Genomic DNA, 144,179 nt, shown 5'->3' with positions numbered 1-144,179 from the left:
TGATCGCCTCTAGTCCCATCCAGGTGAAAGTGGCTAGAAAGAAGTAATGCTGAAGAGCAGCCAGGGTGATACAGAGGCCATAGTCGTTAAATGACGCAAGCCAGGAGTTAATCAGGAAAAGCATGTTTAAACCCAGCAGGGCTGCTGATAGGTTGATGAGGATTTTAGATGGGTTATCCAGACGCAGTTTTCTGTAGAAGAACAGGACAGGGCTTAGACTGTAGAATTTACTTTGTATTATTTAATCTCAGTAGTGATTGGTGTAAACTTACCCGAAGGCCACATAAGTTAGCAAAGTAATGCCTAGAAAGATGGAGGACAGGCCACAGCCCAGGTATGTGATGACAGTCAGAATCATGTCATCTTTTTGGCTTATGGGAGTTTTGGAGATATCCTGAAAGATAAGACAATAGGGGGCTGAACAATTCATATTACATGATATTTAATGTATTACAAAACTTGGTAACTTTTCAACCTTATTCAAAGGCTACTTGTACTGAGCTTCACAACACATTTGTAAGAAGAACATAAATCATATGTTAAGCAATTATGACATTGTAAGTTTAGGGCATGGCCAGAAAACACTGTTAAATGTGTGCCTTTCATCAAACACTGGGCCTTTGGTGGATCCACATCAAACTTGCTAATTGTGGAGTGTTTTATAATAATGTAACTTGTATATTTTGTTAACGTAACGCTCTTATTTTGCACCGTCCCAACTTTTTGGAGTGTGTTGCAGGCATCAAATTCAAATTTTGTTCAAATTTTAAAAAATACAGTTGCTAGGTCAAACTTTTAAGTCTTTTTTTTTTACTTTTGTCAGCTAAATAGAGGTACAAATAAATACATTACAGAATGTATTTTACAAAAAGTCCCAACTTTTACAAAAATGTATTTGCATTTCTGATATAGTTAGTGATTTTTTTTACCCCACTTATCTCATTGCCATTTTAGTCTATTGGTTTTCTCTTGTGTTTTCCAGTTTATTAGAGTGATTGTATATTACCCGGGCATTTTTATAACTGTCATTATTACCTCTTGTTGTTGTCATTTTACATTTGGATTATTGAAGCTAGGTCTTCTTGTCCATCAGTATAACAAATAATTTTAGGCATACATTCTCACAGACATAATGGAAAGCCTTCTTCAAAGCCTGGAGAGGCAACTCCAGTATCACTGCCAATGGTATTGAAACCGGATGTTTAACAGCTCATGGTCTGCTGTCCATATACTGTTTATAATTGTGTTATAAGCTTAGTGTAAATAGTTCCTAAATAAAGTGATAATAAATTGGCCACTCACCAAAAGCACTCCAAAATGTGTGAGGTGAAAACAAAGGCAGGATGTATGAGTAGCGTTGGTATATTTAACTTGACATCCATCCTCATCCCAACCTCCGCTTCCATCTGTCACACAAACGAACATATGCAGTAAACTGTACCTCAAACATCAATGCTAAAATGGTTAAGACAGCAGTTTCGAAATGTCTAGTTGTTTCCTAAAATATATAATTGTTTACTATAATAATAAATAGATGAATTAATTTAAAGATTTACATTTCTAGCCGCTCAGGTGGCGCAGCGGTAAAAAGACACGCTGCAACCAGGGCTGGATTCTGAGTACCTCGTATCGAATCCAGCTCTGCTTCACCGGTTCGAAGCTGAGTGGCTGTATGGGCAACGATTGGCCGGTTGCTCAGTTGGGTGGTGGGACAAAGAACCGGATGTGGGTCTCTCTCTGTCAGAATGCGATTACGACCTCTGCCGGCTGATTAGAGGCGCCTGCACAAGAGATCAGGAAGAGTGCCCTTAGGGTGTGTCTCTCCGCATGCAACGCTAGGCGGTGCCAAACTCATCAATGTGTGGGTGGCAAAAATGCATCCGGCTGCTGCTCATGTTTCATAGACAGAGAGGAAGCACGATGCAAATTGAACAATTTGATGTGCTAAAGGGGAAGAAAAAGGGAGAAAAAAAAGATTTACATTTCTGGCATTTAGCAGACTCATTTAATTAAAGCAACTTACAGTAATATGACAATATACAGTCTGAGTAATTGAGGGTTAATGGTTTTGCTCAAGGGCCCAACAGCAGCAGCCTGGCATTGGTGGGGCTTAAACCAGCGACCTTCTGGCAATTAGTTCAGTACTTTAACTACTAGGCTACAGCTGCCTCAGAACAAGAACATGTTGCAAAAAAAAAGAAATCTATTTAATTTATACAATCTATTACAAATCTATTTAATATTACACCATCACTGCTGTTTGTAGTTATGGTTACTAAATAAAAAAATGTTCTGATAGATTTTGACGTTTTCACGTTTAAAACTTGACTATTAACAACTGTTGCTTCACAATTTAACTATAAAATCCAGCCTACTGTTTAAGTCTAAGCTCCAGTAGACACACTGAACTGTGTCTTGGTCCTGTAAAACAAAAGAAAACAAAAAGTAAAATACTGTTCATTTATGAATAAGACCAATTTAACTTCACATCAACACTGGGTCGACAGAGACAGAAATGAATCACAGCAGCAGCAGAAAACGTTTAACATGCACGTTTTAAAGCGTCATGGATGCCAAATATGGCTATTAAAAACAAAGAACACTGCCACCTGGTGACAACAGTTGTTATGACACTTTCTTTAAAATGTATTTTTTATTTTTCTGGGATTTTTAATGTCATGTTTCACACACTTTAGTTACATTCATGACAGAACAGGTAGTTACTGGTTATACAAGATTCATCAGTTCACAAACTTAATGTCAAACACAGTCATGAGCAATTTTGTATCTCCAATTCACCTCACTTGCACGTCTTTGGACTGTGGGAGGAAACTGGAGCTCTCGAAGGAAACCCCCACAGACACGGAGAGAACATGCAAACTTTGCACAGAAAGCACCCGGATCGCTGCACCTGGAAATCGAACCCAGGACCTTCTTGCTATGAGGCGACAATGCTACCCACCAAGCCACCGTGGCCACTTTGTTTAAAATAAAGGCTCAGTGTTGTTACAGACCTCCTTGGGCTGAAGATGGAGCAGAGTAACCACCACTGGCTCTTTCAGGTTGCTCACGCTTGCATTTGTTACACTGGCAGACACCACATAGGAATTTAGTGGGAGACTGTTATAACGGTCCTACAAATAGAACAGTTATTGCAAAGTCAGTGTAATTCTTTCAGAATACATACAGTATAACAAAATTGCTTTCTAAGAAAGAAGAGGAACTCAAGAAAAGGATGTTACCTGGAATAGATTATGTGTGCCATAGAAATGAAACTGAACACGACTTCGTCTCTGAGGGAAGAAAGTCTCCAGAGAAGTAGGTAAGGATATGGATGCCACGTTGCCACTGGAAGGCTGTTCAGCAAAGACTTGTTCAAGAAATATCTGCAATAGGAAGAAGATTCAGCATATTTGTTTAATTCCTGCAAACGCATGTCATTGTGATAATGCAGCAGTTGGACTGATGGTCTTATTTACTAAAGTAACATTTTCCCTGCATTTTAAACCTGTCTGACTGTAAGGAACACAGAAACATTTAAAGTGTTGGTTAATCTTTAACCATTGGCTAACGTTCTATGTTACTATTTCTTACCTGCTCCTGTTCTTACTGTTTATATATGGCCTTCCTATATTTACCCATGTATAAATATTTACTATACATCTCACTTATCTCATACACACTCTTTCTTTACTTGTATTACATGAACAATAAAATAGGGCAGGAATTTAGATTTGACTACTTTGAAGCTTACCACAAGCAGTTTAGAAATAAATTAAATAACTATTAACAGCACAGCTTGGCTTTTCATCAACAGTTCTGTAATTCTACAACCTATTTCCAATATGCACACAAGATGAGACCTCAGACCCATCAGGAAAAAAGATCATAGGTCAAATATACAGCCTGTAAAAGGAAACATGGGTTAATTAGCAGTTTGTCATTTCGTGTTAACACACACCCCATGTGATACCGGTTATTATCGCGTTAACTTCGACAGCCCTAGTTTAAATGCATGACAATCTCAAATTATCATGTCAAATTATTATTCAGGCGTTCCAATAATTTCACATCGGATGTTTCTGGCAGAAAAGGGTCTTATGAGTAACTTTTGTTAGTGAATCAATACAATTAAAATCAAGTTTCTATTCACTTAAAAACAACAAGTCTGCTATGCAAGTCTTGAGAATTTCATTCTTCCTGACTGAATAATTAAAACAATACACACACATTTAATGTATGTACTTTATGACCAGTCAAATATACACAACACAATTTATAATTTCTATGGCCATGGTGATGGTGGACGCTGGCGCATTTGGCTGCCGCTACCGTTACCGTATTTTATCGTATTTTATTGTATTTTTATCGTTTTTCGTTTTCATCTTTTTACACACCTTGTGGCTCTATTTCTTTTATGTTACTTTTGATACTTTTATTTGTTTTTTTGATACTTTTTGTTCTTTCTACTGTACATCGCGTCTGCGGCCGGTGGTGAACGGTGGATGAGTTTTCCTGGGATCGGCACAATGTTGAACTATTCTGTTGACCAGCTGAGGAAGTTCAACAATTGCACTACTCCATCGTGTATTTCAGTCATCAAACAGCTTGGACTCCTTCGCCGGCCTCCTTATATTCACAGGGGCTCCCGGAGAAAGCTTGTTTATTTTCGAAACGGTAACGCTATTTCATCCTTCTGGTCAGCCGTGCGCACTGCCGCTCCGCAAACACATCTTCAGAGCACTGCTGCCTTGCACACTAGTAGCGGTGTAGTCTCCATGACAACGCTGTCCACGGAGTGGACTTTGCAAATCTCCGTTCTCTTCCTCGTTCCTCACAGCCAACTACACAACAATACCACTTGAAAATGGCATTGCTTAATGTTCGTTCACTCAACACAAAAAGTACTGTACTTAGTGAATTTATATCTGACAGTGAACTAGACTTTTTCTGTCTCACTGAAACTTGGCATAAACCCTTGGATTATTTTACGTTAAATCAGACCACGCCAATGGGATACTCGTATATTGATGAACCTCGTATGGAAGGGCGAGGTGGTGGTGTTGCTGCAGTCTATAGGGATGATATTAAAATAACCACTTTGTCTTTTCCTGCTGCTCTTTCTTTTGAACACCTGGCTTTCAAGTTGTCAGGGCCTACTCCTCTGGTCACTGCTGTAGTTTATCGTCCGCCAAAGCCAAACGCTTCCTTTCTCTCTGATTTTTCAGATTTTTTAACCCAGCTTAGTGCCCTCTCATCCTCTGTACTGCTTATAAGTGATTTTAACATCCATATTGATGACAACAACTGTAAATTTGCCAGGGAATTTTTGGAATTGTTACAGTGTTTTAATTGTTACAGTGTTTTAATTTCACACAACATATAAATTTTCCAACTCATAAAAAAGGTCATACTCTTGACCTTGTCTGCTCTACTGGTGTCCTAGTTCATCAGCCGTCCAGCCATGACCTTACTGTCTCTGATCATTTGACAATCATCATGGACATTGAGGTCACTAAGCCCATCACTAGAGCTAAACATAAAATATCCTTCAGGAATCTTCAATATATCTCTCCCTCTGCTTTCTCAGATTCTCTTGTTAAAAAGATGTCTGTCTGTCCTGTACTGTCTAGTAATTCATCTGACCTTGTCGATTACTATAATGACACTCGCCTCATGTCTTGATGAGCTGGCTCCTTTGAGAACCAAATTTGTTTCATTTAGTCATTCTGCACCATGGTACACAATTGAGCTTCACCAAATGAAATCCCGTAAACGCCAGCTTGAAAGACTTTATAAGAAAACCGGTCTAACAGTACATTATCAGATTTATTCTGATTATCTTCAACATTACAAAGACGCTCTTACGGCAGCCCGATCCACTTACTATTCCGAACTCATACATGCTGGATCAACAAATCCTAAGACTCTCTTTTCCACAATAAATAAACTTCTCAAACCAGTTGACAATACTACCAATTCCTTTACAGTTGACAAGTGTAACTCTTACCTCTCATTTTTTCTAACAAAAGTTGAGAATATCCACAATTTTCTGACAGTTTCCCCTGTCATCTCTGTTTCTCCGCCTGTCTCACCTCAATTTATTTCCCAGCCTCTGTCTCAGTTCTCACCTGTGTCTCATTTGGACCTATCTGAGATCTTGACAGGGATGCGAAGCTCCACTTGTGTTTTGGATCCTGCTCCATCAAAACTTGTTAAGGGTTGTTTTCCAGTTATCTCATCACTTATCACAGAGATAATCAATTCCTCTCTTAGTTCTGGCTCAGTCCCTCAATCACTCAAATTGGCTGCTGTTACTCCCATACTTAAAAAACCTGGACTTGACTCTAACATTATGAGTAACTTTTGGCCCATTTCCAATCTTCCATTTCTGTCGAAAATACTGGAACGTGTTGTTGCCTCACAGCTCAAAGATCACCTAAATTCCAATAATCTATTTGAATCATTTCAGTCTGGTTTCCGCCCCCAGCACAGCACTGAGTCAGCCCTCCTCAAAGTCACAAATGACCTTCTTCTTTCCTCAGACTCTGGACAAATTAATATTCTCGTCCTCCTTGATCTTACTGCAGCTTTTGACACCATTAATCACTCCATTCTTCTGTCCCGCCTTGAATCCTCTGTCAACATCACTGGTACTGCCCTTTTGTGGTTAAGGTCATATCTCGTAAACAGACAACAGTTTGTTAATATCAACAATTGTAGTTCTGCCATTGCTCCACTGTCCCAAGGCGTTCCCCAAGGCTTAGTGTTAGGTCCCCTTTTGTTTATTCTTTATATGCTCCCCCTTGGTGACATCATACGTCGGCATGGTTTACATTTCCACTGCTATGCTGATGATATTCAGCTTTACATCTCCTCCAAATCCATTAATACTGAACTTCACTCCACTCTGACAAATTGCATCACTGAAATGAAATTGTGGATGAAAGCTAATTTCCTCAAATTAAACTGTGAAAAATCAGATATGATCATCGTAGGTCCTACATCCCTGGCAAAAACCACAAAAAATTTTCAAATTACCATTGATAATGACACTTTGTCTCCGTCTTCTAACATCCGAAATCTTGGTGTAATTTTTGATAGCAACCTCTCTTTTGACCTCCATGTAAATCACATCACCAAAACTGCTTTCTTTCATCTAAAAAACATAGCACGTCTACGTCCATCACTCTCCTTTTCTGCCGCCGAAACCTTGATTCATGCTTTTATTACATCCAGAATTGATTATTGCAATAGCATCCTTTATGGTACATCTAACAAAATCCTAAAAAAACTTCAGTATATCCAGAATTCAGCTGCTCGCCTCCTTACTCATACTCGCTCCCGTGATCATATTACACCTGTTCTACAAAAACTTCATTGGCTTCCCGTTGCTCAACGCATTCAATTCAAAATTCTTCTATTCACTCACAAAGCTCTCCATAATCAGGCCCCATCCTACCTCACCGACCTGCTCCATCAGCACATTCCCTCCCGTAGCCTTCGCTCTTCTGAGGCTAACCTACTGTCCATACCCTCTAGGACCAAGCACCGGACCTGGGGTGACAGGGCCTTTTCCATAGCTGCTCCATCTTTATGGAATGCTCTCCCCAAACACCTACGAGATTGTCCTGACCTGTCCAAATTCAAGTCACTTCTCAAAACTCATCTATTCAGAGTGGCATTTAACTTGTAACAACACAAAATAAATGCTTTTATTTTTGCTATTCTTTTTAATAGTTTTTTATACTTAGATCACGACAGAAATGTGAAGTCCTAGATCCTAAAACTTGTAAAGTTTTCAGTTTCCTGATTGCATGTAAATCTGTCCTGTTTCTGTCTAATTTTAAGAAATTGTTCTATATTTGTTGTTCTCTCTCATAATTTAGCTAATTTTTAATGAACTGTCTTATGCTGCTCTCTTTGTTTTTATCTTAATTATTCTTGATGTTGATGTACTATTTTGATTTTGTACTATGATTTGTATGGTGTATGTACGTATTTGTTTTGATTATTTGTCTTATGTAAAGCGTCTTTGAGTATCTTGAAAAGCGCTATATAAATAAAATGTATTATTATTATTATTATTAACTGATGAACATTTAATTAAGAATGATAAAGGTCATTGGTACTAGCCTTCAGATTCTCGTTAACCATTACCATTCACTGACTAATATATATGACTAGGATTAACCATAAAATAGCACACAATTTATATAATGTAACTTTCTTCTTGCTATTTTAGTATGCTCTCACCTCAGGACGAAAGCCTGTTTGAAAGGATGACACTCCAAACGTGAGTCCTTGGAAAAGCAATGAATCTTGATTGACAAGCTGCACAGCCAGAGAAGGAACTGTAGTGTTGTGAAGGTCTTCAGAGAAATCTGCCCTGTTTCCTACCTGATCGGTGATGGAGAGAATTCTAAACCATACATGGGAATACAGAAAGCAAAGAGAGGATCCCTTACTTGAAGAATCAAACCCAAAAGGATGTTTAGATTTAGATTTAGTTTATAAACAGACTTATGAAACTAATGTAATGTACAGTAATGAAATGTACAGTAATGAAACTAAACATGAATCCTTTATGTATGGGAAATACAGGAATAACCAGACTGAACAATGAGCAAATTCCAAAGGTCTAATTAAACCTAAGCTAGATTCTGTCCTAGCTGTTACTTGCATGAAATAGCTAAGAATCAAGATTGGAAACCCACTTATACTTCACACATATAAAAGGTTTTATAAAAATAAAGGTTATTACTACAATAACTGTTTTTACAAACAAAGAACTATGTAGAAATCTTAATTCTGTTCTTCTAGGCATCTAGAATTTAGAAAAACTTTTATTACTCACTCATTGGTGGATTCCACAATATAAGATGAGCAACCAAAGAGGTTGGAAACCACGTTAATGACATTGTGTGCCAGCATAGTGGTCATGGTACCAATACATGCCACATCAGACAGTTTCTGCAGCACAGTGCTGAGCTCAGATGAGGTCAGATTGGTTTGGTTTTGGACCAGCACGTGAATCATCTCCACTACGTCATCCGAATTGTCTGAGAGAGAGAACAGACAGAAGAATTTTAAATTTTTTTATGGCAGTCAGACAGATTCTGTCAACTCACTTAAGTACTGACTTATTTGGAGTAACTAGTACACACAGGCATGTTTGGGATGTAAGAAAGAAGAAGTACAGTGTGGTTATACAGATAATTTTTTGTATAATGTGAATCTCTGTAGTGTGTACTACTACTTACTATTACTTACTTTTGACTTTGATTTATGTAACTTGCTACTGAGGCCTTAATCTATCTATCTATCTACCTACCTATCCATCCATCCATCCATCCATCCATCCATCCATCCATCCATCCATCCATCCATCCATCCATCCATCCATCCATCCATCCATCTATCTATCTATCTATCTACCAGTTTCTACCAGTGGCACCCACACTACCTGATGCACCGAGGTAATTCGAAGAAGTAAACAGATTAACATAGAACAACATATAACATATTTGAAGCACTTACCTGGTGTAACAGTAATTTCTTTCAGATCATCAATGTCAGTCAGAATTTTCTCACACCTGGATAGGTCTGGGGAATCCCAAACAGCAGCATCATTATCACCCAATTTACTGTGGGACAAAGACATAAATATATATACAGTGTATCACAAAAGTGAGTACACCCCTCACATTTCTGCAGATATTTAAGTATATCTTTTCATGGGACAACACTGACAAAATGACACTTTGACACAATGAAAAGTAGTCTGTGTGCAGCTTATATAACAGTGTAAATTTATTCTTCCCTCAAAATAACTCAATATACAGCCATTAATGTCTAAACCACCGGCAACAAAAGTGAGTACACCCCTTAGTGAAAGTTCCTGAAGTGTCAATATTTTGTGTGGCCACCATTATTTCCCAGAACTGCCTTAACTCTCCTGGGCATGGAGTTTACCAGAGCTTCACAGGTTGCCACTGGAATGCTTTTCCACTCCTCCATGACGACATCACGGAGCTGGCGGATATTCGAGACTTTGCGCTCCTCCACCTTCCGCTTGAGGATGCCCCAAAGATGTTCTATTGGGTTTAGGTCTGGAGACATGCTTGGCCAGTCCATCACCTTTACCCTCAGCCTCTTCAATAAAGCAGTGGTCGTCTTAGAGGTGTGTTTGGGGTCATTATCATGCTGGAACACTGCCCTGTGACCCAGTTTCCGGAGGGAGGGGATCATGCTCTGCTTCAGTATTTCACAGTACATATTGGAGTTCATGTGTCCCTCAATGAAATGTAACTCCCCAACACCTGCTGCACTCATGCAGCCCCAGACCATGGCATTCCCACCACCATGCTTGACTGTAGGCATGACACACTTATCTTTGTACTCCTCACCTGATTGCCGCCACACATGCTTGAGACCATCTGAACCAAACAAATTAATCTTGGTCTCATCAGACCATAGGACATGGTTCCAGTAATCCATGTCCTTTGTTGACATGTCTTCAACAAACTGTTTGCGGGCTTTCTTGTGTAGAGACTTCAGAAGAGGCTTCCTTCTGGGGTGACAGCCATGCAGACCAATTTGATGTAGTGTGCGGCGTATGGTCTGAGCACTGACAGGCTGACCCCCCACCTTTTCAATCTCTGCAGCAATGCTGACAGCACTCCTGCACCTATCTTTCAAAGACAGCAGATGGATGTGACGCTGAGCACGTACACTCAGCTTCTTTGGACGACCAACGCGAGGTCTGTTCTGAGTGGACCCTGCTCTTTTAAAACGCTGGATGATCTTGGCCACTGTGCTGCAGCTCAGTTTCAGGGTGTTGGCAATCTTCTTGTAGCCTTGGCCATCTTCATGTAGCGCAACAATTCGTCTTTTAAGATCCTCAGAGAGTTCTTTGCCATGAGGTGCCATGTTGGAACTTTCAGTGACCAGTATGAGAGAGTGTGAGAGCTGTACTACTAAATTGAACACACCTGCTCCCTATGCACACCTGAGACCTAGTAACACTAACGAGTCACATGACATTTTGGAGGGAAAATGACAAGCAGTGCTCAATTTGGACATTTAGGGGTGTAGTCTCTTAGGGGTGTACTCACTTTTGTTGCCGGTGGTTTAGACATTAATGGCTGTATATTGAGTTATTTTGAGGGAAGAATAAATTTACACTGTTATATAAGCTGCACACAGACTACTTTTCATTGTGTCAAAGTGTCATTTTGTCAGTGTTGTCCCATGAAAAGATATACTTAAATATCTGCAGAAATGTGAGGGGTGTACTCACTTTTGTGATACACTGTATATATATATATAAATTCATTTATTTCTTTATTAATTTATCTTCAATAATTTTTGTCATCCTTTAAACCAGTGGTGTCAATTGTGGCCCGTTAACATTTTGAAGTGGCTCGCAAGATATTTTAGAAATGCTATTAATGCTATTAAGCAGCCTTTAAAAGACAGTTTGAACTGTTTGAACTCTGGGTGTCGCTATCACATAAAACAAATTTAAAACACTCCTCATCTTCTTTCCCCCAATTTAAAACATTAACGTTACACCTACATTAATGTTCCCGAGTTTTAGGATAAACATGTCGGCTCCAAAGAAAGACGCACTTAGCTCTTAGCACTTAACACATGCTAAGAAAATGAATATTTTGTTTCATTCAAAGGAAAGTTGGTACGTTTAATTTGAATCATATTCTTTACATTAGGATTATAAACTGGTGAGAGAAATTGGCAAAATCTTAGTTTACACAACACTGTCAAAGATAGATCATTATTCACTCAGTAAAAGGAGGTGTAATTGTTAGTAATGAAGATATTTTTCTTTGTTTTATTACAAAAGTGGCCCATGTTTGCATATTTTTAGTCCATCTGGCCCCCAGCAAGAAAAGTTTGGACACCCCTGCTTTAAACACTGGATGTAGAGCTGGAACACAAACTGAACAGGGTGCCACTTAATAATAGAAGATTAATTAGAATGTCTTTTAATTACTTTCAAAGCTTTGAAAACTTTTAAATCACATTAAGTAGCTTTTCACCTACTGGTATGTTTTGGGAGGAGATAGCAAACCTGAGAACATTGGGAGAACTGACCCAGACACATGGAGGACATGCCAAATTCCACACAGACACTTAATAGATCTAAGGGTCATACCTAACAACTGGAGCAGTGCAGCTTTAAAATGATCAGTTGGCAAACCTATATGGATCATTCAAATCTTAATTTTAGTCAATGTATGTGACAAGCAGGGCTGGACTGGGAACAAAATTCAGCCCTGGACTTTTTTCTTGACCAGCCCACTACAAGCACATCGCGCCACACATATCACCCCATACTCAAATGTTAGATGATTTATATTAATAGTTTTCATCTATCTTACCACTAAAGTTAATAACTCACTATAATAAAAATTAAAATAATTTCCAACACTTTCCTTTGGGATTAATAGTTCTATCCATCTATCACACACATAAAATTTACAATTTCTTAAATGGTTCTATAGGATTTCCCCATCCTGTCTCATTAAACCGCAAGAATTAAAATTAAACTTTTCTTTCATTAAACCTTTAACACTGGTAAATACGCTTTTTTCGCACTTTTATTCACACGTGATTCACGTTTGTTCCAAATTAGTGCATTGCTCCGATGAGCAGAGAAATAAATACTTTATATGTTGAGAAGGGAAATTAACCATGTGCGCTATGCACATAATCACTCTAAAAAAATGTCCTGAACAACTGCATTTTGCTTTCTGTATTATAGAGGACAAGATAGTGTTTACTTTTTCTGAACAGCAGAGACTAATGGTACCATCTCAAATTATATCCACCGCCCTATGTAGTGCACTATGTTGGACATGATATCATAGATCTTTTACAAAAATCGTCCTTAAAACGGCTGGTTTAAAGTCCCTGATATCTAACAGTAGCTTAGATAACTACTTATTAATCATTCAGTGACTGTTAAAAGAAATGGTTTGTACTGTTAGGAAGTACACTAAGTAGGGCATAGGCGACATTTGAGATGGGCCCACAGTCTCTTCTTAAACGGCGTTACTAACGAAGCAGAGTCACTGAACACTAACTTTTCCTTTTCTGCTCTTTGGCTGTGCTGCAGTTCCTCACTGCCAAACAGGTTGTCCAGTTTCCTGCACTTTTCTGCATCTGCTTGCAGCTTTTTCTGTGTTTTATCACGGGCTTTTTCTGCACCTCCTGTACGCTTTTTCGGCCCTTTCTCCATCTCGCACTCATTCATAGTTTTTGTACTGGTGGTTGTGATTACGGTTTATCCTGGGGGCGGGACATTTCTGTGATTGGCCAATGGACATGCAGCGAGGATACTGTGGTGGGCCAATGCACACTTCAGGATTATTGTTCAGAAATATTTAAAACAGAATTTATTTTTCACTCTCTCAGCGGCCCACATACAGAGCGGCCCACCGGGAAAACTCCCGACCCTCCTGATGGCCAGTCCATCCCTGGTGACAAGTATGGCAGGTTCTTACCATGACCACATGATTTATTACAGGCTGGCTCACAAAACCTGCAGAAAGTGGACTGGCTACTTTAAAAATTTTCAGGTATAAGAATGTGTGGAATTGAATGAATAAATAAACTAAACTTAACTAACTAAAATTAATTATTTTTTGCTTACATGTGGCTCTTTCAAAAGCAGTGCAGGGAATTAAAAGCGGTTTCATATGCAAGCTAACTTTATCGTTTTACCCAGAACATTAACTCCATAAAATAAATTACATGTATCTTGGTTATCAAATGTACATTGTTATCTTGAAGATTGTTATCTTTATTAAAGAATACATGTTTGAGTTTATATTCATTATCTTCAAAGCTAATTGTTCTCTTGAGTCATAAGCTTGTGAATAACATCAATCACTTTTATAGGCTGAAGACTGTGTGTACAACGTTTTCCATGTACTGTAGACACAGCATTAATTAAGAGGCTTTTTGTGCTCTAATTTATGGCTTCTGTGGAAAAAGTAATATTCCTGCTATCTATACCTGGCAATTTATGATACAAACTGCTGGACCCTTTATATTAACTAATTAATATTTTTTGGTCAAATCAACAATGATAATTTAATCCCCACTTGGTCCCTACATGTAGTTCTTATACATTGGAACATCACCTTGTGTTTATAGGTCCTGATAAAATGGTTGCTGTAGAAACTTGTCAGAGTTAAATTTCTCTAGTTTTATTAGCAAAACTACAGTATATTGATTTATTTAACAGTTTTATCAGAAGCTGAAGGGATAAGAATTAAAATTTTATGAAAGATCAAAAAGAAGTGCAGAACAATTATAAAAAGTAAATGCAAAAGGATGACAAACACAAGTCACTAAACAGTCAGTTAAACAATAAATAAATACTACAAGTTGAATACTATACAACACAAAGACAAACTTAGAGTAAAAAAGAGAGAAAGTGGATTTATAAATAAAAATAACATATAAATCTGCTTACCAATATCTTTCCGCACTCTCAAAGCCTCTCTCACACTTCATGTCATATTTGTCCTCAGGTGGTGTAGGTGGCCATGCATATGTACCATAAACCGTTATAGTTGTATCATCTGGACATAATCCAGGATCTGAACAAATTAACATGCATACTATTTTAAGTTCTCCTTGTCTAATGTTAGATTTAGTTTAAATAGTTACACATTTACTGTGACAAAACTCAGTAAAGGGCTAGTAAGGGCTGTAATGTTACATAATTTATACCTATGTGTATGATGTTGATTTGATCAGTGGGAACAATAATTGTGACTGATCCGTTGGTAAATCCTTTAGTTAAGAGGTCGAAAATGATTTTCCCCGTTTCACTAACATTAGTAGAAGGTGGACTCTGCACCTGGAAGGTACATCCATACCTACGACATGCAACAGACAGACATTTTAGTTTATGGACAACAGAACACACCAATATTTACTATTGTAAAAAAAACACTTTATATTGAAATTATACTACACTATACTATACTATACTACAGTATAATATACTTTTATATTAATACTATACTATACTATATTATACTTTTATATTAATACTGTACTATACTATATTTTTATATTAATACTATACTATACTATATTATATCATGCTTCTATATTATTACTTTTCTATATTATATTATACTTCTATATTAATACTATATTATACTACAGTATATATCTATATTAATACTAGGGGCGGCACGGTGGCTCAGTGGGTAGCACAGTGGGGCGGTCCGGGTCCTTTCTGTGTGGAGTTTGTATGTTCTCCCCATGTCTGTGTGGGTTTACTCCGGATGCTCCGGTTTCCTCCCACAGTCCAAAGACATGCAGTCAGGTTAATTGGAGTTACAAAATTGTCCATGACTGTGTTCAATATAACTTTGTGAAATGATAAATCTTTTGTAATGAGTAACTACCATTTCTGTCCTGGGTGTAAAACATGAATAAACATATTAATACTATATTATTACTACACAGTATTATAGTATACTTCTATATTAATATTATGTTATACTTCTATATTATTACTATACTTCTATATTACTTTAATACTAATACTATTCTATACTTCTATATTACTACTGTACTATACTATTTTTTTTACACTATACTATATTATACTACTATACTGTACTATACTGTACTCAACAAACAAAACAACAATTTGTCATTGATATATGCTGCGTAGAACCTTTCATTTCCATCTATATATTCCATTCATAAAGAAAGGTGCTACAATGATAAATGAGAAATCTGCTCAAGTGGAAAAATATGAAAACAGTCCATGATGACAATGGCAATATTTACGTATCACTTACGTGAAGAGTTGTGTTGTGGTTAGCTTGAAATTTAATACACTCATTTGGTGGCTTCCGTCTAACGTTTGCTGAAGCTAAGAAGGAAAAACAGAACTACACCTAAATAAGTTGTACACATTTAATAATGATTACTTTATGTGTGTACTGTCTGTATATTTACCCAGAGTTGAAGGGCCTGAGCTGCATTCTCCAGAATGCCATGAATTGTAGCATTCATATAAACTCTATAAAAAGTCTTCATGAAATCTGTTTAAGTAAAAAAAAACAAAAAAAACAAGCTCAGTGTCTAAATATTTGAGTTAATTGAGCTTCCAGTAATGGTCTACACAGATTTTTAACAGGAAGGTAGATACACACTGGAGAATGTATTTTTGTTTTTCACTGAAAAAGTGTTAACACATGTCTGTATATGTGTGAACATACCTACTGGATGGATGTTTACAGAGGTTGGATCTGGCTGAAGGATGATCTGTTCATTGTGTATGTAAGCTGGTGTCAACATTGTCCATAGCAGAGCCTGAATATTGTCTACTGCCACTGCAGGACTTACTATCACATACACCAAGCAACTGAACCTTAAAGACGAAAGTGTATAAGAGTCTTTTACACATTTTGCAGCAATTAAATGTAAAGAAATAGTCATTCAAACATAGTAAAAGTAATTTCTTTGTACTTTTGTCATTTGAATAAATTAACAAATCACAGATTCTTGTTTTTATTGCATTTTACAAAATGTCCCAATGTCAAATAACAGCAATCAAGATTACCTAAAATTACTTATTATTTGTTCAGGTTGAGGACTGTAGATGCTGAGATGCTTAGAATACTTCAGTAAAAAGTATTTTGGAGAAAAGGACCATAAAGAAGGTATTACATTAATTAAGGCAAGCAGTTACAAAAGCAAACTGCCCTTCATGCTGAGTACAACAGATTTTTTGGATGTTGCAAGGTTTTTTTATACAGTGAGGTTATGTAAATAGTTATACAAGAGGCATGCAAGTGGTTGAATCAAGAACATATAAATTCTTTTTACCTTTCTTTTTGGGGTAAAAAACTTATTCTTTTCTAAACACATGGGGGGGGGGGGAGCATAATTCTGCATTAACACTTTTCTTTATATGTTTACATGTTTTAATATTTGTTATGTTTGGTGTTATTTTAATAAATTAGTTGAACTTACCTTTACTTCACTGCTTTTATGTTCAATTAGTTCATTTTTTGGGGTAAATCTAAACAAAAGAGAAACAAAATACAATGAATAAATGTGCTTATTATTTTTTTGTATAGGTCATGGTCATGCTCAAATATCTAAAATGCAGCAGATTAAACATTGTTCATGTGTTAGATCATTTAATAACAATTATTATGAACAACATATATACAGTATATACGTATATGACTTTTCACTTTGCTGGGTCATGCCACCAGACATGATAAACTGTCATGACTAACTGTCATGCTTAATTTCTGACAAGAATATCACATGGGATCTAACTGATGATTCAACTTTCTGCCTTCTCTAAAATGGCTACATTTACATTAACAGCATTTAGAGTAACAATAATGTGTGTGGAATAAAGTAGAATCATAGATGTATTTTAATAATTTTAAACAATGTGCAGTTGCTCTCCAAAATTCATGTCAGGTCACTGATTTGTGTATTAAAATTATTGCAAAATTGTGACTAAATACTGCAAAATTATTCTTCAATACTTTTAACACAGAGATAAGATGTAGATCTAGAGGTATAAGGTCTGTTGTAGGTCAGTGGTTAAGGTACTGGACTAGTAATCAGAAGGAATTATATTTGTATTATAATTGTATTTAGTCATAAATGTAAGACTCTAGTTAAAGTGTCTGCTAAATGCCACAAATGTGAATGTCAGACAAAACTATAAACTCTAAATTACCTTGACAGAAACACAAAATGCACAGATATATTTGAAGGGAAAACACTCTTGAGCTGCATTAGTAGGAAAAGGAAGAAATGTGTTAATAACATTCTACATATTTATCATGTTGTTATGACAATGTTTAAAATGACTTATTTATCTTACCCATTTGAGTGCAATTTCCCTGGACTCTTTTTCATTAAGATTATCAGTCTTCTCATGTGTAATATTTAGCTTCATATTTATTCTGTACTTTGAACATTCTGAAATTATATGAACATAATGTATTCATAAATGTCACACATTTTTACACATATATGTTAAACAGTTCCTATGCGGTATTGCCTCTACTAAATGCAGGCTTTCTAAATAATTTCCTCAGACACAACAGCAATTTAACATGATTTTTATTTTACTATTACTTACACCCTTCATTGTTTAAACAGAATGTAAATTCTGTCAGGTACAGATTTCACAGTTGTCTTTAAAACAATTCCAGGTTATCTTACCATTTACTTTAGTTATTGAGAGTCTACTGGTGTACATTTCTTGTTTAAATTTGTTTTCATCCACTAAGCACTATGGTGCTGGGCAGTGTTTTTGCAGCCACAGTTACTACACTACAAAACTAGATATTGCTTTTTTATATTGTTTATTTAATTACAATAAACAGTAGGGTTATGCTACTGGTAAATATGACTATTGTTGTCTGGAGAGATTATTTAAAATAAGTGTCATCCATCACTGAGGAGTGTAATATATAACGATCTACAGTATTTTAGTTTCAATTCTGAACGATTTGCCTTGTTCTTCTCTGGCAAATTTAATCAAAGAGATTGGCTTAAAATTCTTCACAAAAGTGTGTAGTGCAATGCGATAATATAAATGTTTTTATTACCACACTTCAGCCTGTGATCAGATATTGGTGGACAGTTGTGGTACTCCCAGTCAGTCATACTCCAGGTTGCAATGTTACCACTCACACACTTTATATCAGCAAGCTGCTCAGGGCTCAGTTCCTGTCCCCACATACGAAATAATGTCATTTCCCCAATAAAGTTGGTTCCTGTTTCAAAAACCATAACTCCACCAAGAACACTGTGGGACACCCCCAGAGTAAGTGTACCATTTGGGGCCAGGCTACTGGAAGGTTTGGAATAAAGATTAGATGTTAAGTAAACTGTACCATTAAAGATTAACTGGACTTTTTGGGTATGATGTGACCAAGTTAGGCAAACCTTGTGCCAAGTTTGAAGGGACAAGTCATGTGCAATGACCCATTCCTTTCCAAAAAACCAGACCTTCAAATTGCCCCCTGACCCAGCTAAGCCAAGCTCAGTGTTGTGATCTCCGGGCTTCTTGTATACAAAAGCAGTCCATTCTGAGGTGGGAATCGATCGCCAAAGGTCAACGCACACAGTCAGTTCCTCTAAAGGTGGTACTGTGGAGGTTTTGCTCAGCTGCCAGTAACAATTACGGCCCTTGAAGTCCACCTTCTTCCCCCAGAGGCTGGAACAGGCCGAAACTGGAAGATACAGTAAAAACAGAAGTGGGAAGTATTAAAGTCTTCTAATGTTCTAATTTAGATTTTTTTATATTTGAACTTCTCTTAATTATTTGTACTTTTATTTAAGATTAATACTTTGTTTATTTTTACTGACTCAATAAAAGTTGTAACACAAATCCCATTTCTAGAAAAGTAGGTATATTTTGTAAAATACTATAAATTCAAAAATCTGTAAATTGTTAATTTTCTTGAAACTTAATTAAGTTTTCAGTATTTTTTTGTAAATAAGAAAAAAATATATTTTCACTGACACCTTGCCTTTCAGACCATCTGAGATGAGCTCGGCATTAAGAACCCAGTCGTCTTTCAGTAGATAATTGATAAATGCATTTCTCGTTGCAGCGGCGGTCAGTGTTAAGTGACAATGAATTTCTGGGTTAGGGTAAGTATTCCAGAGCCCATGTGGCTATATTTATTATGGTAGCATAATAGTATCTCTTGCAAAACCATCTGTGCAAAATGCCTATTATGATTACAATAGTATACAAACAATAGCAATAAAATTGAACTTGCTGGTGTGTTAGTAATTATATTCAATTACTGTTTTTAGGCTTTGTGAAATATTTTTGTAGAAATACTTAAAAGACACTGTCAAAAAATACAAAATATAATTTGATGACACAAGAATTTCTTTGAATTAATAAAGTTGTCAGTAATTATCTGTATATACAGGAGTGATTTTTTTTTTTTAATTTAAGACTATGGAATCTTAATTAATCATGATTAATAATTGTAATGATGCTATACAGTAAAAACTGTGACAGGCCTTTTGTGCAAATGACCTGTTCAGTTACTGTAGTTACTTTACCTGAACATAAGAGACAGCTCCCAAATATCCACAAGCAAACAATGGAAACAAGATATTTCCTGATTCTGTCCATGCTTGTTGTCTATTTTTCTATTTATAATTAAATCCACAGACCATAATTACAGCATTAATACCTACTAAATAAGCAAATAAATTAAATCATCTTTGAATAAAAGCTAAACTGACCGGTATTATTAATCACCACAAAATGGTCCAACATAAAACATCTGTATGGCCGTAAGTCAAGCCATGTGCTTTGTGTCAGGCGTTAAGTTAGTAAAGTTATTATCCTGTGTCTTAACAGCCACTCCTACTAGACAGAAATGTTAATCATTAAACACAGCAAAGCAATAAACCTAATAACACTGATCAGGGAAAAGATATGCAACACTTTATAAACGATGTTGCATAATCTGTATTTCCAACTACAACATTAGCTTTATAAAAACATTCCCAACAAAGATTTAGGCCTCAATTGTTGTAAAATATATGAATGAAACAGATGACTGAAGAGAAGAATAAGATGTTTACACAGAAAGTTTTTATAGGTATACTGTGTGGTCATTAATGGTATGCATGTAAAGCATGGCACACCTTGCCAAAGGTTAATGTGACAGATAAGCAACAAGAAACAGTGCATCTATTTAAGAGCCATGTAAGGTTCTTATAAACAAGCATTTGGTGATGCTCTATGTTCTCTTTTCATCTCATAACAGCAAGGGTACTGACTCAGATATCTGGTAAATTAGTGCTCCATCAGTGGTATTCTGGCCCAATGTGTAGTACACAGTATTTAAGATCTCAGATTTTTGGAACAGACAGTAAACCATTTGACCAGTAATTATCTGTAAAAAAAAAAAAAAAAAAAAAAAGTATATAAAGAATAAGTGATTTTACCCCAGAATCAGATCCCACAGATTGAAGACATGCAGTTCTACTGCTTAACTGCCAGATGGTGCCAGACATTTACACAGGATTTTAATCTGCAAATTAATGTGTTTTTCTATCACTAACGTTTGCTTAACTGTATATAATATCATAAATTAACATGACAAACATGCTACAAATTAACAGGCACTGTAAATAAGGAACTTTTCTGGCCAAAGACCAAGCATGACTTACTCTGTATAACATAGTTTTGACCAAAATATTAGGATTTTACCAAAAATATAATTATAAAATAATATTAAAAGTAAATTGTACTTTGTAATTGTAAGTGTGTGTTGAGATGGTCATCTACTTAAATGTGAGGTGGGTCAAATTAAGATTTTCTTAGTTCGCTTTTTTTAATAATGGAATGTGCAAGCTAATCTAGCCAATGCTAACAGTGCATAAAAACATGCTATTTCACTGCTTTACTAGCAGCTACCTGCTGATATAATGGTCTGGTGACATCTACTAATTTGAAATAAAGTCAATATATGAAAAAGTTGCTCTTGTTATCAGTAGGAGAAAAAAAAATATGTAAAAAAGAGTGTTATAAAAATTAAAAGTCATCACAAATATGTCGGATCTCAAAATTGTTTTTTCTATCTTTACCTTATTTTGACTTGTAATTTTTTTTTTTATTATCTCAATATTTTGACTATGTACAGATAATCTTTATAAGATTTTGACTTTATGTACAGTCAGTGAAAAAGTTAGGACACCCCTTGAGAACCTTTCTCTTTTTGAACATATTTAAACATATGGACATTTGAGCTTCATTTGAACAGTATTGAGAGATGGAGCTTATATAACTAAACAAATGAAAAAAATACTTTTAAACTCAAGTTGTAAAATGTAATGACCAAAAATGGAAACTGAATGTGTGGAAAAAGTTAGGACACACTATGCCCTAATAGCTGGTATTTCCCCCTTTGGCTAAAATAACCTCAATTAGACGTTTTCTATAACCATCTACCAGTCTCTGACATCGACTGGGAGAAAGTTTTTCCCACTCCTCCATGACCGAATTTCTTCAGCTGTGTGGGGTTTGAGGGGTTTCTTCACTCCAAACTTCAATGTCCTCTAATGATGGTCTAATCATTGCAGCTGATGTGGTGCACCTGATTTTAATTTTAGACATTTTAAGTAGTAATAAATGTGGGGGTGTCCTAACTTTTTCCTCACAATAAATTTCCATTTCCAACTTGTTTAAAAGTAATTTTTAACATTTTTTTTGTTTAGTTATGTAAGCTCCATCTCTCAGTACTGTTTAAATGAAGCTTAAATGTCCATATGTTTAAATATGTTCAAAAAGACAAAGGTTTTCATGGGATGTCCTAACTTTTTCACATGACTTTATCTTTGTTAAATATATAGCTGTAATTACAGCTGATGCTGCTTCACAGCCTCAATCAGAAGGTGTACGTCCCTCCTTATTGGATACTCCAGGCATTGTGTTGTCTTGATCTCTGTAACAGACATACATACTTGTGTTTTTATACAGGGCAGCCATAGGGGCTGTTAGCAGAAAGGTCGTGAGAGGTGATCCTATTACATACACATGTAAGGGACATGTATTTGATGTCAATCTTGGGAATTTGTGGGGGTTTTTGTAATTGTTTTATTTTTGTGACTAAATGAGTTTTTTTATGTTTCTGTGGGTGTTCTGGAATATGCAACCTGTCTAGCTGTATTTACCCTAGTCATACTTGGTAAACAAAAAAGCTGTTCTTGGCAGAGTTCTTTGTACAATACATTGTCTTAGACTGTTTGTCTTTCTTAGACAAATATTTGCATGCAATATTTATTTAAAAAGCTAAATGGTGTTGTACAGGTCTAACAGGATTTATATGTCTGAAAACATCAAATCAAATCAAATTAGGCACAGTTACATTATCCATATGCTTGCAGGTTCGGTAAGATGGACTAACTACAGATACTTCTATGCAAGATGTGAACTTACTCCAGAGTGGGTGTGTAATTGAATGAATCCATGACTACCAATTCCATTAACAATAGTGTTCAGCTACAGACACTGTTACATTATTCAGTGTGTGTAACTGAGACCAAGCTAAAAAATCCATAAAGTGCCTGGCATGCTAACGATCAGGAGGCAGTGAGACAGAGGAAGTAGTGTTAAATGACATGGAGGGCATGGAGTGTTTTCTTTATAGGAGTGGCTCACCGCAGAGGCTGTGTAGCTCCTCTAAATTCCAAACAACATCACTTAAGGCTCTGAAAGTGTTATCTAGTGTATCAGCCCTAATTATGGCTGGAAATTGAATGGAGAATATACCAAATAAAATTATGTAAACACCAGGACCTCTAAAGCACGGGCCTATTATTTCTATCCACTTCTACATTTTTTTTTGTCCACATGCCTGGCTTTTGGCCACTGTTGCAGTCCATTGCAGCCCAGCTAATGAACAGAGCTTGCAAAGACTCTATACGGACAAAACTATTTGTTCATATAGTAAAAAAAAAATTAAGTAAAAAAGTGGTGAGCTATGGAGCCCTTAAGGTGACACCAAAAGAAAATGCGTGGCCACGCCTTATTAACTCGTGGGAACGAGATAATTAAGTCTTGGCCATGACTTAATAAGGCGTGAGAACGAGTTAATTAAGTCATGGCCATGACTTAGTAAGGAGTGGGAATTAGATTGTGGCCATGACTTAAAAAGGTTTAAACAGTTGAATATGGTGTGATCATCTATGGCCATGGACATGAATTCCCCTACAGCATATATCCGATTCTGTATGATTTGTGTAAGCTGTGAAAATAAAAGGATCTTGTTACCACACCTTACTAAGTGGTGGCCACGACTTAACTATCTCGTTCCCACGAGTTAATAAGGCGTGGCCACGCTTTTTTTTTGGGGGGGGGTGTCACCTTAGGGGCTCCGTAGTTCACTCTATTAGACACTCGTACCTAGTTGGTCCACCTTGTAGATGTAAAGTCAGAGACGATCGCTCATCTATTGCTGTTGTTTGAGTTGGTCATCTTCTAGACCTTCATCAGTGGTCACAGGACTGGCTGGATATTTTTTGGTTGGTGGACTATTCTCAGTCCAGCAGTGACAGTGAGGTGTTTAAAAACTCAGGTGTTTAAAAGGTGTTTAAAAACTCATCAGTGCTGCTGTGTTTTATCCACTCATACCAGCACAACACACACTAACACACCACCACCATGTCAGTGCTGAGAATGATCCAACACCAAAATAATACCTGCTCTGTAGTGGTCCTGTGGGGGTCATGAAAGGGGGCTAACAAAGCATGTAGAGAAACTGATGGACTACAGTCAGTAATTGTAGAACTACAAAGTGCTTCTGTATGGTAAGTGGAGCTGATAAAATGGACAATGTGTGTAGAAACAAAGAGGTGGTTTTAATGTTATGGCTGATCGGTGTATAGACATAGTAACTGGTGCTCACCACTTTTTTACTTTAATGTTTTTTTTTGCTTAAAAAAATACACCATGTCCCTTCAGGGGCTCCGTAAAGTACAGTAGGGCTCAGCTGGCAATAAAAACAATCACTAAATGTGGCATTACTAATGTCAAAACGTATAGTACCATATGATACTCTACTGTGGAAATTCCAAGTGTTTACTGATGTTGACACCGGTTGAGGGCACTTGTAGCCTAGCGGTTAAGATACTGGACTATAAGCAGAAAGTCGCTGTTTCTAACCCCACCACTGCCAGGTTGCCACAGTTGGGCCCTTGAGCAAGGCCCTTAACCCTCAATTGCTTAGACTGTAAGTCGCTTTGGGTAAAAAGCGTCTGCTAAATGCCGAAAATGTAAATGTTGACGCCAGATGGCGGGCTCGTGCTCTGTTGTGTCCAGTGCGCGTGACCGGCAAAAGCGCGCCGCGAGCTAATGAATGTGACAGAAAAAAAACACAGAGGAGGAAAAGTTCGGTTAAAAATGGCGGAGGGCGCGACGTCTCTGAAAGGATTGCGAGCACAAATGGGTAAGAATGTGTTTATTAAACTTGTTTATGAGGGTTTTGTTACGTGGAATAGTTAGGCAAAATCTCTGTAAATATTGGACGTTGGGGAACGGTTCATGTAATGCGTTTTGAACTGAGTCTTTGATTCGGACTGGCTTCCGTTTAGCGGGTTTTGAGATGAGCACATATATTACGAGCTTTTACTGTAACAAACATTATAAGTAGTTGTTATTTAAAGTTCCTGCAACTCAAACGCTTAGGCTATAAGTTACGTTTTCCTACTTAGCTTCTATAGCAAGCCGGTTTGCGTTTAACCGCCGACGTGGCTAATTTGCTAAATAGCATTGTAGAGGCTTGTGTACCGTGTATAGGTGCTAATAAGTGAGTAACTGAAGCTTTGAAACGATTATAATAAATGTCAGACGTTGAACTTGTAACTTGCTTGGCAAGCACCTAAGGGACACGTAGCTAATGATGCTCCTGTCATCTGGGCTGTGTCTTAAAATGCTTATCTCCGCACTATCATTGGCATCAGATTAGTACACAACCGGTGGGAGGTTATCATTAAAAAAACTCATACTATTTAGTTCGTAAGGTGCGAATTGAGACACAGCCATTGTTTAGCTAGCTAGTTTCCCCCTGAGGTTGCTGCTTAGTTCATTAGGGCATCATAGGAGAGAGGTCGACGTGGTAAACACAGTATCGCGATACTTGACGTTGACAGACTACACTGTGTGTAACAAGGCGTTTAGTTTTTAAGTTTAGCTAGTATTTCTGCTTGTCACGTGGGATCTGTCATTATACCTAACGAGATTAATGCCTGGGGAACATTTTTAAGTAAAAGTTGACTAAAATTGCTGAAATTAAGTGCAGATTGCACCCGCAGACTTTCTCAATTCCACCCATTTTTACATCTAAGTTTAGATTTTTATATCTTATTAAAATTGTAAACATGGTGAAAATATCCAACCAACATAATGGACAAGTTTTTAAAACAATTTTATTAAATCAAAGGTCTTAAAAGCATCTAAAATAGCATCTGGAAACCAACAAGCAGTCGTGACTGGCTTATTTACATTCCTCCCTCCTGTCATTTTCTACACATCCACCCAAGACGCCTGTAAACCTTCAGACTGTATTTGCTGCTAACAAATAAAAACATTTCACACTCAATACATGAATACATAACACAAGTAAAACATTGTTTCTATTAGGATTGTTAATGATTAGTCTGTTAATTGATCACCCATGAATAGGTCATTATTTGATTAATGCTGTCAGTTCAAAAGGTCATTTTAATTCCTTTCCATTATCTGATGCTTGATTTGAATTTAAATCTCAGCTACAGACCTTTACAGACAAGTGATACGATGTTCAGACTGCTGATTTGCTAACTAAGAATATTCAACATGAAATAGAGACAGAAAATTTATTATTGATACTTACAAGCAGTTTTAACAACACATTACATGGTTGAACATCCAGGACTGATTTCTTATCCAAGCTTTAGTTGATTTGAAAGTGTGCTCGGGATCACCATCTTGCTGGAAAGTCCAATTATCACCAAGGTTCAATCTCACCACAGGTGACTATTTTTGTCCTCTTTTGTTCATCACAGCTTCTTCTCTGTATGAGTTGCCTTTAGGGAAGGGAAGTAAATTGGAGATCAAATGTGCTTCCTATTCACAGACTATCAAAAAAATCAACAGGCAGTTCCTTCCTCTGCATTTTTAGCAGTCATCTATATAATCCATTATACAGTTTGTTGATTAGAATGAAAACACTGGTAATCTGGGGCTAGGGCTACTGTAGGTGACTTCTTTTTTCTTCTTTTTGAACACAAACATGGCCTGCTCTTATTATAGGCATTATATCATAGCTTTGCTCATTACTGTACCTGCCTAAATATATGGTTAGTGTAGACACAATTTATATCGCTATTCACCACCCCTATAAATTAACCTACACCACCATGGCATATAAAAATTTCAGTTAAACAGTGACTTGTTTTGCTTACTGTAGGATTTTAAAAACAAAACAAATATGCATTCAACGAATATGTTGTTCTTTTATTTATTTATTTATTAATTATTGCAGTCCTATGTAAATCAAATCTGTCCCTTGCTTGCTTCGCTGCATTTTTTCCATCACTGTTGATTTGAGTTAACCAGGACACATTTGTGGCAACTCCAATATTTTTTGTCGCAGACTTTTGGCTACCACTGTATGCATACTGATGAATGAACAGCTTAGCAAAATCCTAATTGGTAGACAGACATATAAGTGTATGCAAAACAGATGGGTGGGGAAAATCACAGATGTGGCTACGTCATTGGTATCTCCATAAGGCGTTTCTTGTTGCCCCAGCTACTGCAGCAAGACACACAGAGATTGATCGGTGTAACAAGAGACCCACTGACCCTCTGAGAGCCAGCGTTCCTTGCTGGCTGTTCATCCTTGTGTATATGAATACAGAGGGTTGTAGTGTTGTGTATGCATGACTGTTTCTTGTGTTTTACCGACTGCTTAAATTACGTTTTTCAGCAGGATGAACAGCACTGCTGTTTTTTTTAATAGTGAAGTGTCTTTTTTAGGTTTCTTAAAAAAGTGTTTCTTTTTTTTAGATATAGAGATTAATATGGTTTATGATGTCATAATACTCATAAATATTAAATGTGTCTTGATGCTTCTGAAGTTCATAGTGGCATGATATGCAGTCAGAAATAAATTATTGTCAGCATGGTTGTTAAATTATTTTTGCTTTGGTTTAAGGGTTAACATATAGTTATCTCGGGTATCTGCTTTTGGTTTGTACAGGGTGATTTTTTTTTTTTCCAGTTTAAGTTCTCCATTGTGGGAGAAAAGTTAATACACTACAGAAAACCAACCTGCACATTTTATTTGTTTACTTTAGAGAAAGAGGATGGTTTTTAATGGCTGATCCTGTTAGGGGTTGCCTCAGCAGATCATTTGTCCTCATTTTTGATTCGGCAGTTTTTACGCCAGCTGCCCTTCCTGACCAATCCTCCTATTTATCTGGGCTAGGATCTACACTAAGAGTGAAGTGATGTGTGTTTTCCCAAAGGCTAGGGTCATGTGATGCCATGCACCTTCTGTATTAGTGAGCCCACCCAGGATTTTACCCCTATCCCATATAGGCCAAAATACAAGAAACCAGAAGGGTTGGATATACTGTTTATGGCACTGTATGTTTTGCTGTAAATGTAAATTGTATTGGCACAGAAAAATTGTGCTACGCTGTGATGTTTGGCATAGCTTTACATGTGTTAAATGGTTAATGTGGGGATGCTATTGGGTATCAGTTGTTGGGTATAACTTGTAGATTTTTAAGAGTTTTTAGTTAAATATATTGCATTCCTACGTAACACCAATTATCTGATAGAATTATGGTAACTAAAAGATTCATTGTGCTCAGTGGAAGTTTGTCTAATCTAGCATTTTAATTTAGCTGATTTTAAAGTGCCTTTAATTTTTTTTTTAGCTGTGTCTTGTGCTTTTACTGCATTTGAGCGCTCACTCTTCCAGTGGAATTGCTTCTGTAATTAGCAGCTTCCCCACATGATGACTTTGCTTTGTTTTATTGTTGAGTTTCCGGTGCAGCCTTTTTCCTCTGTAATTTTCTGCTGTGTTGGGGATTTACATACATTTAGCCTGCCTCTCATTACTAAAAGTGAAAAATGTTACACTAATTAGTCACCTCTTCATAACTCATTCTCTTTATTTGGTAATGCATTAAGAATATCATAAACTTTTGATTCATGATATTAATTGACCCTTTATATAAAAGAGATATATTAAGCAGATTGTGAGTAGATTTGGTGACTGATACTATTCTAAATGACTGATACTATTCCAGAATTTTGTTGTATTTGTTGGCATAATTTAGACACATTTTAAAATGAATTTAAACGAATTTATCATATGGGTTTTTCCTTTGTGGCTTTTGCAGCTGCAGCCGCACAGGCGCAAGCTGAGGAGCGACGCAGCCTAGCCGGAAACAGCCCAGCACCAAATACAGCCAGTACTGCAAAGAGCCATGCTAAACCAGGTATCTACATTTGTGTTATACTGTCTATTTAAACTGTCCATCAATATGCCATCTTTCACTGACGCCACTTATTACTCAGACTATCTGCAGTGACGTGAATAAGCATTTACCCACTTCTGGTCATCACAGTTATATTTTAAACTATTTTTAACTTCCCACTGGAAATCTGTCTCTAGGACTGGTCTGGGCAGCTGCGTGAGTGGTTGGAATCACATTGTATATAGCATTGCGACACATTGCCCCTTAAATGGAGATAGTGTAAGCATCAGCAGAGTTATAAACAGGAATTAGAAAATTACTAGATTGGATGAAAACCGGGTGGGAGAGGTGATGTCAACACAAACTAGTGTTTAAGTTATTTTATTATTAAAAGGAAAATTTATCCAAAACCATCCGGCCCACAGTGTATAATAAAAATAAACTTAAAAAAATGTAATTGCATGCTTGATACGGGTGTTCAGTTACAATGAACACGCTCTGGTCTGATTACTGATAGCTTGTTCTATTTGAATATATGTGATCTCTGCTATAAGGTCTCCCAAAGCAGGACACTGCCTCATTTAAACGCAATAAAGAACAAGAAATAAATTGGTCTGGAAAGTATTTAAAACATTTTTAAAGCCCTAATCAATTGGAGTTGATGAAACATTCCATAATAGGAACATTGTATTAAAAGTCAGTTGGTAATTTGATGGTCTCGTGATGCTTTGCTGCATAGAGGCCTGGGTGACCTGCCGTAGTTGATGGAACCATGAATTTTGCTCTCCACCAGGAAATCTATAATTAGTATGTGATATAATGTTCAAATGCAGTTGGGTTATGAAACAGGACAACGATCGAAAGAACAAGAGCAAATCCTCATCTGAATGGCTTGTGAGAAACAAAATCAAGGTTTTGAGGTGGCCTAGTTAAGTCCTGACTTTAACCCCATTAAGATACTGTAGGATACCGCCAAAATTAAATGTTTGTTTTAGACAAAGATACAAAGTGTAAACGAACATGATCATGGATTGTGGTGTGTATTTTGAACTCCTATCCTAGATATAGTCAATATAAGCATATTACTTCTATGTATTGTAAAACTGATCAAGTTGCCACTTAAAGAATTTAAACAATGAACAATAATTGATGACAGTTATGAGTACACAAGTATTCTTGTATCTACACCTATTCCTTGTACACATATGCAGCGAGTAAGAATATTGCACTTGACATTGTGTGTGATGGCTACAATGCAATTAATAAATCTGCAAAGCAAGTACAGGGTTTGTTTACACAAGACTAGACATCCACATGACTAGCACAGTAACAATGTGCAAAACAGTAGTTTCTGGTAAAACAAGTATGACATTACAATGGTGTAAATACAAAGAAAATAACACAATGACTTTATGGTTAAATAAGTACAATACAGACCCACAACTTAAAATACCAGGAGCACAGTGGTAAGAAAGTGGAAGCAAGATTTATTAAAATCAGTGCAGTTACACAGTTAGTGTATTTTAATTGAACACGTGGTATATTGCCGAAAGTATGTGGACAGTCCTCTTAATTATTAATAATTAAAGTGTGGTAGCAGTGCTCAGGTCAATATAAATATAAACAAAGCATTTTCCATAATCATTTTTTACATACCGTTTTATGCCTCACACACCTATAAAACCTTTCATTTTAGCACAGCAGCACAGCTCCTTCTGAAGGTTTCTGAAGGTCTGCTTACCTGAAAAATGTTTAAGCTGCATAAGCCCAGCGATATGTTGAGCATGTGACTGAATTATCTATGTAACAGGGATGAGTGCTGTCCATTGCTCTCAGTTAAGAAGCTCTAATAAGCTGAAGGCTAATGACAGTTTGAATGATGTAGAGTGAATAGGCATGGGTTACGTTTTCTTTAGTGATTGATGGAGCAGCACTTAGGATAGACGACAAACTCAGAGTCGCCAAAGAAAGAAGAGAAGAACAGGAAAAGCAACAAGGTGAACTATTGCAATAATTACTGTCACAATCATCTTCTGTAAGCAGACATGCGATCAACACATCAATACATGTGCTGTGTGGTATTCCTGCAGCGGTACGTGGCTCTCAGATTTTGGAGCGAGAGCGTAAGGCCAAGCTGCAGGTAGAGAAGCAGATGGAGGAGCGACAGAGGAAGCTGGAAGAGCAGCGCAGGAAAGAGGAGCAGAGGCGAGCTGCAGTAGAGGAGAAGAGGAAACAGAAGCAAGAGGAGGAGAAGGTAGTCTTATCTTTTCCTTTTTATTTAATTTTTTCAGTTTTAATTTAATTTCTAAGGACTGATCGAGTATACTTGGTGTTGATTGTTTTCTTTAGATCAATCCTGGGCAAAAAAGGAGGGTGTTTCTTATTTGTGAATGGAGCGTGTGTATAGGAAGCTAGAGACATTTCTCATTGTGTTACTAACCATTTTAAAAGCCTAATCCTACACACAAAGCAATCTTTGAACGTCTGTTTCAATCCCTATTCTAATTAGAATGCTGTAAAGCTGCTTTCTGTTCATGCTAATCTGTTTAAAGTAAACTGTTATTATTTATACAGTTTAATGGTTTTGGAATATCTCCTAGATGAAATTGTTTGTTTTTGTGTAAATACAATTTACTCTAAATGATTAGTAGTTGAAAGTGTTCTTTTCAAACCAAATCAAAACTTTTATTTATTTATTTTTTGTTAAATGTGGCCCAGACCTCCAAGGTTTATGTCAACAGTCCACAGCATGTTTTTAAATTGCCAGAATAGGATTAGGGTTGGGGGTAAGATTTATTTCTGATGACTATTCTATGCTATTATGTTTGTGCAAGTATACTGCAGCAATTACTCCTCTGTCCATTAAACCATCGTGCTATCAGCAATCTCATTACCATTGTGTTTGTCAGTACGAACAGTGATAAAATGGTATTGATATTGCTAGTCAAAATCGCCCCAAATTTTACCACAATTTTTTTTGTATTTTTGTTAAAAAAAATTTAACACAATACATCAATTTATTCATCAGTAACTATTATATTAATTTTGGTCTAGATATGTTAAAACAAACAACAAAACATAGAAATTAAGCAGAGGGCATTTGTTTTTGCTTTTCTCCACATTTCTTCTATTTTTGCACATTTCTTTTATTTTTTTCTATTTTAATCTAAGATAAAGGTAACATGACTAAGCCCAATATGCAGCTTTTAATGATCATTCCGTTTATTAAAGATAAGAGTTTATTCAAAATTACTCATGAAAAAGTAATTGCCCCCATACCTCAACTAATTGTTTTGCCCAGGGCAGTAACAACAGCAATCAAACATTTGTGATAACTCACAATGACACTTGTTCTTGGCTGTGGGGAAATTTGTTTAATTTGGCTACATTGGAGGGTTTCCAAGCATGAACTGCTTTTAAGTCTTGCCACAGCATCTACATGGGATTCAAGTCAGGAATCAGCCACTCCAAAACCCTTACTTTTAAATCTTTTGAATCAGTCAGAGGTGGATTTGCTTGTGTGCTTTAGATTATTGTCCTGTTGCATAACTCAACTGCACCTGTGCTAGGGCTGGGCGATATGGATCAAAAATAATATCTCGATATTTTTTGCTGAACGGCGATATACGATATATATCTCGATATTTTTTTATCCCATAAGGTAATAACAAAAAGACACTTCTGAGACAAAGCTACATGTTCCAATTTTTTTACAGGCACTTTTATTAATATTCATGCTGGGGAAGCTTCACACAAGAACTATTTTTCCTTAAAAAAAAAAGAGCTATTCTAAGAAAAAAAAAGTTGTTTTCTAAGGCATCTCCTGTTGTGTAATGTGAATTACAAATATATTGTCTGGCCCTTTAAGAATGTTAAGTGCACTATAGGGTGCAGGGAGCGAGTGTGTAGGGAAGATGTCGGAATGACACGGTTTCCGGCTGAGCTTGTGTGACATTAAAAGTAAAACCCCGTTAAAGTAAACCCCTCGTTAACCCCCCCCACCCCACCCCCACATGTTTGGACTTTATACATTATTTTATGTATATGTCGCCATAACATTTACATAAATTTTTTTTTTACGTATAGAACTCAGTTCTGTAATACAGGCAGAACTAATCGTTCATGTTACTGTGTAACTATTACAACATTTAATGCATTTTAATCAGCGTTCTTCTTCATGCACTTTATTATTATTTAACAGCTTTATTTGCTGTTTAATTGCTGTTTGCTCCTTGTTTACTGCAGAGTTAGTTCATGCAATTTAATAATGTTTGGTTGTTTATTGGCCCGACAACAAGAAATACTATAATAGAAGATAAATAAATGACGTGTCGGACGTCGGGCGATCGTCCAGTATAAACTAACACAACCACGTACAACATCCACTACAGAAATCCCCATAATGTTTGTATTTACAGATAGAGCAAATATATGCACATCACATATACAAACACAAGAGTCAGAACAACAGGAGACGCACCGTTACGTTATTATTACTTTCTCAACACTTAATGTGAAGTAAATACGTGCATGTCAGCGTGTGCATGCGCTTGTGTTGGTTTTTGAAACGAATAACGACTCGTTTTCTTGTTTTTTAACTTTGGGATTTGAAGTGAAAACGAATGACCAAAGGTACACGGAGCTGGAACCTTTTATCTGGACTTGTTTTCGACATTCTCTACAGAATACATTATTCTGCTGCTCATCTGACACTTTGAATTCGAACCATCTCCAAATAATTCCAAAAAGAGTCATTATTATTCTTTTTAGTAAGCAGCTCCTCTTCGATAGCTTCTGTCATGTCTTTATCCGTCTCCATGCTATCGCTGCCTGCAGGAATTACTGGTGAGGCGGTGGGGCGGGGCGAGTTGTGTTCAGTGAGGGAGAGGGGCGGGGCAGGTGAACATGTGCAGAGACAAACTGGGAGAAGAGAAAGACGAACTGTCGGATCTAACTGGAACGCAACATCTATATCGATATATGCGATATTGTCTTATCTTATATCGCGTATGAAAATATATCGATATTTTATAAAATCTCGATATATCGCCCAGCCCTAACCTGTGCTTTAAGTCACAAACTGATGGGTCTCTATTAGTTATGACAAGTCACCAGGTTCTGCAGAAGCTTTACGCTACCACCAATACTTTTTCACAGCACTGTATATACATAGTGCAGTAGAGAATAATGTTTTTGCTTTGTGTGCGCATGTGTAGGAACATTATGAGGCAGTGTTGCGGCGTACATTGGAGCGCAGTCAGAAAGTGGATCAGAGACAGAAGAGATGGTCCTGGGGTGGTCTGAGTGATGCAGAGAACAAAAATGGTATGAGTTCCACTGCAGTGTTTTGTCTTTCCCTAGCATTCACTACACATTTCCTCCTTCCTACAGGTGTAATGTAGCTTCATGAATAACTGAAGATATTTGGCAGCATATCTGATTTTTAATTGTAAAATTTGGCAGCTGTTTAAAGAACCTTGTTTTTTACTTTATAATCCAAGTCTCATATATACTCGTATAAGTTAATCTGTGTTTTTGTTTATTTCTTCTCATGTTGGTTAAAATTGGAGTAAAGCTGCTGGAGATAACTCCTTGATAGTGTCACATATGCTTTTAGTTCGTTTGTTTGTTTTTTACCTCTCTTCGTCCTTGAGATCATGTGTGCATTTCATTTAGCAACATGTCTGTCCGTGCCCTTCTCCCAGGTGAAAGTGTGAGTGACCCCGTTTCCTCCCCAGTCACTGTAGTAATCTCCCCAGCCTCTCCAGTCTCCAAGCCTCCCCGGAGCCGAACTTCACAAGGTGGTCAACACTTGCTCGCTTGCCTAGAGTGGCACAGCATGGCACGAACCGGCTCTGTCCTTTCTTTGCTTCTCACTCATGCTCTCACATCTGGCTGGTTCTGTGTGTCTTTTGTTCACAACAAGGAAGTTCACAAGTGGTGTCTCTCTCACTCTCACTCTAGCTTGTTTTTTCCTTCTATTGTACTTATCTAAATACACTTAGTATTGAAGTTCATTTATATGGCCCTTGATGGCAGCAGGTTTCTGAATGTTCTACACAGTTTGCATCTTTGCATGTAAATGTTAAAAGTCAGTCTTGTATATTTGAAGTCAAAAGTAAACATACATTTCAATGAAAGTGTTTGCTTCTCTATTGATTAAAAATTGATGGTTAGATGACTGGGTCAGATCATCTCCAAAACACCAGGTCTTGTAGGGTGTTCCCGGCATGCATTAGTTGGTACAACAGTAGTCCAAAGAGGGACAATCTCTGGAACTCTTTTACCCATAGCATTATGACTAAATTGACTGCACCCATTACAAAGTACATGAAACCATAGTGTTGTTGTCAAGGTATTTAAAAAAAAAAAAAAAAAACAAATTGTCACCTTACACTAACAAGACAATTGTCTGGATAGTTAACTGTGATTCTTAAACGAAAACAGGTCTGTTATAAATTAGGGGCTTCTGGAACCCAGATGTACATGGTCATGCAAGCTCTACTTTGCCATAAGCTAAGAGGCTGCATATTGTTTGACAAATCTTTTGCAATAATTCATTTACAGGAAAAAAACAGCCCTGAATTAGAAACAAATTATTTCAGCTGTAGTTTACATTTACTAGAGTTTATCATATTTTTAAAGGAATTCTCATTGTTCTTGTCAACTAACTGCCTGTTTGATTGCATTGGTATGGCATTTAACATTCTCGCTTTAAACATGAAGCACTTTTCTGCATATTTAAAGGAATGCCTTGATTTATCTGTTCCTCATATTACTCGTCGTGTTGCCAGTACATCTGTTCTATACAGAACATGTCACAGATTTTAATAAGCAACGTAGTTTATGTTTGACAAATAAAACTATTAGGGCTGCAACCTAAAATTATTTTGATAATTGATCTGCCTGTCAAGTGACCTGTCCAGGTTATTCCTGCCTTGTGACCATGTCATTCTAAATGACAAGCAATAACTGAAGAACATCTTAAACTAAAGCCACACTTCCTAGATCAGGTCTCCTCTACACTTGGTCGACAAACTTGATGTACACTTATTTAGAATTCCCCCAAAAAGTGGAAGGATATCTTGTGTTCCAATTGGACTAATATAGCACATACATTTGATCACTCGTTGTCTTAATTGAATGGTGTTGCCACTTTTGAGTAATCTGTACCCATTTTTATTCCTATTAAGAACCACTTCTAATTCTTATTAAGTCTTATTTCATTAATGGAAGTCAGTCAGTCAGCCCCGGTGTTATTTTGTTCCTATATAAAATTTAGAATCCATCCTATAGTATTTCTGTTTAGGCTCTGTTCCTCTAATCTTTCTCCCCTGGTTTGTCTGTGTGTAGATAAGCGCTCCTCCTCCACCACAAACCTAAAGCAGCCAGCCGACTTGGCCGTCAGCAAGCGCCTGTCTTCCTCTGCCGCACTGCTCAACTCCCCGGACAAAAGTAGGTGTTCCCATGTTTCTCTTTCTCACACAGCTCAATTATACCCTGCTAGTATGTTCACCTCCTCTCTTCCTTATCCAGGCTGTTTGGAGTTCTCACTATTTCTCAAAGACAACATGAAATGGCTGGTAATTCAGGTCTTTGTCAGTGCTAATCATGCATGTATCCAATCACTATAATGTGATCTGAATGGGAAGTAATCATTAGGCATGGGAAGTCATGCTTCTTTTGTGTTACTTTGTTTTATGTGATCTTGCTTTAAAGTGTGTTTTTGGAATTGTTTGAGCTTAGCCCTAGTTTTACTGCAGCATAATTGCTGTGTCAGTGAAAAATGCAGTAGTGCTGTTTTTCCTAGTTTTTTTTCCCCATGAGAGAATCATGCAGTACTGACTAAGCTGATTTCATGGCAGTATTTGTGTTGGATCTGTCTTTATTTCCTTCCTTTTAGAACACCAAATGCGTCCTACCACAAGTTGGGTAATATGGTTCATTAAAGATAGTAACTGATTTATATCAGTATCACTGAGCACCAAAATATGCTAAGGAAAAATTGCTACGTGTGGACTACTTTCAAATCATACGAAACAAATCCAATTTGTGCTGAACGTGCATTACCTATAACACCTATCGCACATATTCACTGCAGTATACCTCCAGTCTCACAGCGAACAAAGAGCAAATCATTTATTATGTAAACGCAGCATTATTGTCATCTTAAAATCTACTTTAAATTCTTAACAGAAGTCCCACCCACGGTTATTTTCACCCTTGGTAGCAATCATTGGCCATCATAAAGGGAAAGCTTTTTTGGAACCATTTCTTGTTGGACTTTTTCATCGCTCTCTCCTGTGTTGGATCTGTCTCAGGTTGTGAGCTCTCTTTTGTCTCTTAGGTGGAAAGCGGAGGAGTTCATCTTTGAACCGGTTGCCTAGCAATGCCCCTCAGGCTTCTAAGGAAGCGCATAAGCAGCCTCAGGTGGAACAGACAGGTGCTGATTTCCTCCTCCCTCTGGGCTTTATAACATGGTCCTTCAGCACCATTGTGGTTCACATTTAAAAGCTGCAGTTGTTTGATTATAAATGTTAAAAAAGCTTTGGTTTAGACTGAATGTGCCTGGAAGCACTTAGATACTGTATGTTTAAAAGCATTGTTAAAATCCTGGCAGTCACATGGAGCTTAGCGTAGCTCTCTGTACATAATACGGCTCTGTGTGGGAACCCTGCATGGGCAGGTAAGAAGAAGCAGTTGCAGATTGGACATGTGTTGGTTGTTGGCGCTAGGGTGGGGTGATCTGGCTCTTGTTGATCAGGACAGAGGTTGTGCAAGCGGCAGCAGATTCACAATTACGAATTGGAAATGACTAGATTGATAAAGGAGAGGTCAATCCAGAATAAATTCTGTCAGACCTTTTAAAACTATGATTTGGTGACCTTTTAAAAATGGGTGATTTGTGCTTTGGACCAAAGAATCAATGTTTGTACTATTTTAAATCTTAGTAAATTAAGAAGGCCATTAGAACAGACTGTTAAAAGTGTTGTAAGTTAAAGCTGATCAGTAAATCATGTTGTAAAGTGTTCAAAATTAAACCTTAGTGCTTTTCTATATTGTAACCATTAACAACAAAAATTTAACCTTGATAGCCCAAACATTGTAATTGCTATTCTGGGCCAGGTTCTTTAAAACTATTTTTGCCTTAAACTATTTTTGTTTAATTTCTGATTTATTATTAAGTTTAAATTGTATGAAATGAATGTTTTGTTTACATTCAGTGGTTAGTGAAAGTTTAGTGAAAAGGCTATGCTTTTAAGGCTTGAACAAAGGTTGGGCTTATGTTTTTTAGGGCATTACTATTGTCTGAAAAGAGCTGCATTGCACTGGGATCACAGTGCTTTTTATGTAATCCTTTTTCCCATAAAGACACAAAGTAAAGCATGGTTGAAATATTAGAAAAGCTTTCAGCATTAAACAAAGAAGGATCAACCTCATAAGAGTCTCAGAGCAAATCAAACTCTCTTTATAGGAAAAAAAAAATATTTACAATTAGTGGGTTTGTTTATTTGTTTTAAGTACATTTTGATTGGCTACAATAAGATCCAGTATAGTAAATAAAATTTATATGTTGGTGGATATAAGATCAGTTTCTCTAGTGTAACTTTACCGCTGTGTATTGTCTTCAGGCCCTGCCCCGAAGAAACGGAGCTCCTCCCTCTCCCGGGTGGGAAATGGAGCTTCATCCATTGGTGTACCAGAGAAACATGCACCCATTGAACCAGGTGCTTTGTCTTATCACGTGTGCTGCTTTGTTACGGCAGATACGCATCTGCTAAACTGACTTGCACGTCATGCTCATGTGATAAACTTTTACTGCAAGGTCATGTTTGACTAACAGCCAAACCCAACATTCGGGGTGGTTAATGCATTATGACGGGCATTATTTACATTGTAGCTCTTATTCTAACCCATCAAGAAATTTCTCTGTGTTTGCACTGTGTTAAAGCTAATAACCTTAACACTTACTAATTTTTTTTTCTTTTTGGTCATGTCTTTACCAGCAAATAACATTCGTATTCTTCTGTGTGCATGCCAATGTGATGTCCAGCACTGTGGATCTTTACCACTCATGTCATATGGTTTTCTCCAAAAACTGCTGAAAAGGCTGTTTTGTCTGCATATAGAATGTTTGTGTATGAACACTGCATTGTTTTCTCTCCCAGTTTATTTTTGTGGGACGTATGTGGGTGACAGAAAGACAGTGTCATCTACAGCCACAATCATCAGCACCCACTTATTATCTGCAGCCCTTTAATAAAGCCCAAACTACTGCCAAAGCACCTCGACCAGCCAAAAATCACACAAAAAAAACAATATCTGTAAGTCCTTCAGTGTCAGGGAGTTGGGCGAGAAAAAACAGACCATTAAAACCAGCTGTCTCTACCTTTTACTTTTTATTTCCTGTTTTTGCTCACCGGGTGGTTGCTGTGGTTACCAAGGTTCATTAGCTGTTGATTTTATTATTAGACACAGATATGCTGCCACTTATTGTCAAGTTTTGGTTTTCTTTAAAGCAATTGGGATGGCTGTACAAGACTTGGGTCAAATGCTTTATATCTCAGCGTGCCAATCTGAAGATTGTCTACCACATAAAAGAAGACAATTGCACAGTTAACTGACCTGATGGTTTTCTTAAGAATGCTGGCTTGAAGTTTGAAGCATGCTTAACAACTTTTAAAAACGTTTTAGGTGGTGTATTATTTTCCACTTGATATCTTCATAATATCTCCACATACTCTACATCAGTCTTGTTCTTAAAAGGATTTTTTGTGGTGGATTTTGTTTGATTGGTACCTAATTGCAAAAATCTGCTTTATTAGTGGGTGGAAGCCAGAGTACTCTGTGAAAACAAGAAAAAACACGCAAAGGTCCGTACAGACAGGGATCAAATGTAAAAAAGATAACATTTAAATGCTGCATGGAGATTGTCTTGGATGTTGTCCCTGTCCCCCTCCTCGTGCTCCATAAGATGCTGATCTAAAATCCCATAGTGTATACCAGCTATCATAAAGCATTTGACTCCTGGCTGCTGTTCTGAGATCTCAATTGTTTTTGTTTTCCTTTAGTCTCTACCATAAGGGGATCACCTTCACAATTACACTTTCCTTTACCTTTACACCACTAATGTTTCTTTTCATCCCTTCAGCCACCTGACATGGTTCAAGTCAGCATCACCTGATGAATTGACCACAATTACATTATTATTTTGTAATCATTTCATTGTTACACACCCCATCCCCACCACCTTTTGTGTTTGTCCTTCAACCATACTGTCTTTTTTTTCTTTTTGTCTGCTCTGTTTGGCCCTTGGCTTGCTGCGTGCGCATGTGTAGCCCAACGCTCCTTGGCCAGTCAGGTGGACAGCAGTGTCCTCAGTCGGCTCCTCACCCCCACCCAGGCATCTCTAGCTAGGAGCAAGAGCGTGGCGGCCCTGTCAGCTCAAGGAACAGATGAGCAAGGTAACTTGAGATAACCTACCGAAAGAAAGGAGTTCAACCAAGTGTTTACTCATCCAGTGGCTGTGGTGCCGGTGGTGGTTAATGCTGTGGTGTTTTGTGGGGCATGCAAATGTGTCGTTTTTAAGGGGACTGGAGTTGATGTATAATCATATCTATCTATTTTAATTGTATAGAGTTTGGTGTCACTGACTCACCAGTACCGTCAGTGGTGCAGCATTATATACATAACCTGTTTGTACTACATTTGTAATTATAATTATGGCAAACAAGAATTTCAGCATGTTTTCCTGCACTTAAATTTTTGCAGCTCCCACGCATGCTTTGCAGCTGGGTTTCACCCAGTGGTAGAAAGTCCTGGAGGACATTGCAGTAAGCTGATTAGCTAAGCAGTAGATGCGAGGGAGTGTGTAGATGGGGTGTAAACTGGATACTGCTGCTGCCATTTGGTAGTTTTTCAAGTCCTATTACAGCAGCTCCATCACTGCTCAGCATTCAGGATTTTAATCAAACTAAACTGCTAGTATGAAAAGTTGACAGGAATAGTGGAGTGGCTTTAAGGCTCAAGGGCAGTTTGTGGTGGTGGTGTAGTCTGTATAATTAAACAATTATACTGCATGTATTTGCAGCAGTGAGTAAAGGTAAGTAAAGGTAACTTTGGAGGCTTGGTAATTATAGCCATTAGAGTGCTATAATTAAAGATAAGTGTATAGATCAGTTACACGGTTGCATCTTTACATAATGGAGTTAATCATCTGCCCATAAGCTTTGACAACAGTACAGCTTTGTCATAGTAAGGTATGCCCCCCATCCCCGTGCTCTTGTGCGAATATCGAACTGACAAAATGGTGTTCCCTTGTGCTTGTGCATGCTAATTACTAACATCAGATGTGTGGGGTTTTAAAGATGATCAAAAGATTTTACACTTCTATTTACATTTACACCATTTAGCAGACACTTTTATCCAAAGCAGCTTACAGTTGGCACTGTACAATGCAAGCTGTTAAGCTTAATGGCCTTGTTTTGGGGCCAAACAGTGGCAACTTGGTGGTGATAGGGTTTAAACCAGCAACCTTTTGATAATTAGTTCATTACCTTGACAACTGATCTACCTCCTTACCACTTCCTGTCAACATCTGCCAGTCTAATAAAGTTGCTTTTAATAAGGTCTGTAGAGTAAATTTGGCTAATTCATTTGGATTTCATACACCCCATTTAACTATATATTACTTTTCTAAATGAGCAAATGAGTAACTCATAAATTAGTCTTAGACCGATTAGTGTTTTCAATTCTGCTCAGTTAGGGTGCCTAAACCACTGTTGCAACAAATTCTCATAAATACAGTACATGGTTTATGGCTAAGTCTTGCATGTCATACTTTCAGGAGACAACTTGCACAAAAAATCCATTAGATAATAAATTTTGGAAAATTGCTTTACAAGTACTAGTGCTACTAAAGCTACTAGTCTCCTGAAAGTTTTTTTTGTGGTTAATGTTTGAACTCTGCTCTGGTTAAGAATTTTCCTTTGAATATTACTGTGGTGTTTGTTGCTGTGGTGCATCAGGTGTCCAGTGTGTGTTCTGTTTAAGAGCTGCTTAATTCAGCTTGTGATTGTGGTGGGATGTGGGTACACCCTATTCTCTTTCTTCTCTTCCATCGTCTCGCTCTCTCTCTCTCTCTCTCTCTCTCTCTCTCTCTCTCTCTCTCTCTCTCTCTCTCTCTCTCTCTATCTATCTATCTATCTCTATCTCTCTATCTCTATCTCAAACCGCCCACCATCCCCAGTCTTCTGAGTCCATCATTGCTTGCTCCTGAATCAGCTGAAAATGTCTCCATCAGTCAGTACAAAATCTAACACCCAGCAAATTATTGTGCTCTTTCATCCCCATCCTCTCCTGCCTTCCTTACTTCCTTCCTTCCTGTCTGTCTGTCTCTCCCTCCCTCTTGCTTCTGTTTTTGCTTTACCTACCGGCCTGCTTGCGATATCACTTTTCCGTCTCTACCTGTCCTTTGCATGGCTGATTGTCCTTTATTAGAGTCTCACCTGTGTCCTCGCTCAGTGTCAGCCAGCCCACTGCAGCCATCCACTCGTGGCCCCCTGCGGAGTCGCAGCACTGACCGGCAGAAAAACACCGCTGCCTCTACCTCTGCCTCTACCTCTGCCTCATCTGATTCCCTCTCCACCATTGCACAGGTGAGCTCAACTCAGGATACTTAAAGAATTTCATTTAGTTTACTTTGTTGTACCATCATGTTTATTAAAATTTATTACTAAAGCATTTGCTCAACTGAATATTATATTATGTTAAGTGCAGTTTGCATTAAATCAAGCTGGCACACTACCACTGACACTCAGGGTTTGGATCTCGACTGTTCTATTAGCCGGTCCACCATCACAGACATGATTGGCTATTTGAGATGGGGGTGGTCGAACAGCCTAGCCATTTGAAAGGTGCACTTGTCAGTGCGTTCTCAGTGCAGGTTGCAAGTCTGAATAATAAACAGGGTTGAGGTCAGGAAGGGTATTCGACGTAAAACTGTGCCATTGTGCCAACTGTGTTATTGGGGCACTTATGTTGCACCACCTCATATTGAATATTTTCTTAAATGGACCCACATAATATTTTTAATTATTTGGGCACTTTAGTCCTATCAGTTTGCTGTGGTGACCCCTGAGCAGCCGAGATAAGTCATACCAGCTCCAAATTACACTTCAATTGTGGTTAATGTATTACAATTTACGGTGAAAAAGTGCAAAGTAAATCATTCATAATGTTTGAGTTGCAATCCATTCTAAGTGCTGTATTGATCATTCTGTATCATCTTGCTTGGGATGGGAGTCATCTCTTCATTTAACGTATCCATGCTGTACACCCTACCTAAAGTCAGTCACCTTACCATAGTAGGACCTTGGTGTCAGATCAACCGTTGCAGTCTCGCAGGGCTGTAGTGTTCAAGCTTCAAATAACATTAGGTAATACATCTACATTTGAATACCAAAAATTTGTATGCTTGCGTCCACTTTAATTTGCTTGTCAAAGCATCCCAGGCTTTTAGCCCAGTGCTAATCAGGAACTGTCCTTTGAGCCTGGCCCTCTCTGTTAATATCAGCCCTATCAGCATAAGTGCATTGCAGTCTATGTGGTTTTTATAGCATAATTTCAGCAAAGGTTATGTATATAGTTAGTAAACAGCGCATGGCCAGATTAAGCAAATTAACCATTGTTAATGTCATGTTATAAGGCCACAGTGGTCTAAATTGACAATGTGGGCCATTGTCAAGGCTGTAGCCAGTTTGCCATCAATGGACAAAGCAGGAATTGCTAGCTGGATGCAAAGCAGGGACACCACACCCAGGCCTTCTCAATGTTAGATCTGTATCTTATGGATCTACATTCTGACAGAACATATTAGACAAACATGCAAAATCCAGTTTAAAAATGAGCTGGCTACATTATTTTTAAGCGTTTATTTTTACAACATTAAACTCAACATTTAAACATCAAACTCAAACTTAGCACTGCTGTCCAATTGGTCATGACTGAAGGAGAAAAGCAGCTCTCGGCACTCAGTGGGAAGTAGCCCGTCAGGCAAAAAGTAGCACTTTGTAGAGGTGATGTCCGCCTGTCTGGGGCTCTTCTCAAACAGCACTGGGGTGGTACAAGCAGCAAAAATATTGCAATAGGGAAACAGACATGACTAGATTGGGAGATTAGAGGGAAAATCCTCCCCCTCTTCCCAAAAAAAAATATAGAATAAAAAAAAAAAAAATTCTGTGCATTGAAGATCATGTAAAAGTGTGCTATGCTCTCTTCATAGTAAATGATATATCATGTTAGGAGTAGAGATGGACCGATCGGGGTTTTTGGCACCGATTCCGATCTCCTTTCATGGACATCGGCCGATAGCCGATTCCGATCGGGGGGGGGGATTAGCAGTAAATAAACTTAAAAAGAGCCTCACAGTAAAGATAAACCGGAGCAGCGCGCACACGCGTGTGTGTTTGTGCCTTTAGAAGAGACGCAGTTACAGAGTTACAGAGACGCAGAGTTCACAGTATCGCTATAAGTGATTAATTGATTCATGAGTTGATTCGTTTTTATGTGAAGCGTAAGTTTCTCTTCTCAGTTATCTCTCCGTGTTTACTGTTATTAATTAAATGTCGTGGTTTTAAATAAACACCAGCTACTACAGAACATTTTGTGTGACTCTCTTACATTAAAAAGCTTCATTAAACTGCTATTACCACAGATCTGTAACCGACCGTCAGACTCGTTCCGTCTAAGGAGCTAAAAGTTTTCTAAAAGTTCAGCAGATGATCCTGAACTAACGAATTTGGTAATGAATAAACTTTTGCCTCTGATTGGCTCTGTAACGTCTTCTGTTCTCATCTACATCACAAGTAAGAACCGCTTACGATTGACCAAAGTGAACCAGGAGTTTATATAACGTGCTGATAGAATCGACTCAGATGTGACCGGGTTGAATTATCTTTTTAAAGTAAATATTACAATCAGCAAAATTACATCGTAAGAGCTTTCACGATGGTTTCTGTACGATTTTTGATGAATGGTGATGTGATGGTTGGTGCTTCGTAGCTCAAAGTCTGGATCAATCCACTGAGCTGTTAACTTAACGTGGTCTTTATATATCACACGATTGGATCGGCTACTTTTAGGAAATATCGCCGATAGCATATTTTGATTAAAAATCGGCCGATCCCGATTCGTAGCCGATCGATCGTCCCATCTCTAGTTAGGAGATTTACAAAACCCCTTAAAATAGCTGCTTTATTGCTTGGAAGGCAACGTGAATGTAACTCACAAGAGTAAACATGGTGTTAAAAGATGGATAAATAATTTATGCATTTTATTTTTTATTTATTTTGTTTTCATTTATTTACTTCTTTATTTGCTTTTATTCTGACAGCTTGGAAGACAATTATTAGTAATTTATGTTTTTTATTTTATTTCATTTGTATTTATTTATTTATTTATTTGCTTTTATTCTGACTGCTTGTGTATTTGGGGGTCGCCCTGGCAGATTGTTCTGGTCCACATGTTTGATTTGGTACAGTTTTTCCACAGGATGCCCTTCCGGATCTAACTCTCTCCTTATTTTTATCGGAGCTTTGCTTTGGCACTGAAAATAGTTTAAAAAATAATTACTTAAGTTGAATAATTCTTCTTATTATTGTTATTATTGTTATTATTTTGTTACTGATTATCTGCAAAGTTAAACACATTACTTAGTGTGTAGATGCTTATGTTCAAACTGCGAATGTGGCAATGATAAATGAATAGTGTCAGCCAACATTAGCCCAGTGAAATATTTAAATATGTTGGTTGTGACTGTGAAGTGTAAGAAAAACTAAAAAGGTGCCCTTTTAGTTTAGACATCAAGACAGCGATGACCTGAGCGTTCTGTGCTGTTTCTTGCAAAGTGCTAAAATAAGCACGTTCTTCATTTGGATCTGCTGTTCCTTCAGAGGTCAAAACAGGGTAGCAATTGTGCTATTGGTTGATGGTGTAGATTTACATCCTCTACAAATTTGCAAGTTTTTAACACATTTTTTATTTTCTTTGGAAAAACTGCTGTAGTGAACTAGTATATTTTTAAGCATTGTGTCACCCGAACATCCTTTTTACATGCTGTATTATTATTCCCAAATACCATTGCTAAAAGACAAATAGTTTTTGCTTTTATGTTATGTATATAAATACCACAAGCCAAGCTAGATGTATAATGGTCCATAACAGTGATTGTTCCTCGCTGCTTTTGTCCTACTTCCATTTGAGTGGTCTTGATTTTGCCAGCATGTGATCTGTGTAATATAAATAGATGGACCTTCACCTTGACACAGCTGCTACATTGACAGTCAGGGTTATTGTGTACATTACAATTACTTGAGCACACACTTCAATCATTAGCTCTCTGCAATATGACCAGAATAATAAACCTTTTATTGCATTAGAAGTTTGAAAGCGGGAATACAATATAAAAATACTAATAAACAATTGTGTGTGTACAAAATAAACACCATCACTGTTTCTAACTTACACTGTCTTTTCATTTGTGTCATATTTATGCAGAAATCCGAGAAGAGCAAACGCTTTACTTCACCATCAGAAAAGCGCAGTCCTTCCCCTTCCACCATATCCACCCGCAACCGTTCCCCCTCCCCCAGCCCCTCCAGTGGTATCAGGAGAGCACCATCACCTGGAACAGCCAAGTAAATGCTCTTCATCTTAACATCTTCTTTTGTGTTATGCCCACGTTTTTTTTAATTTTCTATCCTACCTTTTTATGTTTCTAACAGGCAGACCCCTCATAATCGGCCACTCTCTCCTGTCGGGTTAAAGCAGAGGCCTCCATCTCCTCAGCCCAGCAGTACCTCCAAACCTCCACCTATTCAAAAGCCTGCTCTTACCCCTACTGGTCCTCCTATTCTTCGGAAAAGAGAGTCCAAACCCAAAGATGCATCTCCAATGACTCCAACATCACAACCTCAAGAAACCAACACTGCTAGCCCGGCCGCCAGCTCCAAGCCCAAAGATGGTGGGTTCTGACTTTACTTACCATGTTTTTGTTAGAGCCTAATTAGTTGTAGAAAGAATTGCAACACACAGGACTTTTTCTGCTTTTAGTTAGATGACTATTAATTTATGGCATCATGAGAATTGAATATCATTTGCATAATTGATTGAGAACCTGATCTCAAACCTGATCTTGAAATACATCATTTTTGCATGCTGTCATCCTGTAATTCTTTGAATATAAATATAAACTCTTCTGAGCCAAAATAAGGTCAAATACGCTAGCTCACTACTGCTGTGATTCAGGGTTCCAGTCCCTATTGGTGCTATCGAACAGAATACAGGATTGGCTGTGTCTGGTTGTGTGTGTGTCATAATAATAAAACATATATATTTGTTTGCATTTCTTAGTTTTTTGGGACTATACCAACAACAAATATTTTTTACTAGTGCACACAGTATTTTTTTTATAAGCCTCCAACAAACCGATCACAAAAATTAAGCAACTTGTTATGCAAAAATAGTTAGTTGCTGTAAGTTGCATATAGGTTAGAAAGACTGTTTTCTCAAAACCATCTACCAATATTTTTGAGTTTAACACATGTCAACCAAGGATAGATACGGCCCAAACAAAATTAAATACAGCTTATTTTTACCCAAGTATTTAGACTTACATTAAAGGGTTAAGGGGGTCGCAGTCACTGCATTACAAACCAGACCCACTGCAACCCTGACCAAGATAAACCAGTGGTAAAGCATGAAAATTAAATGGGGAAAAGCTAAACCTTTTGAAAAGCTAAACCTGTCAAGTTGTGATGCTTTCAAAGGTGTGGCAGCATGCAGGTATAGTCATTTATGTAAATGTGTTGGGAGTATTTTTGCTCTCATGCGGGCTAGTTCAAAGGCCCTTTTGCACCCAAAACCTTGCTTTTACTCTGTTCTTACGTTACACACTACTATAGTGTAGAGTAGCTGCGCCCTCTGCTGGTCGCATAACTGCACATCCACCTTCAGCTCTTGCTAGTTTTCCTATTGGTAATTGGATTTGTTGGCTGTATGTTTCTTTTTTTTAGATTCCAGTTTAAAATCTACAGCCGGTACAAACTCTGCTGCTGAGGCTGCTAAGATCCTGGCAGAGAACAGACGATTGGCCCGTGAGCAGAAAGAGAGAGAGGAGCAGCTCCGAGTGCAGAAAGAGGAAGAGGAAAGGTGAGCAGAATAGCCATGTCCATCACTAACAGATGTATAAAATCAATGATAGAAGATAACTGCAATTCATCTAACTTTTGTGGCAACAGTTTGTTAAAGATAGTTTTTAATGACAAGTTTGGTGTAGTGGAACACCAGTGGTCTGTACAAAGCTCTAACCTTAATTCAATTGAACACATTTGGAATTATTCAGAACGTTGTTTGTAAGCCAGGCCTAACATCAGTGACTGACTAGATCTTTACTGACTGATACATGACCGAGTATTTGCTTATGGTTTTTCAGCTCATGATCAGATGCCCACATACTTTTGGAATATAGTGCACCTGTAATGTACCTTGCAGACAAGCATTCCATTGAGTTTTCAACATTGCAGGCTGAGAAAAGAGGAGGAGAAGCGGCTGGCCGAGGAGGAGAGAGTGAGGCGTCTGGAGGAGGAAAAGATTCAGGCAGAGGAAAGGAAGAAAGAAGAGGAGGAGCAAGCTCTGAAAGCAGAGGAGGAGAGGCAGAGGTTGGAGTTGGAGGAAGAACAGAGACGTGCTGAGCTACAGAAAGAAGTGAGACCTGTTCACGTATCACTTCAATAGCACAGCTTCGTTATTAGCGATTGATCAATGTGGTAATTTGCTGTCTGATCACAGCGTGAGGAGGCGGACGCAAAGGCCCTAGAGGAGGCAGAGAAACAGCGTCAGGAAAGAGAGAGAGTCATGCAGCAGAGTCAGCAGGAGCGCATGGAGAGGAAGAAGGTGACCATAACCGTGATCTCTTGTTCTCAAAATGCTCCCAATTCTGTGAATTAACCATCTCAAATGCAAGCGCCTTGACCATCAAATAATTCCAGCAGCAATGAGGAACACCTTCAGCCATTCAACTGTCTGTGTGGGTGCTCGGTCGGTCGATAGCACTGCTGAGATTTAGATCGAGATCTTAGCAGTGGTAGGATAGCGCATTGGACTGCTGCATCACCTTCTGTTTGGCATGTTAACTGCAGTTTTCTTTATCATAAATGCATAGCCATGTTTTTTGATGAGAGTACAACACAAACATTTTCATAACCACATAACACCTGGCAACCTTCAGATTCAAACAACCTGTGCAGATGGAATTGAAATAAAAAAATATATATTCTGTTAAACAACCAAACACAATTTTTAAGGTCTTTAAAATGAGCGAATCATGAATATCAAAGCTGAAAATGGATTTAAAGAAAATACTTTTCATAATTTGAATTTTTTTTTAATGCATTTCATTCCCTTTTTCTCCCAATTTATCCTAATCTGATTTGTGCACAGTCCACCAATCCCTTCTTATTCACCCGTACTTCAGTAAATTTGCGTGTGCGGTCAGCTTGGTGTACAAAGAGCCACGCCCCGATCTCTGCGCTCCTCCACTTTCTGTACAGGTGCTCTGGGCAAGCAAGGTCTTTACACAGCGTTGATAACCCCACCCCTTATTAGTCCAGTCTTTTCCCACACAGCACTGAAGTCCTTTTTTGTCTGCTACAGACACTAGCCAACTGTTCCTGCTAGAGGGCAACCAGCCAAATAATTTAGGAATTTTCCACCAGGAAACACTGGGCACAGGGCAGGAATAGTCTATCCCCACCTCATATATAGACAATCACGCCTGTGTAGATGCCCAGGTGGTCGATAGCATTGCTGAGATTTAAACCCGTTAATGTGTCTCTATACTTTATTAACGGTTTTAAAAAATAATTGTTGTTACAGCAAAACCACGCTTTCAATTCAAATCACTACAATTTTAGTTTGAAGTTGTAACATAAAGGCACTTCTTAATTCCATAAACCTCTGTTAAGTTTTTATGAAGCACATCATTTATTGTAGGTTGGTGTATGGGTGGCACAGCAACACATCATGCAAGCTCACTACAGCTGAGATCCAGGGTTTACACAGGTGTATTTGGCTATGTGAGAGGCAGGGTGGCCGAACAGCATCGCTATTGGGAGGTGCTCAGGTTCTCGGTGTCAGTTCAAGTCCGTTGAATTATGACCCAGTGTCTGTTAAAAACATTCTTTAAAGGAGATGTTTTGTGGTTCTTTTTTGGGGTTAGGCTATTTCATTTCTGTAGTTTTACACTTCAAAATGTAAAATTAAAGGTTTTACATCTTTCTATTTGCAATGTATGTACATTCTGATACTTTGAAGCATGACAAAAAAAAAGCATTAATCAAACCTAAAGGTTTTTCTGTTAATAATTTTTGCTTTACATTACATATGCTCTGGTTGATTATTATGGAGAGAACGTGTAATGAAATGTTTCATGTTTTCCTGTGACTTCAGAGAATTGAGGAAATTATGAAGAGAACCAGAAAAACAGACCAAAATGATTTTAAGGCAAGTCTGCTAATAGTTGCACTCATCTTACAGTGCTGCAGCTTTGTGCAGCAACAGCTTTTGCAACAACAGCTGCAGATTAAGAATGTGATTCTCTTTCTTACAGGGCAGTGATGACAAAAGCATTCCAGATGAGAACGGGGAAGAGCTTGACGATCCAATAGACTGTGAAACCATGGGTACGTGTTGTTCTGTTTTATATGGACTCACAGAATTAATTTCATGAAGTTTATTTATTCTGTTTATTCAAACCCAACTGATTTGGCTTTCATCCTATTTCAGAGGACCAATGTGTCCAATTAGAGCAAACTGCAGAGACAAACCAGGAGCAGTCCTCAACAGATGACCAGAAGGCAAATGAGGAGCCATTTGTTAATGTGAACGGACAGATCGTCGTGGACGATAAAGAAAATAACAACGGTCCCAGTGCAGCAGAGCCTTTACCAATCAGGTACAGTCCATATTATCTGATCATTAAAAAGCCAATCATATTCAAAGTTTATTACAAAAAAAGAGCAAAAGAGAACAGTCCTTAAGGCTTCTGTAACAGACCTACAATTAAATTCAGTTCTCTCAGACGTGTTTCATATACTGGTGTCTTCTTACATTCTTTCTGGCACATAATGCAATAATGTATTTGCTAATTTTACTTCCTGTAATGTGATCGTCTTGTGAACTGGGAATAGCAGAAACATTAAACACTTCAGCTTTTTTGGAGGGCGCTGGTGGACAGGGCTTATAATTACCACTGTAATTACAGCCTCTGCCTGCTTGGTCGAGGTACCTGCATGAATGGTGAATGATTGATTCACAGAGGGCACGCTGTGACTGCTCTGGCAGGTGAAAAGAAGCAGCAGCAGATGACTGCACACATGTCAAGGGGGCTACATGCTAGTCTGCAGCTCTATTCAGTCAGAGTAGGCGGTCGTGCAAGTAGCAACTGAATAACGGTCAGAAATTGGAAATGGCTAGTTTTGGAGAACGGGGGTGCCACCACCGCTTCAAAATGGTCACTTTTTTTCAAATCTGTAGAGGTTTTTGGCTGGTCCAGTGTAGCTGAAAAGTTTGTTCCTTGCAAAACATGTATCAATATTGAAATATTTAAACTCAAGAACACACGTGTATGATAGAAGACACCTTGTTTCAGTCTGACTGTGTAAACACACACTAGTCATTTCCTGGCTGCATATAATTACTATATAATAATAGCATTGGTAGTGCACTATTTAATTTATTAATTTATGCTCTTTATTCCTTTAATCCCAATTGAATGAATTAAAAGGCTGACTTAATATAGCCTTTGTATTGCCCTCTCAAGCGTTTTGAGTCATTAATCCTCCTATTCATTTTATGAATCATAAATCATTATTTATTTGGACATCAGATAAAGCTCGAATTTTTTTCTGTCCTTCAGTAATTCATGTTCAAAGACACGTGTGCTGGAGGACTCCGAGTTCGTGAACGAGGACTGTAAGGTGGAGCTGAACGGGAAAGCTGGTTCCTGGAGCTTCGAAGAATTCATAGATCTGGGAGTTCACACTAAAGGCCGGCCGCTCATGGAGCCTGGGGCCCTCCTCAACCAGGGACTTATAGAGTGTGAAATAGGACCTGAGGGGCCCAGAGTAGCCTTTGAAGATAAATCTGGATCAGTAAATTCCCTTCATTCAGCTCAGGCTATTGAAGCCATTTCTGGTAAGGAATAAGAAGGTTTTCATGTGTATTAGTGTAGTATTTGACTTTTGCATGTGTAAAGTAAAGAAATGAATAATCCTGTTGTTCAGTTGCTTGAAGTAAAATAGTACATGTTGTTATTGATCAGGTTTTTTATTTTGGGATAAATGTGTAGGGCAAAATGCAAATCCCGACTGCAGCCTTTCAATCCTGACCCATTTGTTCTTGCATCCAGTCACTCGCACTTCCTCTCGTTACCTGACTGATCTGAAACTTTTTGATGGCCTTGAAATGCAATTTTAAACCAGATGACTAAACAACAAAAAATGTGTTAGTAACAGGCATGCCTCTAAATAAAAGCCAGACTGTAAATGATGTGCCTGTAACACTTTCTACATCCTTTGTTTTCTCCCAGAAATCTGATCCAACGCCTTTGACCAAGGACTGACGCTAATTGCACTCTATGACGTCCTGTTGAGTTCCAAAGCTTCGTGTGCGCACCTTGACAGCCAGACTAACTAAACTCAAGAGTCTCAGAGGAAGTTTAAAGCTCTGCAGCTCAGAATAAAGTAAAATAAGTAAAAACAGAAAAGGATTAATGCTTCAGGGAAAATGTATTCTCATACTGTACTTTCTTCTCATGTTTGTCCTCGCTTTGGTTGTCATTTTGTCCTGAATGTTGCTTTGATCTTTTTTTTTTTTTTTTTTATGTGGGGCAACTCAAGTTGTGTAGCTTTGGATTTTATGACTGTTGCCCTCATATTTTGTTCTTGTTGCTGATGTGTTTTTGGACCCAAATCATTTTCAACTGAATCTCTGTGCACTCATGAATAGTTTTATTTTGAAACTAGATGTTCCCAGAAGGTTAGATGTCCTTTACAGAAATAAGATGTTAATGTGAAGTGAGGAGAGTAGAAACGTCCTGCAGCCATCATAGACGTGTCACTATAATACTGGACTAGAACCGTAATTGGTGCTCAGAAATGTGAACCAAATCAGAAATCTTCAAACAGGCTGCATTTGCTCCCACCTGCTTGAGGTGAGTCCGACCTTTCCTGTCTAAATTCCTTTAACTTCTAGCGCTTACAGTACAAATCTTCATTTTAGCTGCAGCGCTCTGCCCGCATTTCTTTTGTTCAGCTGTCTGTTGCTAGTTTTCACTAGTCAGTTGTAAAGCTCTGTATAAAGTTTGTAGATAGCTAATATTGGTCAGGTAATTTCAGGAGGAAAGTGAGGGCTGAACTGAAAACTGAACAGAAACCTTTTCCAGTTCATTTGGGTTTTGAAGGATTTTTCTGAATGATGTTAACGTTGTAAGTTTAAGGTATAGAGATTTGGTTCTGTGTACATAAATGTAAACATGTTACTTTTTCATCACGACTGGTTTAAGGTTTAAGGGTGTCTTGTAACTACAATGTAACTTGAAGGATCAGCATGAAACTGATATTTATCATAATTATCGGACACCTGAATTACTGTAAGATCAGATCTGCACGGCTTTGTTGTTCCTCTTAGATGTTCTGATTTCTGAAAACCTGAATGGTAAGAAGTGTTTTTTAGGCCTGACGTTCCATCAGGGTAATTTTTTGTACTTTATCCACCCAGTACTCAGTTACATGCTTACCAGCCCCTTTTTATGCCTTGCTTCTTAACTTGGCGGTTTTACTATTTAAAATGTTCTGTTTGTTTAAGTATTATGTACATGATCAGTATTTAACTGTTACTCACTGTTACTAGCTCGTGGTCAGAGGTTTAGATGAGGAGAAATTTAGATTTACCTGCTGCTACTTAACAGCATCTAATCTTTCTCTTGATGGCATGACTGAGCCCTCGTCTCTGCTTCGACTTTGTGTTGTGCAAAACGGACGATGAAGATGAACGGCATACAGACGTGTAGGAAAGTTTTATTTGTGGCGAGATGCTTTATCATTGTGGTCAGGTTGTATTGAACAGATTGGCTTGCATTAATTGCAAGAAATGAAACACATGGACCAAGTGTGAGTTTAGGAGTGTGATCAGATGTGAAGATGGCTTGTGCTCAGGACTTAAAGATAAACGCTACATGTTTTTCATAGTGCTGCTTTTGTAGTCAACATTTCAAGTAAAACTTGAATAGCACATGCTTGAATTGTCCACTTTAGAGAGTCATGGGTCAAGAAGTCCACCCTGGACATGTGTTGCCTTCGTCATACACTAGATTACTTAAATTACAGAGTGTATTGTAAACTAAATGAATACTTTAGTGCCTCACCTTTCCTATCTACACTCCTTCCAATTTAGGCAAGGATCATTACTTGAAAGCTGAATTTTTTGGCTTCCTGTTGAAATTAAGAAGCATTTGTCTAGTGAGACAATTTGTACTGCAAAGCTTCAGGTTGAGACCCCAAAACTGTCCACGATTTTAGTGGTGACACTAAGCTGACACTCAAACTATTGTATTACTATATACAGAAGATCTGCTTTTACCATCTAGCAGCATCACTTGGCTTAAATAAACCTTAAACCCTAAAGTGCTTAGAGTTCTGCAGTTGCTATTGGAGTCACGGTCAGTCAGCAGCTAGTTGTAAGCATGACCAGGTCACAGCAGTGTATTGCTGCACATTTATTTAGGACCTTGTAAACCTTTTTATGTTTGGACTTCGGAGCTGTTCTCTAGCTTACAATACTTACCATGGTGGTAGAATAGAAAGGTGCCTTAGATTTAAAAGATGTTATATTTATTTTACTATATTAACTACTAAATATTACGTCGGCATTCCTCAGGCATGACAATCATTTTACTTGGCCAGAACCCGAATGAATTGGTGTTTGTTTGTTTTTTCTTCATTTTAAAACAGACTTGACAATAAATATGTGTAAATAATCCACAAGTGTAATGAAATAAAAATATGAACCCTTAAAATAAAGTTTTGCAAGATTAATGTACAGGCTGTGTGATGGAAACGTGTTCCAGTATACTGTAATGTAGTTTTGCTATATTATACTTCAAATCAAGCCTTTGGTTGTGGTTTGAAAGTTTATTTTCACTCATTCTGTTTCTTTACTTGAAATACCATAAATAAAGTGTATACTTATATTGCTGCATGCTAAGCATTACATGTTACATGTATGTGCCACACCTCATAAAGGATAATGTGTGAGAGAGAGAGAGAGAGAAATATGTAAAGTAAGCAAAACAGCTAAAACGGCATTCCTTTAAAGATTTCAGGATGATACAGCCTGGCCTGGCCTAGTGTAATGTTCCTAAATCCAGAACTATTTATATTGTTTGGTGACACACTTTTTTTTAAAGGGATTACATATGAGGCATCAATTAATAGATAATAAATGTGCACACGTGCTAAATTTAGCCGCATCTTCTTGGTATTCACTGTGTTAGGAAATGAGAATAATAAAATGATTAACACTTCTATTAATTAGCCCAGCTGTAAATAAATGGAAGAGTGGTTAATGCTATGCACTTGATTGCTCTGTCGAAGATGCGTTTCCTCTTTGCACCCAATATTTTTTCAGAAATGCTGTGGTTTTATTAGTGCACCACAGAATCTGTTAAATGGATACTATGCAAATTATAATTGATGCTGTATCAGCTGCACACAGATAGTGGGGGGAAAACATGCTAAAGTCCAATCAAACAGTAATTGAAGGATCAAAACTGAACCCAGGACTTTGTTACCTGGAACTGCTAGGCCACCATGCAGCCCTCTTTATAATATACTAAATTAGATAAATGTATTAGATCACTGCAGAGCTCTGAAAATATTACTATCTGGATATTTATTACCTATAAAAAGACTTAACCTGTTACATGAGCATTGCAGATCACCACAGGCCTTCATACATATTGCTTATAACTGATTATATATGTCTGATTCTAAATGCACACCATTCTCTGACTTTTTAACCTACAAGATGCACCTTGTTAGTAAACGCAATTCTATTAGCCATTTAATATTTAATCTGTCTGATCCACTATTTAATTGTAAAATCACAACCATTCTGATGTGATCAATAATGAAGCATCCACTTTTAATTCCTAACCTCTCTTTTGCAGCCTGTCAAAGTTGTTTCCTTTAATTCTCTACTATTACTAACTGCTTGTTAAGTAGACTGCTTTTTGAAATAAAATAGATCATCTGTGAGCCTCACAGCTTTTTGGCACAGTCGGGGCAGTAGATGTTGCTTTCATGCATGACAAAGCGCTTGTGGGCCAGAGACAGAGAGCACTTCTTACAGTTAAAGCAGTACTCGTGCCATGTGCTGTTCTCATAGTTCACCACACTGGTACCTTTGCCAAAACCTGCAAAGATCAGACAAAAAACATTGTTGGTAGTTATGGGGTGACTAGCACTGCAATTCATCTTAACTCAGTTTGTTCTTTCATCTACTTGTAGCTCCTGATTTAACATCAAAACGATCCTCTTCTAGGGACCATTTACACCTCTCTTGGGGATGGGCAATGTAGGAAAAAACTCAAAATTAAAGATGATTTTTGATGATTTAAGATGTGTTACAACTAGACATAGCCAGTTATGTCCGTGTTGATACCAAGCCAGTCGATAATACCGCTAAGATTTGAACTCCAGATCTCAATGGTGATGAGTTAGTGTAATAGAATGCTGCACCACCCTAGCTTTTCATTTAGTAAATAGTTTGGCATGGTTTATGTTTTAAACTCAATGTAATGACAATGCAACAGTAAACTGTCATTAAAAGTGCACTTAATAAAGAACTTTTGTCCAGTCCTTCCACAAATATTTAGTTTTGGTAAGGCTGGTTGTGTTTCTCATTTTATATGGAATATTTATATGGAATATGACTTACATTGTCATTGTCACAACTATTAAAAATATTTAATCTATGTAGCAAATAATAATTTTAGTTTATTTTACAAGCTGCAACATCATGGTAGGTGCTGTCATCTGGGAACACTGGGGTCTTACAGTCTTACTACTCTAGTAAACATTATTAAATCTTTACCTGTGATAGGATTCTGGCATCCAGAGCACTTCTTGGCCACAGAGGTCTTGTAGCAATCCACACAGTAAAATGTATCCTCATGAGCAGTAAAGCGGGCTCCAGACAGTTGCTTCTTGCAGGTGTTGCACACAAAGCATTCAGAGTGCCAAGGCTTATCCTGATAGGTCAACCCACCGGTGGTAATGGGCTGGAAAATAAAAAAGTATCTGTGTATGGTTGCCATTTTAATGTTTAAATAAAAATATTAAAAATAACCTTTTGGTGGCAAAATATTATCACTCAGTTTTTTGTTTCGATCTTTTATGTGTGACGTGACAGTCACCTCCTTGCAGCCGGCACAGTTCTTGGCAAACTTCTTCTCATGGCAAGCACCGCAAAAGAAATCTTCTCCTTTGGTCAGGAAACTCTGAGAGCGGATTGGCTGCTTGCACTCGGCGCAAAGGAAGCACTCCTCATGCCACACTTTATGCTTATACTCCACATTTTGAGACCCTGAAAAAATATTGAGCTTTTGGTTTAATAAAAAAATAAAAATAAAAAGTTAACAATGATAGTCTAGTTTACGAAAAAAAGACTCGGGGTACCAGGCATAATAACTTTGTAGCAGCCCTGGCAGCGAGGAGAGTCCTCGTGAGCACCGCACTTCCCGCACATGACCTTGCCATCATCTCTAGCTGCAAAAGGTTCATTGGCCAGTGGTGCATAGCACTTGGCACAGCGGAAGCAGCCCTCATGCCAGTGGCGGTTCTTGTGGGTCAGCTCCTTAAAATAGAAGGGAGAGCATTATAGAGCTTATTAAAAGAACACTCGACATTTCTCTGACCTTTTTCTAATCACAGCTGTAGTATTTATTTTAGAGTGGTTAGGTGTACATGTAATCATAATAAATATGTAATGCTGCACAAGAGTAAAGCGTTATGGTCCTTTCATCAAGAGATTGCAAGTTTTAAACAATGCCAAAGACATTAGTTTTAAGGAATACAGAGCACCACTGGCTCTGCTTTTAGGGTGTGAGGCCTGTGTGTGTGGCAGGCTTCCCTTGCCTTAAAGAAAGTGCATTTGCCTCTCCCAACAGATAAAAGGCAGTTAGAATAAGAAAGCAACAGGGGCGCAGCAATAAATGTTAATCAAAGCAACTAATGCCTTTCTAAATGCATAAAATATCAATAAAGTCAGAGGAAAATCTTCACCTTAGCATCAACGCCGATAGGCTTACGGCATTCTGCACACGTGTTGGCACACAGCTTATCAAAGCAGCGCACGCACACGTGCTTCTCGTCCTTCTGGATATACTTCTTGCCATGCAGATCATCTCTGCAGTAGAAGCAGTTAAAACGCTCTGTCATGACGGAGCTGAGATAGCTGCGTGGCCCTGCAGAGCATCAGACAAAAGAAAATAAGTTAGAGAATCACATGCATCCATTATTCTGTATACTGTCACCATGCGAGCTACCACAAGAGGTCATAGTTCACAGATAAAAATGCCTTCTAAACTGTACCCTTTGCTGACTACATTTATTTATTTTTATTCATGTTTTAAACATTTCAAGTCACGATGGATCACGTAGCTGTATGGCTTTATAGACTTTTTTTTTAAATCTGCAGTGTGGCAGGGGATCATCATAATGCCGGACTCGCTTTGTAGTTGGATCATACTGTTTTATTTAATGAATAACAAAGAGAGAACACAGCAGTATATTCCTCTAGCCCACTACCGCTGGGATCCAGGGTTAGAATCCCCAGCAGTACTATCAGCTATCTGCGCGTCTACATGCAGAGATGATTGACTATGTCTGGAGGAAAAATATGGCAGAGGCCCCACAATAGACTGGCGTCATGTCGGAAGTGTGTTACTGCTTTGCACCCAGTGATTCAGAGTGAGCCAGACCCACTGTAACCCTGACCCTGAAAACACACTGATAAAATATAAAAAGAAAATAATGTTGTTGTTTATGCTATATTCCTAACACCTAACAACACTGTATTGTTTTGTTTCAGAAGGCAACCTTTATCAGCAACCCCTAATATCAGCAGCTTTATTTAGCCTGTGTAGGAAAATATAAATACAACGACACTGCTGTATATCTGTGTTGATGACTCATATCTTCCACTAAAGCTGTACCCTGAAAGATGAGATTTGGAAGATGAATGGTCTCTCACCCTAATCCACTGTCCCAAAAAGTTGGCTGTAACTATACACAACTTAGTAACAGCATGCCAAACAATTCAGGGATATTTTTAAAGAGCTGGCTACCCAACTAGCCACAATTGTCGGTCCCAACTCTACATGTAATCCATTGTCTAATCGCAATAGACCTATGTTTTTTTGGCTGATGACAAGTATTATTTTAAATAGACATACCCACTGCACTCTTTTCCTCTCACAACTGCTTATCATGAGCTTTTCTGTAAACATTATCTTTGCCATAGTCTCATTCGTTAAGATTCCATCAGTGGTATCAAAGCTTAACAACATGTAGTGCCTGGAGGGTCAGGTCAGAGTATGTTAAATCAAATATCAAAAACTAAAAATAATAAAATTTCTGAGCTCATACGTTATTAAAAAGGAATACCAACTCTTGGTATTTACAGATTAGTTTAAATCTTCCTGGAAATCAGAGGACATTTTTGAGGTATTTTAATCTATTCATTTGGTAGCACTTTCAGGTAATAATTAACTTTTTAATTCAGTAATTCAAGAATTAAACAAGCTAACAAAATACTGTAAGTAATAAGAGTAGACTGTAATTGTGCTTTAAAATTTGAATTTGACTAGCATCCTCGTGACCTGAACAGTATGAACTTTAAGCCTCCAGGATTCAGTGTCCATTGCACAGCTGCCCTCATGTAATCCTTTTGGTATGCTTTGACAGTAAGAGGGTTCTTGAATGCAACAGATTTGCCATAGGAAGGGAGGGGACATAACAGCTATGAAAATGTTTACATAGGATACTGTTGAAATAAGAAACAGCAGATGATGTTAATATTTTTTTTGGCTGCTACCTTATTTAAGGGGTTGCAAAAGCAGATCATTGTGGTCTGCATACCTGATTTGGCATTTTTATGATGGATGTGCTCAAAACAAAGACAAAAATTATTTTAACATTATCTTAACCAGACTTTAATTATACATTTATGATACCTAGGGCACTCCATCATTCATACAATAGGCTTATTTCTTTGGTTTACATTTATACAGAGCAAATCATAAAATGTTTAAACACATCTTGATTACCTTTTGATTTTAGAAAAAATAATATACTGATACTGTGTGACTGAAAATATAACATATAAAAACATCATGAATGTATCATTATTTTTGCAAAATACAGCACAACCACAATTTGAATAATTAAACAGATTACAGCCCACAAGGCATTTTATTTTAAAAAGTAAGCATAAAAAGTGCTAATACATGGCCTCAAAAATCAGCCACAAAAAGAATGCATAACCCAAAACCTATTACATTAAGTATTCTTTAATTTTTTACCTGAGTGCCTGTAGAACGTCATTTTCAGGTTCAAGCAATGACGAGAAGATCATTAATTAATAAAACAGTAGAAGTAGCAAATAAACTCCCAGTCATATATACTCCCTTAAAACCACACCCTCTCTCAGCTAGTCCCAATACCCCTCTCTCTGTTCACATAACCCCAACTACCACCCACTCACCAACAATACCCAAACCAACACATGGTCTAACCATGTTAGGTATTGCCTCCAAAACACTAGGGAGAGAGGCTTAGAGATTACATTACTTGGTTAAAATATCAGCATAGAGAGCAATTACAGTACTATGGATCTGAAGAGATCTGTAGCTTTGACATTTGTTTGGTAAATTAAAATGGGTCAGGGAGATTGTATGAATGATATAGAAGTTAAACCATGCTGCTTTTAGCTAAGGAACTTTTTTAAAACTCAGTATATACTGCTTTCGGCTTGGCAGCATAAATCATAGTCATATCACAGTTATTTGTTGGAGTGTCAATATGAAGTGGATACAGTTTAAGCATTGGCTATTTGTTATGCACATTTAATGTCGTGATTTTTAGAAATCAGCTGTGCTATCGACCGGCCAGGTGCACACACTCATAGGCACATTTGTTATGCCTGTATGGGAGGGAAAAGCTTGGTGGTCATTTGGTGAATACACAGAACCAGTCTCTGATGGTGGTAAACAATAGAACTGGAATGCACTCTAACATCACACCTGTCCTCTGCTGAGACCAGACCTTCTGGAGCCCTGAAATAGCCCTGCTTACTCACACTGGCACATCACACCCCTCATCTGTTAACTAGCCCCCACCACACAGAAGATCTGGCAGGACCATATGCAGCCTCACTAACCCTGAAGGCAAAAATGAGATAGATGTTTGTTTTTTTTCTTTTAGGACAATCTGTGTTTTGTGTTCAGATAAATATAAAGGTTTGGGAACGCCTGGTCTACTTTCTTATTTTGTTGATTTACTAAGTGAAAATAAGTTAATACACGCTTTACAGGAAACGAGGTTTATTACATTTTGATTTACAGCTAAACTTTCCAGAGAAAAGACATTAAAATGTGTTCTGTGTAGAGGATGTTTCAACTTATTATCATAATACTTATCATTGCCATCATACAGCATATATAAATGCACTAAGAAAAGAAATATTCTTCTTTTCAGTCTTGGTTTGCATCCTCTTTAAAATAATACAATAAATATGAATTAAATATCATAATAATAAACTTGTGCAGATTAAGACATTTTTGCAGTTTTAAAATGCCCTGCACGTCTTTATTCTTCTTATTATTATTAAAAGCACAGATAGTCTTTCCAGCAACTTATTATTTGTGAAGTGTATTAAAGATAAGACATTGACGAACAAGTCAATAAAACAGACTTCTGCCCCGTCTCATTATAACTCCTCCACATTCCATTGTGCCGAGTTAAATGTTCCGGATATAGTCACATAGCATTAGAGGAAATGGTTTAGTTTTATCAGTACTGAGCAGTTCCATGGCACACATCCATTTAACTGGAAATAACTAGGAATAATGGACAAGTGGCTGACCAGTAGAGATTGGGCTCTGCCTCTGGTGGAGAGAATTTTTAACCATGTCATGTTACCTAATTTGGACCGCCAGTGCTGTAGTTGTAGTTAGGATGAAAAGTTCCCTCTAGTGGAACACAGTCGTAACAAGAAGGAATAAAGAAATCCAGCTGTCGCAGGACCTTTTGGTGACTAATTACACAAAACCTGATCCAAAGACGTCTCTGTTATTTGGGACTAAAGCACAAGCTCTCTGCACAAGCCTTATATGGCTCCACCACATTGAAATATTTGGCAAGGATGTTTTACACAAGCACAAAGCTCTCCACAGAAAGGGAAGGAATAAAACAGTTGGCAGCCGTGCTTTATGGTATGATGTCATTGTATCAGCACAACATCCAGGTAGGTACATGTTGCTAGGGAAAAATGAGGTCATGATTTTGGCTAAGTAAAACCATTTTGTCTGACTCTGTGTGAGTTTTAAGTGCTGTAGCCAGTTTTCTGACTGTGACAAACGTCATGTCTGTATGAGGTAGTTTAGTTCTCAAAAATTGTACTGTGGTAATATAACAGACATCAGAAGCATCACAAATATTCAATTATTTGCAAACTATCTGGTCACATGGTTTACTTTACCTTGGTTAGACTGATTAACAAGAAAAATTATGTTATTATGGTAACATGGTAAAACAGGTACCCATTATGACAGTCAATCAAGAGACTAAACATAAGATTAAATAAAACACCATAGAAATTTAATAAAATCATATAAATGTTAAAAGGATTAAGGGCTTACACAGATTGTAGGGCTAAGGTGACAGGACTTTTAGTCATTTTAGGTATTTCAAATAAATAATTAAGTGGCTAAATATTTTTTATGATAGATATGGTTTACTGTTAATTAAGGATTCATAGTAAAGCTGCAAAATAGAGTTTGTCTTAGCATTGTGTGATTTCAATTTTAATACCGAAAGTAATTCATTTTTTTACTTTTCAGGCTTGTGATAGGCCCGAAGCTATTAAAAATACTGAGCGCAAGGCCTTGTTTTGGGATGTGGAAAAAAAAGCACAGTGCTCCAAGGAAACCCATACAGACACTGACAGAACATGCAAAATTCCCAGGAATCTAACTCATCAGTAAGATTGACACCCGTCTAAATGTTGCATTTTCCTACTAATGTGTCATTGGGAAAAAGGGTGCAGAAAAAGTTACAAATATAAAAGTCTGTAACCTTTAGTTTGTTAAAATGGCCTGCATCCTAGCCCCCAACCTTCACATGAATAAGATATTCATTTAGTGGGTGTGAGCTGGAAGTTACTGTTGTATGTAAAGGAGCACCCCAACATGGTTCCTGGATACAATACTCACTTCTGTTCACTGTTTGTGGAGTTTTGCATGTTTTCCCCATGGGTATATGGGTTCATCAGGTGCTCTGTTTTTGCCATTGTCCAAAACATGCAAAAGGTGATTGTTATCCCTAGGAGTAGGTTAGTTAATACATGAGTGAGTGAGTGAGTGAGTGAGTGATTAAGTACTGAGTGTAAGTGGTGCCTTGTGATGGTCTGGCACTCACTCCAGGATATATTCCCAGTGTTTCTGGGTGGCAATGAACCAACTGCAACCCTGACCAGGATTAAAGAGTGGTTAAAATTGATAAATGAATAAATAAAATAAACTGACAGTTTAGGCACTGACTGAGAATTTGCAAGATATAAAATAGCAGCTTATTATTATCAAGTTTAATTTCAGATATACTTATAAACTTATATTCGTACTAAATACACACCACTGAAAACTTTCTCTTTATATGTCATTTAGAAAGGAGAATACACAGCTTTACTGTAATTAAACTCCAGAGTAAGTACATAAGTAGACTTACATAAGTACATAAACTACATACTACTGTATAAAACAAGTGTTCACTGAATACAGCAGCAGGGTGAGTAATATTTTACTCCTTAATTAACATAAAATAAAAAAAATACCATAATATCTGGACGTGTTCATGACAGTAATTTTAATTTTAAAAAGTATTTTAGGAGAAAGTCGTTTGGATTACATGTGCATAACTAGCATTCCTGAGATAACTGGACTTCGGTGTCCAAAGAAACTGTCAAATTCTATCTTTTAAAACTGTATTAAGTGTAAATATTGATAAAAAAATAAAAGTATCGACCCATATTTAAAACTATTATTACTGTGAGGTGGAAAATATAATAATTTAAAACTTACCGAAAGTTGAAGCTTTGTTTATGAGGCGGCTGTTTTCCTCTCAGAGCTGCTGAAGTGCGCGCGCCAGTAACGGTTTCTGTCTCGCGCACACTTTTACAAGCCTGTGACGGAATAGAGAGGAAAAACAGGAGGCGTCTCAGCATTTACACTAACAATGACCTCCCATAGAGCAGATTTACACTGAATAAGTGCTGACTTGTGGTCTGACTTTGTTTTTTGTTTTTTTTTAACATTAAACGCCTGCATTGAATAATTGTTTAGATTAGGCCGATGTTGAATGTGCTTAGAAAACATTCTCACTAAAATGATATGCCTGAATCATTTACATGCATGGCTGGATTACTGACCGGGCCAGTGGGGCCAGCGCCCAGGGGCCCTTGAGGTCAGGGGGCCCCGAGGGGGCCCTGGCCCAAAACATTTTGCGATGCCTATCAACATTTATGATACAATATATTTTTATTTCCGAGGGCCCTCCATTTTAAGGATCCTCTGACTATTAGGGACTTTGACCCCAGGGCCTCTTGGGGGCCCTAGCCATGCTTTTGGGGCCCCTAGCCATGCTTTTGGGCACTAGCCGAAATACTTCTCTGTTACAGTTGACTCCACTCCAGACCTTGCTCATGTGGACCAACTTACTTTTATTTTCAGGTTTGTTAATAATGACGGACATGTAGTTGAGCGTTTTCTAGCTTTTGAGCCTATTGAAAACCATAGTGGGGACAGTTTGGCAGAGTGTGTCGTTGCTATGGTGGAGAATCTGGGCCTAGACTTATCCAACTGTAGGGGCCAGTCATATGATAATGCAAGTAACATGTCGGGAAAGTACAATGGAGTCCAAGCTCATCTTAAACAAAGAAACCCTTTGATTTGTTATGTCCCCTGTGCAGCACATTCACTAAATTTAGTTGGTGTCAATGCTGTTGACAGTAGCCCAGAAACTGGACGTTTTTTTGACTTTGTACAGGCAATGTACACATTTTGTGCATCATCTACACACAGGTGGGGAAAGGTTTTCCGTGATACTGATATCAAACTCACACTGAAATCACTGTCAGGTACTCGATGGAGCGCACGAGCTGAGTCAACTAAGGCTCTTTGGAAATATTATGCACAACTGAGAGAGGCATTGAATGATATGTCTAAAGATATGGAGGAGAAATGTGTAACTCGAAGTGAAGCCTCTGCACTCTGTGACAAATTGGACACGTTGGAGATGGCCTTCATGGCATACTTCTGGGACACAATACTACAGAGGTTCTAAGCCACAAGCCTGCAGCTGCAGAAGCATGATATTGACATATGTACAGCTACACAACTTCTCTTGTCTTTACGAGACTTTGTGGCAGCACAGAGAGATAACTTTGAGGTGTTTGAAGGGGCAGCTTTAAATGTCACCACTGCTGTCTCCCAAGAGTACAGGCATGACCTCCAGCGTACAAAGAAGCGCAAAATTATGTCTGATGATAGTGCAGAGCCAGGTGTAGCATTTAACGGAAAGGACAAGTTTCGGATCGAAACTTTCAATGTTGTCATTGACAAACTTGTGTCCTGTCTCAACCACCGTTTGAATGCATACACACACTTAACTGAGCTATTTGATGTTCTTTTCATGCCTGACAATATAATTTGCCCAGGGGCCCAGACTATCCTTAATCCGTCCTTGGTGCCATACGGTGCGTCTCGTAGAGGAGAGCCCCCTGTGCGGTCCGGGCGAGCTTCTGGCCTTTTGTTCGCGCTGTAACCCTAAAAAACCACTTATGTTCTCTGGGTCACTTTGAAAATCTTGACCCCTAACAGTAATCATTTTTTTTTACTTCGAGCTAGGAGGACGGGGACAGTGCCATACGGTGCGTCTCGTAGAGGAGAGCCTCGTGTACGGTCCTGGTGAGCTTCTGGCCCTGTGTTCTCCCTTGTAACCCTTAAAAACCACTTATGTTCTCCGGGTCACTTTGAAAATCTTGACCCCTAACAGTAATCATTTTTTTTACTTCGAGCTAGGAGGACGGGGACAGTGCCATACGGTGCGTCTCGTAGAGGAGAGGCTCCTGTGCGGTCCGGGCGAGCTTCTGGCCTTTTGTTCTCCCTGTAACCCTAAAAAACCACTTATGTTCTCCGGGTCATTTTGAAAATCTTGACCCCTAACAGATACTTCTCATCACTTCGAGATAGGAGGACGGGGACAGTGTCATACGGTGCGTCTCGTAGAGGAGAGTCCCCTGTGCGGTCCGGGCGAGCTTCTGGCCTTTTGTTCGCGCTGTAACCCTAAAAAACCACTTATGTTCTCCGGGTCACTTTGAAAATCTTGACCCCTAACAGTTACTTTTTAAAACTTCGAGCTAGGAGGACGGGGACAGTGCCATACGGTGCGTCTCATAGAGGAGAGCCTCGTGTACGGTCCTGGTGAGCTTCTGGCCCTCTGTTCTCCCTTGTAACCCTTAAAAACCACTTATGTTCTCCGGGTCATTTTGAAAATCTTGACCCCTAACAGATACTTCTCATCACTTCGAGCTAGGAGGACGGGGACAGTGCCATACGGTGCATCTCGTGGAGGAGAGCCCCCTGTGCGGTCCGGGCGAGCTTCTGGCCTTTTGTTCTCCCTGTAACCCTAAAAAAACACTTATGTTCACCGGGTCACTTTGAAAATCTTGACGCCTAACAGTAATCTTTTTTTTTACTTCGAGCTAGGAGGACGGGGACAGTGCCATACGGTGCGTCTCGTAGAGGAGAGCCCCCTGTGCGGTCCGGGCGAGCTTCTGGCCTTTTGTTCACACTGTAACCCTAAAAAAACACTTATGTTCTCCGGGTCACTTTGAAAATCTTGACCCCTAACAGTAATCTTTTTTTTTACTTCGAGCTAGGAGGACGGGGACAGTGCCATACGGTGTGTCTCGTCGAGGAGAGCCCCCTGTATGGTCCTGGTGAGCTTCTGGCCTTTTGTTCGCGCTGTAACCCTTAAAAAACCACTTATGTTCTCCGGGTCACTTTGAAAATCTTGACCCCTAACAATAATCTTTTTTTTTACTTCGAGCTAGGAGGACGGGGACAGTGCCATACGGTGCGTCTCGTAGAGGAGAGCCCCCTGTGTGGTCCGTGCGAGCTTCTGGCCTTTTGTTCACGCTGTAACCCTAAAAAACCACTTATGTTCTCCGGGTCACTTTGAAAATCTTGACCCCTAACAGTTACTTTTTAAAACTTTGAGCTAGGAGGACGGGGACAGTGCCATACGGTGCGTCTCGTAGAGGAGAGGCTCCTGTACGGTCCTGGCGAGCTTCTGGCCCTCTGTTCTCCCTGTAAGCCTAAAAAACCACTTATGTTCTCCGGGTCACTTTGAAAATCTTGACCCCTAACAGTAATCTTTTTCAACTCTTTGCCCAGGGGCCCAGACTATCCTTAATCCGTCCTTGTTTACATGAGGGCATTTGGTGTTGGATCACTTTTGTTTCTTTAATACATCACATATGTGTACTCAAGTTGTCTTTGTCCTGTATTTAAATGAGTTCATCTGCTTCTTTAGCACAAAGGTGTTAAAACCTTAATGTTCATTGTTGACTTGATGTCCTGCAATTTTCTATGCATAATCAAGTAGTAAATATAGAAAACTGCTTGCCAGTGAGACAGCAGTGTTATTAGTAACGTCATGTCCATCTTGGTATTTTGTGACAACATCTTTTGGATCAAGGTTCTGTCGTGGATCTTTTGTTAGAATCGATCCGAATTTATCAGGAGGCAAGGTGACGTTCTTTAAAAGTTTTATTCAGAAAAGGTTGGTTCGTCTTCCAGGTCACAAGCAGCTGCGTTCTGGAGCCTCTCCGTCTAAGTGAAGAATGCAACAGACCCCGAGTAGAGCGCGCAGCTGTTATTTATAGTTTACCACCCCCCCCCCCCCTAGTGGCCAGGTGTAGTACTACTCCATATAAGGTATGCTTTTTGTTCCAGGCTTTCGCTCAGCCAGTTCTAACCGGTTTTATGCCATGTGGCGGTTTGGCCCAACTCCAATCACATTCCTTGAATACCAAAATGTTTTAGACCAATATTGTAATGCCCAATAATAATTTATATTATAACAGTTCTTCACTATCAAGGTTTACAGTAAGTTGCAGTGGAAACCACTGTAAACAGTGCAACAAAGTCTGGGTTGTGGATGCAACACTGCCAGAAATGTGGTAACCTCCTGGGCATTTTCGGCACAAACATCTTAGATTGACACACTTTCTAGATAACATTTAATACTGAATGCAAAAAAAAAAGTGCTTCTAATTTTAAAGTCTGTATTTAAAAAGTTGCCAGTGGCCTCTTGATCAAAATCCTTGGGCTCAGTCATCCAGTTTAGAGAAATGACCCAATCTAGGCAAGGCTTTGGTAAGTGTCTTACACTTTTCACTTGTTAATAGGTCTAAGTATGAACTGTCCTTAGAGCGATGGTTAGTCCTTAAAAATCTTTGTATAGCCATTATCTAAACACTGAAGAAAACACACTGAATACCATGAAACAATGATTTCTGGCCAAGGGTAACCAAATTTAGCATACGTTCTTAGGTACAGCACAGGTCACTTGCTACTCAGTGCAGCATTATGAATTTAAAAACACACCCTACCTAAGGGTACCAAGCAATGGAAAAGGGGCATAATACAATTGTAATGGCCCTTTCTCTTTACCAACAAAACAACAAAATATCCAATAGGTCAATGCAAAATTATAGTCCTTGGGTTACGTTCTTGTGCAACCATGGACAACATACATTGTATTGTCTGTAATGCACATTCTCCTATCTTCCAACCTGGTGTAGATGTGTTAAAAACTGTGAGAAAGCAAAAATCTTCAATGACAAGCCTAAAAAACACTGCACTACATTCTACATGTCTTTGAGTAAATCTCAGGAACCTTTACCAGAAAAGTATATTTAATATGGTTACTGACTGTAGCTCATCTCTCTAACATGTTTATCAATAGATGGCCCAGTCACAATTCACTTGAAACATCAGCTAAACAACATTTGACCCTGTAATATAAATGTAATATAAAATTAGACTAGACACATCCTGGCTTGATTACTTGCAGTCCTGTTAAACCTAAACATCATAAAAGTGGAATTTTTTGGACGACTAATGCAGCATTCCACAATAATAACATTATCAATTTAGTTGTACATGTACATGTAACCTTTGTCTTCTTTGTCTGTAAAGTAACTTTCTCTTGGTTACCATTAAAAACAACGATTGAAACATTGAACATCATTGCATATGCACATATGCAGAAATAGTATATAACTTACTACATACATTTTGTAATTAATTTTCATTTCATTTTCACGTTGTACCACCATTTTATCTTGGTCAGGGTCGTGCATGGTGTGTCCAGTTTTCCTGGAATCACTGGGTGCAATGCAGTAATACACGTCGGACAGGATGCCAATCCATTGCGAGGCCTCTGCCACCCCTTTCACCCCCAAATGCCATCCACAACTTACACCTTTTAGACTGACACAGGTTTTATAAACTTGGACTGGGGCAGACCAAAGACAAAAAAAAAACTGAATCAATGTTATAAATACAGAAACCATTATCTTAATAAAGACACATTCTTGTTCAGTGTTTAGACCATAAAAGGACATGTTACCTGATATCTTACTGGAAACTGATTCTTTAAAAGGTTTAAGTCCCAGTTTCCCAGTGATGGGGAGCACTATATTACAGCTATGCAGCCTCCAGACACAAAGGGGTCTACATGCCAAAGAAAAATAGTGCCAGATACCTTTGGAAAACATGAGTCTCTCATTACAGCAAATGATCATACTCTTGGGACCCGTGATTTTAGTACTAACATTTTTAAAGAGGCAAGATTTACAAAGGGGTACTGAGGAGCTTCAACTGGTGATGTCATAGCTTAATCATGAGGCAGCTGTTTCTGTTAAAGATGTGACAAAGCACTTCATTTTAAAACAGTTATACTATCTATTAGTTAAATATCTTATATTGACAATAATTGTTTATGATAATTATGTAAAGTTAAAATATTATAATTAAAATACTTTTGTTGACCATAACTGAAGTAAGTCTAAATAAGCCTGGTAATAGTGCCCTGTGATAGAATAACATACAGGGTGCATTTCTACCTTGAATCAGGGTTGCCAGACTTTTTATAGAGACAAAATAATTTAAAGGCAAACACAACAAAAGAGCTGATTTAATTGAAAGCACAAAGTTCTGTTTATTGATCACTGCACACACACATGTAAACAGTCAGTACCTGCAACATGTAAAACAGAGTGCACATATCAGTGACATTTCAGTAAAAACATCATGTAGACAGCATCTGCTTCCTTCTGCTACATTAGACAAGTTAGACATGTAGGACAATCTACATCACCCATATCAAAGTGTTTATGCAGTCACAAAACACTGAAGCCTATTACCAGTTATCCAGTGCAAGCAGCAGAAGAACAGTAGAATGAAAAAGGTGTTAGTTAATGTCAATGTTGTTTACTGTACAGTAGGATTTGTTTATAATTTCAGTAACTGTCTAGTTTGTGAATCCAGTTTTAAGTTGCTGCACATATTAGAACAAAAATTAGCTTACAATTTCCTTACACCACGAGTATGAGTAACACCATTTAATTTGGGGAAATTCCTTGATAGCATTTGTGTAGTTGTAGACAATACTAGATTGCTGCTCTGTATTAAGATAAGTACTGAGAAATGCTTGTCTGATGACATCTTAATTTCTCTTTCTTCACATGTGAAACAGCCAAAGATTATACTTTGTCTTATCAGCAGGTCTATTTACTTCTTCATCTGCAAATCTACAGTCAAACAATTAAATCAACAGTAGCTATTTTAAGACACAAAAACAAATGAACAAGGAATTTAAAAAGTGCAAAACTGCAATAATGCTCAAGTCCTTCTTCTCATGACTGTCCAAATATAAACAGCCTGCTCCTGTGGGCCATGTTATCAATAGACAGACCAACAAGAATGCTACATTGACCTCTGGCTAAATGTCCTGCATGGCAGGAGATAAATGCCTTGGTCGCTGTTCTGTCCCTCATTCTTCTTCTGCTATTTTCTCATCATGTCTCATCATGGGCCTTAGTTTACAGAAACACTAAGTAATGCCTTAGTACCTTTTGCTACGCTACTTAGTTTTACTGAATTGTGTGCCAGGAACCTGCTTTCCAGGTATCTGATCTTCCGTACAGTCTATTTGTTTTCAAGCGTGCACATATTCACATGTGGCACCACAAAGGCAAATGGTCAAATGGTAAAATACATAAACAACACAAAATGTTTAAAATATAGACCTTCTGTGAAACATTTTTCAGACATTGTTTAATTGGACACATCAATGTGTGTGTGTTTTAGTAAGTAATTTATTTAATCTTTACATTTATCCCCACAGACAGTGACTGAAGCCCTTGAGATACACAATTCTATGGGGTACATGCTCTACTGTTGTCAAACACTACTTCATACATTTACAAAACTGCATTTGCACTTATCAACCATCCTACTAGTTTATATTTTCCCCTGCATTTGTACTTAAAAATGAATAGGGCAGTGCAGTGGGGCTGCTGGTGGAGTTGCAATAATTTTTGTCTTCAGTCAATGTCTGTGAAGAGTTTCACATGTTTTCCCAGAGTCTGTGTACATTTTTCCAGGTATTTAGGTTTTTTCCACCACTTAAAAAATGCAATTAGGTGGAATCGCGGCACTAAATTGTCTCAAGGTATGAGTAACGTAAATACGTTTATGCCTGTTGCCTGGCATAGGATTGGAGCCCCAGTGCAGGGTGAATTCCTGCATCGTGCCCAGGGTTTCCTTGACCAGGATAAAATGTTTAGCAAAAATGAATGAATAATCATAAATTATATTTTAAAATCTGAAATATTCCATCATGATCTGCTATTTAAAAAATAACCAAATGTGACCACTCATGTAACCTCTCTCTTGGTTCACAATTAACTCGTATAAATCTGCAACACACATAAAACATCGGCTCTTTTCAGCTTGTTACAGCCTCACGCCATTGACATTCTTTACAGTCCGCAAATTTCCCTTGATTTTTTTTCTTATATAAACATGTTTATTTAGCTATTTTTGAACATGCATAAAATCAGCTCTCAGAATCTGTCCTTGCTGCAGTGGCATTCCACACCAACCCTGAGCCCTTCATAATTCACTATAAAAATTCATAGAAACTCAGCAACAACGAAAAATAACACAAAAACACACAGCTACGCATCTCCACACCGCACACGTCATGCAAAAGTTTCAAACAAAAAAAAGTAAGTAAAGATCAAGCAAACTGCTATAAACGGTTCAGTTCTCTTTTTATCTGTGGATGTTTGCATCGGGTGCATATGGGGGAAAAAGAACAAGCTTTTAACAAATATTTTCTGTTGTTCGGTTTATAGTATAAATGATTGTTAGACATTCGTATTAAAACATTATATTAGTGGCATGGAGAGAAAGGAAGAATAATGTTTCAAGGTTTCTGTTTGGGAAATGCAAACAAATGAAGGACAATGGGCTTTGCTTTTGCACTTACTCTTAACAATAGAACATAAGAGACAAGAGCGGCAGTCCATTCAGCAGTGATCATGGCCAAACACACAAGACCTACTCCTAAATTATCCAGGTGGAAAGTTTGTGTAGATGTTAGAGTATAACATACCATACGACCTTAAATACTTTCGTAAGTTGTACTGCTTGGCTGCTGATAAGCTTTCATTACACAGTAAACATACAAGTTTCTTACTACCACAAACAAACATCTTTAAATTCACTCATGGTTAAAAAATGTATTTATTTATTTATTTAGTTTTTTTTTTTACTGACATTTTGGCAACAAAACAAGTAACAAAAACAGCTAATGGCTAATAAAATATGCTGAAGACAGAGGAATTGTTGAACCAACCTTAAGTAACAATTATGTAGTTACATTTTTAAATCGGCTGTTAGCACTGATAACGTGGGACAAATTGATAAATTTCCCTAAGTTGTACAAAATGCCAAGTCTTTTGTACTTGTAGCTGATCAAAGAAACAAAAAAGATAGATAGACCTGCCCTAAGACATCAGTCCTGTGCAGTCAGAACTCTAAAGGGTTTCACTTTGTAGGGGTTTGAAACAACATTGATTTCAACCACAATTCAAATGTAAATTTCAACACCAAAGTGTTTTACTGTGGCATAATGACTAATACTGATATAAACCAAAATGAACTAAACAGTGGTAGTTCAGTGGTTTAAGTACTGAACTAGTGATCAGACAATCACTCACCACTGCCTAGCTGTCACTGTTGGACCATTTAGCAAGACTATTACTTGCTTACAATTATGTATGTATGTATGTACCGCATGTACAGTACAGCACGTAGCCTGATTTTACAAAGCAGTCCAAAATTACAAATGCAATATGTAAAACCATGTAAGTACCTTAATAACATCTCTCTAATTGGCTTTGGTATATTTTGATATTTATTGTCACCTGTCTGTATGTACTCACAGTCAAATGTTTCAAAAGTATAACTAACTGCCTGACAACACATACTTACAATTTAATATTAAAACTTGTAAAGATAATGTCTAGTACTTGAAGTGCATTTCTAGGCAAATTCACTGGTCAAGACTTCCACTGCTTTAGTGTAAAACACTGCAAAGTATCTCAGAAGTGTGGAATCTGAAGGGTACGTCAGTTGTTTCCTTGACGATTTGACAAGGCGCCCTTTGAAGGCATTTCCTCAGTTTAATTTAAAAAGACTTAAAAATGGCTGCCCTGACGAATCCACGCCCGAGTCCTCTCAACAGGCAGGACCATGTGTGAATGGACAACAGCAGTGGTGTAAAACCACCGGAGTCACAGTCAAAGGTCAATGACATTTCCCGGCCCTTTGATTATACAGGCATCTATCCATGAACAATCACAGGTCACAATGAGTGACACATCCCTTAAAATTACAGTAACCATGCCTCCCTCTTTGTAGTCACAATGCAAACCTACAGTAACCAGGCAAGCTTAGCATCATGATACAATGCCTCCACCTAGTGAACAACAATGCTGGTTTGCTGTGAGGATAAAAAGGAGAGAAACCAAACTCAACAGGCACTTGATTGCCACACAGCAAACACTAAGCCTAAGTCATGCAGCTAGCATGTCTCTGTTTTGAATCTCAGACAAAGATGTTTCGAAAGTCTAAGACTCAGAACTAGTACCTCTGCTCAAACTTAAACCCGTTTTATATCAGACTTAATTCACACAACAGAAAGCACAGCCGGCGTACACAGATATTTCAGAACTTACTATGCATACAAAGCCTTAAATGCCACAAAGCCTTAAATGCCACAAAGCCTTAAATGCCACACCAGCCAACCAAGCTGTGAAAAATATGCAGAATGGTTTACAAACACAACAATCGACGGCAAGAACTGAGAAGGTATGCAAGACAGTGACAATGAGGTAGAGACATCAAACCAGCCACTTCAGAGAAAGAAGAGGCCGGACACACACACAGAGAGAGAAAGGTTGCTCCTGTTGGGTGTGATGGAGAGAGGGATAGGAATGCCTTTGATTTGTTCATGTCATTCACTTTTTGACATTTTGTTGGTTTTCCACATGCAGCTCAGATTTCCCTGTGGCGCAGTGGCGGCTCCGAGTCATCCATAGGCAGCACCAGCCGCGTACCTCGAATCACCAGCTCGTGGTCACCGAAGGCCAGCTCTCGGTCCAGGGCCTCGTCAAAGTTGACGCCCGATGCACCCGATGGCATTCCGATTGTGCGCACCCCTGATGCATCGGTGCTCACTGTGATGTCACCGTAAGACAGGTTGATGTCGCTGTCGTTCAGGATGAGGTCTGAGTCATCTTCCTTTAGCTGGCCCTCATTCTGCATGGAAAAAGGATGATCAGGTTACAAAAAATTTTGGAGCTCTGTGGAAACTTACAGGCTATTTCTTGGCTCGGTTTCTCTTATCTAAAGAATTTTTGTCTGCTTTGGAATAACAACCACTCACAACATTTTTTAAATCTAGAAAAATACAGCACATTCCCAACTAATTCCAACTCCAAATTCCAATGCTTTAGAAACATATAACTTTAAAAACACTGACATTATTATGGAGTTGGTCCCACTTTGCTGCTAAAACAGCCAGCACTTATTTGGGGGATTAATTCAAGTGAACTTTGTCACTGACTTAAAAATAACGTGTAACAGGTTTTCCAATGCATTCATAAAGTTTCAAATAAGGTTTCCTCAAACAATCATCACAAAGTAAAAAGCCCAGAATACTACTAGAATATGATAGTACACTGTAGCAGCAATTGTAAGCAGATTTCTCTTAAGTGGAACTGATGGACCAAGCCCAAACCATCAAACTATTTCACTAACATTCACAAACTTTGAACTTTTTACCCCCCCCCCCCCCCCCCCAACTACAGTGCTCAGCAGTCTAGTTCCATGCGCTTGTGCAGTCTATTGTGTCGCAGCTGTTGTTACTTTTAAACATTTCCGCTCCACAACAACAGCACCTACAACATTATTATCCTGACTTAATACTTAACAGACAGATGGCACCTAATTACATGGCAAGCCTTCCTGTATAACCCAGTCTACTGCAAATTTGGAGCCTGTTGGAGGCTGCTGGATTTACAAGCTTGTTTCCAGTGGGAGAGGCTTAAATAACCAGATCCAAAAATTATAAGGTGTCCACATACTTGGTAATGTGGTTCAAAACACATATCAGTACCTGGCATACATTTTCCAAAACAGTCAAACTATATTCCAACAGCAACCGCTGTATGGTGTCTATAAAGTGTTATTAGTCTTGCTCATACTGTTGTGCATTTTCACGAGGTTACCAAAAATTCCTTTATTACTGTAACCAAACTCTTGCTGGGGGTTGAGCTGCACAAACCATAATGTGGAAAAAAAAACAACAACAAATATTATGTCTAAAAGCAATTGCTTCCAATATACAATGTGCATACATTATTTAAACATGTAGAAATAAGACACATTTATTATAAGAAAACATCAGTTCAATCATCCTTTCCAAGTGAAATAATACTGGAATTGTGTAGTAGCTCAAACCAAGCCTAAAAATTTACCCATACTGCATCCATTAAAAGTAAGCTTGTTAAAACTCTAGAGGCCGAAGTAACCGTGTCAACAAAAATATGTTGAAAACATGTCAAAATACTGAAGCCTTATTTGAAGAAAAGGTTGTATAAAGCTGACCTCGTACGCCATTGGGCTGGTGAGGCATCGAGCCAATGGACCACAACAGGCTGGCAGAGTGGCTGTAAGTGGAGGCCCACTGTGAGTCAGAATAGGTTTAAGATAGCTGCAGGACAGCACAGTTAAGGAACAGAAGGTTTTATGTCATACTGGCTGACAAACCAAAAATACATAACTCCATACTGCCACATAAAACTACAACAACGATAACAACTTTTAGTCATACTGTAAAGGTTTTAAATTAACACTGACACTTTTAATCATGCTTGGAGAATAATGGAATCATACGAGTGCATACGATCTATCTAAATATTGTGGTGTTACTGGGGCCAGCTTTGGTTTGAGATCAAATGCAAAATGAAGACACCAATAACTTGTGTCTCTTTTAGCTGCTCCCATATTTAGGGGTCACCACAGCTGATCATTTAGGTCCAAATACCTGATTTGGCACAGTTTTTATGCCAGATGGCCTTCCTGATGCAGCCCTTTTTACTGTTATTCAGGATGAGGACCAACACTGAGAGCACATTAAATTGTGCACCTACGAATAGCTCCCCCCAACCTAACATAGCCAATCATGTCTGTGTAGATGCCTGACCTACCAGCTAGAGTATTTTACTGCTGCGCTACCGGAGCATCTAAAAGCACTTGCACAATTCTAAAGGGTAAATTCACCAAGCATGATTTAAAAAATTTGGTCAATACATTTCAAGTAAACATGTAAAATAACAACTGAATTGGAATTAAAATGTCTGGTGAGGCAATTGACAAATATGTAAAGATTATAACACTTTAGGCTAATTGGCCTCAGCTTTTGTATCATGTCACTTACTGATAGAACTAATAGGTAACCAATTAGACAAATAAACCAATGTAAACTATCTGCCCTTGGTTAAAAAAAATCTATTTTAATCCTTCAGATTGACATAAGGTTCACACAAGAGGGCTGCTTACTTGAAACTGCATGTGGCAAGTAAAAACCCACCTTAAACTGAATCTTTCAATATTCAACTGATTTCGATTCAGTATTTGGACTGAAATGCTGAGCTACACAATATCCTTCTGATTGCTATTCATTGGGTAAAGTGGTCAAACTGAGAAACACATAAGCCCCTTTCATACATTTACTAGTACTTACAGCATTAAAAGGGTTACATTAGGTTAAATAACAACTAACTGGGAACCAGAAAAGCACATAGACCAAAGTGTAAAATCACTATAGAGAAAAATCTGTGTGTGCTTCCAGTGTCCAGTACTTATTAAAAGTGATATATTCATATAAATTTAAATATCTTTACCTGTGTATTGTGTTAGTTAACCCTATGTTCTAATAATAATGTCTCTGCTTGCCTGAGCCTTCAATCATTGCTAAAAGGATACTTATGGTCAAAGTTGTACCAGATCCTAAATAACCAGGCACTTTCCTGCTTGGTGCTCCTCCTCTCTAATCCATCAGGGCCGATCTGCAAAACCACACAAACACAGAGCATTACGGCTAATTTACAAAACAGTTTACAATGACTTTCTGGGTCTTTGTTCATCCAGAACAAGCCAGTCCGTTTTCAGATTTAAGTATAAACTATTTCTAGTAGTTCTTGTTTAAAACATTGAAACATTGACCATATATAACCTAGCCAGTGTTCCTTTCATTTACAGCTGTATAATAAGTCAGCAAGAACAAATAAACTGCTACATGTTGCTCTGGAAACATTCAAATACACAATTTTTCATGTGAAGTCTGAGCTGTCTGCTCAGATTTGGCATTTTTTGCTCATGTATGCCACATGCCTTTATGGACAGATTATTTAAATGACTTCAGTGTGTACTGACTCACAACCTAGCAAGTATTTATAAACAGTAAATTCTCACAGGAAATGAGCACAGCAATAACAAACATTTAAAAATGCTTGCAATTCCACATTTCTAGCAGAGAGCTTCCTGAATTCTCAAATGTTACAGCAACAGATGCCTAGGATAAAAGTGATCAGATGAAGCACTTATGTAGAATAAATGTTTAGTTCAAGTGAATAGTTTGTTTAATAGAGAGCGGTGACCTGCTGCCTTTCCCCTCCTTTAGGTTGGCTTTTATAGAAGTGGATTTTTTATCCCCTTTAGGTGATGGGACTGGAATTCCATACTGATCTGCCCTTTGATGGAAATCCCTTAATCACTTTCCAGGCATGCAGCAAAGTGTTGCTTGTATTAAAGGTACTAAGACACATGTGTAGCTCTAACTTAGACTTAAACCCAGCTTACTAGGCTTAATATTTTGCAAATAAACAATGTTGCCTACATTTTTTATTTTTGTCTGAAACGGAATGTACTGAATGAAGTGTTAGGAGTCGCTCCTTTAGTACATTCAGTATTATGTACTAATTTAATGTAATTCATCAGCAAACTGTTAAGTGTGTACTATTTCAGAGTCAAAATCCCTAGAGGATTAATGAAGTAGTCTCACAAGACTTACACAATTACGTGCCATGCTTGGGTAATTATCAGCAGGGCTGAATAATATAATACATTAATAAAGAAAAAAAAGATCCACTGATGCCCTTTTGATATGGCTGATTTGAGAATAAACAAAGTAAAGCAACAACAAAAAAGGTTTTTGCAAACTGGAGCAATTCAGAGACAGTTACATATCTATGAACAGAAATTCTAACTAGTAGTTAAGAGCAAATAAAAACAGAAAGCAGTAAATTGTAAATCTCTACACAAACGTTAACAATAATAGGCAATAATCAAAAAACTGTGCAGTTTGTAAAATAACTGGGTATAAAAGCAGCATTAACAAAAGGCTGGGTCGAGGGTCAACACTTTGGAAAAAACTGTGTGAGTAAATAAACAGTTTAAGAACATTTCTCAATGCATGACTACAAGAAAGTCATGGATTTCACAATCTACATTCCAGATGAAAGGCGGGTGATTAACTTCCCAGCATACAAAAGTGCATATAAGCATACAGTGTATCACAAAAGTGAGTACACCCCTCACATTTCTGCAGATATTTAAGTATATCTTTTCATGGGACAACACTGACAAAATGACACTTTGACACAATGAAAAGTAGTCTGTGTGCAGCTTATATAACAGTGTAAATTTATTCTTCCCTCAAAATAACTCAATATACAGCCATTAATGTCTAAACCACCGGCAACAAAAGTGAGTACACCCCTAAGAGACTACACCCCTAAATGTCCAAATTGAGCACTGCTTGTCATTTTCCCTCCAAAATGTCATGTGACTCGTTAGTGTTACTAGGTCTCAGGTGTGCATAGGGAGCAGTTGTGTTCAATTTAGTAGTACAGCTCTCACACTCTCTCGTACTGGTCACTGAAAGTTCCAACATGGCACCTCATGGCAAAGAACTCTCTGAGGATCTTAAAAGACGAATTGTTGCGCTACATGAAGATGGCCAAGGCTACAAGAAGATTGCCAACACCCTGAAACTGAGCTGCAGCACAGTGGCCAAGATCATCCAGCGTTTTAAAAGAGCAGGGTCCACTCAGAACAGACCTCGCATTGGTCGTCCAAAGAAGCTGAGTGCACGTGCTCAGCGTCACATCCAACTGCTGTCTTTGAAAGATAGGCGCAGGAGTGCTGTCAGCATTGCTGCAGAGATTGAAAAGGTGGGGGGTCAGCCTGTCAGTGCTCAGACCATACGCCGCACACTACATCAAATTGGTCTGCATGGCTGTCACCCCAGAATGAAGCCTCTTCTGAAGTCTCTACACAAGAAAGCCCGCAAACAGTTTGCTGAAGACATGTCAACAAAGGACATGGATTACTGGAACCATGTCCTATGGTCTGATGAGACCAAGATTAATTTGTTTGGTTCAGATGGTCTCAAGCATGTGTGGCGGCAATCAAGTGAGAAGTACAAAGATAAGTGTGTCATGCCTACAGTCAAGCATGGTGGTGGGAATGCCATGGTCTGGGGCTGCATGAGTGCAGCAGGTGTTGGGGAGTTACATTTCATTGAGGGACACATGAACTCCAATATGTACTGTGAAATACTGAAGCAGAGCATGATCCCCTCCCTCCGGAAACTGGGTCGCAGGGCAGTGTTCCAGCATGATAATGACCCCAAACACACCTCTAAGACGACCACTGCTTTATTGAAGAAGCTGAGGGTAAAGGTGATGGACTGGCCAAGCATGTCTCCAGACCTAAACCCAATAGAACATCTTTGGGGCATCCTCAAGCGGAAGGTGGAGGAGCGCAAAGTCTCGAATATCCGCCAGCTCCGTGATGTCGTCATGGAGGAGTGGAAAAGCATTCCAGTGGCAACCTGTGAAGCTCTGGTAAACTCCATGCCCAGGAGAGTTAAGGCAGTTCTGGGAAATAATGGTGGCCACACAAAATATTGACACTTCAGGAACTTTCACTAAAGGGTGTACTCACTTTTGTTGCCGGTGGTTTAGACATTAATGGCTGTATATTGAGTTATTTTGAGGGAAGAATAAATTTACACTGTTATATAAGCTGCACACAGACTACTTTTCATTGTGTCAAAGTGTCATTTTGTCAGTGTTGTCCCATGAAAAGATATACTTAAATATCTGCAGAAATGTGAGGGGTGTACTCACTTTTGTGATACACTGTATAAAATAAGTATTTACTGAATCTGTACTTTGCACATTCTTTGGACTGATGCCCAGTTAAGATCATATCTAAAATAAAGTTTGGAGCTCTTTTTTCTCTTAACTGAATCCAGTCTGTGGAGTTTTTCCCTTTAATAATTTCTGTATTGGTTTAATAATTGTGGTGTAAGAGATTGGAGTCTCTTTGACACAACAACACTATATAAATGTTTCAGAAGACTAAAGTGGAAATGTGTGCTGTGGTCCGACAAGTTCACCTTTCAAATTGTCCTCCTGGCCAAAGAGAACAAGGACCATTTCAATCGCAAGTTCGAAAGCCAGGGACTGTCATGGTATAGAAGTGTGTTAGTGTCAATGGCGTGGGTACATACATGTAAAGGCATCATTAATACTGAGTGGTACATATGCATACTGGTGCATTATATGTTGTCATCAAGACTATGCTTTTCTTTTTCAGGGACATTCCTGCTTGTTTCAGCAAGACAATGCAAGCCAAATGTTGCATGTGTTACAACAGAGAGGCTTAGTAGTATGAGACTATGCTAGACTGGCCTGCCTGCCATACAGAACTGTCTAATATTAAGAATACACGGTGGAGTATAAAGCATAATAAGCACCTGGAATGTTAACTCAAGCAAAACTGGATAAATTTAAATAAAGTTACTTTCACAACTGTGACCAGATTTAAAATGATTACTGAAAATTGTTACAAGGTAAGGTGACAAAACAATAGTCTAATAGGCTGCTATCCCAACTTTACTGTAATATGTAGAAACGTGTTCTGTGGAGTGACGAATCACACTTCTCTTTCTGGATGTCTGGTGGACAAGTCTGGATGTGTTTAGTGTGGAGGACCTACGCAAGCTTACTCAACCCAACTCAATGGAGATTGGAAGCCAGGTCCTCTCATCAAACATCAGTCTGATGTCACAAATGCTTTTCTGGAGGAATGGGCATAAATTCCCACAGACAACCTCCAAATTCTCATAGAAAGATTTAGAATGGTATGTCATAAAATCTCACGTAGTGGGAATGTGTAAGTGTCCCAATATTTTTTCTTTGAAATGTGACTTTTAAGAAATGAATTGAGTTTTTTGCTCCAAAAGATCATTACTAGTATTAAAAAATGCAAAACATCAAACAACACACCAAATTTTATATAAAAACAAAAGCTGATAACAGATTTCAGTTTGATTAAAATGTAGGTCCAAAAAAACAGAACGTTGACTTAAGAACCTGGTTTCTAATCTACTGATAAAAGGCTTTCACGCTTAAAGTACACACTGCATTGTATACAATACTGTTTAATGTGTACTTACTGAATTGTCCTGGTCTGAGTCCACTCCAACACTGTTGCAACATAAAGAATAAAACACCAAAAACATTGCATGAATTATTACACTCATGGAACAAACTCAACTGAATGTCATTTCAATCTAATCTTCCATTTACACTAAACTATGCTCATGTATTTGCAACCTGAAGCACTCGTGCTAAAAGGACTAGCAAATATGTTTTAATAATTTAAAAGTTTGCAGAATAAAAAGGCAGAATCCATCTGGAGGTACAGCCCAAGATGCGTTTTGCATGTAAGGCTATAGGACTGTCACCATCTGCTGGAAAACCAGCAACATTGCATTTCTACAAACAAATTCTAACTGTTCGGAATAAAGAGGTGGGAAAAACAGGAATAATGACCATTATATATTTAACCAATCACATGGTCCTGATGTTGATTCATCTCTAGCAAATACTAAAGTGTACTTTTTCAGTCATATAGAATTTGTACTTCAATACAGTAGATAGTGTAAGCAACCATACTAACAGGACTACACACAGACTAAAAAGTGCTTTGTGAAATTACGATTCCCTACAAACAAGTCAGGACTCTAAATATAGAAGGAAAAAGTGACTCTTTCATTTCACCGACCGGATGCGTTGAAAGGACAGCATCTGAGTGGTTCCTCCTCCACAAATCCATACAGTAAAGAAGACCACCAGCAGTGTGGTGGTAAACATCATTCGCCGTGCATATGTAGCTGTGTCCCTAATTGAGAGGGCAAAAGTCATGGCCCCTCTGAGACCTTAGGAAGAAAGAAAAGTGTAGTCAAGCTAGAGCAATATTAATTATAAAGAATAAAATGATAACCAATAAAAACCAATGTATAATTCTGCTGTTACTACTAAGTTTATCTAAAGCTATACAGATGAGCCAAAACATTAGGACCACCCAACTAATACGCTGTCAAAACATGGACTCAGCAAGACGTATGAGTTCTGTGGTTGTGAAGTGGACTGTCCTATAGTAAGATCTCAATCCAGTTGTCTGTCATAAAAATTCGACCCTCATTAAAGTCTTTATGTTTGCATATATCTGCAGCATTCAACGTGTGGACCAGGTCTTACCATTAGCCCACATGCATCCCTGAAAGTCACATGCACATTTGTTACAAAAAAGCAATTGCCATGTACATTTTATAGGGTGGTCCTTATGTTTTGGCACATCAGTCTGTCAAACAATATTTACTGCCAAAAGACACAGTAGAAATGGTATTAGTAACCAAATACTCAATCCACAAACCTGCAAACATCATCATGTGCTGAAAGTTGGAGCTTATCTTGTTTCTCCTGCCCAAGTTAAGCAGGAAGGAGAGTGGGTAAATATTAGCCGCACGGCCCAGGAAAATTGCCAGCTTGGAAAGAAAGGTCAAGGAAGCACTTTAAAAAATACATCTTGGCCACTGCTGACCAGTGACCCAGCAGATACTCACCAGTTATGTACTATGCGGAACACATTGACTCAATTCAATTCTTCAAAGTCTCCCGCTCTTATTACACTCTTATTACAGCAACACTAATCTTATTAATGTGTAGCTGCCACTGAACAAAACAGAATCACAGCTGTTTATAATTTATTGTCTAAACAAATTCATGCAATCCATTTACCTCTTTAGGCTGCATTTCTATTGACATACTTGGCACACTGATGGCACTGATTTTAACATAAATAATGCATTGACTGTTCAGATCCAGCGATGCATGGCCATGGTAAAAACAATGTGTAAAAAAAAGTTCTGCAGGTTTGAACTTTTGACAAAATATACCTCACAATAACCATGTGTCAGCCAATCGGAAACACTCATGTCAATAAAATCTATTCTCTGTTGACGAAACAGCAAATTGTACCAACACAGAAAAAGTTGGTATACAGCAGTTTTATCAACTGCTATATTCTGGTCAGGTTCATGGCAGGAAGCACTAGACACAAGGCAGAAATACTGGACAGGGTGCCAATCCAGTGCAAAGCTTCGGCCAACCCCATCAGACCTAGCCAATCAATAATCATATCTCAGCAATGCTATCGGCCAGCCGACTGTCTAAAAAGACAAGATAGTGGTGGGCTAGTCTGACAAACCGCTGTGCACCACCCAAGTGACCCCCCAATCCACATCATCTTTTACTATCCAACTACTAGTAAAATAGTAACCAGCAATGGATATCAATGTGTTTTCTGATGGATGAAACTGCAAGCTTAGTGTTTAATCAATTGGTCAATACAGTGCAATTGTATATCTTCATGGTACTTGGGTTTAGGATACAAATGCTCCAACAATGAAGATTGGATTGAAGACGTGGTTCTGGAAGGTGAACAATGTCAGACCCATGTATGAAAAGATGAAATTCTCAGCCAGGAAATTCAGCAGCTCAAATAGCTAAAAACACAATAAAATGGTTATAAAACTATAACAATTTACATTTTCTTAAAACTGACCAAAACACAAACAAATGGAGGCTAACATTTATCAGCAATTAATTAGCTAGAAAGCAATAAAAAATAAAGGAAGATAAAAAAATAAATGCAGATAAAGATGGAGTTGTTACTATGAAATTTGACATTATTTATTTTTCAAAAATGTATTTACAGAGACATAACGAGGTCTTACTTGTTTGGTGCGGTCCTGTGACTCAGGGGAGAGGTTGTTAAATGTGTAATGGGCCTGAGTAATTCCACAGAAAAGGACTGCCACCACACCTAAACATACCACAGAAAAATACATAACCATGCTAGAATGGAATCAAGTAAACATATTAAACAAAATCCTCTTTTAGAAATTGGTACCTGTGAAGCCACAAGCCTCCGCCAGCAGGAATGTGCTCCAGGACATGAGGAAAAAAAGGGCCGTCTCCAGCAGCTGGAAATCCCGCAGCTTGGTAAATTTGGTGACGTGAGGAAAAAGTCAAGGAGACTTGAGAACTGGCATATGTGTAGATATGAGACAGTAAACAGAATTATAAAGAGGACAAAGAATGGGTGCCGGATTTGCCGTTTTGTAGTGGAATGCAGCCTTAAAATTCATGGCATCACAAGACAGACAGGAGTGATCACACGTGAATGCACACAAAAGCTAAACTACATGGCAGGACTGATGTTTAAAATTTTTCTATGCATAACTTGGGGTACGAATCACAAATCTGGACACATAAGCAATAAAAAAAAGTGGCTGAATTGGTTCATTTTCACCATATTTTTACAGATTTGAAGGGACCCTTTGATCTGAGGAAGCCGAAGGATGCTTTCAAACGTTTAGTACAGCTCTTTTTTACCTTTCTGACCAAGGGTCTCTTTGCCCAGATGCCCAATATGGCTGGAAGGCCAACTTTAGGATGCCTCAATTAGATCACAGAAAACCACAGACAGTTTCTTGGACTTCATGGTTTGTTTTTTATCTTGGCAATAGAAGGTAGATTGTGGGCTCTTATAGACAACGTGTGTGTTTTTGCAAACTTTGTCCACTTAACTCAAATTGAACTAGAAATGTAACATTTTAAACCATTAAAGGATATCAAGGCAGTCATTATTCCTGTTGCCACTCCAAGAGCAAAGGAACCACTGAAGACCCCCAGAAAGATGCCCAAGGACTTCAGCATGGCCGTGACATCGAACGTGTGGCTGTTGTCGCCCTGTGGCTGATATGCAACTATAGATCTGTCCAAAAAACAGATTACAATCAGACAACCACTCCTAAAAAATGTGTGCTTTGAGGCTGTAAAAATAATTATCAGCTTTTAAAATTACAATGGCAAGTCAATTTAATCCATCACAAATAATAATAGTGTGTTGTCTACATAAAAAGCATGAATATCAGAGGAAATGAAGAGGAGAAGCACAGCACGCCATGCCCTGCAAATTTTCCAACAAAATATACCAGGACTGAAATCAGGTTGTTTTTCGTAATGCAAAACTTCACTACCCACTCAGCTTTTATCAGGCAAATCAGTTGTTTGCAGATGTACAGTGGAAACTTAAATGCAAAATATGAAAAGACAACACATACGGCATGTAAATACTGGAAAGAGAATCTATTACAATTAGTCACATCTCTAGAGATTCACTAAATACTTTAGAGTTTTTGTGTGGTTGCCAACATATTAATTAAAAAAGTCCTGATTTAGTGGTATTTAATAGGTTAATTACATTAAAAAAACAATTCATTAAGCAGAACCTATTTAAATAATTGTAAATCATCTGCTGAACCTATGCTTTATTTAAGATAGGGTTGGGCAATATAGGCAGAATTTGCAATCACATTTTATTCAGTTTCAATCACAGTAATGGTAGGGTGCTTGGGTGATGCAGCAGTAAATTACACTAGTCCCCAGTGATGCTATCAGCCGGTTGGCAACTACATACAGACATGATAGGTTATGTCTGGGATTTGGTAGGGGGAAGGGGGCTGGAGGTGGCCAAAGCCCTACTATGGATTGGCATCCTGTCTGGGGCGTTTTACTAATTGTGCCTGGTAATTCTGGGAAAACCGGACCCACCACAACCCTAACCAGGATAAAGCAGTGATTAACATAAAACTGAAATGAAATTCCAGTAGTGATATAAACTCAATGTTCATTTTTAAGAAACATCATACATCCATTCACTTTGCTTCATGTGGACATGATTGCATCACCTTTCATGCTTTAGATTTCTTAGCTGCACATTTACGTTGCATGTTCCCTGTTCTACCACATGTGAAATATGCTCTATTGGATTTAGATGTGGTGACTAGGGAGGCCGTTTAGATACACTGAACTTATTGTCATGTTTACAAAGGTTTATTATAGTTTGGGATGATTTGCACTTTGTTACAAGGTATTGTATAATGCTAAAAGAAGCAATTTTAAAGATGTATTTGTTTGCACCACCAATGAAACATTAGTGAAGTCTAACAAATGTTTTGCATAACTATCATGGAAGATTGTCCCTTTCCTACATACTCAAATTAGCTCTTCAAACAACAACAGATTACAGTCAGATTACAACATTGACAATACTGTTTCATCTGAGTCTACATTTAAGCTTGTGACTGATGTTGTAATGATTTTATGCTGATCAGGTGATCCTTATAAAAAAGTGGCTTCTAAATGTATATGACCATGTATTTTAATGATAACGATAAATTGTGTCTGAGAAACAGTATGCTCATATGTAGGCTGTGTGGTAAGAAAAACTTAATCCTGTCAGTCTTTAACCACACGTTACATTTTGTGGTGGTAAATAAAGTTGTTATTGTTACATCATTCAAATGGTCATTTAATTACAAACTCTGATCCTGGTTATTTGGAGTTCTGGAAAAATAAAATGTCTTTTTTCTCTGCTGTTTGCTTATATCTCTTTCACATCGAAATACATTAAGCAGATTGCTTAATCTATTAAAAATCATGGTTTGGTTTCATGTACAGCATAGTTCTAATAATCTATCAATACAACTGTATTAACAACTGTATAGGCCCAATCTCGACATGTAGATCTATTGTGTATATTTACAGCCCTAATACAATAAGGTATTACAGAAAAGCAGATTTTGCAGATAAAGGAAAGCTAGGGTTCTTTCTACAGTAGCAAATCTGTAGGTCAAAGCCTAAAAAACACAAATCTAATAGAGTCAGCAAATCCCCACAGTTCGGCCTCACTACCCTAAGGCTTGCAAGAAAGATTTTTTGCTCATAAACCATTTATTTAATTTGTAATTGGGGCTTTATACTTTATACTGTCATGTCCACAGACATTTCTAGAAAACGTACATGGATGGATGGATGGATGGATGGATGGATGGATGGATGGATGAAGGGCCTTGCTCAAAGACCCAACAGTGGCAACATGACAGAGTCGGGATTATAACCCGCAACCTTCCAGTTTAGATTCCAGACCTACTGGGTAGAACTTATCCTAAGGCGGACTTAGTTTCCAGAAATATGAGTTTATTTTTAGGCCAATTGGTCAACAAAGATTAGTTAACAATAACAATCTGTACTTGTACTTTTGCACACTGCTTGTTACTTACAAAAATGACATGCTAGGTAATTCCCAAAATGCTAGACTGAGGCCTAACTGTGGGACATTCACTCTGCATACTCTGGCTGACACCAGCCAATGCACAAACAGAATACACTACTTGTGCAGCACACCCATTGAGGAGAGTTCTCTGTGTGCTGTTACCACCCTCTATGCATTGAGTAACACCTCCAGGGCAGTGATGGCCTACCCCACTGTGTCTCCGGTAATAAAGGAGAATTCTGAAGACGTGTCCAGCAGGAGAAGAACCAAGTGTTAGGAACATTCAGTGCAGACTGTTATATCACCATCAATAAAATGAAACATGTTCCACACATATGCATTTTTTACTTAGTAATTATATATAACAAATTATTTGGTGTACAATGAGATGTCCATCCAAGTAATTTAACCTTGGTTAACCCCACCCAGTTAAAAACCTTTTAACCATGCTGTGCCCCAAATAGTTTCATATTCAATCCACTGGCAGATTTACTATACTATTCCATTAGCCCACAATTTAATTAGCCCATGTGTAGCCCATGCACATAATTAAGTTGTCCCAGGCAGATGGGATAATGGAATTGTCCACCTCTTCATACTTCTCTGCTAAGGTGAAAATGTATGTGTGTACAGGGGAAAAATGCAACAAAAAAAGAACCTTTTTTAAATAAATAAGGTCACCCCTTCTCTTTAGACATAGCCGATTATTAGATTATTATAGTCGATATTTAGATGCTTGTTATACAAGCTATTAAAATTTAGTTTTTTTGTGCGTGAGATTGTAATTGGCTCCATTGTTTAAAATATTTCAAACAATGCTGCAACTACATGTTTATCTACATAACACAAGGAGCATTAAATAAAGGCTTATCTATGTGTTGTCTTCAATAACCAAGAGCTCAGCAACAATAATGGACCATTATTTGATTGTTCCAAAAATTACAAAATAATTTGTTAGTCATTTAAAATGTACAACTTCGCAACTTTGCTGAAGATTTGGATGGATATTTAGTCTTTTGTTAGCCTATAAAGAAAAGAAACCAAAAAAAAAAAGAAAATAAGCACTTACGAGGAGAGCACCACAGCCACGGCATCGTTCAGCACGCTCTCTCCAAACAGTAGAGCATAGAGGTCCACATCCACCTGCAACTCGCTGAAGATTGCCAAGACTGTCACTAAGTTCACAAAAAAACAGGTCACAACAAGTATTAGGCATTGTTAGATCTACAACCAACAAGACACATGGCCAAATGTTTGTAGGCTTTCGAACATCACATCTTAAAATAGACAGTAATATTGTATGTTTGGTTTGCTGCTTGTCATCTAGTCATTTAAGTCTAATCCATTTAAGATCTTTTTTCTATTTATTTATGCATTTTCACCCGAATTACCACAGCCAATTAGTCTTTTGTTACCGGGGATCCCAACTGCGTTCGAGGAGGATATATTTGCCTGCTCCACACCCCTTCCGACGCGTGCGCAGTACTTCAAGACATTTTTTTACTGCACTTCGGTGGATACACACGAGGCCCATGGACTTGTGCACAGACTTCTCGGCCTGCTTACACAGCGTTTAAACACCTTGCACACTTACACCAGCCTTTTCCCACCCAGCCAAGTTTTGTCTTATGTAGGCATTAGCCAATTGTGCCCGCTAGATTGCGCCCAGCCGACTGGTAGTAGAGCTGAGATTCGAACTGGGGACTTCATGCTTGCTAATAGACATTACAGGAAAATATGGGCCTCCAAACTGTTTCACAAAGTTTATTCCACATTATTTTGTAACATGCAGATTGCAACATGCAGGTTTAGCATTCTCCAACCCTGATTTAGTGTAAAGCAATGCAGTGATTACTCCAGACAATGCATTTCCATCTTTCACTACTCTAGCCAACACTAGACATTGTGCATGTTATTCTTATTCAAGTGTCCAATGTAGAAAAACCCAAACTAAAAGAATCTTGTAGTGGCCAAAGGGCTATATTTCTATCAGACAACAGACCTGGATCAGTGGCAGATACAATGGCACCAAAGAACAGGCAGTCAGTAAAGAAGAAGTCTCCACTCAGCTGACCAGTAAACTTCATCAGCGTCACACAGCCATACATCAGTGAGCTGCAAAAAAGTAGCACATTTTCTACATAAGTTTTTGTTTTTAGACACCAAAAGGACTGCAGGATACACACTAACCCCCTTTTACACACAGAATGTGACAAAACAAGCTGCTACATCACGCCTCAAGTGAGCAGGCAGGATTATTAGCAGTTGCAGTTTGACCAGTTCTGTCTTTTGATCTGCGCTACACAAATTAAAAGTAAATATTTGGGTTTTTTTTTTAAATACTTCAATAGCCAACAGGCCAATAGCATTTTAATCCTCTTATAATGCTGTATTAACAACCTTATAAAGTAATTATATAGTAAGTACATTAATGTAGCAATAATTAAACTTGAGGTGCTGTAACGGTAAATTAGACCAGAGCGCTAGACCACTGCTGCTCTAGGGTTTGAATCCCTAGCTGTGCTAAGGAATTTTTATTACAAAGTCAAAGTGGCAATTTAAAACAGACTGGCACCCTGACAAGGCTACTCCCACCTTGCGTGACCCAGGATAAAGAGGTTGATGAAAATACAATAAAATATTTGAAGACAGTATTTAGACTAGTCAAAGTATTTGTTGTTGCCTACGTTTAATGTAAGTGTTTCAACAACAGGCTGTTTTACTCCAAATAAGAATTAAAGTATTAGTACAACACATTACACGTTACATTGTGTTAAATGACTATGGCCACACAGGTAGCTCAGCATTATAATGTGCTAGCCCACCACCACGTAGAGCACTAGCTTTTAAATTGAAATTTTAGCTGTGATTTTGACCTGGTCGGGCATCTATGAGGTTGACGTCGTCTCATTGCTGGTGTGTGGCTCTTTTTGTATGTGGGACGACCCTTTGAGGGAGTCTGCTGCTGGCAGGCAACAAGAAGTGGCTGGTGGGTGCACACGTTTCAAAGGGGGCACATAATAGTCTGTGGCTCTTTATGCAATAGGGAACTGAAAACAACTAGATTGGAAGAAAAAATGAGGAAAAGCCCCAGAATAACTTCTGCCACAATGTTAAGACCAGTTTAAACAAATCTGTGCTGAAAATCTGCCTCATGCTCGATGTAAAACAGGCAATGTATTTATTAAGAAAACTGACCCAATGATGAGGCAGGATATCACAGTTCCAACAAAGGCATACGCCAGAATGGATCCCATGTTTCTGAAGAAATGTCTCTGAAAAACAGTAAAAAAGAAATCATGTCTTGATAAAGTGGGGCTTAAATACCTGGAACATGTTGGCTTTACATACTTAGACTTATAATTTTCGTCATCAACAAATCTGACAACAGTACATATCAATACCTGATTCAAATGTAGAATAACCTAAGCTTTCCTATGCTAAAAAGTCTTACCCGCTTTAAGCTGTATCCAGCATGAAATATGATAGGTGGCAGAAGAATGTTAAAAAACACCTCTGGGTCAAAGGTCACCTAAAAACACAGAGTAAGTACACAGTGGTTAATCTGTATTATGATATAGTCATTACAAAGACATTACGTCCATTGTCATGTGATACCCCACTTCAGCTTGTGTCATGTGATACAGCTCATGCCTTTGTAGCAAAATAATACAGATGTATAAAAGGACTACAAATGCTGGTCAGTACTAGTCCATTTAATGTGAATATTAACTAGCATATTTTTCTCTTACTACTCAGAAATTATCATATATATATATATATATATATATATATATATATATATATACAGTGTATCACAAAAGTGAGTACACCCCTCACATTTCTGCAAATATTTCATTATATCTTTTTATGGGACAACACTATAGACATGAAACTTGGATATAACTTAGAGTAGTCAGTGTACAGCTTGTATAGCAGTGTAGATTTACTGTCTTCTGAAAATAACTCAACACACAGCCATTAATGTCTAAATGGCTGGCAACATAAGTGAGTACACCCCACAGTGAACATGTCCAAATTGTGCCCAAATGTGTCGTTGTCCCTCCCTGGTGTCATGTGTCAAGGTCCCAGGTGTAAATGGGGAGCAGGGCTGTTAAATTTGGTGTTTTGGGTACAATTCTCTCATACTGGCCACTGGATATTCAACATGGCACCTCATGGCAAAGAACTCTCTGAGGATGTGAGAAATAGAATTGTTGCTCTCCACAAAAATGGCCTGGGCTATAAGAAGATTGCTAACACCCTGAAACTGAGCTACAGCATGGTGGCCAAGGTCATACAGCGGTTTTCCAGGACAGGTTCCACTCGGAACAGGCTTCGCCAGGGTCGACCAAAGAAGTTGAGTCCACGTGTTCGGCGTCATATCCAGAGGTTGGCTTTAAAAAATAGACACATGAGTGCTGCCAGCATTGCTGCAGAAGTTGAAGACGTGGGAGGTCAGCCTGTCAGTGCTCAGACCATACGCCGCACACTGCATCAACTCGGTCTGCATGGTCGTCATCCCAGAAGGAAGCTGACGCACAAGAAAGCCCGCAAACAGTTTGCTGAAGACAAGCAGTCCAAGAACATGGATTACTGGAATGCCCTGTGGTCTGACGAGACCAAGATAAACTTGTTTGGCTCAGATGGTGTCCAGCATGTGTGGCGGCGCCCTGGTGAGAAGTACCAAGACAACTGTATCTTCCCTACAGTCAAGCATGGTGGTGGTAGCATCATGGTCTTGGGCTGCATGAGTGTTGCTGGCACTGGGGAGCTGCAGTTCATTGAGGGAAACATGAATTCCAACATGTACTGTGACATTCTGAAACAGAGCATGATCCCCTCCCTTCGAAAACTGGGCCTCATGGCAGTTTTCCAACAGGATAACGACCCCAAACACAACCTCCAAGATGACAACTGCCTTGCTGAGGAAGCTGAAGGTAAAGGTGATGGACTAAACCCAATTGAGCACCTGTGGCGCATCCTCAAGTGGAAGGTGCAGGAGTTCAAGGTGTCTAACATCCACCAGCTCCGTGATGTCATCATGGAGGAGTGGAAGAGGATTCCAGTAGCAACCTGTGCAGCTCTGGTGAATTCCATGCCCAGGAGGGTTAAGGCAGTGCTGGATAATAATGGTGGTCACACAAAATATTGACACTTTGGGCACAATTTGGACATGTTCACTGTGGGGTGTATTCACTTATGTTGCCAGCCATTTAGACATTAATGGCTGTGTGTTGAGTTATTTTCAGAAGACAGTAAATCTACACTGCTATACAAGTTGTACACTGACTACTCTAAGTTATATCCAAGTTTCATGTCTATAGTGTTGTCCCATGAAAAGATATAATGAAATATTTGCAGAATTGTGAGGGGTGTACTCACTTTTGTGATACACTGTATATATATATATATATATATATATATATATATATATATATATACTGTATATATATCTGTGACATAGGAGCTCAGGTAGTGCAGCAGTAAATTACACTAGCCCACTACTTCTGGGTTTAAATCCCCATCTGTGCTATCAGCTTGTTGGGCGTCTACATACAGACACGATTAACTATGAGAGGGAGGAAGTGATCATGGGGAAGCAGTGGTAAAACATGAAAATAATATAATACATTGTATGATGATCTGTGACATTTCAGTATTAAGAACATAACGTAAACAACACTGGACACTATCGCTAAGGTTTGACCTCAACCCCAGTGAAACCTCTGGGATAAATCTGTCAAAGCAAACCTTAATCTGATCTCATGTATGATTGTGGTGTTTTACCTTACGAAGCATCTCATTATCCTGTACTTCACTGACTTCATTGGAGCTGATCTCTCCCTTCAGTGTGTATTCATAGAACTTGCCGCTGACGTTTACCAGCAACGTGGCCGGACTGGCATTGACATGGCAACTTAGTGTAACATTGTTGATGTCACGGGGTACATGGATCCCATAGCGTAGCACAACGCCAACAAGCAACCCTAGGGACAGATAATTAGTGAGCCAATATAAATACTTGACTACACAAAAAAAGTTTGTGTTTAAAAGCAGAAAGGATGTTAGGCTAGAAACGGATACTAAAATTGGCTCAAGGGATATCTCAGTTCCTGAGCTGAGCAAGGCCTTTGATCTGTGCTTTTTTTTAGTACAACCAAGTAACCGCATCATTTTAAACTGCTGCTCATGCTAAACAATAAGGCAAGAAAATAGGCTTGGAAGAGGACACAAACTGCCCTCTTTTGTACACATGTACTTAAATAGCATTTTATTTTAGGTGCAGCAGATCCAGAATAAAAATTGGCATCGGGGCTGATGTGCAATCAATAAAGAAGTACAAATAAACAATTGGGGAGACACAATAAGTGCAATCACAATTAAAAAATGACATTACTTACTAGTAATTGACTTGTAACTTATATGACCCCCCCCCCCCTTGTAGATACTTGCTTGATGTTTAAATTTTGTCTGGGTGGCCCTAATTCTTTAGTTGCTAATTTATCCTGATTACTACGACGACTGAATGGCATTTCCTGACACGATGGAGTCGCACCGAACTGAGGTGATGGTAGTCATGGTGACGAGATCGCGACACCAGGTTACGTGTGCCGCAAGCACATAAGTGCGAGCCCTCCCGGAACCCATTCAGAAAGTATTGCAGCACCTGCGGTTCGAAAAAAAAAAGCCTTAACATGAGAGTCTATGAGAGCAATCCGGGGCGATTTTCAGTCAGACTGAAATCACCCCAAAAGGGGCGGTACTGTACGGAACACAGCTCGACGCTGATTGGACTGCGATATTCAGAGACAAGAGATTGTCCAGAACAGTCACAGCTGTGATTAATGTATAATTTAGGTTCTGCCTGTCCTTGTCAGCGAACTTCAAGCACTGCTGTCTTTGCTAATAACTGATACTCTGATGTACTTTGGGCACCCAATGTTTGGCCTCATTGGAACTCTACTACTTGCCTCAAGTTGCTTTGATCTGCAATCTGTCATACTAATCGGTCAGTTCTGTAATAGTCAATACAATATTACTTCATGAACAAATTCAAGCTTTGTTTTAATACTGTGTTCTCATTACTTGGACCACATTCTTCATGTTTACCATACGGCCTTCCCTAGTGTATGAGGTCATTTCAGGACATTTCAGGCTTCAGTAAACAAAGTGAAACCTTAATATTTCCTTAAGCATTCATAACAAGCCAGTTTTTGAGAACTAGTAGTTATGGCTGTCATTTATATGAAGGGGGTTTCCTTCAATAATTAGCTAGGCTACTGACTTTCTAACAGATTGATTGTCCTCAGCAGCTAGAAGAGCCAGTATTACAGCATGGACTCTTAAAAAGAGAAGGACACAATTATTAACCAAACCTGTTTAGCTAACAACATCATCCGGGAAGGAAACATATTCTGGGTAATATGGTTAAAGAAAGGTAGCTAGCAATTTAGCAGCCCAGCTAATTACTCATCACATAGCCCTGACAGTGCAGTGGTGTTGGGTTATTTGTGAGGACACCAGGTTATAAGCAGATCTAGTGATTAAAATGTACATAAACATTAAGGCTCTGTTACTGTGCAGAATCTACCGGTCTGACCGCTTTTAGCTCCGACAGGCTACTAGCTGTCGGCCAGCAGAGGCCATTCATGATGTTTACTCTCACCGTAGATCATAGCCAGACCGGTTTCGTGGAGGAACCTGAAGCGGCGATGTTTGAAGAGCCAGATGGTGAGGATGGTGAGAGTGAGCAGGAGAATAAAGATAAGCAGATCGGCACTATCCTGCCTGTGGCTCTCCTCAGCCTTCTTCTCAGTCACGATGTTCTCCATCGCACTGTCTTCAGCCCTGCACACGCACAAACACACCGACAAACTGGCTAACAACCAGACAGGCGCTTTTCTCCACGCCGCCTTGCTGAAGCTTAATCTCCGCTTAGGTCCCATGTTGGCATTTCCTTCACTGTGGATCCTGATGGATGTGATGAGTTTTCATTAGAAGCTGCAGGAAGAGAAGGTGAGGATTGTTCCTGATTCCGGCCGTTACCACGCCCACACCGTTCTGACGTCACAACACGGGAAATTTCGCTGTTATGGAGTCAGTGCGCAGTTCGGTTAGTTGTGTTTTGTTTACATTGCAGGTTTTACCAGGAATTCTGAAAAATATCAGCAACTACACTAGCTGCAAGTAAGCGTACACATGACTAAAATATAAACATTTTTCAATTATATATTATAGTAAATTTAAATTGTGAAACAAGCAGACGTTACAGGTTATATGAATCTGTTCCGCCATCTAGAGGGGAAAAGCGCCGTTTTTTATTATTACTTGTTTTTATTCATTTATTTTCAGAAACAGCATACGGTAAACATAACAGTACACTTAATATATATGAACATATTACCAAAAATATGCTTTAACATTAATACAACAATAACCAGTATATGTTCAACAACACTAAAAAATAAAAATATCAAAGAAAAAAACAAAACCAGAGGAATTAGAAATCATTTAAGGAATCTTGTTCCAATATCATCACATATAAAAATAAAAGAGACAATAAAATAAAATTCTCCTTAGAAATGCGTTATCTTTATATAAATCTAAAGTGCTTTAAGACAGTTAACAATCTACATAATTTCTTGCTCAAGGAGAAGGTCCTGGGTTCGATCCCCAGATGGGGCGGTCCGAGTTTGCATGTCCTCTGGATGCTCCGGTTTCCTCCCACAGGCCAAAAACATGCCACCAGGCTAATTGGAAACACTGAATTGTCCTATAGATACCTAGCCGCTAGATGCACAAACCAGTGCATTGTGGTGCCGGTCCCAAGCCCGGATAAAATAGGGAGGGTTGTGTCAGGAAGGGTATCCGGCGTAAAAATTTTGCCAAATCAATGCGGATCACGATCCGCCGAGAGCCGACCCCGCAACCGACCAGGACAAAGGCCGAGGAAGAAGAAGAAGATAATTTCTTGCTCAAGGAATTTATTGTTTGCAAATATGTATTCAAATATAAATGTATAAAAGCATTTTTGGTTTATGAATATAATATTTAGCTAGTAATATAATTAGGTTAATAATAAAAGATTCAGTTGGCTGAAAGAGAGTGTTATCAAATATAGTATACAAAATAAATTGGCACACCGTTTTTTACTTACTAAGTAAAAGGCAAAAAAATTGGGGAAATGTTTTGAGATAGTAAGTCACATTTCGTAGTCAACAATCTGATGTTGAATAAGCACAGTTATTGAGATAAGTGAAACACTTTAAATCAAAGAGCTGAAAACCTAATTTCTTGGATATTGTCTACATTTTTAGATTAGCTGTTTGTACTGAGATAAAAAGAAGTCTGAAATTTAATTTATGATGTCAAATTTGTATGATTGAAACAGTTTTCTCAAAAATTAAAAATTAAAAATAATACTTTAAGATGTTGCTTACTGTCTGTATTTGTTTTGAATTCTGTATTCTTCTGAAACCCAAACATGTTAAACATAATTATACTTGTTGGCATAATTCTAAATACAATTTAGACTTAGACTAAAACTTAGACTTAGGTATTTAGTTAGAAACCTGGAACAACTGTCTTCTTGCCTTTTGTGCGTCTTGCGATACCAATTTTTTGTGTTTGTAAAAAAAAAAAAAGCTCTGTTTTAATACTTTTTGGTAAGTGCAGGTTAACAGGAGTGGAATGATTTTTTGGGTTGTGAGGTATTTAGCTATTTTGGATGTGGGTGTATATTTCATTTTGTTTTGTGTTTATATATATATATATATATATATATATATATATATATAGTATATATACAGTGAGGCCAAAAAGTATTTAGTCAGCCACTGATTGTGCAAGTTCTCCTACTTAGAAAGATGAGAGAGAGGTCTGTAATTTTCATCATAGGTACACTTCAACTATGAGAGACAAAATGAGAAAAAAAAATCCAGGAAATCACATTGTAGGATTTGTAAAGAATTTATTTGTAAATTATGGTGGAAAATAAGTATTTGGTCAATAACAAAAGTTCAACTCAATACTTTGTAACATAACCTTTGTTGGCAATGACAGAGGTCAAACGTTTCCTGTAAGTCTTCACCAGGTCTGCACACACTGTAGCTGGTATTTTGGCCCATTCCTCCATGCAGATCTCCTCTAGAGCAGTGATGTTTTGGGGCTGTCGCTGGGCAACACGGACTCCACAAATTTAGTATGGGGTTGAGGTCTGGAGACTGGCTAGGCCACTCCAGGACCTTGAAATGCTTTTTACGGAGCCACTCCTTCGTTGGCCGAGCGGTGTGTTTGGGATCATTGCCATGCTGGAAGACCCAGCCACGTTCCATCTTCAATGCTCTCACTGATGGAAGGAGGTTTTGGCTTAAAATCTCACGATACATGGCCCCGCTCATTCTTCCCTTAACACGGATCAGTCGTCCTGTCCCCTTTGCAGAAAAACAGCCCCAAAGCATGATGTTTCCACCCCCATGCTTCACAGTAGGTATGGTGTTCTTGGGTTTTTCTTATTCCTCCAAACACGACGAGTTGAGTTTTTACCAAGAAGTTCCATTTTGGTTTCATCTGACCACATGATATTCTCCCAATCCTCTTCTGGATCATCCATATGCTCTCTGGCAAACTTCAGACGGGCCTGGACATGTACTGGCTTAAGCAGGGGGACACGCCTGGCACTGCAGGATTTGAGTCCCTCTCGGCGTAGTGTGTTACTGATGGTAGCCTTTGTTACTTTGGTCCCAGCTCTCTGCAGGTCATTCATCAGGTCCCTCTGTGTAGTTCTGGGATTTTTGCTCACCGTTCTCTTGATCATTTTGACCCCACGGGATGAGATCTTGACCCCAAGGGAGATTATCAATGGTCTTGTATGTCTTCCATTTTCTTACAATTGCTCCCACAGTTGATTTATTCACACCAACCTGCTTGCTTATTGTAGATTCACTCTTCCCAGCCTGGTGCAGGTCTACAATTTTCTTCCTGGTGTCCTTCGACAGCTCTTTGGTCTTGGCCATGGTTGAGTTTGGAGTCTGACTGTTTGAGGCTGTGGACAGGTGTCTTTTATACAGATAACTAGGTCAAACAGGTGCCATTAATACAGGTAACGAGTGGAGGACAGAAGAGCTTCTTAAAGAATAAGTTACAGGTCTGTGAGAGCCAGAAATCTTGCTTGTTTGTTATTGACCAAATACTTATTTTCCACCATAATTTACAAATAAATTCTTTAAAAATCCTACAATGTTATTTCCTGGATTTTTTTTTCTCATTTTGTCTCTCATAGTTGAAGTTGTACCTATGATGAAAATTACAGACCTCTCTCATCTTTCTAAGAAGGAAAACCTGCACAATCAGTGGCTGACTAAATACTTTTTGACCCCACTGTGTATATATATATATATATATATATATATATATATATATATATATATATATATATATATATATATACTGTTTAAACACACTATATATGTTTAAACAGTCTTATCCAAACGTTTTGACACCCCTGGTTAAATTCCATGTTTTGTTAATTATCTTAGTAAAACGCTTTTTATTAAGTTTATTATTAACCCTACCTCAACATACCATCTTAAATTCCTTTCCTAACTGCATTATTTGTTTACATTACACATTCAAATGAGCAAAGACTCTCATTTAAGTGGTATAAAATCATCAAAAATCATCATTTGCAGAAATTATCTTGTGACTGTAGGATTAAAATTATAGCATTTCGAGATTAGTTTAACAATCAATCTTGTTGTGCCTCATCACACAAGGTTCATCAGTTCACATCGAACACAGTCCTGGACAATTTAGTGTCTCCAATTCACCTCACTTGCACGTCTTTGGACTGTGGGAGGAAACCGGAGCAGCCGGAGGAAACCCACGCGGACACGGGGAGAACATGCAAACTCCACACAGAAAGGACCCGGACCGCCCCACCTGGGGATCGAACCCAGGACCTTCTTGCTGTGAGGCGACAGTGCTACCCACCGAGAATTATTAAAATATTAGGAAGTAATATTTTGTTGCTTCGTTATCAAATGATACATAAAAACATTGTAGCTATCAGATAGATACAATTTCCACAGGCTCATTAAGTGGTTTTATTGTGGTGGAGACTGACTGCCGATTGTCAATGTTTGGCAGCGTCTCAATCCGCACACTACAAACTAAATAGTAAGTCAAAATAGCAACTCTGTCTGGGACTGTGAAGCAGGCTGGGTTGTGAGCACACTACATAGTAAAACACTATGCAATTTGGGACGCAACCCGAGATTTGCTCTGCCGCCAGCGGAAACGCTACCATGGTCTGTTGCAGGCAGCTTCACGCTGCTCGTTAGCGTTACCAGGCTGTAGTGTCGGAGGGCTCGCAGCGGAAAATGGCTTCGTCCTTTTGGAAAGGCGTTGTTGGTTTGGGCCTGTTGGCTCTGGCTCATGCAGCTTTCTCTGCAGCACAGCGTGAGTGTCAATTCTGAATGAATTAAAATACCGTTCAAAAGAATATAAATGGTGTTAATCTCATATGCTACTTCTTTTAATCATAGACCGGCCCGTCAGGCTAGTTCTTTAGCCGCTAGTTAGCATGCTAGGCTAGGTTGTAGTTGGACTCGGGGGAACTAAAGCAGCCGAACATTATTCAGCATCAGCCGCTTTTTTCAGACTCTTCTGCTGTCGATACTCTGATTTACTGCTTACTATCAGCATACTAGCAGTAAATACGTGGCTAGACAGTATGCTGTAACTAGCTGTCAGAGTTTCCAGCTAATGTAACACGACATAAGGTTTTCATTCATTATTGGCTCTCATACGCTGTAGCTAACTGGCTAAGCTAATGGTTGGAGGTGCTCGATAAGCTCCTGGATTTATTTGAAGGCTTTTGGGTTGTTATAAACCATATGTCGGTAGACATGGTGTTATACATTGCTTACTATTTGTAATTAAAATATACTGACTTTATTAAACAGGCATACAGTCAAGCATTACATTCATTTAAACAAAACGTTTATTTGTTGGTGGTCATTTTGATATACAGGTTTACATTGGTTACAATCTGCATTGTTCACATTCTAGTCTAAATATGTAATTTTGGCTAGGTAAATGTTCGTTTAAAAGTATCTGTCTTATAATCTGTAAAGGCAGGAATCATTATTTAGTTTTATATGAATGATCAAGACCCTATAGTATCTGATGTCTGTAACTCCAGGTCTTTTGTTAGAGGTACATTTCCGGGTCCTTTCTGTGTGGAGTTTGCATGTTCTCCCCGTGGGTTTCCTCCGGGGCTTCTGGTTTCCTCCCACAGTCCAAAGACATGCAAGTGAGGTGAATTGGAAATACAAAATTGTCCATGACTGTGTTTGACTTACAATTTGTGAACAGATGAATGTAACCAGTAACTACCTGTCCTATCATGAATGTAACCAAAGAGTGTAAAACACTTAAAATCCTAATAAATAAACATTCATTCATGAATTCATTCATCTTCAGTGACAAGGCAATTCACTTTCACATCTAGGGGCAAATAAGATCAGCGAATTGTCTTGTCTGCATGTTTTAGGAGGTGGGAGAAAGCAGAAGTTTCTATAACAAAATGAATCTTTTCTATAAATCTTTACAAGGACAGTGATGGAAAGTCACCACCGTGCTGCTGCTCTTCCACCAATCCAGTTGTCTGATTTTGATGCAACAGTGATATCAAAGCTCTAAGTTGAAGCCAATACTGACGTTATGACAGTAACCGGTTATTCTCTGCAAACTAATCCAATACAGGCGCAATTTTAGACCAGTTTGTGTCCTGTGTTTGCTTGCAACGGTACACACTTTTATAACTTAAAATACCAATGGGTATTGGGTTAGAAAATGTCAAGTATGATACAGTACTGATCTACTGTTTAATGACTCCTAATAGCTCTTATACAGGAGCGGATGCGCAGTATCAAATTGATGCATTCCTTTTTGTGTAATTGCAAAACAATTAGTCATGTATTTACAAGTATCGTGTTTCAATGCGTATTGTATGCTTTTAGAATGATATACTTGTCATTTGTATCTTCTGTGAATGAACTTTAGACACTTTTTTAAAGTAGATGTTTAAGGTAGGGATATAAATTTTGCCAAATTCGTCAGTCAACAGTTACCTGACAAGCATGTAGTGTTTTTATGCAAGAACATTTCTCATATGGGGTACTTGTGATTGCATACAGTTTGCCCAGACACACAGATCTGTAGATGAACATATTCAAATGTGTGCCAGTCAGATAATTCAAAATTGAGGACACCAGGGCACAGTCCACTTGTGCTGTACTTTGGCTAATCCTTTACCAAAAATGCTGAATGATGACAAGCATAAGACGTCTATCTAAAGACTTCATTAGGTGTGATGTCAGCACTACAGGTCTTTAGACGTTCGTTCATGCACGAGTGTTCAACTGTGCCAAATTTCAGCACAACACCTGTTTATTCTACATGCTGTTAATATATGACATCCTGTAGCTGTTGGAGAGAAATTGTAATGAGCTTTTGAAACAATAATCACCGTCACTCATTTGCTCATCTGCAGTGCTGAAGAATCCTGTTGAAGTCTTTGACTTTTGAATTCAGCTTCAACTGTATAGACATTACATTAACATTTAGTTTTTAATTTACAGATCGATCGTACATGCGACTAACAGAAAAAGAGAATGAAACTCTTCCAATAGATGTAAGTTTTACACTTAGTTGATTGATAATTATAATTTGCCTGTAATTAAAATCTGTTTCAGAGGAACATTAGAGGAGAGATTTTTAATATGATTATTTGTTTTTACAGATAGTTCTACAGACATTGTTAGCATTTGTAGTTACATGTTGTGGAATAGTCCATATCTCGGGTGAATTTAAAGACATGGATGCTTCTTCAGAGCTCAAACACAAGTAAGTCATACTCAAGTTTTGCGTGAAAATAAATCCATACCATAAATCTTTAGTCACCTGTGGTGGAATTGGTTAGCATAAATTGTTAACATAAAATCCTTTTTTATGTGTGTTTGTGTTTCAGGACATTTGACACTTTGAGAAACCACCCGTGTTTTTATCTGTTTAATCACCGAGGCAGGGTACTGTTCAGCTCATCCGAGCAAGAGGCCCCTACTGCGACTTCTCAGGCTTTGCCACCCAATCCCCTGCGATTACGCAAACTGGAAAACTTTCAATGAGACTAGCCTTGAAAGAGGGTTGCCTTGCCCGTTTTACCCACGTTTCTTTCTTTGCATCAATAAGCTCCTCAGTTGAAAAGAGCTGATTAACCAATTTTACTTTAACTCCTCTTTGTGCACATGTGAATATGCTCTACAAATCTGCAGCTTTTCCTCAACATGGTTACTACTTTGAGTACTCTGGACTGTGCCAACTCCTTATTTTTTTTCAGCTGAAACATTTGTAAATATTTGTTCATGTTTGGGAGTCTTAAACATCCATAACATACACTGTATTCTGTCAGATGGCACACAAAGGAGGGGAGTGCCATCTTTCTGTATCACAATGGGTGCAGATTCTCTCCCTTTAGTATGCCACATTTTTTGCTTTGTTTTTATGCATTCTTTTCCATGCCCTTTTTTGGAGGAGGCCACTACTATGGACCATAATTGTACATGTGTTCAGATATGTTATTTATGACTGACGGACTACAAAAAAGAGTTTGGTATGCAAATAATGTAAAGACTAGTGTAGTCACTAAAATGATGCCTGGTCAGGGAAATGAGGGGGAAAAAGAGATCTAACAACAATGCTAACAATACTGTGAATGCGCTGTGGGAAATCAGTGGTACACTTTTATTTTAAATGTTGTTGTTTTTTTGGGAAGGTGGGTGAGGGGTGGCATTTTTCATTTTGTTTGTTATGATGCATCTGATTTTTTTTTTTTTTTTTGAAAATAAAATCAAAGATTTTATTGATGAACAATCATTTATTCAGTCATACTTTTCTACTACTGTTTGATTACCTGGTCCAAAGCATCTTAACACCTCTTCTAACTAAGAAATGCTTTTTTAGCCATAACTGTTGTTAACAAAAGCATAAAAAGACAGGAACCATGCAATCTTCATGAAATCCACCAACTGTACTGCCGAAATGTCTATGGTGTTAACTTTTCTCAGAAGTCTTAAATAGTTGTTCACAACATATATCAATTTTGACCTATATCTAGTCATCCAAGTTGGTCGAGAATCTCAAGTTTAAGATCATAACACTTAATATCAATGTTCATTTTAAAACACTAAATTTTTGCCTTGGCAGTGTGACTGAGTCTAAGTTAGGCTTAACAGACAAATCTTCCTAGTTAAAGCATTATGAAAGGGTTGAGCATGTATTTAAGATCTTTTTAAATTGCACTATTCATTTTTCCAACACATCATGCTACCACCACCAAACTTTATTATGGTTATGGTGCTACCTTTGTACTCTGCCTTGTTAAATTAAACCACACGTTACATAAAATTCAAGTTCCACTTTAGTCTCGTCAGACCCACTAGACTTGCCACTTTGTCTCATTGGCAATACAGACATGGTAACAAATTGCTTCATTCCTGCAATTCTTTTAAAAGGGCCCTTTTGGAAAAGCATGGCCCATCTCATAATGAGACGGGGTACGACTGTCATGAGACTGTGGCAGGTGAAAAGAAGCAGCTGACAACTGCATGCAATAATCACAGCTTTCCTCAGTCATGGTGGGTGTGCGGTGGCAGAGAAAGTTGCAATCAGAGACTTGGAAATGATTACATTGGGAGGAAATGAGGCAAAACAGCATAAATGAAATTCATGTAAAATGCGAATTCAAATGATGCGTTCTCAGTAATTAGTCTCTAACGTGGAATAATTAATGAGTGAATTAGTAGTAAATCAGTGTTTTAAGGACAAACTAAATTGTATTCACACAGTATGTGAAATTGTGTGCAAATGTCTTGTGAAAGGCAACAACCTTCATAATTGTAGTGTGAAACCGATCGGTGCAAAATGCCAAAGCAAGTGAGGGTATCCCAGTTTACCAGGGCTTTGAGTGTACAGGGGGCTTACCTGATTGTAGGCCAGAATTTGGTTTCGCTCCTCTTAAGGCAAACGAGAATAAACTGAAAACATAACGTTTTTTTGTTTGTTTTATTTTCATTGTTTTTCATAAAAAAATCATAAAACTTTTTCCTTTTATATATATTTATAATAACAAAGTTAAAAAAATGTTTTGTACAATTCTTAAAATATTCTTATGTTCTGGTAAGAATACCATCCAAAAATAATCTATATTATTTATGAACGTCAAAAAGTCATATACATCTTTTTTGAAAAATAAACAAAAGGAACAACCTTGTGGTCACTAAGGTAGCTTTAGCATGTGAAAAGAGTCCGGCGAAAGCAAAGCACACACTTGGTAAGGAACAGGTGACGTTGAGTGGGTTGTAGAGCTTCTAAACAATGTTTCTTATTCAGTCTGAATAAAAGTGGCATCATGAAGCCAGCTGCCGAATCCATGTACAACAGCTGTCTTGACGTTCATTGGATCCTATTGCTTAAAGATGTTGCATTATGCGAGACGATCTGAAGAGTCCGAAGGTAAAAGCTCGCATTATTTTACCGGTCCTGTTGCGTCACTTTTCTTTGCATGTTACAATTAACAGAGACAAATCAGGTACAGGAATCCTATACCGGCTTCCACATCATATGTGGACATTTTATCAAAAAAGGTTGATTGCAACCTGTAAGTGCATTGGATTTTAAAGTGTGTAGAAAGACTGAGCTCAGTGTCCTGTTAATATCAGGATTATTGCTCCTACGTGGTCTCGAATTGGAAAATATAACTTCGGCACCCTTGGACTGTTTTGAAACCTTATGAGCCTCGTACAGTCAGGGCCAGCTTATAAAAATGTCTTTGTGATAAATTAGTTCAATCTTATGCTAAACATATATGAGAAATATATGAGAGAAACTTTGATTAAAGCAAATAAAAACACCACTTATGAGGTGTTTACTGTAAGGTTCACTGGAGTGTTTAGAAACGACAAAGGCCAAATGAAATGAGAAATACTTGTATAAGTCTTTATAAATAAATGGATATAAAAATGTCCATATCCACTGTTAGGGACGTATTTAGGTATAAATCATCCAAACTGTAATGATCCAGGCTGGAAGAAAATCCTTTTCCTCCCTTGCACAGTGAGGATTTTTAAAGAGAAATTTCATGGATCACTTTTCAAGGAAACTTGCCATTTCAAAGGTATTAAACGGCAGGTTAAAGCCAACAAATAATTTGCAAAGCATGTTAGAAGAAAGGCTTTTCTTTCATTTTACCCCAAATGTAAGATCCTGGAGCTCATTTGGAAATTTGGAACCAGGTTTTTGCCTCATATGAGACAAAAAGAGAACTTTAGATGGGTTTGGTGTAAAAGGAAGGGTGTTTATACAGAACGGAACATGATCCCCACTGTGATGTTTTGGGACTGTTGGTTTTCTTTACACTTCTCTCATCTTCTTACTGTAAGATTGAGCTTATTAACCATAAAGACATTTTTTGTCCACCTTTACCAAGAGTGCTTGTCGTTCTGGAGCTCACCATTCAAATGTACCCACCACGTTGCCCTGACGCCTAGGTCAAATATCAGAGGATATACATCTACCGTCAGACAATTGCTTTGCATAACCTCTCTCTTCAACTAGTACACATTGGGCAAGGCTTTCCTTTGTTGAAGATTATATTCATGTATTTATGACTGTCTGGGGTCCTCCGTTGACCAGTGACGATGGTGTCATACAGCACCTCTATACCTCTATTTCTGTGGAAGGACTTCCGAACACACGATGACTTCAGTAACTCGGTATCACACGAGAATGGAGTGGAGTTCCGCTCTTTCATTCCTCTTCCCTTCTACTTTTTTTGTCTTATCGGTCTTTCTGACAGATCCTGAAACAGTATAGCCTTTACCGGGCGCGCTTAAGCGCCTGGCTCGGCCACCTCTCTGTGTGTACACACTCTCTGTTGCTAGAGAGATAGGAAGGTTCACTATCTGCCGTGGATGTTGTTAACTTGGGCTGGCATCGCTTGTCCGTCCTCGATCTCCTCTAAAGCAGTTTCCAACTGCTGGATCAGCACACGCTTCTTAAACCTGAGAAACAGATAAAGATGAAGTTGGTACCTCATTTATAGAGCATTAATTCATTTGTTTTCAAGTTCTACCAATGATTTATCCTGATCAGGGTAGCGATGGGTCTGGCTTTCATGAAAACACTGGGTGCAAAGCAGTGACACATCAGTCCTGTTGTTCATCCTGGACAGGACATCAGGCCTCGAAATAGCTCTAAAATAGCTCTGTTCTCCAGATGTACACCAACAACGAGCACTAACAGGGTATGTGTTCCTAATAAAGTGGGTTAAAATAAAGTTAGTGGGTTTAAACAATATTTTCCTGATAGACCACTTACAATTACATTTTCTGCATTTAGCAGACGCCTTTATCCAACGTGACTTACGGTACTGTGACAGTTTACAGTCTGAGCAATTGAGAGTTAAGGGTCTTGCTCAAGGGCCCAACAGCAGCAACCTGGCAGTGGTGGGGCTTGAACCAGCGACCTTCTGATTTCTAGTCCAGTACCTTAACCGCTAGGCTACAACTGCCCTACATTACCATGCCAATCTCATTACCATATTAGCGTCACTGCAGCAGTGAGAATGGTCTCCCCCTCTAAAACTTGGTCAATTGATTAATGGGTACGGAAGAAGATTTTGCCTTTCCAGACCCCATTCCAGAAATGTAATGTAATTTAATTCAGTTACTGAAGTTTTTGTAACAAAAAAATGGGACTGGCAGCTGGAAATTATGCCAGCCTACTACTGCTTGAATCCCCAGCAGTGCTATCAGGTGGTTGGGCGTCTACATACAGGCATGATTGGGTATGACAGTGGGGGTGTTTTATGGGTGGACAAGGCCCTGCGATGGATTGCTGTCCTGTCCAGAGTGTGTTGCTGCATTGCCCCCGGTGATTTCGAGGAAACCAGACCCACCGCGACCCTAACCATGATAAAGTGATGGTTTATTTATTTACTTATTTATTAGGATTAACATCATGTTTTACACTTTGGTTACAATCTTGACAGAACAGGTAATTACTGGTTACCCAAGATTCATCAGTTCAAGTTTAATATCAAACACAGTCATGGACAATTTTGTGCCTCCGATTCACCTCACTTTAACGTCTTTGGACTGTGGGAGGAAACCGGAGCTCCCGAAGGAAACCCATGCAGACATGAGAACATGCAGACTCCACACAGAAAGGACCCGGACCGCCCCACCTGGGGATCGAACCCAGGACCTTCTTGCTGTGAGGCAACCCACTGAGCCACCGTGCCGCCCAATGAAAAGGTGGTAAAAGATGAAAATGAATGAATGAATGATTCATTTAAAGATCCTGTTGAGTCAATACCACCCACCTGGCTGCTTCTTTGATGGCATGATGAATAAAGTACCTCTGCACTGCCGCCGGTCCTTTCACCTCCTCTAGCAGCCTAAATATGCCATCATAATCTACCAAGAGAAAACGTTAGATGTTATTTGAAGACAAAAAACAACCAGATGTTTAAACATAAGCATTGGGACACTCACTGCGTCCAGGCTTTCGGATAGCTTTCATGATCTGCATGCGCAGCTCGGCGTTGCTTCCCTCTACAGGAACCATAATGATTGTGGCTTGTGTAGAAGAGTCTTCCTCAGCCCCCTCATTCACCCCTTCTTGATTTGGAGGACTTAAATTCTCACAGTTCTGCTGTACTTCCGAGGGTCTGTCATCCACACTCTCGTCTTTCAGTCTGTTCTCCGACATCACCCTGTCCTCTCCTCCGTCAGTAACTTTCATTCCCTCTTTTTCTTCCAAACAGTGTACTACAGTTCCTACACCAACTCCATCCAGTCCTCCAGACCAGCTCTCTCCAGATTCTCCACCCAGCACTCCCTCACCATTGCTTTCTGTAACAACCGTGCTGTTCCCTTCTGCTCCTGTAGGTGGAGAAACCCAAAGCAAATGTTATTTGATCACTGCTTGCTGTGATTGTAAACATGTGGTTTAATAACAGTAAAAAAGTTAGATTGAAATTATTTTGACATATTCCACATGAGGCGCTAGCCCACCACCTTCCACTTTCCAGGCTGAAATGCTGTTCAAACTGATTTTTCAGTTCTGCAAAGGTGTCACTTTCCAGTTTCAATTTGCTCTGAAATGTGTCTTAGCACTATAATGGACACAGCATGGCCACTCCCTCGAGTGCTTATTATAGTTTTAGGATTTACAGGCTTTAGCAGATGCTTTTATCCAGTGACATACTGTACATTTCTAATAGAATACGATGCAAACCATTGGGGGTTTGGGTCTTGCTCTTGAACCAGCAACCTTCTGGTTAACAGTTTAGTACCTTAACTGAGTTATTACTGTCCTTTGCATTCAAACATGGGTGCAAACATACACATACATCTATCATAAGAAGACATAAGCAAATTCGCTGGAATTTGTGTTAATATTTGTGTAAAACATTGATTACCAACCAATTCAAAGAATGTGAAATATATGAGGGTTCTTCAAAAAGTTTCCACACTCTTTAACTCTATTTATTAAGAATTTCAAAAACAAATAACATCACTTTTCTACAGTCACCCTCCGATGCATTTTTCTCAGCGTCGCACCAACTTTTTAATGCCATCAGCAAAAAAAATGTTTTTGGTTGAGCGTGTAGCCACTGATGCACCGCTGCTTTCACATCATCACAAGAAAATCTTCTTCCCCTTAAAGCTTCTTTGAGTGTCCAAAAAGGCGCTAAATCCGGACTCTCAGAAACCGTTTCCACCGTTTCCAACCAAAATATAAAAGTGTGGAAACTTATGGAAGATCCCTCGTATATTTCTAAATAAATTGTAAATACTTAAAATACTGCCAAATGAAAAGGCAAATTAGGTTTAGTGAAACATTAAACGTTGAGCCTTGAATCTGATGATCGCTTAGGTCTGTGATGCTTACCTTTGTGCAGAGGTATGGGCTTAATCAGGCCATGCTGGCCCTGTGCCACCGCAGACCCTTTGGCCACCACATGGTTGGTAATGATAGGTGGAGTTTGGGGCCGGCGCAGTAGAGGCGACATGCTCCGCCGCCTCTTCGGCGCCGCACCGGAGTTAGACTCCACTGGGTTTCCTCTTTTCTTGTTTTGGGGACCTGTGACAAACTCGTCTGCTTCGTCAATCATCATACCCTGTGATAATGGTGAGGAAAATGTTTAGAGTTTCTGTTTAGATGTTTCTATGGTAAATACAAGACAACATGCTTATTAAACTATCAAGTGTACACTTGATACACAAACATTACTTCACTGAAGACTTTTTTAAATAGGTTGCCATAGCAAACATGTAAAATCCAGCCAAAAGAATAAGAGCTACTTAACTACTGAGTGCCTGTGCATTGTACTAGGTGTAACAGATACTTAAGATTAAGGGTGTGTTCAAAAAGCACCTTTTTGTCCTGTTTGAAGGGGTTGCCAAATGTGTGCAGACGTTTTGGCTGGTCAGGGTCAATTTCACGTAAGGGGGATGGCATCATCTTCAAATATTCCTGATAGTTTCCCATCTGACCCACTGGAATACTGTGCAAGTAGTCTAGAAAAACACATGTATATCATTAAAGCAATGTCAGGTTAACACAGTGAATAAATTAATGAACACACACACAATTCTGTGTCACTCAGGGTAATTTTTAGTAGGTTCAGTTGGCCTGACTGCATGTCTGGAAACCGGAGCACCTGAAGAAAACCCACATAAACGGGGAGAACATGAAACTCCACACAGAAAGGACCCTGGCTGCCCGACTGGGGAATCAAACCCAGGTCCTTCTTGCTGTGAGGTGACAGCGCCACCCACTTTGCCACCATGCCACCCAATTAAATTTACATTCGTCGGAACAAATCTCAGCTCTGCTACCAGCAGGCTGGGTGCCTACGCGAACAATGATTGACTCGTTCGAAAGGAGGGTGCCGGAGGCGATTCCTTATAACTGATGCAATTACAACCTCTGCTGGCTGCACAAAGATGGGGGACAATGAGGATCAGGGTGTGTCTCTCTGTACATAAAGATGATCTACATATTAACGCGCCTTGTGCAGGTGACAAGATGCATTCGGCTACTGCACACGTGTCAGAGGGAGCGTGTGTTAGTCATGGCTCTCCTCAGTCAGGAGTGGAGGTCGGGGGGGGGGTGTTAAATATTTGTGATCACCTTCGTCTTGGCTCCTGATGAGCTTTTGTGTAGTTCTCAAAAGATTCGAGCGCATTCTCGTTAACTGGTCCAAAAGATTTCGCCGGGGGATATCGTACGCGTTTCTATATCCCTGCGGCTTTACATCCTGCAAATGAAATACAAATTGAGATTATTATAAAAGGTAATAACTTCTTTTTCCATTATCAACTGTCAGCTGCACATAAATGAAAAATGTATAATTATTATATGGTAAACTATAAACCCACAGTGCTGCTTACTCAGCAAAACAAATGTTTATCACGGAAATGAAAATTAGAAAGCAAATTGCAAACAAATTGGTTACCGGGTGCATGTTTATGTACGATTATGTATGATTATGAGCTGGATCATCCCAGCCGCTACAGGCCGTACCTTATTGAGAAGTGCGATCTGAAATCCAGCGAACTCTTTGAAGTTGATGTCGTTGAGGCGGAGGGGCACCTCACCCGTGATGCCCTGCAGCAGCTGTTTGAAGTCGCGTCGGTGAGCTAGAGACAAAGTGCTTGAGTGATTCTTTACCTTGATGCCCGTTTCCTGTGGGGGCTTTTTACCTACAGACACAATCATCCGATCCGACTCGATCTTCGCCTAAAAGAGCAAATATTTGTAGTTTATTCGTGTTATTTAGTCACACAGCTATAATCAGTATATATTTATATTCACAGTAAAGGTTATTGACTCTTTTTAACACATTTTATTTTCTACATTTATTAGAAAGTATTTATCCTCCAGACTACAATACTGCCTGACATTTAAATAAAGCTTAAACTAGAGTGCCAGCACACCACTCAGCAGAGCCACCGACCTGGCTGGGCATCCACACAAACACAGTAAGTTTGGACTTACTTTGCCCCTGTGTTGCAGGCATTTATTAAAATGTCCCAACTTTTCTAGAAATAGGGTTTTAGCTCATAAATAATTATTTCATTTCATTATATAATTTTTTTTTGCAATTTCCCCCCAATTTTCTCCCTATTCTAGTTGTATCCAATCACTCTGATTTCATTATGCTTCCCCTCTACCAAGACTACCCTCCTCTGCCGACTGAGGAGTGCCGCAACTGACACACGCCCCCTCCGACATGTGTGCAGTACCGACTGCATTTTTTCACCTGCTTTTGTGTACGGAGAGCAACACCCTGATCAGCGCATTACTCCTTGACTCTGTGCAGGCGCCATCAATTAACCAGCAGAGATCATAACTGCATCAGTTATGATGAGTCCCTGGTCCGGCTTCCCACCCTGTATGAACAACAGCCAATCGTTGTTCATGTAGGAGCTCATTTTAGCCACAGAAGCTCTGGTGTGCTAGCGTGTTTTACCGCTGCGCCACCTGAGCGCCCCTCATTATATAAATCTAATGCATTTTAATTGAACACTGTCAACATTTCCATATTAATTCAAAGATATTTTTGACAAGGATTTACATAAGAGTTATATTGTTGTTTTGCTACACACAATAATCCCATGTTGCATAAGTGGCTTTTAGGTATGCTCTCAGCTAGATATGTAAAAACCAATTGTTCAAAACAATTGTTAATACTATGATGATAAGAAAGCTGACCTGCTGGCTGAGTTTCTTCAGGTAGGAAATAACGCTGTAGCTGAGGCCACAGTCCATGTTATCAGAAATGAGATTTGGAGCTCCCATCATCCTAAGTGCCTTCTTTAGGGGCTGTAGGCAGGCAGCCAGACACAGAGAGATGAGTAAGAAAAATGATCGAGCAAGAGAAAACGAGGTCATTTTCATCAGGGAACAGAAACTACAGTACCATGTCTCTATAGATAGTGAGGTTTATACACAAACACACACACACACACACAAAGGAACAGTGCTAACAGGGGTCACATGACCATAAAAAGATTGGCAAGAGTTTAAACAAGCCAACGTTACAGATTATAGATCTGTATTATAAACAAACACTACTGAAACAGAACAACATGGTTTGAACAGCCCTGAGTGAATGTGCAGATCTTACCAGCAGAAAGTAAGGAGGCATGGATTTCAAGTACAACTCGAAGGACTGCCGCCACTTGAGGTTTGGCTTCAGTTTGTGCACTTTAAATAAGTCATCTGTTCAGACAAGAACACAGCAACAAACGTTTAATATTTAAAACAATATTGTAAGACAAAGTACAAGTTTAATTGATATAGTTCATAGAGTATGGTCTATTTCCAAACCCAATTTGTAAAAGTTAAATCTGTGATTTGTTTATTCTCTTGAACCTAAAATTAAACTGACAAAGACAAAGAACTGATTACCAGTGTTTTCACAGACCAGTATTTTGGAAATCTAAAATTTGATGTCTGTAAATTTGACCCCCCCCCTCCAAACCACTCTAAAAGGCAAATTTACACACATAATCATAAGAAAATTTCAAATTAAAAAGTACTTTGGCATTTTACGAACAATAATGAGAGGGACTAGTTACCAGATGCATCTAGTAAAGCATTTAGATAAGATAAAGCAATCTATATATACAATACACTGATCAGCCATAACATTAAAACCACCTCCTTGTTTCTACACTCACTGTCCATTTTATCAGCTCCACTTACTATATAGAAGCACTTTGTAGTTCTACAATTACTGACTGTAGTCCATCTGTTTCTCTGTATGCTTTGTTAGCCCCCTTTTATGCTGTTCTTTAATGGTCAGGACTCTCCCAGGGCCACTACAGAGTAGGTATTATTTAGGTGGTGGATCATTCTCAGCACTGCGATGACACTGACATGGTGGTGGTGTGTTAGTGTGTGTTGTGCTGGTATGAGTGGATAAGACACAGCAGCGCTGATGGAGTTTTGAAACACCTCACTGTCACTGCTGGACTAAGAATAGTCCACCAACCAAAAATATCCAGCCAACAGTGCCCCGTGGGCAGCGTCCTGTGACCACTGATGAAGGTCTAGAAGATGACCAACTCAAACAGCAGCAATAGATGAGCGATCGTCTCTGACTTTACATCTACAAGGTGAACCAACTAGGTAGGAGTGTCTAATAGAGTGGACAGCGAGTGGACACAATATTTAAAAACTCCAGCAGCGCTGCTGTGTCTGATCCACTCATACCAGCACAACACACACTAACACACCACCACCATGTCAGTGTCACTTTAGGGCTGAGAATGATCCACCACCTAAATAATACCTGCTCTGTGGTGGTCCTGTGGGGGTCCTGACCATTGAAGAACAGGGTGAAAGCAGGTTAAAAATGTATGTAGAGAAACAGATGGATTACAGTCAGTAATTGTAGAACTACAAAGTGCTTCTATATGGTAAGTGGAGCTGATAAAATGGACAGTGAGTGTAGAAACAAGGAGGTGGTTTTAATGTTATGGCTGATCAGTGTATATATAAATACATACACACAAACAAATATAGATATAGATACATTAATATATATGTTCAATTATTGGCAATTTAATGAGCTACACCTACCATATAGATACTCCACTCCCATGAGACAAAACATAAATATTGTTTATGCAATAGGTCTTGCCCTGCTATCTGAACGTCAGAACAACAATCAAGACTGATTACTCCATGGAACAGTACATCTTCAGCTGTGTAGCCTCAGATTCCTGTGCTAGTCTGACAGAAGTAAAAAGTGGACTTGGACCTGGACTTCAGCTTTACATACCTCAATAACCCCTTTGGCACATTTAATCCCATTTTAATTTCCAACATAAACATGAACTGAAACTCTTAACCTGTGTCTGTATGATTTCATGCACTGTGTTGCTGTGACAGGTCAGTGTTATGCAAAGGTTTGGGTATCCGCGATAGCACTTACCGAGAAGTGGTAAGAGGACGGGGTAGTTATAAGGCATGACGAAGAGGTTGACGCAGGTGAGAGTGGTGCTGGCTTTCAGGTAGCCGAAGGGCTGAGCTGCTTCACTGTGCTTGCCACTGCAGTTCACAAATACCTGGATGGCAGGGAAAGGGGGTTAGCAAGAATACCTCTTTTAAGCACAACTCCCTCGGCTCCCCTCAAAGAAAAAGATATGAGCTGGAAATAATTCTCAAATAATTACATTTTATCTCAAATGTTGCAAAATGTCTGTGTGGCAATCATGGAGTCAGGAAGAAAGACCAAAAGTAGATTAACATGCTGTATTAACCTATATCTATGTATTCTTAGTAAAATATACATTCTGTTGTTCTGGATACATTCTTTGTAAAATCTGCCTCTATAATGGCCTCTCTCTCGAAGTTCCCCCTCCTACAACATTTCTTTGGAATATATACTGTATATATATATTAAACAACAAGGTTTGCTTTTACTAAAATTAAGTCACTATGTGTCTAAATAGTGTACGTACTTGTGTCTAAATGTACTTATGTCAGAACAAAGTTTGCATCTCTTTTTCTACATGTGGTTTTGCTCTCTTTAGATACTTAACAGTTTAAAGTATATTTTCACTTTATGTTTGCTAATTCTTAACATATTTTAAAAATCTGTTAGATGCCACATAGTGCTTTTTCTGACCAGGTCTGGAGATGGATCATGGTAATTTTTTGTATTTTATTATTATTACTTTTAATATTAATTAATTAAATTGACTATAAAAGTGCCATTTATATATTTGAGCCAACAATAGGAATGCAGGTACACATGGATGGACTGCCAAATGAGTTGAGAAGACAGTAGATACAAGTAATAAAAAGACAAGTCCAGATATCTGCAGGTTACAGTAGCTATTAGAGTTAAATAACTTTGTTTCCTAAATAAAGAAATAGTTTTATAATGTGTTGTTTCTTTTGTGTTATCTTTTAGTGTCACATTTATTATTTATTACTTTCATAAACTGCTTGGTCAGGGTGGTGGCGGGTCTGGTTTTACCAGGATATACTGGGCGGCAACCTATGGCAGGTCTTAGCCAGTACTGTCAGTGTAGATGCCTGGCTGGCCTATAGTGGTTGGCTAATGTAATAAACCAATGCATGACCTGATCGCCGTATCATGTTTTGATGAGTTCAGATTGTTCAGTGTTACAAATGTGCAATGACTTTTTCTCAGCACCTTTTCACCCATATAGACAAAACACACCGACCATGATGTGGCTGTTTACCTAAGTAGGTAAGCTAAGTACCTGTGGCTAAGATATCAGGTAGTATAAAATAATTTGTAAATACAGCTCTAAGATCAAACAAGAGACTATATAGTGTACAAAGGTAAAGCACACCTGCCAGCACATGTGAGGGGATTTCCTCTCCAAGATATACTGCGTGAGCGGTGACGGCTCCAGCTCGTACTTATCAAAGGGCAGCTTGTCGATCACCATGGGCTCACAGTCAACACAGGAGAAGCGTACCACTGGATGGGCAGAGCGTGGAGGCTAAAGAGAATAAATAGAAGACAGACCGTCAGAGAATGTTATTTAGTGTGTTGAAGGGTATGTGTTCGGAGAATGGCACATTTTGACATAAACATGTGTTGCGGCCACATGGCAACACAAGTTGTTCCATACACAATCTGGTAGTCACATAATGCAAAGTAAATCAGTAGTACAGCATTACAGGCACTACTAAAACTCTAGTGAGTCATTTAGTACTAGTGCACAGGCAGCAGTGCACCCGACGCCTACGGCCAATTGTGTTGTTTTTATGCAAGTCAATACTGCAGCCATGGCACTGGAAAATAAGAAAAAAGAGGCGGGAGGAGGAAATGACCTCATAACAAGAGGCTAGTGGTAAAGCACTACTGCAATGAACTGAGAAGGAAAGGTCATGTGTTGCCTTAATCAGCAATATTCACACAGCAAGGATGTAACACCTATGTGCCCCTTAAGGGCAATAAGTATGTTAGTTTTTTTGGATTTTAACGCCATGTTTAACATATCTGTGTCATTTTATGGCATGATTGGTATTATGTTTGAGTCGGCGTATTGTATCTTGTCTTTATATTGTGATTGATGATGGGGTGGTCTGGTGTGTATTACTCTAGTTATTTGAGGCATGATTCTGAATCTGTGCATATTATGATTTTAGACCTTTGGGTCTCTTCTGCGAATTTTAATGCCATAAGTATGACATAGGCTTCTGAAATGTAGATGGGAATTATTTTAGGTACTTTTTCTTTTCTTGAGTATCCATTTGTGATTATTGCTGCTGCTACTTGGTCTGTGGTCTTGGATTTGGGGCAATAAGTAAGGCCCTACCTAACTCACGGCCATGAAAATTGTGTCACAGACTGTGAAATGAGCCTGTACAAATAAAAATGTAAGGTTTGTGTTTAGCGATTTAACATTTTTCATTCACGTAGTGTATGAAATATGAGGCGCAATTTGTAATTAAAGGGGTCCTAGCAATCATACAGCAATTTAGTTCGTGTAACAGACTTGTCTGTGGTGTAGTGTGCTGACAATGTTTGATGTATGTGTTTATGTATTGAGCGCATTCCATAATCAATGGAAAAGTGTGCTTCTCTACACACGTGATCATCTCTCTGCAGTCTGTGCTGCACCTTAAAAGAACAAGCCAGTAAAGTATTCTGCTCCTGATAGTTTGTCTATGTACAGTTTATTTCTTACTTTATAAACTCAGCAAACTCTAAAGACGCTCCGTTACACTAGCAATCAGTTAGACAAAATGTCCAAGATGTTGAAGTCTAAAGCAGCTAAAAACACTCGGGTACCTTAGTTTAGTACCTAACTCCCAACCAATTCTTTGGACGCAGAGGGGAGTGTGTCAAAACACGGACATCATTCCATTTATGAGTGTTATTTAATGACTGCTGTGAATTTAGTAGGGCCCTAGCAATAAGATACAGGTTTCATACTATGAGCAGTAATACTAGTCTGCTGTTCTCTTAGTAGGTTGGAACATTACACCATATCCTACAACATAAGAGATCTAGCATCAGCCCTAATAAGCAGCTTCGAACTATTCATGCAATGACATTACTTCCAGAAGCAGTTTGAAACACATTAGCCAGCAAGATGGAGAAAAGACTGTTAGCACAGGCTTCAGCACTTAGTGGTTTCAGTCTGTAAGCTTATTTGGTCTGATGCTTTGTGGCTAAGTTGATGCTTCTTCTAAAAGTTTCTACTCCACAGTAACAGCAAATAAGTCGATAAGAGAAAGACGGGCAATGGCATAAACTGATTAACTGACTTGTTGAAATAGTGGTATCCAGTGACAGTGCCACATAAAAGGTTACATGCCTCTTAAGTACAACCGTGTCTACTGGCAATATTGGTCTGTATAGATTGCATGTCTGTAACGTAAGCATGTAATCTGTAGCAATGTGTGTGCCTGAAATAAGAGAAGGGGTGTCTACATACTTTTGATAATGTAATGTAGTAATGTTCTATGTTCTAATGGAGTAATGTTCTATGTTCAATAATTATTGTTTATTTGTTTATTAGAATTTTAATGTCATGTTTTACACACTTTGGTTACATTCATGACAGGACAGGTAGTTACTGGTTACACAAGATTCATTAGTTCAAGTTTTTAATGTCATGGACAGTTTTGTATCTCCAATTCACCTCACTTGCATGTCTTTGGACTGTGGGAGGAAACTGGAGCTCTCAAAGGAAACCCACACAGACACAGGGAGAACATGCAAACTCCAAACAGAAAGGACCAGGACTGCTCCATCTGGAAATTAAACCCAGGAGCTTCTTGCTGTGAGGCAACCGTATCGCCCCAGCATTCTTATAAGACCTTCAGGACGACTTCAGCTGCAATGAGCAAATATTTTGTTTTTTAACATCATAATGTGTCCAAATTATGGTGATCACATGGCCAATGTTTTCCTCAAAAGAACAAATGAAATGTTGTTGACTACAGTTGTTAAAACCACATCCTCCACTGTTTGTCCGGAAATGGCATGGGTTATGTGTGCTAACTGAATTAGAGGCTAATTGCTGCTCTTTTGGCTTGCACAGAACAAAACAGCAAAATAAGGTGTGCTGTAAAAGATTGCAGATCCTAACTCACCAGGGTGGGGGAATTCTGGTCAGGCCAGAAAGATTCTGGAATTGGCCAGTGACCAACAGGGACACCAGTCTTGGGGTTTGGTCGAACGTAGATGAGTTTGTGGCAGCTGTGCCAAGGCTGAGGGCTAAATGATGACAGAGGCCGCGCAGGATCCGGCAGGCCATCTATACAGAGAAAAGAAAGTCAAATCAGTAATAGCAGACAGCAGGGTAGCAGTTGATACCATGACAGACCCAAGATTAAGCTTACTGAGTACACAAAAAAAACAAAACTTTTTTGTAAAGTGTAGCTATACTGCTGTAATTAAAAGGGAATACCTACTAGACATGTTGATGATTAAGCTTGATTTAAAGTGAGAGACCTGCTATAGATCTCCAAGCCGTACAGAGAGCAGGAGCAGAAGTGATTTAGGACTTAATCTTACCCGCCCTTAATCAAGGAGCCATTCCGCTGGAACCAGCTCCTTTTTGCCCTGGTGCGGCTGAGCCATCTGACCATCAGACGTGAATTTAAGTTTTAGCAGTGCTATCGACCAACCGGGCACCTACACGAACACACGACTGGCTGTGTGTCATTAGGGGGAGGGACAATGCTTAAGCTGGGATTTCTCATTGCTGCTGATATTACAGCCTGCACAAGGGGCGATTGATAGTGGACGGTACTGTGTGACTCTCCGTACATTATAATTGCAGCCTTGCAGGTAAAAAGAAGTGGTCAGTGGCAGCTACGGCTATGGGGCGTCAGCAAAGGAAGCAAATTGTTTATTTCATACGACTGCTTTTGGTGCAAAACGGAAAACAAGAAATAAAAAATAAAAACTGACAATTGCACCCATCAATCGCTAGGTTGTAAAACGATAGCCAGTTTCTTTAAGCCAAGCTTTTGAACAGGGGCATAGACATGCTGGTACAGGAAAAGGGTCTTCCCTAAACTCTTACTGCATAATTGATTTATTACACCTGTTAGCAACTGCTGTGGCTGAAATAAATACATTCAAAAATAAGAAGGAGTGTTCCAATAGTTTCGTCCATATAGTGCATATCCTCTGTCCATCCTGGTTTCAAAACAGTTGGTGTGAAAGACAATCCAATAATCCCTACCTTCTCCCACTGGAGCTGGATCTGGACCAGTCTTCTCAAAATGAATGACAACTCCACTCAGAACTTTCTGCACTAGAGATTCCAGACACTGGTTCAGCATCCTCTGTGTCCGAACACAATACGAGCGACCTTGGAAACACAGACAGGAAATATATAGGTTATTTTGGAACCGGAACGGGTGTGGAACAGTTTTAGAAGGTCCTGATTGTGAATGAAATATCCATTGATATTACTTTAGCATGGTCAAGACAGGTGAAGTTAAATTTGCAAAGTACATTTCTAACATCCGATTAAGGACAGTTAATCTGCAATGACTTCTTGATCAGACCAATGACTGTTCAGACAGAAGCAGATTTAGATACAGAACTATGACAGTAGACAATCCAAGCAACTGAGTGTTAAGGGCCTTGCTCAAGAGCCCAACTGTGGCACCCTGGCAATAGTGGGGTTTGAACCTGCAGCCTTCCGGTTACTAGTCCAGTACCTTAACTGATAGGCTACAACTGCCACATTCAACACTTGCTGATATCGTATTTCTTTATTTATCTTATTTATTTATCTTATTTATTTATTTTATTTATTTATCAGGCAGTTACTTGCTACACAAGATTTATCACTTCAAGTTTAATGTCAAACAGTCACAGACAATTTTGTATCTCGATTTCGCCTTACTTAGACGTCTTTGGACTGTGGGAGGAAACTGGAGCTCTCGGAGGAAACCCACACAGACACGGAGAGAACATGCAAATTCCACACAGAAAGGACCCGGACCGTCTTGCTGTGAGGCGACAGTGCTACCCACTGAGCCACCGTGCCACCCCTGCTGAGATCTCAAGGTCAGAGACTATGCTATTGACTGGCTGGGCACTCACACACAGACGACTTGTAATGGGGGGGGGGCGGGTTGAACAGGCTCCTGATAGCTACTGCAATTACGGCCTCTGCTGGCTGGTTGAATTGTCTGCATGAGACTCACTGCATCGAGCCCAGTGATTCAAAAGAAACCGGACCCACCACAATGAAGACTGTTCAAGAGCATAAAAAATGCCAAAGCTGTGTGAAGCCCTCTTGTTGCCCTCTTAAATGCCTGCTGCATTCTCTAGTATGTGATGGAAAACTAAAGGGACTTTCGCTTTGAGAGTTGTGCTTGTACCTCCGGTGACCTCACACATCTGGGTGATGGCTGACTCGTCGTTGGGCACGCTGCCAAGCTGTTCCGTGTCGGGCACAGCCGCACCAGGCATGCGCAGCACCAGGGTAAAGAGGCGCTGGTCCCAGCGGAATGGCTCCTTGGTTAGTTCGCTGCCGGGTAGCGGTGAATGTAGTGGCAAGTGAAGCTGAGGAGACAAGAGGATACAAAAGACGCCTTTAGCGCTGCGGGAAACCAAAGAGCCGTGCCATCTGAGACTAATTTTAAATACAGAAAGCCTTGAGGATGGTTTGTCAGTTCTTACCTCGTCTGACACTCCAGAGCTGTGCGTCAGCTTGTTCCCGTCTGTTATGGTAATGATGACTGACGGCTCCAGGAAAAAAGGGTTCCGACCCTGATGGGGATAAAAAAAACACTTACAGCAATTTGCTGTGAATGAAAAATAACATTCTGTATGTACAAGCTTTTAAGATTATGTATACACATAACTAGCATGAAAAGCATGAAAGCTGTGCAAGTGATTGAGTTTAAATCTCAGTGTCTACACAGCCATGATAGGCTGTGTCTGAGGGGGGAAGGGGGTGTCCAAAGCCCTGTAATGGCCACAGCTGTCCATACATGAGCTTCAAGTTTGCATTGCATGATTGATACAGAACACAGGAATAAAAACAGGTTAAAATCAGCTCCAGTTCCCGGGACAAGACGGTGTCAAGGTTTGAATTTGTAAGCTCTAGATGATCATAATTATTTTGAATAAAATGGGGCCATGCATCATATTTGTAATATGTTTTGTATTTTTTTTTTGAGTGTGATAAATTGTGCTAGCCCACTACCACTGGAATCCATGGTGCAGATTCCCAGCAGTGCTATCAACCACCCCTTTTAGAGACACCTCAACCAGCCAGCAGAGCCCGTAATTACAGATGCAATGAAGGATTCCAGTTTTCTTAGAATCCCTGGGTACGATGCACTGACAACCCCCCAAGGTGTTCGTCCCAAGACAAAGTTAATCATGTCTGTATGTAGGTGTATAACCGGCCGATAGCACTGCTGGGGATTTGAACCCTGGATCCCAACAGTAGTTGGCTAGCGTAATTTACCGCTGTACCACCCGAGTGTGGACTATGTTGATGTGGATGAAAATGAAAATGAATTTGGAAATGCACGGCTGTAATGTTACTTTTTCTTAAGTACAGTGGAACGTCCATTTAATGTCCAAATGCCCGGTCCAATGTTTAAAACCAACCAGCGCACGTCTCTCCGTTTACATGAGTGATGGGCTTTATTTTGTAGGGAGGCTTGCTTTGTTTTCGACTTTTTTCTCTGTGTCCTATGCTTAATTTTTGCAAGTTCTGGTGCCTAGTTATGCACCAGCACTGCTCCAGTAGCCACCAGCAGTGCCTCAGAGTCCCCACTATACGATCACGGCAAAAGGTGGCTCAGCGGTAAAAAGAAACGCGCTGCAACCAGGGCTGGATTCTGAGAAGCGTGGTATCGAATCCAGCCTTGCTTTACCGGTTCGAAGCTGAGTGGCTATATGAGCAACGATTGGCCGGTTGCTCATGTGGGGGGTGGGACAAAGAACCGGATGTGGGTCTCTCTCTGTCAGAATGCGATTGCGTTCTCTGCCGGCTGATTGGAGGCGCTTACACAGAGATGGGAGAGGGTGCCCTTAGGGTGTGTCTCTCCGCATGCAACGCTAGGTGGCGCCAAACTCGTCAATGTGTGGGTGGCAAAGATGCATCTGGCTGCTGCTCGTGTTTCGGAGGGGATACGGGTTAGCTTCAATCACCTCCGTCAGGGCAGGGTTCGGCATAGACAGAGAGGAAGCACGATGCTAATTGAACAATTGGATGTGCTAAAAAGGGGAGAAAAAAGGGTTAAAAAAAAAAAAAAAAAACATCCTCCACCACACAAGATAAATGAAATTTCTCCCCAGTAGTACAGTGCACCAATTTTAATATGTATTTACATGGTATACATTACATATTTACATATATATTTACATCGTTCATTTACTGTATATCGTGTGCATGTTTAGCACTTTTGTGGACCTTAGTGCTGCGTTTTCGTATATTTTTGCACCCCCTGGAAAAAACCTTCCTGTTTCGGACAATCGCATTTTACGCACCAGTGCACCCCCCTTTTAGTCCGTTAAACCGAGGTTCCACTGTATTTGAAGAGCTTTCTGTCTTCTGTAATATGTATTTTCTTCATCTAAAGACTAACCAGTGTGTAATTAATACCTGGCCATAGTTGTCAATGCCGGATACCAGCCTGTTGAGATTGAGCAGGTCGAAGGCGGTTCGAAGAGCGTTCCCAACAGTGGTCAGTCCAAATGCCTGCAGGTTCTTCAGTTCACTCATGAAAGTGGCATGGTTCTCTTTCCAGCCCGCCTAGAGTACAAACACACAGAGCATTAGGTCATATTGCAGCACTGTGAGGACAATCGTTTGCAGACCTCAGACCTGCATACAATATTATTACTTGTACTGAAAACACACAGAACAGTGTGGTCTAAAGATCCTGGCTCTCTGTGGGTAAATATGCCACAAAGAAACTGCTAAAGGACGATGGATGATTATTATATCAGGCTCAACATTATTTTTACAGCATTTAGCTGAATCTACAGACAACCTGCAGGCTTAGCAAGCACATATGGTAAACACTGCACCTCTGCCTAAACCTGTGTGAGAAAATGATTGAGTTAGAGAGAGAGTGCACAGAATCCCGAGAGAGCCTGAATTTCAGTGACACCGTTCACAGACATTGTTTTCATCAACAGATATTGCTTTATCCTGGTCAGGACCACTGGAAACACTAGGCACAAGGCAGGAATACCCTGGACAGGGTGCCAATCCATCACAGGATTTCAGACACGCCCCATCCACCCCAGACATAGCTGATAATGTCAGGTAGATTCTCATATGGTTGTCGGCACAGCTGTGATTCAAACTCAGATCGAATGTGGTGGACTAGCACAACAGACCACTGCCCCACCCAAGCACCTCCAGAGACATTGAAAAAATGTAAAAGAACCCCAAAAAGTTAACGGGTATGGAATTAATTGTAGGCATATGACATGTCTCTACTATCTGCTCCATCCTGGTCAGGCGTCTCCCGTCACAGATTCAATACACTCATCTATTCATCTATTTTTATTACTATTTATTAGGTGTGTCACACATCACGTTTTACACTTTGGATACATTCATGACAGGACAGGTCGTTACTGGTTACACAAGATTCTTCAGTTCATGTTTAATGTCAAACACACTGCTGGACAAATTTGTATCTCCAATTCACCTCACTTGCACGTCTTTGGACTGTGGCAGGAAACCGGAGCTCCCGAAGGAAACCCACACAGACACGGGGAGAACATGCAAATTCCACACAGAAAGGACCCGGACCACTCCACCTGGGAATCGAACCCAGGACCTTCTTGCTGTGAGGCGACCGTGCTACCCACTGAGCCACCATGCCACCCATTCATCCATTTTAAACCTAGGGGCAATTTAACATCTCTTCCCAAACTGGGATCCAGGGTTCGAATTCCCAGAGATGATAGCCGGTTGGGCAACTATGTAATTGTCTGTGTCTTTGAGACCCCACAATGGACTGGCATCCTGTCTGGGATGTAGTAGTCCATTGCACCCAGTGATTCTGGGGAAACCGGACCAACCGTGACTCTGACCAGGATAACTGGCAATTGGCAATCATGTACCTATGGTTTAGCCAATAAGGTTAGCTGGTTGGGTTGAAAATATGATGGCTCAGCAGTAAAATAAGCTAGCCCACTACCGCTGAGATCCAGGGTTCAAACCTCAGTGTTGCTATCGACCGGTTGGGCATCTAAACAGACATGACTGGCCTAGTTTGGGGGTGGCCAAACAGCCTAGCCATTGGGAGGTGCACCTGTCAGTGTGCTCTTAGTGCAGGTCCCAACCCTGGATGAAATGAGAAGGGTTGCATCAGGAAGCGCATTCGGCATAAAAACTGAGCCAAATCAGGTATGGGAACCAGAAAGACTCGCTGTGGTGACCCCTAAATAGGCAGGGAGCTGGAAAATAAATTTAAACCATCCACCAAAAATACAATTCATAGATGTCACCAGTACAGTCATGATTTGAGCCAATATTCTGAGCTCCAGTTCATTCTTACAGCCCAAGGTTTTAGACAAGACTGCTTTTTATGAACCACCCAACACGCTGAATCAATTAACCACTAAGAAAACAGCGACTGTGATAAAACGAATCATTACAGACTGAAATGACTCTTCTCTTAGAAAATATTAATAGACACTGTAAGTGACCGTGTGCAGCGACCCAGCCAATGCTGCCCCTGGACACAGTCCATAATTTCATTTCATTTTCACATCTTTAAAAGAGATGCTGAGGTTAATGTGTCTGTTCCTGACACACATTGGTCCTGAAAACCGCACAGCAAAGCCATTACTGCACTAAATAATCAAAAGAAGAAAATGGACAACAAGGATTCACTTCTTAGAAGTGAAAGCAGATGATTTATTTAGTAAATCAGTACAGCAGATGTAACCGTGCATGTATGGTAAATCCCCACAAGGACGATTTAACAGGTCTGATCCTGTACAGCTTCAGCCTGAGACAGCTCAACCAAAGCACACTGCTGGGTATGGGGGCGGCTCACAGTAAAAGCAACCAAATGCATCCTGAGATTTAAGCAGTTAAATGCTTTTCTGTCTATAATGTCTATAATCAGAACACACTACCAAAAATTAAAGATCCTTTTAATGGAATTTTATTCGGGTGCTGGTGTAACTGTACTTTTTGGCTCGTCTGCACTGTGCAGTAACAATCGATTATTTCCGAAGAAGCTGGACTGCAATCTGAGTTCGTTTCTTTTGATTTCTGCCTCGTCCGCCGACGCAGAGGCGAAACAGAAAGAGAAACACTTGCACAAAACATAAAAAGCCGGATCTTTACTGAAACCATGAATAACAATGAATTGTTTATTATACAGGTGAAGTGCTTCAATGTTTTACACACTTTGGTTACATTCATGACAGAAACGGTAGTTACTCATTACACAAGATTCATCAGTTCACAAGTTTAATGTCAAAAACAGTCATGGACAATTTTGTGTCTCAGATTCACCTCACTTTGGACTGTGGGAGGGAACCGGAGCTCCCGGAGGAAACCCATGCAGACATGGGGAGAACATGCAAACTACACACAGAAAGGACCCGGACCGCCCCACCTGGGGATCGAACCATCTTGCTGTGAGGCGACAGTGCTACCCACTGAGCCACCATGCCGCCCCCAACACTTTTTTAAAGCATAAATAAATGCCTCAAGGCACTCATTTAGCATTTAGGTGGAGCAGTGGTCATCTACATTAGCCCACCGTCGCTAAGATTCGGCTTCGAATCTCAGCCATGATTTCAACTGGCCAGACGCAAACACAAATCTGACTGGCTATGTGTGAGGGCAGGGTGGCCAAAACTGCGATAGATTGGCGTCATGTCCAGCGTATTCCTGCCTGGCGCCCAGTGTTCTTATTAAAACTGGGACCCATTAATAACAACAATGAAAACGAGTGCACCAAGTTTTACTTCTGACACACATTTATAACCACAATTTATCTCCCATAGCATCAATCTCCTGTAATAAGGTTCTTGGGTGATGCAGTGATAAAAAACACCAGCCAACTACTGCTAAGATTCGGGGTCGAATTCAAGAGCTACTATATCGGCTGGTTAAGCGTCTACACAGATATAAATAAATTAAGGGCATATATGGCTTAAACCTGTCCATAAGTCAGGTTTGCAGACCATAATGATTTGCTGTGGGGGGAAAGGGGGGGAACCTTCCGTAATTAGTACAGTACTTGGATTAGCAACAGTCCCGCCACTATTACAGTCACTATTTCTGGATGAGTTTAAACTCATTCTAAACATGACTGAGCAATTTTCCATTTCTGGCCATTTATTATGGGTATAGGGGGTTTGTTTGTTTGTTTGATTCTTAACGCTGTCAGTTGCTTTGGCTATTATCATGGCTGAATAATAGGTTCTGTCTTTAAAAATCACATAGGGACATAGGGAGTGTATGGGGGTACTGCAGATGTTTAATATGTTTAATATATGGACACTGACTGGGCCACTTAGATAATCTTTTAAAAGCCTATAACCCATTTCATCCAGATGGACTACAGTATAAAACAATCAAGCATTTACATTCCATGGGTGTATTGAATGATTGTTCAGTGTAAGGTACGTGCCAATGAACGGGGATGAATAAGAAATAAAAACAGCAGCCATTGCTGTTAGTTTATAAAAGATACAATTTTTTATCTAGAGAACAACAGGAACGGAGCACATAAGACAGTGCTGGTTAAAGCCTAGAGCAGGGTTTAAAAAACCCTGGGTTGTGACCTTTGGATGGGTCGCAAGCCAAAAAATGTGTCGCAGAGAAAAATAATATGTTTTTAATGCCTGGGTTGCGGTAAAAATCATGTGGGTGGCCCATCACCTGTCTGTGATGTCTTATAAGACATGTGACTGTGACATGCAGTGGTAGCATCATGTTATGAAAATGCTTTACAGTAGCAGGGACTGACAATCTGGTCAGTCCCAATAACCTAATCCACATTAGGTCATTGGTGATGTGTAATTTACTGAAAAGGAGATAGCCCTAGTACTTAAACGTTTAGACTATGAGCAGAGGGAGGAGGTTTAATGGCACTAGTTATTTTCCCAGATTGCAACCTTCCCCTCTTAGGTTCGTTTATGACTCAGTCACATAAAAATCTACTAGAAAATAAACAGCAGCTCGAGTTAAGTTCATAAAACAATTACAAATCATATATTTTAGTGAACGCCTGAAACAGAGCAGTTCAGAGACATAATCCCAGTAAAATACAATACAAACACATGCCTGTTCCGCTCATTGAAATGCAGGACAGGTAGCCAGAAAAAAATGACCTGCTCAACACAAACTGACAGATAAGGGCTTGTTCCCTGTAAGCCACTGTTATGAAGGAACCAGCGTCAGTATAAATACGGCTCATGAAACGGAACAGCAGGAGTCATCTTGGTGGAACAAAACATGTGGCAGCCCAGGTGTACGGACAAGACATATGCTAAACTTACTCTGCCATATCCCAAGAAATTGCCTGCCTTTCAGTCTATTATTAAATGCCATTCAAATAAATGCAAAAAAATTAAGTGATTTAATGTATCTGTCCAACCTGTTAGAATTATAACTCAAAAAGGAACCTTGAAAATGTGGGCATGATTGCTGTTTGCCATATTTCACACTTCTCCTTAACAAAACAGAAGGTCACATGCAATACAATCTTCAAACCAGCAACAGTATGGATTAAACAGCTTGTTACATTCAGTACATGTGGATCTGTAATTATTTTAATTACATGCATATTTTGCATGCTTCAGTTTGAGGGTAAAACTAATTATAGTCTGATTAACTACACTCATAAAGTTGTCAAGAACAGCTTTAATATACAGACTGTGTCTCAATTCATGATTAGCATGTTTTGTAAGTGCTTGTAATAAACTGTTAGTTATTGACTTTGTGTCAAATCTACATTGTAAATGTGTAACTGGTTTTATTTACTTTGTTTGTCTTGCTGTTTTACATTACTGCTGTGCTCGCTTTGTTACAAAGTTTTAATCACTACAAATAAAGACGTGTTGATAGTAAAACTTGTGATGTGTTTTATATTTTAATGGGACTTGAGCTTTAAGCTTTTGGTTAAAGGAAAATGGCAAAATTTGCATTGGTACTTTAACAGACTTGAAAGAAATGCCAGTGGTTTTGAGGAAGCTTAATGTTTTCAGCTTAAGCTAACTGCTAAAATCCAACAACCAAACAACTACTCTTTACTTTTAATGTTTTCCTTAAAGCCCAAATAGAAATATAAAAAAATAAACAAAATAAAGTGGATATTTTGCATAGTTTCAATATAATTGTACAATTCCGCTACACTAAAGTTGTCAGGATGAGCTTTGATATAGTGACTGCATCTCACTTTATTTTGATTAGCATGTTTAGTTTGTTTGTTTATTAGGGTTTTAACGTCTTTGGTTACATTCATGACAGGAACGGTAGTTACTCGTTACACAAGATTCATCAGTTCACACAAGGTTATATTGAACACAGTCATGGACAATTTTGTATCTCCAATTTACCTCACTTGCATGTCTTTGGACTGTGGGAGGAAACCAGAGCACCCGGAGGAAACCCACGCGAACACGGGGAGAACATGCAAACTCCACACAGAAAGGACCCGGACCGCCCCACCTGGGGATCGAACCCAGGACCTTCTTGCTGTGAGGCGACAGTGCTACCCACTTAGCCACCGTGCCGCCCAGCATGTTTAGTCAGTGCTACTACTATCAAACTGTTTGCTACGACTCTGTATAAAATCTACATTCTTGCTCTTCTACTTTACTGCTATGTTTGCTTTATTAAGCTGTTTTTAATCAATAAAGCATGTGTGACTTGTTCATATGAAACTCTCTGTGTTTGGTTATTAGTTAACTGTCAACTAATGACAGTCACTAATCGGTTAAAATAAATCTGAAAAAATTGCATCCCTCGTTAGTAACATCTTCTCTGGAGAAATAAATGACACTTTACCATCTAGTTGTCTAAATCATAAATGTGTATTAAGCTCTCAGGGTTAGCACAGAGAGAACCCCCTTACACATGAGCTAAATCTGTCACTCAGATGTAATGATTTGACAGCTTCCACGGCTAAACTGTTGATCACATAAACAGCCCCACGCTTGTGAAAAGCTCCACTGTATATGAGAAAAATGGGTTCCTGACCTCACAATCTCGCAGGCCATTTCCCAGCATTCCCTTTTACTCGCCAAGCTTCAATGGCAAGCTTTTTAACACCAAATTATCTAAGCTGAGAATCTGACCAAACCACATAAATGGAATTACTATCACAATTATGACAAATATGCACACAGTATTGTCTTCCTCTAGCTTTACTTGGACATTCTGGAAAATACAACCATAAAATATTTTCACTGATGGGTATCCTGCTCTTTTTTAAGCTCTTGCTGTGCAAATGAAGATTTTAATTGTTGTTTTTTGGATTTTGACTAAAATAACCAAAAGCATTTGCCACAGTAAATATATTTATATAATAATAATAATGGTATATATTATACAGAAGCATCTGTAAATCATTGCTAATACGTATGTGTGTGACAGCACATTAAAAATGGATGAAGTCGTACTATGACAGAGATGGTTCAATTTAGCTGTGAATTTTAGCTAGCTTTATAGCTAAGCAAGATTTGTTTTGGTCAACAAATTAGATAAACAAAGTAGATGTAGAGGACATTTGGAAGTAGGAGTTGGAGTTGGAGTTGTTATTCATTCTCGATTGGTGTTTTGAGAACATGCAAAGTCTGTTTTCGTAAAAACATGGCCAGGGCCGCTCAGGTGGCGCAGCGGTAAAGTACGCTAGCTCACCAGAGTTGGGTTTCTAGATGCATCATATCGAAACTCAGCTCTACCTCTACAACGTTTGGCTGTTGTTCAGGGTTAGGGGTAGAGTCGGAGCATAGGTCCTCATAACTGGTACAACTGTGGCCCCTGCTGGTTGACTGACGGCGCCTGCACAGGGCTGAGGAATAACATTGAGGAGGGTGTGACTCTCCGTGCGCAGTGTCTCTCGGTGTATGAACTCGGCTCGTGCAGGTGAAAAATGCAGGCTGTACTGATTGCGTGTCAGAGGGGGCGCAAGTCAGTTGAGTGGCGTCCTCAGTCAGCGGCAAAGGGTCGAATCAGTATAGAGGACACAATCAGGGTAATTGGACACGATTAGAATGGGGATCAAAGTTAAATAGATAATTTAAAAAAACAAAAACAAAAACATGGCCAGGTCATTTAAGAAGTGCTTGAAAGTAAAATGCTAACCAGAAACTTCAGAGCTTAGGCGATCAATGCTACACTCAGGTCGGGTACAACACATCATACTGCACAGTGTGGCGTAAAAGAGGCTGTGAAATTAATCTGATTGCACTGATATTATAATTGTTATTATTATTAACAACATAACTATTATCATCCACTTATATGTGATAATATCGAGAGCAGCACTAAATTCTGCTGCAAAGAGTTTTTAACTTGTAATCGTGGACATACTGATAAACATGTTAACATGCTAGCTGATTTAATGTTAACTAATAGCAATAACTATTGTTACCACAACAAAAGCTGTATAAATGATCTAAATCAATAGCAAACTAACATGTAAGATGCTAGTATGCTAGTACTGCGTCTTTAAAATTTTAAATAACTTACCGTTTTAAAATACAGATCTGTGAACCATCAGACTACTACTTACTACATCTTTTATAGTGTAATGTTAACACTGCATAATTTATAATTTCTTTTTTCCTTATTTCATCCTTTTTATCAGCTCCACATGTCTAGTTTTTTGTAGATCTAATATATATAGCTGTGTGGCCAGCTGTGCTCAAACAATACATTCTTTGCAGTAATTTGTCTATTTTTTCTGTATTTAAAAATGTATATTATCATATCACTGGAGCCCAAATAAAGTAGATAAATGGCTGCTACACTTGTACCTGAGTCACTGTTAACATTAACTATTCAATAACAGAAATGCCAGTGGTCAAAGGCAAGGTTATCCATAGCCTTAAGGCACCTTTAACATCAAATGTTTCCAAATCTTATCTAACTAAGGTCTTTCTTAGATCTTGGATAGCGGTCGTTGCGGTGGCGCAGCAATCTAATGCAGTAGCCCACCACAGCTGAGATCTCAGGCAAGTTCTAATCATTATCATGGGAAAACTGTTTCTGTCAAAGACAGGGCTGCATTTGTTGGTTTTTCCCCTCTTAGTGGGGATAAAATATTATGATCATAACACAACAGTGATTACAGAGGCCCTGGTGGCTATAAAGCCCCAAGCAGCTGCATTCGCTTAGTTGGTAGAATCAGATCGACCAGTAAAAACATACATTTGTACATTTATTTTAATTACAAAGAACACAAATCAAGCATAAAAACCTGCACTATTACATATGTGACCTGAAGGTGTGTAATAGAAAGTAGATTTATATATAAAAGCTTGTTGAAACTTCAGAAAATAGACAGGACTGCAAATAATGTTCTGCTTGTCTGGGATTAAGACAACAAGTGTAGCACAGAGCACTAAAGACAGAGCTGTGTCAGAGCCGGAAGCACACTGCGACTCTTTACAGACTTGCTGCTAAAAATCTCATGAATAATTGACAGGAAATTAAAAAGGCGCTCTCGCAGACTGTAGGGATTTTCTGTCTTGCTTTGCTAGCTTTTACACAGCATGTTGCTGCTGAGATTGGGGTTAGCGTAGTGACTAATTCAGACGTGGTAACGCTTGGTTAAGAAGAGGGTGGGAGGGACAAGCTGGCCACGAATAGCACACTCACACAGCTCTGGGCTTAGAGAGCTCCTCCGTCTTATAATGCTTAATAACTATCTGAAATTGACATCTTTAACAACTACAAATATTGTACAGTAGTCTGCGATTGTACGTTTCTGTTTTCCAGCTCTTAAAAAATAACAATGATTGGTATTCAATTTGGCATAAAAAGGATCAGGGTCATCTTCGAATCTGACATTACAGCCATTTATAGGGACAAGATGCACTTGAAAGGCAGTTTCAAACTTGGATGGGCCTGAAAAAGAGTATAGAATTAGAAATGCCCCCAAGAGATTGGCTGGCAACCTGCCCGAGAAAAAAACCCTAATGAACTGCATAAGAATGAAGCCACTCTCAGTGTCAGTGTCAAAGCAAATAAAAAGTACAATTATACATGCAGCAGCATGTCACATCCACAGGACCAGCAATCAAACCCAAGACAAAAACCCAAAATTTCATTCTCTTATGCAAGATAATGTTATACAGTCCACAAAACACTGTTTAGGTAAACAGTCATACCACTGTAATTACAACGCTACTTTGCAAAGATTTTGAGAAAGCACTCTGGATTAACATGTCCTTGTTTAGTATATGATGTAACAAATGTCAAAAAAACAGACACAGCAGATTTTTGTGTTCTTACAAGCTACCACACAATTCAGAGTTTACCAATTATAAAACAGAGTTTATTATTAAGCATTAGGAAATGAATGATTAACTGTATTTAAATATCCAACAAAATATGAACATATTATAAGACATCATTTAAAATATTATTAATGGTAATCAGGGAGTAATCTTAGCAATAAGGATGTTTATTTAATTATTACTTGGATTTTAATGTCATGTTTTACACACTGGTTACATTCATGACAAAACATTGAGTTACTCATTACACAAGATTGATCAGTTCACAAGTTTAATGTCAAACACAGTCTTGGACAATTTTGTATCTCCAATTCACCTCACTTTCCTTTGGACTGTGGGAGGAAACCGGAGCTACCGGAGGAAACCCATGCAGACAAGGGGAGAACATGCAAACTCTACACAGAAAGGATCCGGACCACCTCGGGATCGAACCCAGGACCTCAGGATGTCAATGATTAACCGATCAACTGAAAACCGACAATAAAGTCAATGTTCAATTAATGCTGTTAACTGGTTCCAGTAGAAAACACAGCTACAGTCTGGACAGAGGGAGAGCACCGATTTGAAATGTCCTCGACCCGCCCTCAGTGCACATGTGCCAGCTCTGCTTACAAATGCACTCCAGATTTTATTATGTACCTGTATACATCTTGTGTAGAATATATAACTGGGATAAAAGCTTGGTAGAAAAGTAGCAATAGAAAAGTGTCTATTGATAGATTAGGTATTGGCAAATGAAAAGGCCTTTGCTTTAAATCTGTAAATCAAATAAACAGGACGCTGCTATCTGGAATTCACAAGTTATATTTCTATAGCAGGAAACAGGGGTTCCCAAGCTCATGACCCCATTTAACCAACTACAAACTTTTCCACAGCACTCAAGACAAAGCTGTCTGGATTGTTTTGAATGCAGTTACAAACAATCACATTTTATAGTTTATATACATGTCATTAATGCTGTTTACTAAATAACTAATAAACATTTGAGAAAATTCTGACCTTCCTCAAAAAATGGCTGATGTTTAGCTGTTGAGTAATGGATGCTAAGGTAAGACATGTTGCAAAAGGATATCTGGCTCAATATAGGCTAATTATTATATTTGTTCTTGGGTGGCAGATATGTTGTGAAATACCTCATCAGACATGACAAGTCAAGCTGAGTTTTTCTTGTTAAAAATTAAAGCATGATTGCTACATGAGTCAATGATTCCTGTTTTGGTGCATTTAAAGTTTACAAAGCTCTCTTACCGACTTCACAGACATTTTAAATCCAGCTACAATTAACATCAGAAACTGTAGTGTGGCCTAGTCTAGTTTGCTGACTTAAAAAAAAAACTTTGCAGCAATGTTTAGGAGTGCACAACACTCATACTTTAATCTGTATGTACATATGTATATTCTGAATGGGCAGGTGTCATATATTATCAATCAACTTTATCAAAAAGGAATAAATCCCCCCACCACTCCCAGTACCACCACGGTCCACTAGGCGTCCCCAGGTTAAAAACTACTGATACACAGTATCACTCCAACAACAAACGTGTTCTTGGGTTGGTTCCAGGCTTAGAGGTCTCTGGCTTTCTCCCAGATAAACCAAAACATGTAGGAGATGTAGGGATCAGCTGCTCCAGTTTTACTATAGGTGTGTGGGATTGAGGGAATGTGTTGTGAGTGTTGTGCCCCGGCTTGGTTGTGCCCATGCTTCAAGTGTTTATGGGAGGAAGTGGACTGACCAAGACCCTGACCAGAATTGAGCATTTCAATAAAATGAAATATATATATATTTTTATAAATATATAAAGTTTTATTGCTCTATCATATATATATATATATATATATATATATATATATATATATATATATATATATATATATATGTGTGTGTGTGTGTGTGTGTGTGTGTGTGTATATATATATATATACACACACACACACACACACACACACACACATATATATATGTGTGTGTGTGTATATATATATATATATATATATATATATACAGTGTATCACAAAAGTGAGTACACCCCGCACATTTCTGCAAATATTTTATTATATCTTTTCATGGGACAACACTATAGAAATAAAACTTGGATATAACTTAGAGTAGTCAGTGTACAACTTGTATAGCAGTGTAGATTTACTGTCTTCTGAAAATAACTCAACACACAGCCATTAATGTCTAAATGGCTGGCAACATAAGTGAGTACACCCCACAGTGAACATGTCCAAATTGTGCCCAAAGTGTCAATATTTTGTGTGACCACCATTATTATCCAGCACTGCCTTAACCCTCCTGGGCATGGAATTCACCAGAGCTGCACAGGTTGCTACTGGAATCCTCTTCCACTCCTCCATGATGACATCACGGAGCTGGTGGATGTTAGACACCTTGAACTCCTCCACCTTCCACTTGAGGATGCGCCACAGGTGCTCAATTGGGTTTAGTCCATCACCTTTACCTTCAGCTTCCTCAGCAAGGCAGTTGTCATCTTGGAGGTTGTGTTTGGGGTCGTTATCCTGTTGGAAAACTGCCATGAGGCCCAGTTTTGGAAGGGAGGGGATCATGCTCTGTTTCAGAATGTCACAGTACATGTTGGAATTCATGTTTCCCTCAATGAACTGCAGCTCCCCAGTGCCAGCAACACTCATGCAGCCCAAGACCATGATGCTACCACCACCATGCTTGACTGTAGGCAAGATACAGTTGTCTTGGTACTTCTCACCAGGGCGCCGCCACACATGCTGGACACCATCTGAGCCAAACAAGTTTATCTTGGTCTCGTCAGACCACAGGGCATTCCAGTAATCCATGTTCTTGGACTGCTTGTCTTCAGCAAACTGTTTGCGGGCTTTCTTGTGCGTCAGCTTCCTTCTGGGATGACGACCATGCAGACCGAGTTGATGCAGTGTGCGGCGTATGGTCTGAGCACTGACAGGCTGACCTCCCACGTCTTCAACCTCTGCAGCAATGCTGGCAGCACTCATGTGTCTATTTTTTAAAGCCAACCTCTGGATATGACGCCGAACACGTGGACTCAACTTCTTTGGTCGACCCTGGCGAAGCCTGTTCCGAGTGGAACCTGTCCTGGAAAACCGCTGTATGACCTTGGCCACCATGCTGTAGCTCAGTTTCAGGGTGTTAGCAATCTTCTTATAGCCCAGGCCATCTTTGTGGAGAGCAACAATTCTATTTCTCACATCCTCAGAGAGTTCTTTGCCATGAGGTGCCATGTTGAATATCCAGTGGCCAGTATGAGAGAATTGTACCCAAAACACCAAATTTAACAGCCCTGCTCCCCATTTACACCTGGGACCTTGACACATGACACCAGGGAGGGACAACGACACATTTGGGCACAATTTGGACATGTTCACTGTGGGGTGTACTCACTTATGTTGCCAGCTATTTAGACATTAATGGCTGTGTGTTGAGTTATTTTCAGAAGACAGTAAATCTACACTGCTATACAAGCTGTACACTGACTACTCTAAGTTATATCCAAGTTTCATGTCTATAGTGTTGTCCCATGAAAAGATATAATGAAATATTTGCAGAAATGTGAGGGGTGTACTCACTTTTGTGATACACTGTATATATATATATATATATATATATATATATATATATATATATATATAAAAATATGTGTATATATACGTATGTATGTATCTATATGTACGTGTGTGTGTGTGTGTGTGTGTGTATATATATATATATATATATATATATATATATGTGTGTGTGTGTGTATATATACAGTATATATACAGGGGTTGGACAATGAAACTGAAACACCTGGTTTTAGACCACAATAATTTATTAGTATGGTGTAGGGCCTCCTTTTGCGGCCAATACAGCGTCAATTCGTCTTGGAAATGACATATACAAGTCCTGCACAGTGGTCAGAGGGATTTTAAGCCATTCTTCTTGCAGGATAGTGGCCAGGTCACTATGTGATGCTGGTGGAGGAAAACGTTTCCTGACTCGCTTCTCCAAAACACCCCAAAGTGGCTCAATAATATTTAGATCTGGTGACTGTGCAGGCCATGGGAGATGTTTAACTTCACTTTCATGTTTATCAAACCAATCTTTCACCAGTCTTGCTGTGTGTATTGGTGCATTGTCATCCTGATACACGGCACCGCCTTCAGGATACAATGTTTGAACCATTGGATGCACATGGTCCTCCAGAATGGTTCGGTAGTCCTTGGCAGTGATGCGCCCATCTAGCACAAGTATTGCCGTGATTTGGGCAGCCGTGGTTTTATGTTTTTTGGATACAATCCGGGTTAGCACCCGAACATCCCTTTCAGACAGCTTCCTCTTGCGTCCACAGTTAATCCTGTTGGATGTGGTTTGTCCTTCTTGGTGGTATGCTGACATTACCCTGGATACCGTGGCTCTTGATACATCACAAAGACTTGCTGTCTTGGTCACAGATGCGCCAGCAAGACGTGCACCAACAATTTGTCCTCTTTTGAACTCTGGTATGTCACCCATAATGTTGTGTGCATTGCAATATTTTGAGCAAAACTGTGCTCTTACCCTGCTAATTGAACCTTCACACCCTGCTCTTACTGGTGCAATGTGCAATTAATGAAGATTGGCCACCAGACTGGTCTAATTTAGCCATGAAACCTCCCACACTAAAATGACAGGTGTTTCAGTTTCATTGTCCAACCCCTGTATATATATATATATATATATATATATATATATATATATATATATAAAAAAATATGTGTATATATACGTATGTATGTATCTACAGTATACGTGTGTGTGTGTGTGTGTATATATATATATATATATACAGTATATTGACACCAGCTTCCAATTTTTTCGTACTGTACTGTATATGTATAAAGGTCAAATAAGGCCATTCTTCTTCTTCTTATGTGTGGCATTACTTTAATTAAAGATAGTTCTTTAGTGTGGTTTTATGAGTTTGGGGACTGGGAAACAAACACAGGAGGGTGATTCATGTACTCAACTCCTAAAAGCAGTTAATCAATGTTTTTAAAAAAAAAAACATGGCCATGGACACTATACCAACATTGCAGTGAATTAATAATGAAGTAATAAGAAAGTAAATGTGCTGAGTGAAGTTCTCTCTCATTTTCTTATTGATGGCCTTTCACAAATAAGATCAGGACTGATTTGTTTAGACTGTAATGACCAATGAGAAAGCGCAGAGGTCAGACACAAGCAGGACGTGAGGGGAGGGCTCAGCAGGAGACTGACAGGCCGATCGACCAATCGCGGACGAGCTAGCAGCCAGACGCGTCACCCGCAACGTCACCGTAGATAATAAATCTCCCCGCCTCCATCTCAGCGCCCGAGAGCTTCCCCACACAAAAGCAAAATGTCCGCCATGTTCAGAGGCTGCGCTGCTCCAGGGCTGCGGGTATTCGAACAAAAAATAGCCGTTTTCGTCACCAGGAGGCCGCCAGAGCCGGTGCGCCGAAGCAATGGGACAGTAGAGTCTCACTGTCAGTGAAAAATCTACGCCTTAACCACATACAAACAATTGAGCAGCAGTTATTTACCTTTACTCCGTATGGCGGATCGTCAAATGTAACTAGCATGTACCTGTCGCCTCTACTAGCCGGGTCTCGGGCACGCAGCTGTTAAAGAAAACCAAACAATACACATTAATCTCGACCTGATCCGTCCTCAGGGCTCTTTAACTGCCACAAGGTACAACAGTAAGCGGTAAAAGTCGGGGTAAAAATCCTCTTTACCTTCATAAAGATCTCAACCGCGCCTTTTGCAATGTCCAGATACGTCGTACCCAAATAAGTGCGCTGATTCATAGAAGCGGACGTGTCTATCAGGAAGAGTAAAATAGGCATTTTGGAGATGTATTGGTATAAATCTAGATGGTTACCAAAATCCTTATACTCGGCATATGAGCGGCCTGGGCATGCATATATGGTGTGTTATATGTTGTTAGAATCAGACCCCCCCTCATAAAGAGGGTCGCACCGCCACCCTGATCCTGACTCTCTATCTGTCTTTTCTAAGCTGTCTTGGGCTCGCGCTCACACAACTTCTCTTCCGAACAGAGCGGAACGCCTTCGCTCCGCCCCCCAGCACGCCATTGGCTTAGCGACACAGTGAGACCACGCCCACTGGTTTATTAATATGGAATGAAGGCATCTGGGCGCGGCTCACAACTGATGGGCGCTCGGTGAGTCACGTCGGTAGTTTCAGCTCACCGGTAGAATTCGGCTCAGCCGTCTATATAAGTTCACCTAATCATGACTGTAGCGATATATCATCATCTATATCAAAACTGTGCTGAGTATTCATGTGTACATTTATGTAAAACAGCTAGATGTTAAGTTATTCCGTCAACCAACTGATGAAACTTAACAATTACACTACTCCATCGTGTTTATCAGTATTAAAACAACTTGGACGGGGCAGCTCGTAGCCTAGTGGTTAGGGTACTGGACTTGTAATCAGAAGGTCACTGGTTCAAGCCCCACCACTGCCAGGTTGCTGCTGTTGGGCCCTTGAGCAAGGCCCTTAACCCTCAATTGCTCAGACTGTATACTGTAATGTAAGTCGCTTTGGATAAGAGTGTCTGCTAAATGCTGAAAATGTAAATGGACTTCTTCGCTGGCCAAAATTATGGAACGCACTACCCAACTTTTTAAGATCTGCAGATTCTGTAGATTCTTAAAAAAAAGAACAACTAAAGACTTATCTTTTCAAGCAGGCATTTGTATGTTAAAAGATGTTAAATGAATTTGTGTGTGTGTGTATATTTTATGTCATGTAATGTTTTTGTGTGTTTTATTATATAGATGAGTGTGTATATTTTATGTCATGTAATGTTTTTGTGTGTTTTATTATGTAGATGAGTTTGTGTATTTTATGTCATGTAATGTTTTTGTAAAGCACTCTGTGATTCTTATCTGTGAAAAGTGCTATATAAACAAATTTTACTTACTTACATTTACAGCATTTAGCAGATGCTTTTATCCAAAGCGACTTACACAATGAGCAATTGAGGACTAAGGGCCTTGCTTAGGGACCCAACAGTGGCAACTTGGTGGTGGCGGGGCTTGAACCGGGAACCTTCTGCTTACTAGTCCAGTACCTTCACCACCGAGCTATCACTGGCCCAGCTGCTGTATTACCTGGGTTTAAATCTTGCCTCCAGACACTGTTTGTTTGATGTATTAAGCGTGATAATGCAGGTACTTTGGTTCAATAAATAATACAGATAATTTTTTTCTTTATTTATTTATACAGGAAAATTTAAAGCATCAAAGCATAAATATGCCACATTTAAACTGGCCTGACTCAGTTAAAAACTGGTTTACAGCAGGTTCCTGTTCTGCAGCACAAAAATAAACACAGAACAAACATAAACACCAAAATATACAAAATGACAAAACATTACAACATGAAATACAGTAAAAACACACAACAAATCATCTGCAGATGATTTTTTATTGTTTGTATATCAATACTTTTTGTATATAGATATTTAGCCAGGTGGTAGAGCTTTTGTTGGGCTATCCATCTAAAGGCTGAGAGTTCAAATCTTAGCTCAGCCGTGCAGCCACTGTTGGGCCCTTGAGCAAGGCCCTTAACCCTCACGGCTCTAGGGGCGCTATACAATGGCTGACCCTGTGCTCATCAAGTCATGATATGCCATATACAGTCATTTGAGACAGAATACATAAATGCAATTTCTATAAGTCTATATTCCATTGTTGATGCTAGAGTTACACAGTGAGACCACCAGCTATAAGTTAACCTAATAATGAATGTAGCCATCTATATCAAAACTACACTAAAGGGATGGTGGTAGCCTAGTGGGTAGAGCTTTGGGCTATCAACTGAAAAGTTGAGAGTTTGAATCCCAGCTTTGCCATGCAGCCACTGTTGGGTCATTGAGCAAGGCCCTTAACCCTCTCTGCTCCAGGGGCTGTCCCTGCGCTCCGACCCTAGCTGCCAAACAATCTGGGATACGTGAAGAAAGAATTTCCTTGTTCTGTATATGTATATATGACAAATAAAGGCTCTATATTCTATTCTAAAAATACATTGAACGTTAATTTACTGAGTGTTGTGAAATTAAATGCGAAAAGTAGCTTAGCTAGAATAAAGTATTATTTTTACTAACTGCAAAAACATGTGCCTGCCAAAATGTGTTCTTGAATAATAATCATAACAATCTTTAGTTCATGGGTAGAGTGGTGCAAGAAATGGGCGCAAAGGCACAGACATAGCATCAGTCCTTTGCAGGACATTACATACACTTTTACGTAGTCACTTAGAGCAGCCAATCTTTATTTTCAAAAATTTTGAAATTAAACCTTAGTATCCAGAGAAAAATAATGTACACATGTGGAAAACATACAAACTCATGCAGACCGAAAGGCAGAGTCTGAACAATCCCTGTTGTTGCTGAGTATTCATATGAGTATTCATGTGTAAATTTATGTAAAACAGCTAGATGCTGTAGTACCTGGGTTTAAATCTTGCCTCCAGACACTGTTTGTTTGATGTATTAAGTGTGATAATGCAGGTACTTTGGTTCAATAAATAATACAGATAAATAATCTGCAGATGATTTTTACTGTTTGTATATCGATACTTTTTGTATATAGATATTTCTAGGGACAGTGGTAGCCCAGGGGCCCAGGGGGTAGAGCTTTTGTTGGGCTATCAATCTAAAGGCTGAGAGTTCAAATCTTAGCTCAGCCGTGCAGCCACTGTCGGGCCCTTGAGCAAGGCCCTTAACCCTCTCGGCTCTAGGGGCGCTATACAATGGCTGACCCTGTGCTCATCAAGTCATGATATGCCATATACAGTAATTCGAGACAGAATATATAAATGCCTAGTGTAGCCTAGTGTAGCCTAGTGGTTAAGGAGCGGCCTGTCAATTGCTCAGACTGTATACTGCAACTGTACTGTAAGTCGCTTTGGATAAAGGCGTCTGCTAAATGCCAAAAATGTAAATGTAAATGTAATTTCTAAGTCTATATTCCATTCTTGATGCTAGAGTCAGTGGCGTAACTACAGGGGGGGCAGATGCACTGGGGCCCATGGCAGGGGGGGCCCCTCCACCACATGAACCCAACCCCCCACCTCACTGCCCCTCCATTGGCTGCACATGTTATGCATGTATTATGGCAAGCCAAACAGGATATATGTAGCAAACACTGATATATACTGTATATATGGAATAAAAACACATATATATATATGACATTTCTTGAGGGGGCCCCACATTTTTTCTTGCACTGGGGCAACTGGTTACGCCACTGGCTAGAGTTACGGGTTAGGACTATTTGCTGATGCTTGTTTAAACGACTCTTCATCGCGAGTCGGCTCTATTCTCCTGAAGAGCCGATTCATTTGTGAACGGCACATCACTATTTCTCATCCGCCTCACACTTCCTCCTGACGGAGAACAGCAGCACCTCGGTGTCGTTACTCAGTTATAAAAATGGCTGTAGTACACCAGTGTATTTACTGTACAACACGTGCGTATTTTGTTTCTAGTATGTAAAGTGGAAGGTTTTGGGATGTTGCGTTTGTTGGGTGAACCGCACCTCGTGGGTAACACTTGTCTGGATGTCGTTATGGGGGTGGGGAAGTGCTCGGTGCTCATCAATGCAATTTTAATAATACTTGGGCCTTCCCCTGAAGCTTCTCCCTCCTCTTGTCCTCGGTGTGATTACAGAAGATCGCCATGTTAACTGTACAAACTGAGTTCAGACAGGCTGCTCGTCAGTGGATCCTCTTAAACGACGCTTTACCAGCACTATGAACTAACTAGATTAGAATACTAAACATGAGAGACACAGAAAGTGGTGTAGGTACACAAGCACGTAAACATATTTGCACTATTAAAAGCGATTCAATAATACCAA

The 144,179-nt window shown here is 39.0% G+C and overlaps 5 protein-coding genes across 14 annotated transcripts; 2 read left to right on the top strand and 3 right to left on the bottom strand.

Annotated features, from left to right (window-relative positions):
• The first annotated feature begins 24,928 nt into the window (after positions 1-24,928).
• Positions 24,929-55,206, top strand: map7d3 (MAP7 domain containing 3). 9 transcript variants are annotated; one of them, XM_063000456.1, is made up of 21 exons: positions 24,929-25,022; positions 28,972-29,070; positions 30,966-31,046; positions 31,140-31,303; positions 34,266-34,374; positions 34,755-34,850; positions 36,403-36,504; positions 37,397-37,492; positions 38,682-38,777; positions 40,389-40,514; positions 42,550-42,707; positions 46,606-46,745; positions 46,833-47,071; positions 48,123-48,258; positions 48,633-48,813; positions 48,898-49,002; positions 50,557-50,610; positions 50,717-50,789; positions 50,893-51,061; positions 52,025-52,302; positions 52,697-55,206. In XM_063000456.1, exons 1-21 carry the CDS (start codon positions 24,929-24,931, stop codon positions 52,702-52,704), a joined length of 2,604 nt encoding a protein of 867 aa, XP_062856526.1. In that variant the 3' UTR covers positions 52,705-55,206. The 9 variants fall into 9 exon arrangements, with proteins under 9 accessions (XP_062856526.1, XP_062856528.1, XP_062856529.1 ...); XM_063000458.1 differs by having other exon boundaries at positions 24,966-25,022; positions 42,574-42,707; XM_063000459.1 differs by lacking the exon at positions 34,755-34,850 and having other exon boundaries at positions 24,966-25,022.
• Positions 55,207-55,280: 74 nt separating this feature from the next.
• On the bottom strand, positions 55,281-64,580 carry fhl1a (four and a half LIM domains 1a). 2 transcript variants are annotated; one of them, XM_063000467.1, is made up of 6 exons: positions 64,526-64,580; positions 58,452-58,633; positions 57,846-58,023; positions 57,584-57,753; positions 57,262-57,448; positions 55,281-56,581 (listed from the first exon to the last, which is right to left on the bottom strand). In XM_063000467.1, the coding sequence occupies exons 2-6, from the start codon at positions 58,605-58,607 to the stop codon at positions 56,427-56,429; spliced, it is 846 nt and encodes a 281-aa protein (XP_062856537.1). In that variant the 5' UTR covers positions 58,608-58,633; positions 64,526-64,580; the 3' UTR covers positions 55,281-56,426. The 2 variants fall into 2 exon arrangements, with proteins under 2 accessions (XP_062856537.1, XP_062856536.1); XM_063000466.1 differs by lacking the exon at positions 64,526-64,580 and adding an exon at positions 60,752-60,797.
• Positions 64,581-70,705: 6,125 nt separating this feature from the next.
• Positions 70,706-96,699, bottom strand: slc9a6a (solute carrier family 9 member A6a). Its single transcript, XM_063000455.1, has 16 exons — positions 96,360-96,699; positions 94,481-94,680; positions 92,145-92,222; positions 91,889-91,965; positions 90,693-90,805; positions 89,760-89,865; positions 86,206-86,347; positions 85,481-85,586; positions 85,305-85,393; positions 84,960-85,073; positions 83,942-84,053; positions 83,291-83,444; positions 82,680-82,710; positions 78,137-78,219; positions 76,757-76,862; positions 70,706-75,406 (listed from the first exon to the last, which is right to left on the bottom strand). Exons 1-16 carry the CDS (start codon positions 96,637-96,639, stop codon positions 75,143-75,145), a joined length of 2,055 nt encoding a protein of 684 aa, XP_062856525.1. The 5' UTR covers positions 96,640-96,699; the 3' UTR covers positions 70,706-75,142.
• A 4,252-nt stretch (positions 96,700-100,951) lies between these two features.
• On the top strand, positions 100,952-104,636 carry mmgt1 (membrane magnesium transporter 1). Its single transcript, XM_062999810.1, has 4 exons — positions 100,952-101,152; positions 103,339-103,391; positions 103,500-103,603; positions 103,728-104,636. The coding sequence occupies exons 1-4, from the start codon at positions 101,074-101,076 to the stop codon at positions 103,882-103,884; spliced, it is 393 nt and encodes a 130-aa protein (XP_062855880.1). The 5' UTR covers positions 100,952-101,073; the 3' UTR covers positions 103,885-104,636.
• Positions 104,637-105,801: 1,165 nt separating this feature from the next.
• Positions 105,802-140,287, bottom strand: ints6l (integrator complex subunit 6 like). Its single transcript, XM_063000454.1, has 18 exons — positions 140,022-140,287; positions 139,827-139,904; positions 124,423-124,572; positions 122,481-122,570; positions 122,180-122,363; positions 121,027-121,155; positions 119,927-120,090; positions 117,166-117,318; positions 115,773-115,905; positions 113,958-114,052; positions 113,543-113,653; positions 112,352-112,567; positions 111,959-112,085; positions 111,200-111,342; positions 110,714-110,942; positions 109,312-109,701; positions 109,140-109,233; positions 105,802-107,817 (listed from the first exon to the last, which is right to left on the bottom strand). Exons 1-18 carry the CDS (start codon positions 140,130-140,132, stop codon positions 107,715-107,717), a joined length of 2,700 nt encoding a protein of 899 aa, XP_062856524.1. The 5' UTR covers positions 140,133-140,287; the 3' UTR covers positions 105,802-107,714.
• Between the last annotated feature and the right edge of the window lie 3,892 nt (positions 140,288-144,179).

This window comes from Trichomycterus rosablanca, chromosome 8 (genome assembly GCF_030014385.1).
Source record: "Trichomycterus rosablanca isolate fTriRos1 chromosome 8, fTriRos1.hap1, whole genome shotgun sequence".
NCBI classification, from domain to species: domain Eukaryota; kingdom Metazoa; phylum Chordata; class Actinopteri; order Siluriformes; family Trichomycteridae; genus Trichomycterus; species Trichomycterus rosablanca.
Note: the sequence above shows the minus strand (reverse complement) of the source record. Positions and strands in the feature narration are given on the sequence as shown.

Bases quoted from the DNA above. Each gene is read 5' to 3' on its own strand.
- map7d3 (XM_063000456.1), top strand. From the start codon at position 24,929: ATGAATGTGACAGAAAAAAAACACAGAGGAGGAAAAGTTCGGTTAAAA. The intron at 49,003-50,556 runs GTGACCATAACC...CTGTGACTTCAG, and splicing joins AGCGCATGGAGAGGAAGAAG to AGAATTGAGGAAATTATGAA. The intron at 51,062-52,024 runs GTACAGTCCATA...TCTGTCCTTCAG, and splicing joins GCAGAGCCTTTACCAATCAG to TAATTCATGTTCAAAGACAC.
- fhl1a (XM_063000466.1), bottom strand. From the start codon at position 60,773: ATGACGTTCTACAGGCACTCAG. The intron at 57,754-57,845 runs GTACCCCGAGTC...ATATTTTTTCAG, and splicing joins CTACAAAGTTATTATGCCTG to GGTCTCAAAATGTGGAGTAT. The intron at 57,449-57,583 runs GTGACTGTCACG...TTTATTTTCCAG, and splicing joins ACTGTGCCGGCTGCAAGGAG to CCCATTACCACCGGTGGGTT.
- slc9a6a (XM_063000455.1), bottom strand. From the start codon at position 96,639: ATGGGACCTAAGCGGAGATTAAGCTTCAGCAAGGCGGCGTGGAGAAAA. The intron at 85,587-86,205 runs ATATCCTTTAAT...CTTTTTCCTCAC, and splicing joins CAGGAATAATGACTGCCTTG to GTCACCAAATTTACCAAGCT. The intron at 85,074-85,304 runs GTAAGACCTCGT...TTGTGTTTTTAG, and splicing joins CACAGGACCGCACCAAACAA to CTATTTGAGCTGCTGAATTT.
- mmgt1 (XM_062999810.1), top strand. From the start codon at position 101,074: ATGGCTTCGTCCTTTTGGAAAGGCGTTGTTGGTTTGGGCCTGTTGGCT. The intron at 103,392-103,499 runs GTAAGTTTTACA...TTGTTTTTACAG, and splicing joins ATGAAACTCTTCCAATAGAT to ATAGTTCTACAGACATTGTT. The intron at 103,604-103,727 runs GTAAGTCATACT...TTTGTGTTTCAG, and splicing joins TCTTCAGAGCTCAAACACAA to GACATTTGACACTTTGAGAA.
- ints6l (XM_063000454.1), bottom strand. From the start codon at position 140,132: ATGCCTATTTTACTCTTCCTGATAGACACGTCCGCTTCTATGAATCAG. The intron at 122,571-124,422 runs GTATTAATTACA...TATCCCCATCAG, and splicing joins GCATTGACAACTATGGCCAG to GGTCGGAACCCTTTTTTCCT. The intron at 120,091-121,026 runs GTAGGGATTATT...TTCTCTGTATAG, and splicing joins TCCAGCTCCAGTGGGAGAAG to ATGGCCTGCCGGATCCTGCG.